Source organism: Cyclopterus lumpus, chromosome 21, assembly GCF_009769545.1.
Source record: "Cyclopterus lumpus isolate fCycLum1 chromosome 21, fCycLum1.pri, whole genome shotgun sequence".
Taxonomy (NCBI): Eukaryota; Metazoa; Chordata; class Actinopteri; order Perciformes; family Cyclopteridae; genus Cyclopterus; species Cyclopterus lumpus.
The window spans coordinates 10,645,146-10,763,237 of NC_046986.1; the positions used below are offsets into that span (position 1 = coordinate 10,645,146).

The 118,092-nt window shown below is 39.9% G+C and overlaps 7 protein-coding genes and 1 pseudogene across 16 annotated transcripts; 6 read left to right on the forward strand and 2 right to left on the reverse strand.

Annotated features, from left to right (window-relative positions):
- Positions 1–17,015: 17,015 nt before the first annotated feature.
- Positions 17,016–25,561, forward strand: chn1 (chimerin 1). Of its 5 annotated transcripts, XM_034561941.1 has the most exons (7): positions 17,016–17,267; positions 18,566–18,650; positions 21,467–21,640; positions 23,081–23,158; positions 23,886–24,023; positions 24,779–24,884; positions 25,272–25,561. In XM_034561941.1, exons 1-7 carry the CDS (start codon positions 17,016–17,018, stop codon positions 25,441–25,443), a joined length of 1,005 nt encoding a protein of 334 aa, XP_034417832.1. In that variant the 3' UTR covers positions 25,444–25,561. The 5 variants fall into 5 exon arrangements, with proteins under 5 accessions (XP_034417832.1, XP_034417833.1, XP_034417834.1 ...); XM_034561942.1 differs by lacking the exon at positions 23,886–24,023; XM_034561943.1 differs by lacking the exon at positions 21,467–21,640.
- Positions 25,562–30,461: 4,900 nt separating this feature from the next.
- On the forward strand, positions 30,462–38,058 carry LOC117751019 (acetylcholine receptor subunit alpha-like). Its single transcript, XM_034562518.1, has 9 exons — positions 30,462–30,504; positions 31,479–31,621; positions 31,709–31,753; positions 32,576–32,685; positions 33,114–33,309; positions 34,154–34,391; positions 37,160–37,383; positions 37,597–37,836; positions 37,930–38,058. The coding sequence occupies exons 1-9, from the start codon at positions 30,462–30,464 to the stop codon at positions 38,056–38,058; spliced, it is 1,368 nt and encodes a 455-aa protein (XP_034418409.1).
- A 1,833-nt stretch (positions 38,059–39,891) lies between these two features.
- Positions 39,892–49,902, forward strand: gpr155a (G protein-coupled receptor 155a). Of its 3 annotated transcripts, XM_034562515.1 has the most exons (16): positions 39,892–40,157; positions 40,320–40,824; positions 41,666–42,065; positions 42,415–42,583; positions 42,689–42,844; positions 44,085–44,168; positions 44,276–44,396; positions 44,517–44,601; positions 44,840–44,930; positions 45,027–45,222; positions 46,171–46,260; positions 46,424–46,554; positions 47,234–47,329; positions 47,416–47,480; positions 47,641–47,778; positions 48,015–49,565. In XM_034562515.1, the coding sequence occupies exons 2-16, from the start codon at positions 40,398–40,400 to the stop codon at positions 48,208–48,210; spliced, it is 2,445 nt and encodes an 814-aa protein (XP_034418406.1). In that variant the 5' UTR covers positions 39,892–40,157; positions 40,320–40,397; the 3' UTR covers positions 48,211–49,565. The 3 variants fall into 3 exon arrangements, with proteins under 3 accessions (XP_034418406.1, XP_034418407.1, XP_034418405.1); XM_034562516.1 differs by lacking the exon at positions 48,015–49,565 and adding an exon at positions 49,791–49,902 and having other exon boundaries at positions 39,911–40,824; XM_034562514.1 differs by having other exon boundaries at positions 39,911–40,824.
- scrn3 (secernin 3) lies at positions 49,692–52,903 on the reverse strand. Its single transcript, XM_034562517.1, is given in 9 exon segments — positions 49,692–49,948; positions 50,047–50,227; positions 50,329–50,491; positions 50,586–50,798; positions 51,761–51,960; positions 52,120–52,301; positions 52,438–52,471; positions 52,473–52,604; positions 52,810–52,903. Coding segments are annotated over 8 exon segments (1,254 nt in total). The 5' UTR covers positions 52,592–52,604; positions 52,810–52,903; the 3' UTR covers positions 49,692–49,786.
- Positions 52,904–53,262: 359 nt separating this feature from the next.
- Positions 53,263–58,923, forward strand: cir1 (corepressor interacting with RBPJ, CIR1). The gene is made up of 10 exons (XM_034562519.1): positions 53,263–53,469; positions 54,575–54,669; positions 54,928–55,001; positions 55,130–55,143; positions 55,243–55,298; positions 55,397–55,445; positions 55,928–56,048; positions 56,891–56,997; positions 57,307–57,392; positions 57,740–58,923. Exons 1-10 carry the CDS (start codon positions 53,398–53,400, stop codon positions 58,446–58,448), a joined length of 1,383 nt encoding a protein of 460 aa, XP_034418410.1. The 5' UTR covers positions 53,263–53,397; the 3' UTR covers positions 58,449–58,923.
- Positions 58,924–60,647: 1,724 nt separating this feature from the next.
- sp9 (sp9 transcription factor) lies at positions 60,648–62,869 on the reverse strand. Its single transcript, XM_034561965.1, has 2 exons — positions 62,743–62,869; positions 60,648–62,294 (listed from the first exon to the last, which is right to left on the reverse strand). Exons 1-2 carry the CDS (start codon positions 62,761–62,763, stop codon positions 60,996–60,998), a joined length of 1,320 nt encoding a protein of 439 aa, XP_034417856.1. The 5' UTR covers positions 62,764–62,869; the 3' UTR covers positions 60,648–60,995.
- A 3,113-nt stretch (positions 62,870–65,982) lies between these two features.
- On the forward strand, positions 65,983–102,732 carry LOC117750572 (annotated as a pseudogene).
- Positions 102,733–107,925: 5,193 nt separating this feature from the next.
- sp3a (sp3a transcription factor) lies at positions 107,926–115,168 on the forward strand. Of its 4 annotated transcripts, none has more exons than XM_034561509.1 (7): positions 107,926–108,117; positions 108,489–108,586; positions 108,950–109,036; positions 110,406–111,648; positions 112,533–112,719; positions 112,808–113,004; positions 114,112–115,168. In XM_034561509.1, exons 1-7 carry the CDS (start codon positions 108,111–108,113, stop codon positions 114,396–114,398), a joined length of 2,106 nt encoding a protein of 701 aa, XP_034417400.1. In that variant the 5' UTR covers positions 107,926–108,110; the 3' UTR covers positions 114,399–115,168. The 4 variants fall into 4 exon arrangements, with proteins under 4 accessions (XP_034417400.1, XP_034417399.1, XP_034417403.1 ...); XM_034561508.1 differs by having other exon boundaries at positions 107,934–108,117; positions 108,941–109,036; XM_034561510.1 differs by lacking the exon at positions 107,926–108,117 and adding an exon at positions 108,124–108,400 and having other exon boundaries at positions 108,941–109,036.
- Positions 115,169–118,092: the final 2,924 nt, after the last annotated feature.

Genomic DNA, 118,092 nt, shown 5'->3' on the forward strand with positions numbered 1-118,092 from the left:
AAAGCTGAACTCAAATGTATCTCAATCTGATATACTTTATTTTACAAGTCACAAACACAGCATCCAGTGCACAGTGAACCTCAGGAAGTCTGTGTATGTGAAAAAGACACATGCTGGTTTGAATAGGATTTGCTACAATAATCCTTTAATTAAATGACTTTCACATCTTTTCCTGTCTGCACTTATTTGAAAATGTGTGAAAACCAGAAACTGACAAATAATCACACGCAGAGGTGTCATTTTACATCTGATTATAGCGAAGAAAGATGACTATTGTGAGCTTGTGCTGATGTGTGAATATAACAATGTAGCTGTCTGCATCTGCATAACACGGCCCTGAGTTCAGCAGTAAAGAGCCAAGGCTGGAGTAAAGCGATCACATGTCTGATGTCAAAGATCGATGCTCATCCAGTGCTCCTCGGCGTCTGATACCGACACACCACACTGTCAAGTAACTCCAATGTAACTCCCCCCTCGACGCTCAGAGCAACTGACGTATTATTAAGTGTGAGATAGTCGACATTTTGTCTTGTGAGTCGTTATTCACTCATTGGTGACGTGAGTCGTCAACCACCCTCTTTTCCTCGACCTAACTGAGCGGTTTTGTTCCTGTAAACAGAAGTTTATTTTGAAAAGACACCATGCATGTAACGTGTGGAAACGGACTCCCTGAGGGGTACGTAATGTGAACACGACCAGAAACACATATAGGCGTGTTCTGTCTCAACCAATGACTCATTTCAAACTAATCTATATTGCCAATGTAACAAGGAACTCTTGCAATGTTATGGTCCAAAGCATTAGAACACAGAGGAGGGCAATAGAGCAACACACTCTACATTATTTAGTCCTAATCAGGCAAAAACTGTTATTGTATTAAACATATTGAGCAAAAAGAAGAATGGAACATGCTGTTGAAGTAGTTTGAGAAGTTGTGTGCACACCAACCGTCTTCCTCATTGGCGCTCGCTGTAATGAATTCAAGCTGACCACAGCCGCTGTTCTCTGTATAGATCAACACTTCTGAATCTGAGCAGCCTTTAGGCACACAGGGGATGAGTCATTAGAATGGGGAGTTATTTTTACTCAACTGTCTGCCTCCTTCCTCACTGCAGAGGTGTTCACGCTGCTGTTTCTAATAGTGTCAGGCATTTTCAAGAGCTGAGCCCAAAATATTTTTAGGGATGATTTCGGCTTTGCCGCAGTTTTGGAGGGCTCTGCACTGAGAGCATGCAGCTCTTAATTACATTATGAGGTGTCATTGTGCTCTTTCAGTGTTGACTTTTATTCTTTCCTCATGGTGATATATATAAATGAGAGAGGCATTTTATAAAGCACTCGCTTGCTCAGAACGCAGTATGTTTGCAGTGCAGCGTAGTTTACAGCACACTAATCAAATTATTCAGACATCAGCATCTATAAAATATCTATTAACACCTCCTCCTCATGGGACCAGTCAGCTAATTTCAGCTGGTGGGATAACCAGCAGAGTATTAAAAAAGTCCACCGGCTCATAAAAATGTTTTTCATGGGAAGATGGCGCTCTAAACAGATGCTGATCTTCTGCAGCAAGTGATACATAATAAGGTGCAATATGGCCAGCGCTCCACAGGTTTGTGTCCTCCTCAGCCAGAGCAGACAGCGAGCTGATTACTGATCAGAAAGTCGAGCCCTGCAGCCAAAATGTGACGCCGGGCCACCTGTCTGCAAACAATAAAGCTAGAAGAGCAGATTATTGTTTAAATGAGCAGATTATTGTTTACATTTCTTTTATGTACTGGATGCTGTTTGAATTTGTGAACACAACTGACTGTTCACGGGTTGGAAGCTGGTGAGACATTATTGTCATCCATCTGTATTCAGTGGTGGACTATACATATAGTCATGGTGCATAACAAAAATAATACATGATGCAATATGGACGCATAAGGTGCAATATGCAAATGTGACGCACACAAAATGTATGGTCACATTGTTGTTATTTATTGAAGATTAGAATGAACACATTTCTGTGATATGTAGTACCAACTGTGCCCAGTAGGTGACAGTGCAGCGCTGTGGTTTCGACTTGTATGTGCGCGACCAGCGCCGTCTCATAACTTGAGAAGACGCTGTATAGAGAAGCCGAACAGTTGCCTGTCTCATTTATTCCTGTTTTCTCAGGTCAGTAAACTGGTAAAGTACACCCAAATATAAACTGTGAATTGTGTACCAATGTTTAGTAAACGTTGTTAGAAGATTCCATTGTGTTTTGTTTGATAGCTAAGCTGTTTTATGAGATTTACTGTCAAGTGCTAGCTAGGCGGAGATTAGCCTTGTGTAGCCTCCCGTGTTTTATCCGGCTCCTATACGTTTTACTTTGTTTCTTAATAATTTAAATGAATGCATTCATGATGTTCTGGTAGGTCAATTCAGACTACATATGTTAATTAATGTTAAAGAAATGTGTATATAAGTGTTGTAAATGTGTATTAGCATTTGTTAACGGTTCGCTGTACTAGTGATGCAACGCCGCCATTATCAGTAAAGTCTTCGTCACGAGCGCCACAGTGACTGGGCGCATTGCCAAGGTGCAATAAAGAAGGGTTTAAACCCTAGGTTATAACAAATGTATTGACTATACATAGTAATGTAATTGTTTTATCTGGTCATGTAGAAATGGACCAACATAAAGAGATGATTGTTTCACTTGTGAAATAAAGATAACTTGAGAAGACGCTGTATAGAGAAGCCGAACAGTTGCCTGTCTCATTTATTCCTGTTTTCTCAGGCACAAGTCTGGCATCAGGCTCTGTCAATCTGAGACCTGTAACAGATCTTTGGGGGCTCGTCCGGGATCGGCAGTGCTACGGAGGTCCGGAAACTGCTGATCTAGTGATCCATGAATCGTGGGCCAGAGTGACGACACGTTGCCAGAGCAAGGGGCACTACGAGTGTGCGACTGCCAGGGTGAGGGAACCAGCAGAGTGGAATCCAAGCCAAGAGAGCGCAACTCAACAGTCCCAGGACTTCAACAACGTGCGGCATGTCTGACAACGAGAGGAAAAGACTTGTTTGGACAATAAAGAAAGGACTCCACCACCTGTCAGCTGAAAAGATCTTCGAGCTTACTCAAAACATTGGACCAATTGATGAGCTTCAATCAGATAAGTTGGACGAAGATGACGAGGAGAGTTGTTTTGAATATCTGTCTGCATATATGTCTTGCAATTCCCTTTTGACGTTAGAAGATGAGGGTATGTCATGGTTACTGGATCTAAAAGATAAAGTAGATCAGATCATTGAATGCCATAGCGAGAGTCCGGAGATTCAACAGTTAAATACTGACAGAGCTAATGCTAATGATTATTCTGGATTAATGCTAAATGAAGTGACTGGAGTGAACACTGACACACATGGGACACACACACAAATTGATACAGACACTGCTAATGCTGATAACCATGAACCTGATATGCAAAAGTTACTGTCCAGTTATGAGGAGATTTACAGCAAACTCCTCCAGTTAAATGTCCCACTGACCACACAGACTGCAGACAAGCAGGTACCTAGTTTGAGGGACCGTAACCCGCCTAGCAGGTTAAACACAGTCCACTCAACCCCATGTTTACCTAACTCCAGCACAGAGAAACAGCCCACCCAAACCAGTAGGCTACACATTGATCACTCACCTCACTACATACCTCAGTTCAGAACAGAGCAGCCCACTCATGCAAGTGAAACTATGATAGCCTTAAGAGATCTCCCACTGCTACAACGTAGGGAATTTAAAATACATGGAGGGCAAATAGGGGACACTGCATCAGACATGAGCTATAACAGCATCTGCAAACAAGTAGAAGAGGGACAGAGGGAGCGACACACTGAGAATGAGATTATCAAAGGAGTCCTGCGTATAATTAAACCTGGAAACTTCAGAGATATGCTCACAAACAAGGAAGAAATGACTGTCTCAGAGCTGAAAAGTTTCCTCCAATCTCATCTTGGTGAGAGGGGCAGCACAGAGTTATTTCAAGAACTGATGTGTGCAAAACAACATGAACATGAGACACCTCAGCAGTTCTTATACAGGACAATTGGACTGAAGCAGAAGATAATGTTCACATCCAGACAATCAAACTCTGTGGTTAAGTATGATGCATCCACAGTACAGTGTGTGTTCCTTAACACCATCTACCAAGGTCTGGGTGAGAAACACGAGGATGTGAGGCGAGATCTAAAACCTCTTCTGTCTGACTCCACCCTGTCGGATGAATCAATACTAAGACAAGTTATCCAAACTACCAATGAAGAAAGTGAAAGGAAGCGCAGACTGGGTCGCAGCTCAATCCGCAAAGTGACTCAGGCTCACAGTACTCATGCTGAACCGGAAAAGACGAACAAAGGTGACAAGAATACTGAAACTGAAAATAAAGACAAGACAATTCAAAGACTAGCGGCTCAGGTCGAGACCTTAAACAAGACCATAGATTCATTGAAGCAACTTAGAATACAAACTCAGGCGTCTGAACAGCCATACTCACCTGTGTATAGATACACCACTGACAAAGCTATGTCACAGAGGAAAAAAAGACCCTTTGGATGCCCTCAGTGTGTAGAACAAGGTCTACCTAACTGTAGCCATTGTTTCGCTTGTGGAGGTGAAGGTCACCGTGCTGTAGGTTGCCTGAAGAAACCAAAGCTGCCGGGAAACGGGCCTCGGTCACGGAAAAGGGACGACCTGTGACCACATTCAAGACCAAGTCCCATTACAGTGATGATCTGGCATCCGAAACTGTCGATGTCAGGTCAGGCACTTCCTCTCAGCTGTCCAACAAAACACCGCCAGTCACAGACAAAGTAGCTCCACTCATAGGACGCAGATCCCTGCTAAGATGCAGCATGGCAGGCTATGCTGTCACCGTTCTGTTAGATACTGGAGCAAATGTGAGCATCATTGATCGTACCTGGAAAGAGAAATACTTACCCTGTCAAGATACTCGACCCCTCAGTGAGCTCATTGACAAGGAACTGGATGTGCTAGCCATTACAGGAGACGAAGTACCCTACGACGGATGGGTTGAGGTAATAGTTAACCTAAAAGGCAACGATGACCCAGACCTGTCTATTCGAGTGCCATTCCTAGTGAGTCATTTAAAGATAGAAAGACCATTGATTGGATTTAATGTAATTCAAGAGCTTATTAGGGGACAACAAAGTAGACCCAAAGTCATGTCTATCCTCACCAACCTCCTTGCTGGAGCCATGGAAATTGACAGTGTCAAAGCGGAAGCAATAGTGAGTTTCGTGCAGGCCCAAAGACCAGAGGAAGAACATACTGCTGTGAAGGTCGGTCTGAAAGGGGCTATCATCCGTCCTGGAGAAGTTGCCTATGTCAAATGTCAAGTCCCAGACAATTTTCATTCCTCTGACTCATTGGTGTTATTTGAACCCAAATTCAACAGCTTACCATTAGAGAGACTAGACATGGGGGTGGGCTTGGTAAAAGTACGTCAGTCTGACAGGCCCTACGTTGAAGTGCCTATAGGGAACCACACAGAGCAGGATGTGATACTGCCCAGCAAGACAGTGATTGGCAGTATTGAGCTTGTTGAGAAAATAACAGAAGTAACAGCGCCAGAGAATCACAAGAAACAGGAAAACCTAGTACATAGTGCAGACCCTGCACCAGCTACTCAGTTAAACAATGGCAACTCAACCCCACGATGGCACCCTCCTGTTGACATAAGCCATCTAACAGAGGAACAACAGAAAGAAGTCAACCAAATGCTATTTGAAGAATCTGAAGCTTTTGCTCAGGATGATGATGATATTGGATGCATCCCCAGTCTCCAAATGAGCATCAACCTTAAGGATGACATTCCTGTCCAGCGAACGTATACGTCTATTCCCAAGCCACTCTACAAGGAGGTCAAGGAATATGTACAGGTTCTGCTTGCTAAAGGATGGATAGTGAAGTCAAAATCACCCTTTGCTGCTCCAGTGGTCTGTGTAAGGAAGAAAGATGGAACACTCAGACTGTGCATTGACTACAGACTACTCAATCAAAAGACTGTGCCGGATCGACACCCCTTACCTCGCATTCAAGACCTAATTAACACCCTTGGAGGTCACAGTTGGTTCACCATTCTGGACCAAGGAAAGGCCTATCATCAGGGCTACATCGCTGAGGGATCTCGTCACATGACAGCATTTGTCACACCCTGGGGCCTATATGAATGGGTGAGGATCCCATTCGGCCTCTCTAATGCTCCAGCCGCCTTTCAGAGGAGCATGGAGGAAATGCTTGACAGTCTGCGGGATGAATGCTGTATCCCCTACCTGGACGATGTCCTTTGTTATGGCAAATCCTTTGAAGATCACCTTGAAGGGGTAAGGCGGGTCCTGAAGGCTCTGCAGCGACATGGTGTGAAGCTTAGACCAACAAAATGTGATTTATTCAAGCCCGAAGTCAGGTATGTGGGAAGGCTGGTCTCTGCAGAGGGAGTACGGATAGACCCAAAAGACCTGGATGCTGTGTTAGCTTTGAGGGAGAAGACACCCAACACAGTAGGAGATGTCAGAAAGCTACTGGGATTTCTCAGTTATTATAGGACATACATCCAAAACTTCTCTCGCATTGCCAAACCCATCTATGAATTGCTGCAGATAAAAGGAAATGCAGCAGAAAACCCATCGAGGATTATGAAGAGAGGGAAAGGTGTCCAGCTCTCATCAAGGTCCCCAGTCCAGTGGACAATAGAGCACCAAGGTATCCTCCACCAACTCATAGACGCGCTTACCAACCCACCTGTACTAGCATACCCTGACTTTGACCTGCCCTTTACCGTACACACTGATGCCTCAGAGCAAGGGTTAGGTGCAGTGCTCTACCAGCGCCAGGAAGGAAGACTGAGAGTCATCGCCTATGGTTCAAGGACTTTGTCTCCGGCCGAGAAGAACTACAGGCTTCATTCTGGAAAGCTTGAGTTCCTCGCTTTGAAATGGGCTGTTTGTGAGAAATTCAGGGACTATCTGTTTTATGCGCCCCACTTCACCATCTACACAGACAATAACCCACTAACATATGTCATGAGCACAGCCAAGTTAAACGCCGTTGGTCACCGATGGGTAGGTGAACTTGCAGACTTCCGATTTGATATCAGGTACCGACCAGGGAAGAGCAATGTTGATGCTGACACCCTCTCCCGTCTACCACTGGACTTTGACAGGTATGTGGTAGAATGCACCGAAGAGTTGTCCAAGGAAACTGTATTGGCAACGTGGGAAGGTAGTCAGGCTGCAGAGAACCAAGACATTGCTTATGTGGCAGCTCTTAATCTCGCACAAGACCCAGAACCTTATGGGATAGGACATCTACCTACTATTAACCATGATGAACTGGTCAAGGCTCAGAGAGAAGACCCAGCAATTGGGGCACTAATAAGACTAAAAGAAACAAAGAGAGTCTTGTCAAATGAAGATCGGCAAGGAGCGAATGGTGCGCTGCGAAAACTCATGCATGAATGGGGAAAATTCAACATCAAAAATGAACTGCTGTACAGGGAGACAACGCAGCGACAACAACTCGTCCTACCAACAAAGTACCACGCTGTGGCTTTTAAGCACCTCCATGATGACATGGGTCACGTAGGAACTGAGAGAGTCCTTACCTTGGCAAGAGATAGGTTCTATTGGCCCTTTATGAAAAGAGACATTGAAGCGTACGTGACCAGGAGATGCCCCTGTATCAAAAAGAAGAAACCTGTCATTCACATCAGAGCCCCAATGGGAAGTATCACCAGCACTTCACCACTGGAACTGGTCTCCATTGACTTCATGCATTTAGAGACAAGCAAGGGTGGTTATGAATACATCTTGGTGGTCATAGACCATTTCACCAGATTTGCCCAAGCGTATCCAACGAGAAATAAGTCTGGAAGAACAGCTGCTGAAAGAATCTTCAACGACTTCATTCCCCGTTTTGGATACCCAGCCAAGCTACACCATGACCAAGGAAGAGAGTTTGAAAACGAACTATTCAAAACTCTACAACAACTGACCGGAGTAAGCCACTCCAGGACAACACCGTACCACCCTCAGGGTAATCCAGCAGAACGTCTAAATCGAACCCTGCTTCAGATGATGAGAACTCTAGAAGAGAAAGAGAAGAGCAATTGGAAACAACACCTACCACAGATTGTGCATGCATATAATTGTACGAAACATGAAGCTACAGGGTTTTCACCACACTACTTACTGTATGGACGTCATCCGCGCTTACCTGTGGACCTATTGTTTGGGCGCTCCACAGAAGAGGAAGCAGATTCTCCGAGGGGTTACGCAGAGAAATGGGCGAAGCGAATGAGAGAAGCCTATCGAGTTGCCTCCCAAAATAGTCAACAATCAAGCGCCAGAGGCAAGAGATATTATGATCGGCACCTGAAAGGAGTCGTCCTCCAGCCTGGTGACAGGGTCTTGGTCCGGAACCTAGGTGAAAGAGGGGGTCCAGGGAAGTTACGGTCCTATTGGGAACAGACAGTGTATGTCGTTCGAGAACAAGTGAATGACAACCCTGTTTACAAGGTGTCCCCAGAGACTGGTGGGAATAAAGTACGGACTCTTCACAGAAATCTCCTGCATGTTGTAAATGACCTACCGGTTGATCTAACCCAACGGACAAAGACCACACCACTCACAGAGAGAAGAGTGCAAAACAGACCTGCAAGAGCACAAAACCAGAGGGAGCTATCTCAAAACAGTGATTCGTCAGACACGGATGATGATACTCCAAAGATACAGTACTGGTTGAGGGTTCCAAGACAAACTGAAACGGAAGTTGTGAGACATGCTTCTCAACCTTGGGAAAATACAGCCCACATTCCAACTTCGGAATTGCCGAAACAGCCCAGAGTCATCTTACCTGTAAGGAAGGGTAGTAACAAAGCACGACCTGTGAGGGACGACAGACGAGAAGATCCCTATGTTTTCATACCTGAAAGAGAACTGAGACAGGACACACCTGAAGTGCAAATCGATGAAAACCACCTACTCGTAGACCAAGCACAACTAGGAGAGTACGAGCATGAGGGAACTAGACCCAGCACGGATGAATGTGATGGATCTGTCGCCTCTGAAGCAATGGACAAAGAGAGTGAACAAGTCCGGAGGTCCACACGAGACAGAAAGCCAACACAGATATTGACATATGAATCCTTGGGTCAGCCTTCATACTATCCCCACAGCTCCGTAAACAGTGTAAGGGTGCAGCCAATGCCCGTCTGGGGAATGCAACCATATTCCATGTCACAACAGGGTCACTGTCCAACATTGTATCAGGCATCTTACCAAATACCTCATCAGGCACTGACATACCAGGCCATGCCTTACACCCCAGTAGTGCCTTATTCAATTCCTATTTACCTACACTGAAGGACACTCACACACATACACACACTCACACACACACCTTGACCTTTTTTTTTGAAACGCAGTTACCTTACATCACTTATACAGACACCAAAGATGTTGTGGTAGTGATTGAATATGTTTTCTTTTTGCGATGTCAGGAGCCATTTTAATTTTGTCCGGGAGCGTGTGACGCACACAAAATGTATGGTCACATTGTTGTTATTTATTGAAGATTAGAATGAACACATTTCTGTGATATGTAGTACCAACTGTGCCCAGTAGGTGACAGTGCAGCGCTGTGGTTTCGACTTGTATGTGCGCGACCAGCGCCGTCTCATAACTTGAGAAGACGCTGTATAGAGAAGCCGAACAGTTGCCTGTCTCATTTATTCCTGTTTTCTCAGGTCAGTAAACTGGTAAAGTACACCCAAATATAAACTGTGAATTGTGTACCAATGTTTAGTAAACGTTGTTAGAAGATTCCATTGTGTTTTGTTTGATAGCTAAGCTGTTTTATGAGATTTACTGTCAAGTGCTAGCTAGGCGGAGATTAGCCTTGTGTAGCCTCCCGTGTTTTATCCGGCTCCTATACGTTTTACTTTGTTTCTTAATAATTTAAATGAATGCATTCATGATGTTCTGGTAGGTCAATTCAGACTACATATGTTAATTAATGTTAAAGAAATGTGTATATAAGTGTTGTAAATGTGTATTAGCATTTGTTAACGGTTCGCTGTACTAGTGATGCAACGCCGCCATTATCAGTAAAGTCTTCGTCACGAGCGCCACAGTGACTGGGCGCATTGCCAAGGTGCAATAAAGAAGGGTTTAAACCCTAGGTTATAACAAATGTATTGACTATACATAGTAATGTAATTGTTTTATCTGGTCATGTAGAAATGGACCAACATAAAGAGATGATTGTTTCACTTGTGAAATAAAGATAACTTGAGAAGACGCTGTATAGAGAAGCCGAACAGTTGCCTGTCTCATTTATTCCTGTTTTCTCAGGCACAAGTCTGGCATCAGGCTCTGTCAATCTGAGACCTGTAACACAAACCAAGATATGAAATAAGTAAAGTAACTAAAAAGTATTGCTACACGCATGGCATCCACATAAGCTGGTGTTGTAAAAATAATAGAAACATTTAAATATAAATGAGAATATATGGCACTAGGCCATTCTTGTTCTTCCACACCAAATTCACACAACCATTCTAGCTTTTTGTTTATTATTGTGTTAGCACAAGAAAGGGTTGTTCCAATAAAATCTAATTTTAGTCAGTGGCATCTAGATTTCCCATAATTGAAACTTCTGGGCCTCGCCCATACAATAAAAAGAAAGCTAATAGTAATTATTGATTTCTTGTTTCCCAGGAAAGACCTATGTCATTTGGTGCTTTAACTGCAGTTATAGAGAAGGTCTGAGTCTTATTATGGATGTGTTGTGTAAATCAAGTAAATCATTATTAATCTTTGACTTATTATTGGAATCTTGATTCTTCATATATGTTAAAGTCGTATGCTTTCCTTTTGGTAAAACTAGCTTAGCAAATTGAATTCATTAAGGTGTATCAGTTGTCACAATCTCTTTTTCATCTGAATACATATATAACGCCAAATGACATGAATATTTCTAGGAAACCTTTTCAAATTGCACACACATACACACAATGAATGTGGAGGTGAGTGTCCAAATACGTTCGAGCATGTAGAGTATGTGAATCTATACTTTTGTTCTATAAATAATATAAAAAATCGTTCTGGTGGCAGAATGTTTTCTGAGTGGTCCGCTGCTGTCCTTCATGTGTTCATTCAACCATAATGCGTATTATAACTATCTAATAAAAATGTTTTAATTCACATTTAAATACAGTCCCTGTTGCACACCTATAGCTGTTAATCCGGATGTTAAAACATGTGTGTAAATATTCCGTCGTCTAGAGAACAGAAAGGTCCTCTGAACTGGTGCCTGTTATTGATGCAACCAAAACTGATTGTGTAAGAGCTCATTGTGAAGTCTCGCTGTCCTTCTGGAAGCCCCGGGAGCTGCTGGCCTTATTCTCCTCAGGGATATGGAGGAGTAAGGTACAGTTACATAACTGATAGAGCTGCTCCATCCATCCATGATCAACCATGGCCAGCGTGTGCACTCAGATATTCCACCCTGGATGCTCACACAGAGAGCTTTTCAATCATTTATAAAACATGAATACATTCAAAGGCTTATTTGCAGATATCTTGATGTTTTTCTCTCCCCTTTTTTTTTTAAGGATTAATGATATATATATATATTTGATACCAGGCACTCTCAAGCACATAGTAGGAGACTTTGCCAAGTTAGTTATTGACACCGAAAAATCTTTACAGCTCAACATTTTGAGAAATACTTGGAAAGACACAGAATTCCCCAAAATATTGAACTATTCCTCCAAGAATAGATGTGAAAAGCTGTGCTGTTAAAAAAGTAAATGATCCCTCTACAGATCAGACATTCCTTTGCTATTCCCAAAGACTGACCACATATTTCAGGCATTAACTAAATCATGCTATCCTGTTATCATCACCCTGTTGCCAAAATAGCCGAGGTACAATGAGCCATTCATCATGCTCTCAGCACTGGTATTGAGACTGTTGTTGGGGAACCACAGAGATAAAAGACCACTCAAGCCTCTTAATTATTCTCCACAGCCATTTGTCATTCCATATAATACAGTCGCTCTTTATAAAAGTATGTGATTCCCAAAGTAGATGGCTTTGTGGCAACTACATTGATTCTCAAGACAGGATTAATGGCTGCATTTGCACATGGCTGCACAATTCCACTCCTGCCACCAGAAAAGAGGCGAAATGTGTCTGATGTTATTGTTTTTTAAGTTACATAACACACTTAGGTAAAGTAGGAATTTGACGGAAACCGCATCTCTAATCTTGAAACCTATTTTTGTTATACTATTTTGTCTTTTTCCCTATTAATAGTACTTTTGCACAATTCATTTCAAGGGGGAACAAAACAAAGTTGAAGGTATTTTCTAAACCTAAAAGATAGAAGATTATTCGATTATTTTATTCCTTTCTCCCAATTAAATATGAACAGAAACTAAACATTTTCAAGGATTTGCTGCTTATTGTAAGTGTTAAATATGACAGCAGTGATGTGATCACTGATCTGCTTGCACGTCATTGAAGCACTGAGTCACTGTTATGTTCATCTGCTGACATTTTAAGACAACTCTGTTACTCTTAATAATTAGAATCAGCAGTGGGTTTATTGCCAACTAGGTTTGCACATATATTTTTGTGCATAAAAAAAAAACATAGAAAGAGAAATTAATAAGACAGGGATTTTTCTGCGCAATGCACGCATCTATCAAGACTGGTTCATTTAGAAAATATTCCTAGCCATTGCAATATATTTGTATTTGTATGTTTGCTTCTCAAGAGTAAAATCCCACACCATGGTATATATACAGTTTAAAACGCAGCTCTGACAATAACCTCACACTGTATTGTGCCTATGTATAGTAAAGAGTGTGTCATACGTATGTTCTGACCTTGCTGTGTGAATAGCGAAGCGCGATAGCAGCTCCCCATACATCACTGTCAAAACGCAGACTGTTCCAGCCACATCCAGGTAATCCATTTATGCTGGTAATTTGTTCCGCGTTTCTAGCAAGCTCAGCAAAAAAAACAAAGATTTGAGCTGCATCTTATGCATATGTGGTATTTCCTGGTGCTGGTGGCCAAACAATATGTCGCCTTTCTTTGCCAATAATTCACATTGTCTTCTTACCTTTAAGTCCAATGATGGATGATTGTAGAATGAATGTGCTATGTGTTATTTGCATCACTATAAATGGCAACACAATAGTTAAAGTACAGCCACTCTTGTCACAGTGTGAGGACCTACAATGCAGGACAATATTCAAATTGCTTTGTTGGATGGCCTACACTGAAAGCTTTAGTGTGCAGCCACCCTCATTCCGACATCAGTCCTCTGGATTATTTACTCTAACATTGGCTCTCACTCCCTCCATCATGCTGTGGTTTCCTGTCATATACCATTGTGTAACTTTATGATATGAAGCTTTACTCAAGGATGAGTTTGGTGGATCAGCCGCCTTTTACATTAATCTGAAGCCTTTCAGCGTTGCACATCACTTAAGCGGCATCTCTTTATTTGCTTTGGTTATGAATTATGATTTAAGAATTAAGATGAAGACAACTGTTATGTATCTCAAACAACGAGTGTTACGTGAGAGATAAAAATCATAGCCCTGAGAGCTTACAGCATGCACTTCAGTCACTTTGATACTTTCATACAATCTGTTTGCACTCAAGTAAATATGCACTGAATATTTGCACATAGTTTCCATTTATAGTAGTCTCCGTTTATATTCTGCACTATTTAATGTTAATTTCATCTGTATTGTATTTTTTTAATCTGTATTTATTGTTATACTCTCTGTTGCACTTCTGGTTGGACGCCAAACTGCATTTCGTTGCTCTGTACTAGTACATGTGCAATGACAATAAAGTTGAATCTAATCTAATCTAATCTTACAGATCATGAGAGTGAACATTGCTGTCCCCTTAATGTGTCTTTATGTTGGTGCTGGGTCAGCAGTGCATTACAAGAACATGTCCTTACGTAACAACCATCCTAACCCACAGAAATAGTCACATTAACAGCTTAAGGGCTTCCAAGAGAGATGGAAGAAATATAGAAATAACGTTTTAAAGAAGAACATTTTGAGATTGTGCCAGTTTTGGGGTTACATGTATATCAAAATCAAATAGTGTAATAGCAAGATTACATTTTTCTAAAAATCCTAGATCCTTTTATCCTTCATTATGTTACATTATGACAGAGTTAATATTCTTAAGGATTTTAATACCCACATGTGTTGCCCCTGATCTTCTTTTACTTCTAATCGTATTATACTTCTGATTTTGACAAAAGGACAATAGACCTTGTGCTCTAGCTCATGATTTCTGTGTGGAGGATGTGAACTTAATGTTGCATTCTCTGATCATAAAGTAGAGCTTTTCCAGGTTCCACACTTCTCTCCTTCAAACCCCCCACAGTGAGTTGCCCATTGAATTCACCCTGTTTTTGCTTCTTTCATGCTTTTACTGAATCACACACACACACCTTTTAATATCAGTGAACAGTTTGGCCTCTCCGTAGAGGAGCTTGTCAGTGCTTTTAACAGTTTCTTCACCAAGATTTTAGATTCGATAGCTCCATTCAGGTGTAAGAAGCTGAAACCTTCTTCTCTTTGTTGAAGATGTACAGGGACAATGCAGGAAGGCAGAACACAACTGGAAAAAAGATAAACTCAGTCACTCCCTTGCCTCTCAAAAAAATCTAATGTACATAATTCAAGAAGCAAGGAACACATTTTATTTCTAATCTGATCAGTAAAAGGGTCACAATCACAGAATTATCTTTCAAACAATAAACTCTGTAATCTGCTAATTTCAGAAAAGATCACTTAATTGATTATTTGTATTATTAATAATAATAAATGGATCCAAACATTCAGAGAAGCCCACTTTTTCATGCTGGACACGGATGGACATCCGTACGAGAGAAAAGATACGGTACTATATACATGCATCTTCAAGAGTCCCATCTCTGGACATGTTTGGGAAACAAGCAAATCAATCAGTGTCTATTAGAGCTGCATTCAAAGTAAACCACATCCTGGGAGTCAGACTCTCATTCTGCACTTAACAGCAGGAAACGCAATTATGCTGCAAACCCCTCTAAAGTGCACAGGGTCTGAGAGGATGAACGGGTGCATATAAAAGACTCTTACTGTCTTTTATCTAGAGCACTCCCAGGTACCCTCCCGAGCAGAGGGTTTCCCATGAGCACGAGAGAGGAGAGCTGCACTGGAAGCCTTCTGTTTCATGTGTTTCATGTTGTGATCTGAACCTCGTCATACACCACAGTTTGCGATGCCATTCCACATAAGCACTGATCTTCAAAGGCTCCTTTTTTGCTCCCCTCCTTTGTTCATACTCTCATTTTGATACCTCTCTGCTGAGGTGGCATGGGGGTCCTCATTGATTTCCGTAGAAGAGTCTGAACAGTCACTTCCTGCATATGCCCTCTGTTAAAAGGTGAGAACGCTGCACTTTAACGGCTGAGTCTGAATTAGACTCTGAACCGTGGGAGCATAATCACATTTGACTTGCAGTGTGAATCACTGAGACAGGTTGCGGATCCTTTCTCCCACATAGATGTCTTGATGCTATTTTGATACTTAATTTGCACGCAATCAAGACAACGCTTGCATCAGTGTAAACCTCAAGGAAACCAACATTAAGACAAGGACTGCAAAGAGAGAAAAGGCTCCCAGCTTCCAGACATATGTTGTTAAATTCTTTATTGTATATTTTATCTTGACGTAATAAGATGCAGTATGCTACTGCTTCAGGGAATATTGATTCATCATACAAATTATTAAACTGGATAAGATTTCAAACAATTTAAAATGTATTGTTTAATTCCTATACGGTGATGTTTTAATTGTTTATTTGTATGTATTGATATAGCATATTATGCAATTCAATGTCCTTCCCATGATGCACAAAAGACATGTGAAATAAAACATCAAAAGACATTCAATTTGTGGAGGATTAAAAGCAAAGCTCTTACAGACATATTTTCTTTTTTAATATTTTGGTTTCCTCTTCATCATTTTGATTCATCATTGATATATTTTGATTTCCTCTACATTTGTAGTTCATATGATAAATGCTGAAAATGAAATGTATCTTTGGTTTGAAAGCTAGAGCATCACTTTGTATCAAAGCGTGCATTCAAATCAATGAGTCCTTTTTTTTTGCTTGCATGCTTGGTGCTCTTGTGTTTGTGCTCGTCGTGGTCCCATCCATGACCAGTTTCTGTGGCAACATGATTTTGAAAATAGCTCCTCTCCAACGGCCCACTGCTGTCGTAAGTTGTGCAGGCAGCAGCCCACTCTTGATGCATGACTCATTCATTGCTCATTATCATCCCACCCTCATTTCATCCTACCCAAGGTCCCCTGCTTGGATATCTGATGCAGACGGTTGTGTGGGGGCGGGGTAGTGGATACTATAAAGCCGGTGTATCCATGCTGTGATTGGCTGGTGGGATCCATTTAATCTGCTGCGACTACTACAGGGTCCGCCCCTGTACTCCTCCCCCTCGCTCTCCTGCCCTGACGGCATCCATACACAATAGTGTGCTGTCTCTGTTCCACGGAGAATATCAGCTCTGCACAGGGAGGAGAGGATTAGCACAACCACCCAGCTCATCTGCATACACGTTCCCAGAGAACCACATGAGCACCCAGGGCTGCACCTCTTTTGTATAAAACCTGGCACTCCTATCACAGAGGCTCCACTTCATCTACTGTCACTGCTGTGAGAGGATTTAATAAGGACCACATTTTTTTACCTTTTGGATTATTTTAAAATATTTTCAGGATCTCTCTTTTTTTATTAACAATTCCTTGTATGTGATGTCTCTATTTAATTGGGACAATGCAAGTATTATCATTTGATATAATCTTGCTCTGAGCATCACACGTTTGTTGGGACTTTTCCAGTGAGACTGGAGCACCAAAATGCCATCTAGAGAGTCCTACGAGGTTCACAAGGAAGAAAAGTCCCTGGTGCAGAAGGCCAAGCGAGAGGCCAGTCAGGAGGATATTCTGGTGGCAGCTCTTGGGATGAGGATGGGGCCACAGAAACCTCCAGCCACTTTCTGGCAGCCACTTAAACTATTTGCCTATTCACAGCTCACCTCACTGGTTCGCAGAGCCACGCTGAAGGAGAACGAGCGGACACCCAAATCTGAGAAAGTCCACAACTTCAAGGTGAGACTTAAAGAACTTGTATCAGCTGTTCAGCCTCTCCAAAACGTTGCTTTAATTTCATCATGTGTGGCCAGCGGGATGTTTCTCATGCCTCCCTTGTGAGAGGAGGAGGGGGGAGTGTTACAGAGTGGGAGAGAGGGGATGAAAAACAGAGCTGTTTTGGTCTGTCCAGTGAGCCTTTATCAAAAGAAAAATCTGTTGGGTGGTCTGTGGACCACTGCTGTTAGTTTGAGCTCCAGATGGACAGATTAGGCCACTGGAAAGGGGAAACAGTGGAGGAGTGTATCCCTATTTGGCTCAGGCTCACACTCCTAGTTGGGCTGGTTAATGGGATGGGAGCAGTAGGTGAAATATCATCTTCAAAGCTTTCAAACAGCCAATGCTTACCAATCTATTTATACTGCATTAATTAGTGTTGCATTTTAACATTTGTATTAGTTCCTGTGATCAAAGCTCCCACAACTCAAGGTCTCACAATGTGAGTTATTTTATGATGAAGCGAGTATGAACAACATCTGTGTGCTAAAACAAGTCTCTAAATTTCAAACATTCCCAAATTAAGCTCCCTGGTAGTTAAACGTCACATTTATCAAAATAAACTGCAGTTGTAGTCCTACATTTTCATAACCTTCTGCCTCCAAAATCAATTACACCGCCTGCATGTAGCTGTTTTTCTTGCCAGTAAACCAAAAAGAAAGACCTGATGCAGTATGTATCAAACCAAACAAAGAACAGTTATATAATCATGGAAACAGCACAAATTGATAAGAGACATGTTAAGTTGTTGTGCTAAGATTCTGAAAGTATCAAAAGAAATGTCAGATAACTTTCTCCGGGTAATCAGTTAATACACATTGATCAAACTGCACCGTGTTATGCCTTTCAGAATTTAGTTATTTACCAAAGTGGTTTGTTTGTCTGCTGTTGACTTAATAGGAAAACAGGGAGAACTGTGGCTCCCAGAGGCCTCCCTGATTGGATGGGCTCTTGTGGATTTTTAGGACTTCCTTTCTTTCACCAGCAAGGTGGCCTCCCACTGTTTCCATAACAAGTTTCCCTGACATCTTGCACCTTCACTGTGATGAAAAGTAAAATCCTACTGTCATGACAAAGCCTCAGTATTGTCAGTATGATGGTCGGTTTGAACAACAATCCTCCTCCGCCTCATTTAAAGTGGCAGCACATACAGGTCTAAAGAAGGAGATATGGTGTCTATGAAGCAAGCGGCTGCAACTCCCCACTGTCTTCTCATTGCACTTCATTACTAATGTCTGTCACTGTCCTCCTCTCTGTTGTAGGTCCATACCTTCCGAGGGCCTCACTGGTGTGAACACTGTGCCAGCTTCATGTGGGGACTGATGGCTCAGGGGGTCAAATGTGCAGGTACGTCTAGTTCTCAGGCTACTGAGTCTTATATAAACTGCCTTTGTGGTACATTCGTGGTGTACAAAAGGGGGCATTGCTGTATATGGGTTACTTGGTTATTAGTGCAACTGCTGGATTATCCCAACAGTGGTTTGTGGATTAGTGGTTGTATAATAGAGTGAAATGAGAGCTTTCTATATTGTAGCGTGTACATTACACTACGTTAAAACCTTATTTTGACCTACTTTTCTACCTTCTGCTTTGTGAATGAAATATATATACGAAATAATACAATAGTTTTTTAGTTGACTTATTATATTAACAAAGGCCATCTGTGTTTCCATTTCCATGACTTTAATGGATAAACATGTGCTCCATCATAACCTAATGAACACACAACAGTATGCTCTACAGCAACAGACAATAATAATATGATTAAAGCTGAGATATTTGTATTTTTCCAAATGCATTGCGTCATATATGGTCCACAGTGTGAGCATTGTTTTTTAAAACATTCACCTTCAATCTGTAATAATGTTCAACCCTTAATTCATATTCCTTTACTTTGTGTGATACATGTAACATTCACATGTTGCTATTGTGAGATAAATGCTTCTATTGTATTTGCCTGTTTGCTTGTCAAATGCTCTGACTTCTGTTTCACTGTAGCTGTTGTTGGAATTCGTTTCACATCCCAGAATCGTGCTATAATATAGTCTGATGTGTGTCTTTGATGTTTTATTGATGAAACAAAGTATGTCACACAAATCTGTGGGAGCGCTGGCCTTAATTATTAACGTCCTGACTTTGAACGCTGACAACAAAAAATAAAAAAAGTGCATGTGCTTGGAACTCTTATATTGCCATTTCTTCATTCTGGACCACAGCGACCAGAATGTAGGGCAGCGAAGTCTCACATGATCCTCAAATTTGCATACCAAAAAAAATCTTCTCCCACCCCCTTTTCTTTTTGTATGTGTGAACTGTTTTTGGCCGCGTGCCAGCCTCTGCTTGTGCTTGTTGTGCCACATTTCCTCATCAGAGTACGCCTCCCAGCCTCATCCCATCATGCCCATGAAGGAAAACAAAGCTGGCATGTCTCTTTAATGAGGAGCAGAGCTCGGAGCGTGGGGAAGGACCTCTGTTTCCACACACATTAAAATTCAGCGGCTTCAACAGAAGAGCTAGGTCAAGCAGCTCAACCTCTATTTAACTGACTTGGTTTAAAAAAAAAAAAAGGAAACAGACCATCCAACAAATACAGTGGTATATTTTGTTTTCAGTTCCAGTCACAAAGGAACCAGTTTTAACTGGTAACTCTGCTGGTCGACATGGTGATAGTGTGCTGATTAGAAATTAGCAACCAGCCACCATTAAACCTTATCTCAGAGCCCTTTGGCCAAAACGGAGCCGCAGTCTCCTCTCCATAGCAACGGAAACGGAGCTGACGGTGCAGTAAAGCAGCATCCCCTGTCGCTTGCCTCCCAGCGTCCCTTGGGCCTCTTTCTCACCCTCACCCGGCCCACCTGGGACCCATGGCCGCCAGTTTGCTCACATGGACAACGGCAGACCTGTGTCTGATGACAGGCCATCCTTTATTACACTGCCTGTCTCATATCCTGAAGAGAATCATCTCTTAAAGTAATTACATTTCTGCATCAATGCATATAAATGCAGGCTTTTCTCCAGGGATCCATATTAACCTCAATATTGTCTGTGATCCTCCAGAAGCATAGATTCTTTGCTCTCAGATGTATTTTTACAAGTAGCAATATTTCGGAGGGATTAAAATTGTATTTTTTAAATGTTTTTGGAATAAAAAAGCAGACAGCATTTGTCAAAAACCCTATTAGTACTTGGAGACGGCTCAAGAGATCTAAGAGTTTGAAGAGCTGCCCTATTTTAGTCTGGGAAACTAGGTCTAGTGTAGCCTGCAGCGCCTCAATTGCTGCTTCCACAGCCATTGTGTGTGAGCTTGGATTTGGAAGAGAATAGAGCACATAGCAGTAGCGCTCACTATCCCTCCTCCAGGCCACAGCGTTTTCAGTGTTCCTCTAATTCCCTCCATGCGTCTCTGTTACAAAGCAGAGCTGCAGTCTCTCTCTGCATCTGCTCTCCACGGGCTCCTCTGTTCCCGACAAGGTGAATCCTGCCCTGAAACAGCTGTGCCTCAGGGCCCATCCGCTGCGACTGAAGACAAAACGCAATGTGGGATACTTAAACTGACATCATGACTAATATGCCATTTGAACACCCAGTGTGGTGCATCCTGTGCCTACAAATATCATATAGGAGGAAAAAGAGAATGTTCCCAGTATTGATGATTATCTATAGCATTTTTCCTGTTGTTTGAATTACTATTAAATGCTTTCATATAAATTGAAAATAGACACACATAAACATTTCCTAGATTAATGTACTGTATTGTGGTTAATCATTGTTTTATTGTACTGTTCTTAATAAACAAATAGCCCTCTGGAGGTGACTTTGGATCAGTCCGTTGCTCAAGGTGACTTCTATGCTATGTGCGGTGGAAAGAGAGGAGCTCTCCAGTGGTCATGTGACATTGAGGGGGCAAACATATTGATCAAGGGAATTAACACTCCTCTGCAAGCCAAATCATACACACAACCAGCCGACCAAATCCAAATGATCCTGATGTTGAATGTAAATTTACATTTTAGTCCTCAGTTTAGAGATATAATGACTGACCTACAATAAATAATTTATTTGACTTTTTGTATTTTCATTGACAAATTTTTTCCATTTCATTTTGACTATTTTTAAGCTACATTGATTCATGAACTATACCTGCTGTATGTCTCTTTCTGTAGATTGCGGTTTAAACGTCCACAAACAATGTTCATCTCTGGTGCCCAACGACTGCAAACCAGACCTGAGACACATCCGTAAAGTCTACAGCTGTGACCTCACGACCCTGGTGAAAGCTTACAACACAGCGCGGCCCATGGTGGTGGACATGTGCATACGAGAGATCGAGTCTAGAGGTCAGTTTAGGACGTCTGTGTGTGTGTGTGTGTGTGTGTGTGTGTGCGTGTGTGTGTGTGTTTCATTGTGTACCTCAATATAACACAATTATTCCCAAGATGTAAATATGCAGTTTAGCTTATATACTAATTGAATAACGATTGTAAAAGTAGACTCTAATAATTGGCTGAGTGGAGGCTTTCTATAAAAGGATTATAGCTGACATGTTGCAAACAAACAAAGAAAGGCTGTAATAATTGAAGTCACCACTGCGAACCTAATGTTAATATTTAAATGCAGCCTAATTCATAACATTGAAATATCTATATCCATGAGTAAAACATATTGTGGCTTCTTTAAAAATATTTTTTGACATGACATAACTGTGTGTTATGTGTGTTAGTGTTTAGATCCCGACATAACCAATTGAACTGAGGCACTTGGATATTGGACACTTACATTGTCTATCTGTGAAACCAAAAAAATATAAACATCAAGTATTTTACAGTGATGGAAAATGCATAAATTACCCTCTGGAAATGTCCACATTCAGATGGATGGTTTTCAAAGTTTTTCAAAACCATAAATTAAGTACCATTTCAATTTCAATATTAAGCATTCAGTAGTGATTAAACTTAATAAATAGGTATTCCATTCCTCATAAGATTCAAACCTCTACCAACTTCCTTTGCTTCCATGAAAACATTTAACACTTATTCGAGAGGTAATCCAGCTCATGTCCGGTCAGGTCAGGAAACCTAACTGAACAAAAGTTGGTCTAAATATATGTGTTTTTAGGAAATGCTAAAACTAATGAATAATTAATTACTTTTAACATATTTAGTTGACATTGCGCATGAGTCCCCATGAAAATCATCCCTTTAAAATGTCATTTGAAATTAAGTTTTTGGATCCTGTTTATTGTATTCATGGTGCTTTCCTCTCATTTTAAATAAGCAATCTACAATATATACTACTTAGTTTGAGGTGCTTAATGACTGCCTACATTACTAACTGAGGTAATGTTTTCGGGTGGGGGGAATGACTGAGAGGAGTGATAAGAGTGCTGGTAATTGTGAACATGTAATGAGGAATACATTATTCTGTTTCCTGCTGCCTTATTTGATTGCATTTCAGTTAAATCATTCAACTATGTAGGAAACTCATTGCTCCCTCATTGTCTGCCCTCTAATATATGTCTGTGGCTAAGTTTGATTTATGTCTTTATTATTTTGCCCAGTGATGCAGAAAACTATTGGCATGAGCCCATGTTGTTCTATTTGTGACATTGTGGACATTTTATCCTTAATTTCCTATGCATATTTAACAGTGTTTAACGGCCTTTCCTAAATTACCCAAGGCGATATATGCTGGTGAATTTATTCTACATTAATCATGAAAGCCCTGACAATGTCTGAAAGGTGTTTTTTTTTAAATTGTTATTATGTTGGTTCCTCAAGGACTGAAGTCTGAAGGCCTCTACAGAATATCTGGCTTCAGTGATTTGTTGGAAGAAGTCAAGATGTCGTTTGACAAAGGTATGGGTTCCTTTACTGATTTACATCAGCCTATAACATGAAGACTGACATAGCGTGCTTTCACATGTTTACATAAGACACAGGACACTTCAGATTAATGAGAAAGTGTCACATTTGTGGAGGATTACTGTCCATCTGGGAGTGCAGATCCGATCCTGACATGTCCCTCTCACACAGGGTTTCAGAGTGTTGACAGACAGGGAGACCTCAGGGGATACAAAGCATGGATGTACTCTCACTACCTCAAACATATAAGAAATAACAAAACAAAAAAATTCCGCTGTTTTGGGATTCAGTAGTAGACTTAGTGAGAATGAGCCTGTCTTTGCCCAGTGCAGTGTGAATCTTAACTGTAAGAAAAAAAACCTGCAGCAGTGGGCTAGAATCTTCATCAGATCCACATGTGGGAGATCATCCATGACGGAGTGTCACTCCAGCTCACATTGCTGTGATGTTCAGTCTGCCAGCACAAGTAGGCCATGGCCTGCTCTGGAAAGCATGCATAACTTGAGGGAAAGTCAGAATAAAACAGGCCAGGCGGATGATAGCAGCTACTTTGCAAAATACAAAGCGAGAGAAGATGTTTTTCTTCCCTTTCCACCCACAGTAACACGATCTCTTTACTCCTCAATTCACATGCTGATGTGAAAGTGTTGATGTCAACCGTTTCTACAGTGTGAGAACTCACTTCTTCTCGTCTCCCTTATTCCATCACACATCCTCACAGATGGCGAGAAGACAGACATCTCAGTGGATGCCTATGAAGACATCAATATCATCACGGGTGCACTGAAACTTTACCTCAGGGATTTGCCTGTTCCCATCATCTCATATGATGCTTACCCCAGGTTCATCGAGGCTGCAAGTAAGTCACAACAGTCAGAAACACACCTGTTTTACTGCGTTGGATGCTTCTGCAGTTAAAGATGGGAAACAGTCCCTGTTAAGCTTCATGTTGCTATCTTCAGGTGGTCACACAGTACAGACATTAGCTACAATAGTTGGATCTTTATTTGCAGAACATGCCAGATAACAGACACATATATCGGCTTAATTGTGTCAAATCTGGAACATCTGTATGTAAGGAAATCAAAATGAAGGACTTCTAATACATACTAATGTTTGATTTCTGTCGAGACTGATTCCTTAAATACATTTTTAATGCATACATTCTGTAGTTTGCAGGGTTCTTGTGTTAAACTGCACTCCACATCATGTCATTTTTAATGTGTGTGGGTGCTGACAGCAGAACAACAGTCCTTTGCTGTTATTTAAAATGTTGCTTACACAGATTGTATGGTTATTAGTGAGAAAAGGGAAAACATTCATTGGCCATTTTCCTCAGTTGCATTTGGAACAGAATTACTCAAATACATCCGACTTAGAATAAGATGAACAAGTATTTAACTCAAATTGTGCCCCTAATTTGCAAAACACAACAGTCAAGGACACATTCACAAAGTTAATCTGCATTAGCCATCTCAAGCAGCCTCAGACTTCCTCTCAGAGACTAATGGCTCTTATTACCCCACAGGAAATAACCACATTGATTTCTGCTTGTGTCCTCTGAGGTCGGAGAGTGTAGTCTGGCCTCTCTAACCATACTTTGTTTCTGTTCAGAGCTCACAGACCCAGAGAAGAAGCTGGAAGCTTTCAGTGAGGCTCTCGCTTTACTGCCGTCATCACACAGTGAAACTTTAAAGTACCTCATGGCGCACTTAAAAAGGTGAGCAATGCAAAGAGCTAAAGGACTGTGTGGAAAGGAGGAACGGGTTCTAGAAGAGGGGGATGATTATGTATTGTTTTCTTTATTTTGGGGGTTAAATTGGAGAACACACATTGCACACTTTTAATTCTGGGTGGCTAAATTCTGGGTGGCTAAATACCATTTAAAAGTGTTACATTATTTTGAGATTTTGTGGGCAGAGTGATTTAAAAAAGGGGGAGGTCTAATATTAGAAACAGTGGGCAGTGCTTTGCTCAAAAAGGAAATAGAAACTTGCTTTCCAGTGCCCCTCACCACAAAACTCATTTTCATCCAGTCCCTTAAACTGAATTAGTCTATTTTTCCAACTTTTTTTATACTTATTCTTCTTTTCATACATATCCGCAGGGTGACACAGAATGAGAAATTCAACCTGATGAACGCAGAGAACCTCGCCATCATTTTTGGACCCACCCTCATGCGCGCACCAAACCTGGACGCCATGACATCACTCAATGACATCCGCCACCAGAGACAGGTGGTGGAGGTGCTCATTAAAAATGAAGATGTGCTCTTCTAAACACAGATCAGGACTTTTATAGAACGGCTATCTAATCATTCTTTTGTGTAAAGACTTGAATGACTGTTTGTATTACATTGATTGATACATTTTTTTAAAGCCCTTTGTATGGACTAGTGCTGCCCTAACATCTCTCCTTCCCTGTATCGGGTGTGGACGATGAACTTTACACTTGTTAGTACTTTACGTCTCCCCATTTTTGTCGGGGGATTTTCAGAGGCTGACAGGCCAGCATGCATGGTGCAAGGTCTTTGTTGCTTTGTAGTCGTAACCCAGCATGTGTTAAGATCGTGTAGCGCTGAGATTTCGCTTTTGTCTGTTTTGTAGTAGTTATAGTTCACATTCCCAGCTGCCTGCTGTGCATTTTTTTTTCTGTCACACATTGTATAGCTGGGTGTAAAAATATGCTACTGATATTTCTGGAGTAATTTCTATGACGCTGTATTTTTTTGATCTCCTCAACTCTTTTTTATGTGACCTGTAGTTGAATGCGCCTTTCCTGTTAACGTGTACACACTGGTGCATTTGCCTGACCGTAACATTTTATTGTGTTTAAAACAGCATTATTTGTGAATTAAATTTTTTTTATTGTAATGTTTTTGTACGCAACTTGTGCATGATCACTTTAATTTATTAAACCTTACTGTGAGAAATGCTGTTAGTGTGTCATCTCACTTACTATAATAAAGATCTACATCAAATTGTGTGTTAAAACTGCATTTACTACTTTTTTGGGCCACTTTTGGGCAGCATAAAGCTGTAAACACAACTTAAAAGTTGAAGTGATAAACATGTTTTCATTTTCATTTGGAGTTGTGTTCCTTGGCAATTATGAGTCCAATATTTGCTCTCATTTTCTCCACAAGAAAGATCATGCCATTGTTAGCGCGTGTGTGCGTCTGTGAGTGAACGTGCACCTCTGTGTCCATCCAGGGCTAATCTTGCATTCTGCTGCAGCAATCTGTATTATATTATGGTTGACCAGTTTTAACTGCATGCTCAAGGGCCATGGTTGTAGTAGCTTACACTTTTCTGCCTTTTTATATAATAATAATTTTAGATTGTCAACATCAAATTTTTTTGACTTTACAGCTACAACTAACAACTTTAGCTTTTGTCTGTCAAAGCTTTGTTAGGCAAATGTTTCATAGACATACAAGCTCTAACCAGGGATGGTGACATCTCCAATGATGCAGATGTAATGCTGCCTCTGAAATCACATGGGAACCTACTTCACATGAATCCAGCCACACTTTTCTGTCCTGTGTCTCTCTACACCTCCTCACAATCTATTTTTCATTTGTATTTGGCATAAAGGATAAGTCCAGCAATACAAAATATTTGACATATTGTCAAAAATCATTTGAAAAGACTAAAACCAACAATTTATTTATCTCACAAAACTAATATTGACTGTGAAACCAAAACTATAGTTAATTACTCCATTGTTGCACTAAATAATCTCAGTGCGCTGGCTAAATTATTCCATCATTATCATTTTCAGGTAAAAATAAATTCTCACCATAGCACAAAACACACATTAATTGCTGAAAATAGTCCACAACGAATGCGCTATTTATTCCTGTTTGAGTAAGGATAGCTACAAACAGCAACCCTCAGCCATTTCAAGTATTCAGCCTAATTAAAAAAGCAATTGTGACACATTTTGAAAGATTTCTGTCTTCTGTATGAGTGCCACGGACAGCAAGTGGAAATCAGATATGATCAAGATACAGACAAACACATCCTTATCTTTGCATGGGATAGGTTGGCAATAGGAAAAATATAAAATAACAGCATCAGTTCCCTTGAAAGGACTAACATATATATATATATATATATATATATATATATATATATATATATATATTCTGTTTATATATATATATATACACTCCGTCATGATGTGTGTATATATATATATACACACATCAGTTTGACTGATATGTTGTCATTCTGTATATTCAGAATGACGTGTTGTGCCTAAAAGCAACATGTCATGTGACTTTACTGTCCATAAACCCCTCTAACAACACATCAGTCACACTGATTCATGGTGAGATTAAAACCAAACACACAGCACCTAAGGCAACACCACTCGAGAGACTGTTAATTACTGGATATATGTGCAAACAATTCCACATTAATTTGATGCATTTTAGGTTTAATCACCCACAGGTTTTGTCTTTCCAAGCAATTTCTACAAACCAGCCATGCACTGCTATCAGTGACTCATTACACAACCACTGTTTCAAACTGTTTAGGCTCCAAAATGTGTTATTTGGATAGTATCTTCATTCCACATTGCATGCAAACAAATTAAAAAAGTCTGTGGACATGTGAGCTCTCAGGTGTACTTATTATTTACAGATATAAAATCTGATGTGACCACAGTGTTTGGCACGCCATGTTGTTCGAAGCTTTACGTTCAGCTTTTCCCCGCGATTAGTTTTGTTCTTTGAACATCACCACAAAGCATCTGAGAAGCAATCACTGCTTGACATTTAATCACTCGGGTTTTGTGACCACATCACATTGAGTTAATGGAACCAAATTCTGACTTGTCTCTGTTGATTGTGTGGCAAAATTGGATTTTCATCCGACCGTTTATCCTCCCCCGCCATTATCAGCCATTTTAGATATATCACCCCTTCATCTCCATCAGACATTGACTGTGAAAGGAGGTAAACCACACCAATAAGACTATCAGGTTTTCTACCCTTCAGTCAGATGCTGTGATAACACCGTGTTGGAGTAATGTCTGCCAAATGCATTGTGCGCTAGATTTGCCTCATTCGCAGTAATGAGACCAAATTTGAAAGGCTGTGATCCATGAGATAACTGACTTTTCACTGTTGACTGGATAGTAATACTTTCCTCCCCTGCAAACAGCTGACCTAAATACATTTTCAAATGTTGAAATACAAAGAAATATTTAGTTCACCAATGTGAAGAATTTAAAATGGTAACATTTTACTCATTTAGATAATGATTTTCTATTTATTTCATAGAGAACATGCAAGAGTGTAATAATAATATTAATAGGTGAATTATGAATGTTGCTGTGTTTGAGTTTTGTATACAATGGTAATTTATATGAGTGGTTAACAAACCAGTAAAAATATGACTTGCATACAAGAAATGTTACGAATGCTGTTGCATGTCAAACGTTTCTATATTTATGTTGGAAGCTCATGTAAACTAGTCAACACACATCATAATCTCTTCTGTAAAAACTGTAATCCTCTTAATCTTCATCGAGGCATAAACATCCAGTATGTTGTCCAGTTTTCATCCACCTCCCTGCAGATATTACATGGACGCTTTCATTCAGATTCAATGAACATTTAATCACACACAGTGCGGTTATAAACACACTGCTCATAGTCCCCCAGAGACTAGAATTCAAAGTGTTTTAATTAACCGTTGACAGAGAACCAAAACGCCTGGGACTCCAGGTTGGCTGAGCAGATACAATGCTGCTTGTCCCGTGTTACATGGCAGACTTTAAGAAAAGCAATGCGGTTACATGGTGTAAATTCAGGTGGCCTGAGTGATTGGAGATAGCGAGGAGGTGGGTTGAGACAAATCTCTCATAATTCAGGCATTGCCAGAATGGTCATTTGTCCCTAAGTAAGATGAATGAGGCGGACGGTTGAGTGACTGGCTGATTGAACGGATTTGGGCTGTGAGGAAATTGAGTTGCCTGACCCATCACGGGCCAACAGGGTGGGGTAGTGCAGAGCAGAGGAGGGAGACATGGGTGTAACACCTGGCCCCCAGGAAACACACAAGGCAGTTTGAACATCTGAATCATCTAAGATTATAATATCCAAGATTATGGGGCAACTGGACATGAAAGGCGCTGTGAGAATCCTTTCAAAAGTAAATGTAACAAAGCTTCATCGTCCACATTAAACAACAAATAATACAAATCAAATCGCCTTCACTAAAACTCTTATGAAGTTTAAAGTATTCTAAAAGTGTAATTTCAAGGTGTAGCGTTGTTGTTCAAGGGAGCCTTTTCATAAATATACATGAATATATTACAAATATATATCACATCATACATTTTCTTACAGTTTCAAGAAATTCTTGATTGTTTTTCCCACGTAACTCTAACAGAAAAGCAATGTTCTGGGATTTTGTTGATTTAACATTTTGCTTATTAAATCAATTCTTACATGTCTTAGACAATTCCCAAATCAAAGTCTTCATGTTAATGTTGCCTGATCATTTTTTGCTCAAACTGACTGTGCGTTTGACAAAATAGACTCACGGCGAGCTCCATTCAGCAGCTGTTTCTGGAGCTTTCAAAATGCCTCACATGAGCTTCCTTAGCAGATGGATATTTATTATGTACCACAGTTTAACTGCTACTAAATGGCCCTTGTGGAGGGATCATATTGTCATGTTCACAATGTCAGAAATTAACTTGACAGAGCTTTATTTTGTAATTTTAGTTAAGATCCAAAGCTTTAAAATTATACCAAATATGACATATATCACCAAAATGAAATGGTCCATCACTCAGAGAGTAGAGAGCTTTCCTCAGCACAAATAGATACAGACTACAGACATATGAAATCATTACTCAGTGTATCAAGGGGTTAAACAATATCATATGGACCAGTAAACAGATTTAAAAACAGAATGATAGTTCATCGCTGTTGTAAGAAAGAGAAACAGCAGGCATGCGCTGCGTCTCATCTCGACGGTGTGTGTGGCCAAGCTCACGATGGGATATTTCAGTGGTGGATTACTCCGGCATGTTGATCTTATAACAGATGACAAAGAATGTGGCCCTCTCAAATGACAAGCATTGGCAGCCAGTCACTCACATCCGTCAGACAATAACAACGAGGCTGCCAGTGGGGAGCTTGGTGCTTGTACAGAAAGTAATTTACTAGTGCTGAAAGAATGTTTTAGGCGGGTCAAACCTTTCAATTCTCAAGTGGTCAACGGGCAGCGTGTGGAAGTTGGATCCTGGTTTTGGATGCCGGGGTTTATTGGCAAGAATGAATACTGTATTTTTCATTTTTCATCTAGTCATTCTAGCAGGTAAGAACACATTTAAAATTAAATACAATGCCTGTTGGTCACCTGTGGAAATAAATGTCTGTCTACTTTGCTTGAATTACTTTGTGTGTTCGAAGCATCAAAATTATATAAACATTCAGTTAACTCTGTTTGCATTTATTTAATGTATTGAGACTTTAGGTTTGTACAAGCTGATCAATTTCAAACAACAAATCTAATGAGCAAATTGTAATTCTGTGCAAACCAGCTATTTGATTGACAGGGACACGTGTGCTGTTTTCATTTTGCTTGTCAACCTTTTGTCTGTCTGTCACTTCATGAAGTCACCTGCATAATTATATTCATGTGTTTTCTGAGTTTACTGAATTGAATGTCTGGAAAGTCATTCAACCATTCAAATAACATGTTGCTGTAAAATGACCTTTGTTTCAAGGTCAGCTGAAAAATGTAAGGGGATCCTGCTCTGGCTTGTGACAGATATGCAGTGGAAAGAAGAACATCTCTTTTAACCACCTCACTGGGGGTGCTATTGAATGTTTGAATGCACTATTTCCACAAATATATACAATATATACGCAAATACAAACATTTACTCTACAGGTCTACAGGTCTGTGCTTGAATGCAATTCTCTCACGGTTATCTCTGCTAAATATGGGAACTCAATTGAAGTAAATAAATGAACATATAGTCTTTTTTTAAATTACCAGCATTTGTAAAGCTTTTCTCCCTGCATACTGTACACAAGTAAAAGTGGGTCAGTTTAAGTTTACAAGCACTTATATTCACGAACACTAAACACCGTAGTATGACACTTGTACCATCTATTTTCAACTCATATTACATGACGTCACCTCAAGTATCAGATTTTCTTAAAGCGACATTCTACTTTGGCGCAACATGATAATGTGCCAACTTTCACAAGATGGAGTAGCTTGAGGAGTACAGAGATAGTAGTCAACACACTGTGTATGGTGTGTTTATTTTTTTATTTTAGGTGCTGCCTGGGCCTCTAATGATGAAACACTTCTGGTCAAAACCCTCTTCACTGGTTACAATAAGGTGGTCCGTCCTGTCAATCACTTCAAGGACCCGGTGGTTGTTACTGTGGGCCTTCAGCTCATCCAGCTCATCAGTGTGGTGAGGTCTCATGTAACACACCATATCAACGTCTGTATTAAGATGCACTGTCATCAACTGTCTAAACATATTGATCTGGATTCACAGGATGAGGTCAACCAGATCGTCAGCAGCAATGTGCGACTGAAACAGGTTTGATAAATGTTTTTTTTACAGGATGAGATATCATGAAAGAAGAAGATACTTCATATTTACGGATAAAAATGTCAATAATTTACTAATAAAAATATGTAAGAAACAGATGGGCAAAAATACTTCATCATGCTTCTTTAGCTACAAATTATAAATGGCCCAAATGTGAACAAAATAAATCCTGCCGCCAAGAAATTTAAGCACATGAACCAATATTTGATTTAGCAAATGTTGAAAGTACACTGCTAAGATTTAAAGAACACGACTCAGAGTTGAATAATTATAAACAAAATAATGTTGTGTCTTGATAAATAAACCATAAAGACAAACCTACGGATTGACCACAATAATAGGAAAGCGATACAATTGGTGTACTGAAAAGAATACTTTCTGGTACCATCTTCCCAGAGTGACGAGAGAGATTATGGTGCTGCACTCATTTTGTTCGGTTATTTCTGTAGTACCAAAAGGATTACTGATTATATTCAGTACATTGCTCTATACATGAAGAACACCCCTTCAAACCAAATTACTGATTCTAAGTTCAGAATGGTTAGTGAGAAATATATGAGGTGTATCATTCTTCTATGAATTTGAAATAGCACTAAAATTGAGGAAATATAATTATATAGCAATTAATGACAATATAATATTCCTTTAAAATATGTATCTGTACAATATGTGTCTCCACTGTGTAGTTTCACAGTCTGCTTGATTTGTTCTGCTCATATTTGCTTTTTCTCACAAAATAAAACATGAATAATGGTTATCAGAACTGAAGTGCTGTCCATTGTTCTTGGCGTCCTTTTCTGTTTTTTTCAGCAATGGAAAGATGTGAACTTGCAGTGGAACCCGATGGATTACAATGGCATCAAAAAGATCAGAGTTCCCTCCACTGACATTTGGCGGCCTGATCTGGTTCTCTACAATAAGTAGGTTATGTTATCAGGCTATATTTGATCCATGCCACATCCCTTTTTTAGGAAACCTGTTTTCTCTTCATTTCAATAAGATGTTACATGACTGTAAGCATCCTGGCCTCCAGAAAAAATTAACACACCAGTCATTTTTTCAATCATACTTTCCTGTACTCCAGTATGCAGCATGTAAAAAGCTCAGATTTCATTGGGCTAAATCTGGACTCTGCATTGACTCTCCCTCTCACCATATGCTGCACCGACATGCTGCTTTTTCCCCATGACAACCAGCTCCGCTGTCACAACTTGTGCCAAGCTGAGCGCTGGTTGGCTGAGGTGCGACACCAGCGCTGACCCCTCCTCAGGCACTGATGTCCCCTTGTGTTAACATTTAACTTATTATCTCCCATGTTGATGCTGTCTGTGGTTTTCTGTGCCCGCAGTGCTGACGGAGACTTTGCCATCGTTCACGAGACCAAAGTGCTGCTGGAGTACACAGGAATGATCACATGGAACCCACCGGCCATCTTCAAGAGCTACTGTGAAATCATCGTGCTGCATTTCCCCTTTGACCTCCAGAACTGCAGCATGAAGCTGGGTACCTGGACCTACGATGGAAACTTGGTCGTCGTCAATCCTGTAATTCTTTTCAGGCCATTTCTTTAGAGGAATAGTTCTATATTTTGGGAAATGTGCTACTTCGCTTAGATGAGAAGAACAATACCAGTCTCATATGTCTTCATGTATATAATATAAGGCTACAGACAGCAGCCAGTTAGCTTAGCATAAGCATTAAGAAGAAACAGCTAGTCGGGCTTTGTACAAAGGTACAAATCTGCCTACCAGAAATCTCACTAACTAGCACATTCATTACATCTAGTTTGTTTCATGAGTACATAGCGAAAGGGGGGAAATTACATATTACAGTTTTATGAGGGCTTTTGTGCCAGGCCATTTCGTGGCCAGCAGCAGATACTTTTTTGTACAAAAAACAGTACAGTTCCAACAAAAGAGACATATTGTGTTAATTCAGGCTGCTCTCCTTCATTATTAATACTTATATAGACGAAAGGTGAACTTGTATTACTTACTTAACTAACACCACAAACGGAAAATACATAACAAACATACTTATTTTAAACCAAACAATGATATTATCCTAAACCTAACAAAGTAGTTTTTCGCTTAAACAGGTGCACTGAACGCTCGAGTTCCTGGGCATTTATAAGAGAACGCACAACAAAATATTTTTTGTAAGATATACCATTGAGGATATATGTTGGTTAATTAATGGCTTGTACCTCTTGACCAAGCCAGGCTAGCTGCTACCCCATGCTTTCAGCCTTCACACAAAACAAAGTTAAGCTAAGCTAAACTAACGGTCTCCTGTAGATTCATACCATACAGGGAACGAATGGTATTGATCTTCTCATCAACTCTAAATCAGCCTTTACTCACCCTGTTCATTGCCTCTCTTCACCAGGACAGTGACCGGCCTGATCTGAGTAACTTTATGGAAAGTGGGGAGTGGGTAATGAAGGATTTCCGGGGCTGGAAGCACTGGGTGTATTATGCTTGCTGCCCAGACACACCTTACCTGGACATCACCTACCACTTCCTCATGCTGCGGCTCCCACTGTACTTCATCGTCAACGTCATCATCCCCTGCATGCTCTTCTCCTTCCTGACTGGTCTTGTCTTCTATCTTCCTACAGACTCTGGTATGTTAACACATATTCCACATTATGGATTTTCACTGGAATCTAACCTTAAGTATGAGTTAACAGCATAATAACATTAAGATAAAAATGAAAAAAGCTATTTTATTTTTACATTTTCAGAAAGCCTTCATTACACACAATATGTGTACAGTAACTCATAATACACAAATACACATATATACATATACATACACATATATATATATACATATATATATATATATATATATATATATATATATATGTATATATACACACACACTGTGTATATATACAGCACTATCCATTTTACTGAAATAACAAAGCGTTGTGTTTGCTTTTGTGATATGTGCTTAAAATGTTTTCCAATCAAACATCTGAAATCAGGAAATCTGTACTTGTCAAGCATTAGTTCAACATTTTGGTAAATACGTTCATTTGTTTTCTTGATTTGGATGAAAAGATTGATACCACTCTCATATCTAGGGTACATATGAAGCTTAACTGAGGAGACGGTTATTGGAGCTGAGCACAAAGATAGATAGATAGATAGATAGATAGATAGATAGATAGATAGATAGATACATAGATAGATAGATAGATACATACATACATACATACATACATACATACATACATACATACATACATACATACATACATACATACATACATACATAGATAATAGATAGATAGATAGATAGATAGATAGATAGATACATACATACATACATACATACATACATACATACATACATACATACATACATACATACATAGATAGATAGATAGATAGATAGATAGATAGATAGATAGATAGATACATACATACATACATACATACATACATACATACATACATACATACATACATACATACTTTATTACACCCGAGGGGGAAATTTGTTAAAGACTGGAAACGGGGGAAACCGCTAGCCTTGCTTGGTCCAAAGGTTATTCACTATTTAACATGACACCTCTTTTTTGTTTAATCTGTACAAAAACTAGATATAACATGCTAGAAAGTGTGTTTTAGAGGTGATAGTAAGCAGATGTTTACCTTTGGACAGAGCCAGGCCCTATTTGCCTACCACCACCTTTAAAAATCTCGTCATGATGATCCATATCCCAGTAATGACTCATGTGCTGCCTTATTCCTCTCATTGCAATTCATTTTGTATTAGAAATATACTTTTTTTATGATTTTATTGATTTAAAAATTACTTTATTGATTTAATAATTACTATATTGCTTCGACTATTAAAGAATACTCCACTCACCATGTAAGGACATTTGAACTGCGTTAAACACATCAGTCTGCCATGAAGAAACAGCTGACTGTAGAATGCAGTAATTACCAATCACAGTGGAGTATTCAACAATGCTGACGGTTTCCTTCTTGTAGTTTCATGTTCAGCCCACAGACATGGAAGATGTATATTTTTATCTAACTCAGGAAAGCAACTTATTTCCAAAAATGTCAAACTACATCTTAAACGTGAAGGACAGTAAGTGTCATTCACCTCTGAACTGCCCAGTCAAGTACAGTAGTCTGTGTGTGATGTACAGTATATGAGATGCACACTGTATATTTATCATAAGGGATATGCAAAAGAAAAGTATGTCTGTACGTGCAAATTGTTAAGAAACGTTCCGTAAACTTTCTACATTTTCTTAATTATCTGCGCTTTCATGATATGTGAGGAAAACACAGATATGATATGATAACCAACATGTTGGACACATCCTTGTCCCTCATTCTGAGCCATCAGCTGCTGCAGGAACTGCACAGCATGTGCACATCTGGCCATGTTCCCAGTGTGTAGGTCTGCCTCATTACCCAGGGTCCCTCTGTGTTGTCAAGTCTGAAAGCAGGCCTTTGCTTTAATGTATAATAGATCACTTGATCCCAGTTTCTGATATGGCTGCTGACAGGAAAGTATGGAGGAGAAACTGGTGCTGAAAGATGCTCTCTTTGGGATAACTGCTCGTACTAACAAAAACACGTCTTACATTTCACTTGTGAAATGGTGTCAGAATCAGTTTACTTGTGCTATTGTTGGGTTACAAAGCAACGACAAAATGCCTCACGCTCTTTAAATGTGATTGGCTGGTTTGGTGGATCAGTGCAGTTATTGTGTTGTTGTGTAAATACTACCCTGATTGGATGGGAAGGGAAGGAAAGTATTTACTCATAGCAACAGCTCTCCCTTGTGGAAATGTATTAAGATTGCATGGTGTTGGTATCATGAGCTGTTTAAAGTGGCAGCTCCACAATTCCCACAACGGTTTCAGGGTTATTCATTTCATCGGGTACAAGATGTGTTTGAACAACACAGAATGCGTTATGGTATGTTCAATTTCTCACTGAAAAAAACAACTTCTCCTTTTTAACTAAATCTATATTCAATTAGAAACATTTTGGGATGCTCATTATGGTCTAAATCTATAAGATATTGTTACGTTTATTTAAGTTAATTTGTGACCTTATAAACAGCACAATGTAAAACAATCAGACATCACGGTCATTTCAGTAGCTGTTTTAAAGCTTTTGATTATATCACATGAGCAAAATCCCTCTGATGATGAAGAGAAGATGCTACTTAAAGAACCTTTAGTCGAGATTGTTTTGTCAAATTAATTTAGTTTTGCTTTCCATCCAGTTACTCATCTGGACCCTTGGATTTTATCCCTTCTAATCGTGTCTGAGAAACACCGGTTAAAATGTTGATGGAATATTTCTTCTAAATTCTCTAAGAGCAGGGAGGATGTTATTGTGTGTCTCATAGGTGAGAAGATGACTCTCAGCATATCTGTCTTGCTGTCTCTGACTGTGTTCCTGCTGGTCATTGTTGAGCTGATCCCCTCTACCTCCAGTGCTGTACCGCTCATTGGGAAGTACATGCTCTTCACCATGGTCTTCGTCATTGCCTCCATCATCATCACTGTCATCGTCATCAACACCCACCACCGCTCCCCAAGCACTCACACAATGCCGGACTGGGTCCGCACGGTGAGCACAACAGCAATGATTGAATAGAAATGAATTGGTCCTATTCCCAAGCTCGGCAAGCGTTAGAGAACGGCCCTCAATCTTTTTTCTCTGTATTATTCTGCCATCTAGTGGTAGTAGATAGAACATCTGTTTGTTAGTTTTTTTTACTCCAACTGCTATGATGTTCTATGCCCCTTGACATTGTGCATGTATTGTGTCTTTCTATGACAGGTGTTTATTGAAACCATTCCCAACATCATGTTCTTCTCAACAATGAAACGCCCAGGAAAAGAAAAGCAGACTAAATCCAGTATTTATGGTGCTGATTTTGACATCTCAGACATCTCTGGCAACCAGACCACTTCTGTTACCTACCAGTCACCCATCACTAAGAACCCTGACGTCCGCAGTGCCATCGAAGGGATCAAGTACATTGCAGAAACCATGAAATCAGATGAGGAATCCAACAATGTAATCTCTCTCACACAGGAAGAGTCACTAATATGGTTATTTAAGCATTCTTGCTTTTGTGTAAGTGACACATTGTCCTTCTTCTCTTTCCAGGCTGCTGAAGAGTGGAAGTTTGTGGCCATGGTGTTGGATCATATTCTGCTGTGTGTGTTCATGGCTGTGTGTCTCATCGGCACGTTAGGCGTGTTTGCAGGCCGTCTCATTGAGCTGAGCATGCTCTAAAGGCTTCTCATATTTGTTGCTTTATGTAAAACTTACAACCTTTGTTTTGGGATCTACTGTGTGTTGCCCAGCAGCATTCACATTGCATATATAAACCTCTGCTTGCTCTTTAGTATTGCGGTCCTATTTAGGATTGTAAAAGAGCATGATGTTCACAATATCTTCAGCATATTTTATGATGAAACAGTGTTGTTGTTGTTGTTGTATTTTAGGGAATATATGTGTGCAATTGAAATGTTAATGTTCATTCAAAATAAAATGTTGGAATATTTTCCTTGACATGTTTATAGGGAACAACTGAACAAAAGGAGTTGTCAGTTTTTCAATAGATAGATACAATACAATTACACATGAACTTTGAAATGGAGTTTGGACCTTTTCATGGCTGTGTGTCTCATCGGCACGTTAGGCGTGTTTGCAGGCCGTCTCATTGAGCTGAGCAGGCTCTAAAGGCTTCTCGTATTTGTTGCTTTATGTAAAACTTACAACCTTTGTTTTGGGATCTACTGTGTGTTGCCCAGCAGCATTCACACTGCATATATAAACCTCTGCTTGCTCTTTAGTATTGCGGTCCTATTTAGGATTGTAAAAGAGCATGATGTTCACAATATCTTCAGCATATTTTATGATGAAACAGTGTTGTTGTTGTTGTTTTTTAGGGAATATATGTGTGCAATTGAAATGTCAAAATAAAATGTTGGAATATTTTCCTTGACATGTTTATAGGGAACAACTAAATAAAAGGAGTTGTCAGTTTTCCAATAGATAGATACAATACAATTACACATGAACTTTGATATGGAGTTTGGACCTTTTGATGACACTGCTTTTGCACCTGAGTGGGTGAAGGAGACGAAGTTTGTATTTGTCAGAACACGCAGGCTTTGTTGGCTAATAGAAACACTAGCTTTCTGAAGCACTTATGCCTTTCTCTATGCAGCGTTCACCACATTTTTTACCACTCTATTTCACATTCAAATACAAATGCAGATTCTGTTCCCTTGAGATATTAGCATGTTTATAGTTTCCTATACACACAGACAGCAGACATTATGCAACAATGCTTATGAGAGTGACAGATCCAAAACAGTGAAAGTTGTAGGCCTAAAAACTAAAACAATTAATTATTAAAGATGAGGGACAGTGCAGATGTAAGTTACAGTTCACTGTGGGCATATCCCGACAAATGATCCAAGTCACATTGATGTCATAGTCATGTGATCCATTATTAACATACACATATTGATTATTGCAGCTTTAACTAAATAAATACATCTTTAAAACTTGATAAATGAATTATAATGATAAATATATGTATGACCTGTTTCCAAATTACTTTTTGATAGTTGGTTTTACACAAGTGAATCTTTAGACGTTGTGATCTGATTAAGAACCTATAGGACGTCTGTTTATCTGACGATTTTTATTTCCCCTAAAAACTTAAATTAACTTTTGTTTATTGGAATATGTACAACACATCTTTCACCTGCCAATTACATGTTTTTGTATGTGAAAGTAAGTATGTGTATGTGTAAGTACTAAAAAAAACATTTGTATATATAAATACAATACACATACACTACAATAATGGTATGACACAGTTGTTTATTTAACTCAGTTAAATAAAAAACTTGGAACAACTTACCAAGCAAGTCTCCACAATACAATGAGCATACACGCCTTTTGCTAGTAGTCGGGATAAGGAGTATATATAGATATAAAAGCCTAATACATTGAACCTGAAAAAGTTTAATAAAACATTGTTTATATATTGAATATTGTTGCCGAAGAGCAGCAGAGCAGCAGAGCCCCGCCCCCTCCCGCCATCTGGATAATGTGATTGGTTAAATCGCTGTTGACAATCGGAGATTATGGAAGCTGCTGGTCGGGAAGTAAACTAGCGTTCAAAATATATGTAACGCGTAGTTTGAAGAGCAGTATGGGAACAGTTTCGTTGTAGTTTCGACGACACCCTGACTCTCGGTACAACAGTTGAGCTAACGCTAGCTGGCTAATGCTACTCCTCTTTCCATGTGACTGACACGCCAGCGTTACACGAGGGGGCACACCACAGTACAGCACGACACAACACGCCGGAAGTGAGTAACTAACCGTAATACTCACACCGACGTTAAAATGCTCGTTTTACGGATCTGACATAAGTCACGTGATGTTGTTTCGGTTCACTAACGCAGCTGTCTGTCCGTCGTCGTTGCGCCAACCTGCTCTGTAACGGCTCCTCCTCATTTTTACACCTTCAGTGTCATGGCACGGTCCGAGCGCGGACATTGACATGACTTTACCCCGGGCATGACGGGTCACCCTGGAGGGCCAGCGCAATGGAGGCACCGGATAGAGCCAGCAACTTAAACGTTTCCCATGAGTGGGGGGCAGACATGGACTCCTCGCCCAGCATGTCTATTGACAAGCTCCTGCCGGCTCTGCTGGAGTGCTTCGGGATCATATTATGTGGGTACATCGCAGGGAGGGCGAACATCATCACGCCCACGCAGGCCAAAGGATTGGGGAGTTTTGTGTCCAAGTTTGCCCTCCCAGCGCTGCTGTTCAAGAATATGGTACTGCTGGACTTTGGTAATGTCATCTGGCCATTCCTGTGGAGCATCCTCATTGCCAAAGTGACTGTGTTTGTCCTCGTCTGCGTCCTCACGCTGATAGTTGCCAGTCCTGATGGCCGCTATAGTAAGGCTGGGCTTTTCTCAATATTTGCCACCCAAAGCAATGACTTTGCCTTGGGATATCCCATTGGTAAGTATGATGGCTTTGAGCCTACCACCCACAGTGCTTTGTATTCACTGCTGAGACTGTAATCATGCGTGCAAACTAAAATGATAATTATCTTTTGTGTAAGCTACCTCAACAAACTGAGTTGTTGGATCTCACTGATTTCAGGGACCTCCCTTATTAACATTGTGTTTATACAAAACAATACAGAGGTTTTGATAATTACATAGCAAAGTTGGATTCATCATTCTGTACTTGCAGAAATATAACCGCATCTTTGATCATGCTTATGCACAGCTATCTTTGGAAAGGTGTACATGAAATTATACCCAAACTGGCCCAATGGTCCAATTTTGAGAAAAAATCCTGGGCATTAATGGCCTGTTTGCATGTTTCTGTTAATAGTCGTCTCAGGCTGTTATCAAATTAATAAACAAACCCATTTAAGCTTGCTTGAATAACTGACAATTATGCAAATTTCAAATAGAGTGGATGGTAATTTGAGCAGTTCTTCATTCAAGTGAAGCAGAATTTATAGCACCATCAACTTGCTCCTAAGCCTTTCCCCCATTTGATAATTTACTGGTGACATTTCCAAAACATATCTTCTATTTGCTTTCACTGAGTAACTGCATATTTGTTCCAATTACACACATGTTCAAATTATTGTTCTGCTTTATTTTTCTCCCACTCCTACAGAGAAGTGTTTAAATGTGTCTACATGAGGCTTCTTGTACACAAGGATTGGGAGTGTGAAATTTAGGCCATACATGACTTTCTTTACTGCTTTTGAAATGCATGCTCCAACAAGTCAGATGTGCCAAGCGGGTTTTGTTGATATTGAGTCATTTGTCTTCATCCACAGTTGAGGCCTTATACCAGAGCACATACCCAGAGTACCTCCAGTACATCTACCTGGTTGCACCTGTGTCCCTGATGCTTCTCAATCCCATTGGCTTTGCCTTCTGCGAGATCCAGAAGTGGAAGAATGGGTCAAATCACCAGCAGAGAAAACTCTTGATTGTGGGAATCGTAGTCTTACAGGTGCTGAAGAACCCTATCGTGTTCATGGTTGTCATCGGCATCATCGCCCACTTTGCCCTGCACCGGACAATTCCTCCCTTCATGGCTGCATTTGTGGATGGCTTGGCCAACTCTTTTGGGGGAGCAGCTCTGTTCTACTTGGGTCTGTCCATGGTGGGACAGTTGGGGAAATTAACCAGATCCACAGTTGTGACACTGATACTACTCATCACAGCAAAACTGTGAGTGGAAAAAACTACTTCACTCCTCCTGATGTCTGTACAAGAGATGATTTTGTGTGATCAGATGGCCTCTTCCTTATGAGACAGGCTCTTAGGAGGGTAGAGTCAGTAGGTTAGCACTCCCAACATGTTGTTTTGTGCTGATGGTTTGGGTGACTCAGACACACATCTCACACACCACAAGTTTTTTACCAAATGGATGACATGCAGAGAGATCTCAGGAGTGCGTAGCATGATAATAGCTAGTGTGTGAGTGTAAATATTGTAGTAGAACTGCACTTTTCAGTGTAGTGTTAACCTTACCCTCAAACAATGGTTCATGACACCAGTCTTTTGATTTGACTTTCAGGTTGCTGATGCCGCTGATTTGTAGGGAAATGGTGGATCTGTTGAACAACAGCAACACCAGCGCTTTGAACCACTCAAGCCTCTCCAATTATGCTTTTCTTTATGGAGTGTTTCCCACTGCACCAAGTGTGGCCATCTATGCCATCTATTATAATGCAGAGCTAGAAGTTGTGAGTTGCTTACATCTACCTGCCAATCTCTTATCTCATTCAGATTCTGAACGGTTAATTTCTTTGTATCTTACCTCCGTGATTTTGAATTCTGCTTCCTAACAGGTAACCTCTGGGATGGTGATCAGCACTTTTCTCTCGGCTCCCATAATGTATGTTTCTGCGTGGTTACTTACAATGCGTTGGATGGATCCTCAACTTTTGATGAATTCACTACAGAATGTCAGCTTTAACATTAGCATAGTTACCTTGGTTGCACTGGTAAGTTACAACTAGACACTTTAGTCTGACATGTGTAAACTTGTTCTTGGCTAATATCTTATAACTGACTCTTTAACGGCTGTTTTTTAAATTTTTAAATTTTGTATTATATCAGTATAATAATAATAATAATAATACTTCAGTTTTATATAGCACGTTTCTAGGTACTCAAAGACGCTTTGCATAGGGCAGAGACAAGAAGAACAAAAGAAAAAATAGGACGACAAAAGAGCAGACAAAACAAACAAACGACATTTTGGGTAAAAGAGAAAACTGGAGAAGCTGTGTGTGAGTCATGTAGTGGAGGATGAGGGTGCAGGGGTTAGCAGGTGGCGAAGTTGGTCAGTGTACCAGCGGGCGGAGTGGGTGAAGGAGACGAAGTTTGGATTTTCTGAGGGCGACGACGTCAAGACAGGAGGAGAGTGCATCATTATAGTAATTGACCAGGGCGGTGGGGGGGGCGGTCGAAATAGTGGCAGAGGCAGAGACGGTGGCAGCCAAGGTGGAGGAGAGCGAGGGGAGGTTGATGGACTTCATGTTCTAGAATGTTATGGTGCGACTCTGCTTAACATAGGGGGTGGGGATGTCTATGTCCAAGGTGATAGCCAGGTGGTCAGAGATGGTGAGGTCGATGCTGGTTAGATTGCTGATGGTAACGCCGGAGGTGCAAAGCAGTTCAAGTGTGTGTCCCTTTTTTTATGGGTGGGAAAGTCGACATGTTGGGTGATGTTGAATTAGTTAAAGAATAGAAAGTATGCGGACACTGAGATCAAAGTAAAGTCATGCTTCATAATACATTTGTTATTATAGTTTGTTCCATAATATAGCACAAATTCACCATTTGAGATCATGTTTATCAAATGTAAAATGAAATGGAAATACAAAAAGAATACTTGTTAAATGTTTAACCAGCGGTTGACTCAATAGGCCCAATCATTCAGAGGAAGCTGTGGGCAAACAGATATCTTACTGACTTATGGACCTACTTCCTCATTCATTTCTACGTTCAGTGTATCGTTTTGTGATAAAACATCTTTAAATTTGAGTTTGCACTCTGTTGCAGTATCTTATACTGTAATTGTTCATATGTAGTGTTTATTGTGTCATTCTGTTGAATAATGTTGCTTTTAAATAGATAACCTGCCAACAATGTTTGATAATAGTTGTATTCAGTATCTCTGCAATTTTTTGTATGTCGGTAAATAAGAACAATTTAAAAATGAGAGCGTTTCTCTTACAGGTGTGGTCAATTACTGTCATGTTTTTAAGCAAGAAATTCAAGCGGCTACCACACATGTTTACAGCTAACCTTTTCTTGGCACAGGTAAGCACACTTGCACATACTCACTAAATTGATGTTATTATCCATTAGCTGAATTGACAAGACATCTACCAGTAGGTATAACATCACATCATTTGTATGGTCTCTAGTTGCTAACTTGTATTGGGATGATCCTGTGGAACTTTGTGGTGAAAGAAGACAACTTTGTCGGGCAAGTCCTGACGTTCGCGTTATTATGCACCTCACTCTACAGCACCTTTGTTTGGCCAGGTATGCTGTGTTTGCACACAACCATATAGACACAATAACCCCACATTGAAAAAAACCTTGGTGAGCTCTGAAATGTAAAGTTTGATTGCTAATTCTTTAATGCATGTTTTGTCATTTTAGGTTTAATAGCACTGTCTCTCGCGCTCATAAAAAGGTTTGAGGATGTGAAAGTTTCACCAGCCGTGTTCGTAATTGCTGGCTGGGGGTGAGTTATTTTAAGGAAGACAGAACTCAGAAATGAAACTAAGCTAGTTTGTCTGGTCTTCTAAAACATGGAGCCTCATTCAGAATAATTTACAGGGAGGGATGATGCCTCACTTGAATGTAAATGATCACACAAACCTATTCACTTCCTGCTCATTTAATCTGCAATTTGGTGTTGTTAAGATGGTTTACATTTTACATCTTGATCCTGTTTTGTGTGTGTAATTGTTCATTTACAGGATTCCTGCCATAGTAACTGCTGTGTTGCTCATTTGTGGAGTAAAATCATCAGACACTATTGACTCTGCGTTCTTTTACGGCAAACCACAGGTAAAAAGTGGAATACATTACTTTTTTCTGCCATTTAAGAACTGCTATTGAACCCCGAGGAATTACTTAAATATCCGTATGTGTGTTCTTTGACAGATAATCGGCACAACAGTCGTAGCTGCCTTCAGTATACTACTGGGTGGGAGCTCTCTGGTGTGTCTCAGTAGAGGGAGCTGGACCCACAGTGACCAAAGCCAAGAGGGAAACTCTGCAGAGGATCTAATGACTGAGATTGAACCAGACAACCAGACTCTGATTGAGCCAATCACCCCATCAGGAGATGTCAACACAGGTACTCTCTCTAATGAAGACCATTTACCAGGAATGTCCATTTAACACTTCAATATGTGTTTAATTAATGTAACCTTGATGACTGAATGAATACAAGTTTGGTGATCTGTATCCCAGCACATGATAATCACTTGAGCATACAGAGGCAGTTAAGTCCCCTTATCTTGGCACAGGTAACATACTCACTAAATTGATTTTATTATCCATTAGCTGAATTGACATCTACCAGTAGGTATAACATCACATCATTTGTATGGTCCACAAATAAACTGCTGTCTGATGTGGGTCCCCACACAGATCGTCTCAATTACATAAGTAGAACAACACTTCTGCATTTACAAAATTACAAAGTAAACGCAAAAAAAGAAGAAGAAGGAACACAACTTTATGCATGTCATTTTCTGGAGACTCACGATATAGTTCCGGAAAAGTTAAGTTAGTTATTTAAAATAAGCAATGAACAGCAACGCTAAACAGATCATCTCACCGTATGTGAAGTTGTTTACTTTGAAAGGAGATGTGAAGAAGAGGGTGGTTAAATTCATTATCTTCTATTACAATAGTGTTTAAGGGAAAAACACTTATATTAAACACATTATATGAATGTAATTTGTATGATACTAGGTTATTGTAGTAAATCATGATTCTAACATGTCATTACAATACATCCAAGTACTGATTATTGTCTGAGCTGCTGAATAATTAAACAAATACTCAATTCACAAAGGGAAAGTTTCATGAAGATGCATGAAAACAGTCCTGTTGAGATATTCAAGATATTGTTATGCCAACCAATGGCATAGGAAATTATACTATGTACCATGTAGATATGTATCCCCATATTGTATTACTCATATACTGAATGTGCCTTTTGCTTCTCGTGTGAACTGGGAGGGTGTTTTAGTAAAATGGTAAAGGATGTCTCTCACTCTTATCACTTTGTTATCAGCGTGTTTCATATGTGACTGTCCACCACCCCAGGCCATTCCTGACATGATCAACAGCACAAATATGATCGACTCTCCAACCACACTCACAGGTGTAGTATTGACCAGAAACAGACGTGCATTTGAATTCTGACAGCATTTAGAATGCATTAAACCCCAATAAGTGAAGCATCAGTTCAGAACAACCATGACCATTGAATAATGTGCAGCTTTTCTCTCTCGTATTTTAAGTCGCTGTTCTGCTGCCTCCCGCAGGTCAATGTGAGAATTGCTGCGAGTCCTCAGACTGCCTGCTTGTCCAAGCAGAGGAGCGCAAACAGGTTGCAGATAGACAAGAGGGCCGTCATATGCTCTTATGCCTGCTTCTGACTGTCAGCTTGCTCGCTGTGAGGAAACCACCACCTTTCACATTAAATCAGCCTTACTGCCTGCATTATTATATTTAGTGCATCACAAACCAAGTCAGACACAAATGGCTGAGCCGTGTAATTTCCACCTCACTCAGTCAGTATCAAGGGAAGCTGTCTCTAAGAAACCCATTAGAAGATGTTTTGATTAGTATTTATTGGTCACAACAGATAAGTATATTAAATATGACTAGTTAATACCAATACAGTGTGTGTAATGTGGTTAACTGTGAATCTGATCACAAAGAAAAACCAGTAAATACATGTTTTTCAGGTACAGCTTGTAGCATTATGGGGATCTATAGGCAGAAATGGAAATAATAATGATAATTAAGTATGATTTATTGAGTGTATACTCTCCTGAAAATAAGAAGCCTTGTGTTTCCATTACCTTAGAATGACCAATTGATATCTACGTATGGAGATTGTCCTCTTTACATCGTCCGTGATAGTCCTCCGACACACACGGGAGAAGTTTCAGTTGGTTATAATCTGCAGCCTCACCGCTAGATGCTACACACTAGAGCTTTAAGGCAGTTCAGTACATTATCTGTTCTGTTACTCACACATAATACATCGTGTACATACATGTAACTCAACATGTTCTACTAGTTGTACATGTCACACAAGCATAACAACCTTCTGAACTCTCTGACAGAACCTGTCCAGCTGCTTGTGGTTGCTCTTGGATAACGTTCCTGGACGACTCTACTTGGAGCTGCAGTTCTTTTGTGCTGTGGCCAACTATGGACAGGTTGGTGTTCTTGGCACTGAGGTACCAACATTGTGAGCATTTATTGTCACACAGCAGCAGGGCCATGACATGTTTTCTGTCTGCAGGGTTTTCTCTCCTTTGCTCTGTTTGGGCTGGACAAACATTTGATTATACTGCCATTTAAGAAGAGGTAAACAACATTCATCTATTGCCCAAGTCTAAAGCCCGTTTGAAGTTGTGTTTACACACGCCATACTGCATGTTATGTGTATTCATACCATGTGTACACACACACACACACTACACTGTACTCCATGCATGTATATATTGTTTTTGTGAATGGTGTTTAGGTTATACAGTCTGTGGTGTAGAAAGAAGCAAGAAGAACAGCCGCAGAGTGATTTACCTGAGGAAATCAGGATGACCTGCACCCAGTTCACCAAATACCACAAGGACCAGTGTTTTCAAGACATTGTCAAGAGGAGAAGGTGAGAGCACATCGTCCTACTCACTGCTGCTCTTGTAAGAGGTTAATGAGAAAATGTCTGCATAAACATGTTCTCTGACGAGTGGAGCAACAAGTCCTGGTAGTCATTCACGTCCAACAAAAATCCACTTTAAGCATTATTTGTCTTACTATTTTATACTTTTGGTGCTTGTGTGCTTCGTTTGCTTCTACTAATCCATAGACCTTTGGGTTAATGCTTCTTTTAACTCTAATAAGGTGTGGGAAAAGGACTGCGGTGGACAGTTTTCTTGGCTGTGAACTTGTGCAGTGGCTCCAGCAGGTGGGTTTGGCTCAGGACCTCGGTGAGGCGGTGCTCTATGGGACGCGGCTCCAGCAGGGCGGCGTGCTGCAGCACATCATGCAGGAACATGGCTTCCAAGACAATCGCCTTTATTACCGCTTCATGTCATAAGACACAAGGGTCAAAGTCCACTTTTCTGATTTTTTAACAAATATAAAGGGCATTTGAATATAGATAAAAATGACATCAATACAACTTTAGGATCATCGCTGGCATTTACGAAAAACACCTGCACCCAGACTGAACACTTTCAAACCTATCGTGTTGAGTTGCAACAGTCAATCGGGACAGGAACAGGAGCTGTCAGATGATCGTACATGTACAGTGTACCCTGTTTAGCCTTTTTAACATGTTAAAACCTTAAAGGGGAGTACCTGAAATGGCAGTTTTAATCTCTCAATGGTTCGAAAATGTACTACACAGCTATTTAGTGCTGTAGATTAGAATTTAGTCAGGAAGTCAGTCTTGAAATTCAAAGTGACGTCTACAACAGACGGTAATCGTTTTGCCATTTTCCCTGCTAGTTTATTTACAGATCAAATATTCTGCGTTCCTTGTGCTGTTTGACCCAGTTGTATTGATGTCACGGCATCCGTTAATCTGCAATAAAGCTGGTGAATATAATATTAGCATAGCTGAATAGGACTGATGGCCAAAAATAACAGCCATTCTCAAAGGGTGAGGCAAGACTTTGCTGCTTTTTGTAGGTATTTTAATTTCAATATATGATTTTAGTTTTATTTTATTTTGTGTCAATTGGGGTGCGACAATGCACAAAAAGATCTCTTATAAAGCTAATTATTGGTGCAGGCAAAAATACCACTCTTCTGCTGAATGTATTGTTTTCTCTACTGGGAAACTTCAGAGTGTATTATCACTCTTCAACCAAAGCACCTTCCAAAACTAAAAGGGAAGCTGTGGTTAAATCTGCATCCATTTATTGTTTGTTTGTAGTCCGTCTTATTCATGATTAACTGGTAATATTGCAAGAAGCAAGCGTATTGTAGCTTTGACAGCCTGCAGTTTGACATGACTTTGCACTGATGTAGAATAGTGGTGACACTGTTAACCAGGGCTATGGCAGTGGTATCCCAATACACAATTTCAACAATATGCCATCAAAAGCAAACTGCCTCTTAAAAACATGTATAGTTATTATTAATAATAAATGATACCTGTATAAATGAGGGTCAGAACTTGACGTTGATGCATTATGTTTTCTTGAAAGTTGACAAGTTGGGGAAATACGAGCTGCTGTAACTCAGATTTTTCTCTCAGGTATATAGTAATATAAGTAGAAGACTAACTGCTTAATTACATTTTTTTGTAATTAAGTGCAAAGGTTTGTGTTTATTATTACCTCAGTTCATGTTGAGAAAACTGGTGTCATTTTAATAAAAATACAGTGGCTGCATATTTATGTATGGATTGTTTTTAAAATATGTGATTAACAAAATCTCAAATCATGTCTCGCATCGTGAATTTATTCGGTCCGGTATTCCTGGTCAATGATTTGATGCATAAATGCCAACATGTTAGCCCAACAGTATCCTCTGCTGCTTAATTCTTTGTACAATAATTTTACAATTCAGTTGTCTTTTTAGTATTTATTATATGAGCATGTTTGTTCTTATACTTGATCAAAAGTTAAAATGCTACTTTCACCCTGGATACATATTTTGTGGTTTCAGCTTTTGCCATACACGGCCATCTCCTCCCGAACAGAGCGTGTGAACAGATCCGCCAACAAATCTGGTTCCTCAATACCATTTGAAAGAATCTTCTCCATCTCAGTCATCTTGTCCTTCTCCAGCTTCCTCATACTTTCTGTGATCTTCTTTCCTTTGTCCTAAAGATAACAACAACAAAAAAGTAGATATGTATTGCGAGTACATTTTCAGCAGACGGTGACAAAGACATGTGCCACATTTAGGTCAATCATTAAACCTTGGAGGATTGAAGGGCGGCAGCCACCAGTTCATGTTTGACAAACAACAGGTGTTTGCGATCAGGCTTGCTCTGGAAGCGAGGTTTCTTCTTTACAGGGTCATCTGCACCGTAACTGGGAGAAGACGTCTCCTTCAGCTCATTAACGTTCTTCACAAAGATGAAAGGTTTGAACACAGACCTGTTGTGCAAAACAAAATAAATAAAATAATGTAATCAGCATTAACTGCTTCCGAAATTAATTTAAAGGGTGCGTCATCAGCTGAAGTGAGATGGCTGTACCTTTCAGGGTCTGGAGTTGCTGTGAAATAGTGAACCCCTGGCAGAGCCTGATTCGTGGGTATCACAGACACCATGCTTCCTGTCGTCAAGAACGTGCCCTCCATGTTGATGCCACTGTCTTTATCCCTCAGGATATCCATCATCGTCTCAGCGGTGATGTGACCTTCAGTAAATAAAAGCAACACATGCATAAGTAGAGGTAAAAGTCATGTAACGTTTTCCTCCCGTGTGTCAAGTCTTCACAGTGAAGTACGAACCGTTGCTCTTTTTCAGCAACTTCTTCCCCTCACAGTATCGGCTCCCAGAGGCTTCTATTCTGGCCGTAGTCATGAAGGAGTAGACGGTGGAAAAGTTGAACCGAGTCTCTCCATCCCACCAGCCCTGGCTTTGTGCATATTCCCTCAGTGCTGGATGTTCCTTGTCTATCTTAGTCGTTATGCTATACTGGTTTGAGATGTTGCGATATCCACCTAGAGAAGAGTAAAACAAGATGATAGGCCACAAATATGAAAAGTTAGTCATTCAACAGCTTCCTAAGCAGTGTAATGTTTTATTAGAAAACTAATAACTAATAGAGGGTCCAAATTATTCTGCATCTATTTATCTCCTGCAGCAGGGCTGTGTTAGGGTGACTTTAGTTCTGAGTACATTACAAAAAATCCAAAAGGAGGGAAATTGTTTTATGTAGAAAACTGAAAACATTTAAAAAGGCATTATGATAATAATGGAGAATTGGACTGGCAGCTACTCGAAGAAGGACCTGGCTTGCAGACAAAGAAGTCCTTTAAAATAAAAAAATTTAAAAGTTATTTTTGTTGTTTCAAATATAGAAAGGCAACAAAATGGTTATAATTCTGCTTTTGAAAGGTAAGATACCACTTCCAACTGTTGATGTAATGTGACCGTGGTACTTGTCAAATCCACCATCTTGTCTGCAGCCATGTTCTCCTTAAAACCTGACAGATACTGCTCTTTTAGGCCAATACCACCATTGATGTATTAGGGATTAAAATTCATTATAACCACAATATTTTACTGATTGGGACATTGTACAGTTACCAGCACCCTCTGGTGGACAAACTATTTTATGGTAACGCTGATCTACCGCAGACATATCTTTAGCATTTTATACTGCAATTTTCTTAAGGAATATATACAGATAACAATTTATCTGTGATTAAAAAAAATATCTGCCCATATAATTAATGTGGCAGGCTCTAATTTCAACACATTTCAGATGTCCTCAAGCGATTTTCCATAAAAAGCACCAAGCTTAATTGAACAAAAAGCTGCTGATCGGTGTAGGAAGCCTAATTTTTGGGGATTTAAATTGTATTATTATCATAACTATGCAAGCTAGACAATAAAGAGCCTTTTTTTTTACCTTTCATATCAAATGGGCACCTTGTATTAATATTATTTTTCCGATTACCTTTCACTCTCTCTGCTGCCCAGTGCTTCCCTGACGTTTCCAGCAGCCACGCCTCTTTCCTGTCTGAAATAAGGAAGCTGTTGTGGTAGGTAAAGTTACTCTCATCCTCCATGCAAGATCCTCCCTGGCCATATTTCTCCAGCAACTCAGTAATAACATCCACAGCTTCCTCAGCTGCATTGGCTCTCTCAAGTCCAATCCTGGAACATCAAAGAGTCACACATTTATCTTTCTGTGTTTCTGACAAATGTATTCTGAACTGATAACTTTAAAAGGGGAAGAAATGTACAACATATGTTCTGGTTGATACAGTTTCATTTCAAACAATAAGCAAGTAACGGAGGCCTAGTACAACAAACCTGACAAGATCCATGCCAAGAAGAGCTTCGTTGCCATCTGCACTCTCTCTGCCCCAAACTGCTTCATTTCCAATACAAACTTGATGCTCATTTGCACCCATTTCTGCGCCCCACAGCCATGCTGGTTTGCTCAACACAACTGCATACGTGTGGGCAACCTGCTCAATCTCTATGTATGTACACTGTTCACAAGAGACACAAAACACAGGGGCAAAAAAAAAAAAACTGTTAATAGTTGTCCAATTACACTTTTACCAAGGAACACTCCCAATGTGGGAAACTGAAGGCCTCCAATAACATGCTATCTGTGTCCCCTACCTCAACCCTCTCCCCTGCATCGTAGTCTCTGGAGGAAATACACCACCTCCTGGACTTCATCACAAGGCCTGTCAGAGTTTTTCCCAAAGATGATGCATTGCCTCTCAGTGGAGGGGGGCAGAGCCACAAAGGTGTCACAGGAGGATGGGTACATTCTGAATCACAAACTGAGAGAACCATTAATTGTATGGGTTGCATTATTGAACGAACAGGTGTTAAGATTGACCTCAGCATAAACAGCAAATACACTTTACAATACTTCAAATTCACCTCACTGATGTGACATCAGATCGAGAGCTAAACGTTGAATGTGTGCTGTTTAACATACATGCCAATGTTACTGTGCTCAACATTACAATAAGATAACCTTACCTGTCTTCGCTTACCGAGTACTGTGTCTGTAACTTTCTGTTTCCATTTCTGTTTCCACATAAATATGACGTCATAGGTCACAGTTCACCATTTTCTGAAACGGAAACAGTACAGTCAACGTGACCAAGATGAAGTCAGTTTTATATTCGACATTCCAATAGTTGTACAAATAGCAAATACAAAATACAACTAGTTACATAATTATATGTTTTAATTATATCGTTATTGTGCCATTTGATCTAAATTCTTTTTTATCGAAATAACGTTGGATCAAGTATACCAAGTCTGAAGGAGGTGGTTATTTAACGTGATATCACTCGCAATCAAATTATGTTACAAAGTGTAACATAATGTGTAACATAATGTAACGTTAGCGACATTATATTATATCTCCGGTGTGTATATAAATGAATCGAGTAACTACACCACTGGCCTGCCTTCCGTAGGTCAGAGGTCACGTAACACCAATACAGAACCATCTTCGTGCAGACGGGTTTGTTTACCTGCGAAGGAAGCTACGCTGTTGACTCTGTTAGCTAGAAATAAACTCCACGATTTCCACTCACTTGACGTTATAGAGGGTCAGCCATGGGGAAGTCGTTTGCCAATTTCATGTGCAAGAAGGATTTCCACCCTGCGTCGAAGTCAAATATCAAAAAGGTGAGCGGTAGCTTCAGGTAGCTTCAGTTAGCTCCAGTTAGCTTGAGTGTAGTGGACATCCGGTTAGAGCTAAGCTAACTCGATCGCCCAGCTTTCTAATACGCGATTTAATCCGTTTTTGAGAATCCACGTTACTTTATAGAACATGCAGAGTATTTCTACTTTATGAATCATAGACACACGATCTCAGGTAGCTCGCGCACATTGATCGCTCGCATTACAGTTAAGTTGTTCATAGCAAACCTAAAGTTACAACGTTAACTTCGTCTGTCTTTAGTTCACTTGTCGTTGTCTATAAAAGTAGAGACGTGGCTAATACTCTGAGCAAGTTGTTTCGTTGAAATCTCCATATTTCTAAACTAATCCGCTATAGCTTTATCTTTGATTTAATAATTATACGCAATAAATCAAGATATTACGAGTAATACAATGACTCTTTTTAATACTTTTAGACTAGGCAAATTAATGTTTTTTTATTATTTTTTTGTTTGACTGCTTAATGATGTTTAATGTACAACATGAACAGTATTACTATTGTTTTTCTGGAGAAACTGTTCGTTTCTAGATGAGTATGTCCTTTTAATAAAAATGCCTAGCTACATGTATATTATCTCTAAACCCAACAGCCTTTTAATCTTACTTAACAAATACATCTAATAATTAATTAATTAAATGGCTCTATGCTTTCATTAATTTATTTTTAGGCATCTAACTAATTATCTCTATTGATGAATGTTTCCGTCACCACTTGATTCATCGATCTATAAGATGTCACAATATTCAAGAGCCCAATGTTTTGAGTTTGCTTTATTATTCAACCAACAGGCCATAATCCAAATATATTTAATTGACTACCATGAAAGTCAAACCATAGCAGCAAATGTTAACGTTTGAAAAGTAAATGAATTATTCAGTAAATGTACTAATTATGTATGTACAAGGCAGTAATTGCATCACGTGCATTCAAATTGAACTTATTTGTGTTCAAGTTACTGACTTGTTTATGCAGTGGAGTGTCAGGCAAGTAAGCTGTCCCAAAAACAGTTTTTTGGAATGTATGAATAAGTATGTGTGCAGTAATTCTCCTTTTCACTTCATCTTACAGGTATGGATAGCAGAACAGAAGCTGAGCTTCGAGAAGAAGAAGCAAGAAGATCTCTTGCAGGCGTACACAAAAGAGCAAGATTGTTACAACAACAGGTTAGAGGTGACGCTTGTACCTCCTTAAAAAACCTGCTCATTTATTATCATCATTTTAAACAATAATTTAACATTCAACATTAATACATTTTTTGTTTATTGATAAATACTGTGTAAAATGTATCAGTCTCAGTAAATGGCAAGATTTTTTATTAACTAACTTAAACACAATTTTTCAAATACCTCCGCTAACTTCACATGTTCTAAATGTTGATAATCACCATTAAACAAACAAACATGTTGTTTTCGCACCTCTAGGGTGTTGATGGGGGATGATCGTGTTAAAAATGGCCTCAATTTCATGTACGAGGCTCCACCTGGAGCATCCAAAGGTAAATTATCACTTCAGCAGCTCTGATCCTCAGTAAATATTATGTTTAATCCAAAACCTGATTTCTTAAGGAAATTGTGCTTAACATTTTGTCTGTTTTTTTGGTCACAATTGTCTTCTGTCCTGAAGAGGAAACGAAAGAGGTAAAGTAGAGAACATTATGAATCTATACAATTCTACTTATATTGTTTCCATACATTTTTTATCTTGTAAAATTTATGATGAAAATGTGTCTTTTTCAGGAAGGAGAAGGAGACGAGTACAAATTTGAGTGGCAGAAGGTGGCACCTCGAGAAAAGTAAGTATTTTTTTTTATACACAATTCAATTGTTTGGCATAATGTCTGTCACTCTTCCATAATTTGCATTCCTTTTAATCCTTAATTTTCTCATGTAGATATGCGAAAGATGACATGAATATTAGAGATCAGCCATTTGGAATCCAGGTGTGTAATGATTTAATTAGTTTGAAGCATATAGTCTTTACCAGGAATTCCCAAGCGGGGGAATAAATCTAAGGGGGTCACATTAAAAGGTTAAGAAATAAAATGATATATAATTCTCACATATTAGTTTTTTCTTCTTTTTTTATAATACTGAATTTCTTCAGGTACCTGAACATTCCACAAATGAAACCGTTTAAAAACATCCAGCCATAAATTGTGTTTACGGGTTCTAGTGGTCAAAAGCTGAAAAGATAGAAAACCACTATATGATTTATATTTACTGGGTATGAATTGCTGTACATTACAAAGTTTCAAAAAGTAAATCACAGCTTCTCATGAATATGAGGTCTAAGACATTATTGGAATGGATTCTCCTCATAATTTGTTGTGCCATAATTTCTTAACAACTATTAGAAGAATTTTGTTTTAAATAATTATGCATACATCTCCACAATTTTTAATAATGCCTGTTAACTTCCCAGGTGCGCAACGTGCGATGCATCAAATGTCACAAATGGGGCCATGTGAACACAGACAGAGAGTGTCCTCTCTATGGGCTGTCGGGGATCAATGCCAGCTCTGTGGCCTCGGAGGAGGCAGCAGGTAGCGTACATACAATAATTGTCTAAAACATTAAACACCTTTCCTATAGTTTCTTTGTTTATGGATGTAATTAAATGCTAATTTGATGTCTGTTAACAAACCACAACCATTATATACAGATTTTCTTCTGATGCTGTTGAATTAAACAGGACTAATTCATTAATTGAAATTAGCATCATCATATAGGCCCATGTTAACATTATAAATGTCAAATTGTATGAAAGTGATTCAACATCAATGCGTCACTTAGAATAAATAATCATCAAAAGTTGAATTGATACGTAGAGGTTTTACTTGCTGAAACATATATTTCAGTTTAAAAATGGTTAGTTATGCAATGGAAAAAACAGTAGAATAATCATGGCAGCAGAAAAGAACAAAGAGACAGAATATTTTTTTACTGCTTGATATTTGTGGCGAGTGTGTCAGCTTTAGTCCGTCACAGACTTTGCAGCAGGTACACCTACTGTATCCTTCCTCTTGGGTTTCAGCTGGAGCTCCCAGTCTTGAGCTTATTCTGACTTCTGCAATCAGCCAGTTGAGTAAAGTAATAATGTTTACCCCGGGAGAGTCCAGTCAGTGCTTGGTGCTGATGGTGGAGTGCTGTAATGGTCCCCTTCCTGTGCCGGGAGAAAAATATGTAATTATTGTGTATTCTGATTCCTCTAACTGCTGCTTTGGCAGAGAGTGATATTGTATGATTTGCTCAGCCGGAAGTGGAGTGAGTTGATTTTATGTCCCATTCTGTTAACAAAGCCGCCCCTGAAATTCCCACTGTGGAGATAGTGGTTGGCTTTGGTTTGACATCAATGGGACTCTGAGGCTGTGATTTGTGCTAACAGGTCCGTCGATGCACCCCTCTGAGTTAATGGCGGAGATGCGAAACAGTGGGTTTGCCCTGAAAAAATGTGTTCTTGGTAGGAATGCTACTGTTTGTGATCCATCGCAGGTAATTGTCTTCTCGCACTCCCGTCTTTGCACACAGAGAAGAATACACATACATGTATACGACCTTTCAGAGAGAAAAGACCAACCATAAACCGTTGATGTGTCTGTATATAAAAGCTGCAGAGCGGCCAGTTATTGTGGCAACTTGTCAAGTGATCAGATTAGATTAATTCAATTGCATTAGTTTTTTTTTTACGGTGTTCAGCTGATGTATTCATATGTAGATTTGCTCAAATTTGTCTTTTTTGAGAGTCATATTTATTTACATGTTGTCTTGATTTCAATGCCAATTTGCTTTGTGCTTTTGCAGGAATATGTTGCCAGTGATGAAGAGGAAGACCCCGAAGTGGAATTTCTGAAGTCATTAACGACCAAGCAAAAGCAGAAGCTCCTTGGGTAAACAATGTACCACAACTTCCAAATTTTTTTTCATGAAAGCTTCAAGGAGTGGAGCAAAATTATTATTATTAATGTAACAGTGTTTAAGGATGACCTTGACCGTACTATGCTATTTTTGTATAAATCGATTAAAATGTTTAAAGAAAAAACTATTGTAGGTTAGTATGTACAGTATTCCGGTGTCAAAAGGGAGATTGTTCATGAGATTATTTCATTTTGATTAGGTGTTTTACATTCCTTGGCTTAAACGTTAATGTGATTCATTGATTTTATTATGTTGATATTCAGTTTTTATCTGTTGCCTGGTTGAATGCTAATTGAACGTTTGTGCTCCTGTTTTACAGAAAACTTGACCGCCTGGACAAGCAGAAGGCCAAGAAGAAGAAGAGCAAAAAACAGAAGAAGAAGAGCAAAAGAAAAGAAAAGAAAAAGCATGAAAGTAGTGACAGCTCGAGTGACTCCTCCAATAGTAGTAGCAGCAGCAGTGATAGTGACTCAGATTCAGACAGTCATGGCAAGCACAAGAGCCAGAAGAGAAAGAAGACCAAGAAGAAAGATTCCTGTCGGGATAACAGCTCTAAGAGTGAGCGGCGAGTCAAGAGTCAGAAAAAGGCCTCCTCTCACAGAAGCAGGTCAGCGAGCCCTCACACTGGACAGAAGCGGCGTGAAGAGGAGTCCGGAGATTATAGACAAACAAGGACAGAGAGGGGAAGGAGCAGGAGTCGAAGTCGCAGCCAAGAGAACAAGATCAAGCTGGAGGGAGGTCAAGAGCGAAAGAGACCCAACAGCAGGGACCGGCAGCGACCGAGCAGCTCCAAGTCCGGCTTGGACAGAAGTAGGAGCCGCGAGAAAGGCAGGGAGGACGGAGGTAGAGATGGGCGACACAGCAGAGATGGAGAGAGGATCAGAAGTGGCACAGATGGAAGGAGAGGCAGAACAGCAGATGGGAGGAGTAGAAGCGGGGAAAGGAGAGAGGAAAGGGAGGGCAGGGGAAGAAGTACGAGTCGGGGGGAAAGAGAGAGAAGCCAAGACGGAGCCAAGAGGAAGCACTGACTTGTTTGTTTAGTTCCCGCTTACAATATTGGACAAAACGTGTTGAATATTTTTGCTATGGCTGTTCTATGGTATTGTAGGTAATCAATGTGCCCCTCTATTTAGAATTGCAGATATTGTGCAGTAGGTCTCCTTTTTCTCCAGTAGAGGGAAGCAGTCGACAGAAAATATATAGACGCAGCTCATGTGTTGTCCTGTATCTCTATGAAAGGATCTAAATCTATTGATTACCATTGGAAGCAATTTTTTTACGATGATGAGAAATTATTGGACTATTTTTTGATGTCCGCTAGAAAGACTAATTTCTGTTGCTGCGTTTTTTTTTTTTGTTTTTTTTTTCTAAATCTTGCTTTCAGTGTTGTCTTTTTTTTTTTAAATGTCGACATTGTAAGGTGTAATGCTTAGACAGTTGTTGATTGCAAAAAAAAATCTGGACCCTGTATTTTCTGATTAAATTTGTAATCATCTTCATCAATTTAATGCTTTTTTGTTTTGCAATGGATGAATGAAGTCAGCGTCTAAAATCGGTTGAAAAGGAAGAACTCTGTTGAGTACCGCCAGCGTATTTCCACTAAATACCTACTACATATTTTTTTAAATTCTGGTCACTGATAGCAAAATATTACTTTAGCTTTTTTTTTTTAAATACGATGTTGCTATATTTCTCAGGCCGGTTTCCCTGAATGCCATGACACAATGTGTGTGTTATCAATACAGCGGTGAAATGCGTCCTGCTGAGTTTTTGCGGGCGTCAAACAAAACAAATATGATTTCTGTCTAAATATCGAGCGTGTGAATACAGCCTAGAGAACAAACAAAAGCAGTATTAATGCACACTAGTATTTAATATTTTCATTTAGGGGAAACTGGAATTCAAATAATTAGTATATTATTGCACAATTATGTTACCCTGTTTACTTTTTTGGGGGGGGGGTGCCCACATTTACCCTTTTTTATTTAACAGTCTCTACAATAGAGACTGGGGGGGGGGATTGTTTTTTAAATAAAAGATCAACAATTACATTTGATCTCCAAAGCTTAAATTTCTGCATCTTTTTACTTAAGTGTTAGCTTTTATATTGTTGATGAAATTCAAATAGGCTATCTAATAGTTTCCACTATCTGGCCGTTTACTTGAAGCCGCTGTTGCACAAAAGGAAATGAAAATAATTTCCCTCTATTGCCTTCTGGTCAATTTAACATCCTCTTTAAAAAAAAAAAGAAAAAAAAGAGAGAAAAAAAAAGAAAAGCGTGCGTCTGGATGAGCGGCTTTTCTTTGACGTATTCCCGGTCCTGGTCTCGCGCTGTAATTATTCCCCGGCTTTTTCTTTGAGAGTCGGACGCTGCAGTGGGTAAGCACAAAGAAGTCAGAGAGCATCCTTGAACCCTTTCAATACGGGGCCACTGATATTCAAATAACATGCAGGCACTGTTTGACTGCGCCGAGCAAAGAGCATTTCAAATTCAAACATTTGCATGTGACTCTTTGCCCCTTCTCTTTCTAAAGTTTAAAAAACTGTTCCCATAACATCTATGTGGCTTCTGGCCAAGAGAGCGACGCCGCATCCTTATTCTCGTTCCATCGATTGGTATGCAAATTGAAGCAGTTAATTTGGACAATTAGAATAAATATTCAGGGGCCTTTGTCGTCAAACCCCCCCTGGAAACCCCCCGATAAAGTGAAACTGAACAAAAGATGTCTCGGAGATTAATTAGATATTTGATAAGACACGAATCCCTAATCGCAAATACAAGACACATGGGGCTGCCATGTGCTCCAAGTCATAATTAATACCATTTAACAAGATTTTCATTTGGCCATGAAATGTTTTTTTCCGGGGCATTAAACATTGATTTATTCCATAGGGGAAATAGTGAAAGTCAAGGTATTATAGGTAATTTTAAGAAAAAATTCCTAAGAGCAGCACTCTAAATTTCTAAATTAAATGAAACTAATTATTATTATTTTTTAATTTAAACCTCACATAAATAATTAAACCAAAAATAAATATATAAAATCTACATCACACAATTACAGCCTTTTTTAAAGATGTTTTAATTACGATAAAATGAAAGTCTTATACGTGTGACTTTATACAGGTAAACATTTATATATAGATTTTTTTTAGCAAAGAAATAAAATGGTTAACCAAAGTTGAAAAAGCTGTATACATACATATCCACAAAGTGCGTCGAAAGTAAACTCCCTGATTTCCAGGATACCAACACGAATAAAACAATCATAGCCTAACATTTACATGAAAATAACACATATTTTAGTCGTCAATATACAAGATGTAACTCACATTGTCCAACCAAAGTTCAACAGGTTCCGCGCCACCTCAAACATCCATTTCAATTTGAAGTTGCCTGTGTTTTCTTTAGATGGATTTACGAATGAAATACTCGTTACGCCTGTGGAGAATATATTGTTTAGACTTTGCAATCGCTTCTTGGGAATATTTTCTCCTTTTATCGTCTGTCAAATTAGACCCGTTTACAATACTGTGCAGTTTTGAATCTGGTTTGATTTTGGGTGAAGCCTCATTAGGGCTCGTCTTGAGGAGACGGATCCTTAACATTGATTCTGGGATTTACCCCCTCCAAAATAAGTTCTGGGGACTCGGACCTCGGGGTCTCCAGGTTACTGGTGTCGGTGTCACTGTCGCTCCCCCTTTTGCCTCCTCCACCGGCCGTGTGCGTTTTGATGTGCTTGCTCAAATGGTCACTCCGCATAAAGCGCTTGTTACAAACCGGGCAAGCAAACCTTTTCTCACCGGTGTGGGTGCGGAGGTGTCTCTGGAGCTCATCGGACCGAGTGAACCTTTTGCCACAGAAAAGCCAGTTGCAGACAAAAGGCCGCTCGCCGGTGTGCCATCTCAGATGCGCTTTGAGGTGAGATGTCTTTCCGTACACTTTACCGCAGCCGGGAATGTGGCAGCTGTGGAGTCCCTTCCTGCGCAGGCTGGCCCCGGCGGGTCCCAGTCGCTCAGCCTCCTGGCAGTTCGGGCAGTCACATGTTGCTCGGCCGGAGTACCGCCGGGACGACCTCGAGGAGCTACTTATTCCTGAACTGCCCCCAGAAATCATGGCGTTGGCCGCAGAAGCGTCTGTGTAAGTGGGGATCACTGTTTTGAACCCGTCCTGAGTTAACAGGTGCTGACTGGTGGACAGTAGATGAGACGCAGTGGGGTTGATTCCAGTGGAGCTGAACGCCGAGTGCGTCAGCGAGGAGAAGTCCGGGTTGTAGCCACTCAGCTGGGAGTGGATGGCTTGAGGCGTCCCGGTGTGCAGTGAGGTCTGGAGGGTGCCTGCAGGATTCTGGACATCGAGCCACGAGCCGGGATTAGTGTGGACATCCCACCACGAGGACGCACCGTTGGTTACATCGCCAGAGATAGTCGAGTGGAAACCGGACTTGTACCACGATTCGTACGGGTGCGCCATCCCCACCCGGGGGTAAAGAGTATCTGCTGATGTGTGGACTTTGGATATAAAAGCTGACTGTCCGGAGTCTTGGGACGTGACTCCCGCAGCGTTGGAAAACAGACCGCTGTACTCTGTGGAAAATGCAGACGAGGTCGGGGAGGTGGAGGCTAAGCAAAAGGCGCTGTTGCCTGTGCCACTGGTCGGTGTTAGTCCTGTCGACGCGCGGCTGGTTGCTACTGTGAAACCGGGCAGACTGGATCCTAAATTACAGCTTGAGGAGGATCTTTTCCAAGGATGAAATCCACCTTTTGAGAAAGCGCTCGAGTCAGGTAAAGTTGTAAGAGGACTGGTGTTACCAATTTTGTTGCAAGTTGCAGCCAGCATAGCTAGAGGTGTAGTTCCAAACCGTGGCTCTTCCTGAAAAACACACACACACAAATTGGACTTAAAACGGGCAACAACAAATGTTGCTGAAGGATTTTCGTTTAATCCGGATATCTGGGAAGCAGACTAAACAGGTCTTAACTAAATAGCCTACAATATAACAACTGTAATTATTCAAAGTGCCATTTGAGACAGGTTTCATGTGTTTAGGGAGAAGGGAGTAGCGCAACATTTTTTACAAACTTTTTCAGATTATGAACCGCTGTGAATATACAGCGAGTAAAAACACTGATATGCAGATATCGACACACAACTGTGTATTTGTTTTACAATAAACGAGCGAAGAAGTTCATCTCAATTCACACAGTAGGAAGTAATAACAGCTAACTTGCAAGCCAGCATATTTGTGAAAGCCGCATAACAGCCGCAGGCTACGATAACTTTACGCACAACTTGTTCGCAGAGACAAAGTCGGACTCACCCCAAGTATAGACGTTGCCATATCCAGGGTCTGTGCTGTGATGAGAGTGTTCGCGATTTCAATGCTGTACGCCTCCAATTTGATCAGGCTCGTCGTGTTTGACTCGGGTCACACGGTTTCTCTCTTGGCTCGCAGCTCCCAACAACTACCTAGTTGTAGAGAACGTGTTCTTTGAAGTACAGCTGGCGAGGACGCGCAGCCAATCTGAACGCCGCATGTATGGCTGTGGATGCAGTCAGCCAATGAGAGCCCCGACCGCACGCAGAAACGCCACAGACCCCGCCGTCAATCATCTGTTGTGCAGCCTCTGCACAGACTGTCATACAAGACACTATTTGAGCTTCTTTTTTTTTTTAATGCATACAGTTATTTTTTATGTAGTGTATTCTCACACGAAAGCTCAATGTCTCCTTTCATTGCAGAATTGAGTTCGCGCGTCAGTTCTCCAAGAGGTAAGCGTTTCACTCATTTTAAAGCGTTTGTGGATTGTGGCGACACCGGTCCCAGGTTTTTCCTTCTGATTTTCAATATTCAGATCATGCGCAACACGTCAGTGTGAATTGTTGCAATTTAAGCACATAATATCCTGGACCAGGTAAGGGACGCTGGTGTTGCGGATGCCTTTATCAGAACAGTGCATGCTGCTGTGTGAGGCACGGTCCAGTTAATGCTTGGGGGCAACAACTGGGGCGGTATATGCTCTATATGTTGAATTCTTAAAGTGCTGCTGTTCATAATAGGAAATCACAGATGGATTAAGTTCAGGGAAGAAGTCCAGACACAGGCCTGACAGCGCGGACCTTTATGAGCTAACGACTTGTCCCTGAATACATGAAGTAAAACACATTTATGACTCGCTATGTATCAATAACTCATAGTTTACGTCCAGTCACAAATATACGCGCATCTGCGCTCTTTCTTGTGGTCGAGTTCACGCGCGGCCATTCCGTACGAGCTTACCCCCTCCCTACTTTTTGAGGGAGTGCAGGTGAGGGGTTAATTAAAAATGACAGCTTGCTCTATTAGGGCGTGCAGTGTATGTGTTTAAAAAAGAAAACTATTTTATGGGTAAAAAAAAGTTTCCTCTTCCAGGTGATGCCTGTTGAAAGGCCGCGGGTCATCTCCATTAAACTGCTTTAACAGCACGGTGCCAGTCTTGTATCTGAGAAATACACGTATATGCTTTTCTAACCACTTGTGGAGAATTAAGATAATGCCTTGTTTCAACTATTTCCTTAACTAGCGACTTGTTTTTCTTTTAATATCCTAATTCAATGAGCCCACATATCCCATATATTGTTAAAGCGCAGGGATAATGGCTTAATGTACAATTGACCAGCTCTTACGTGAACCATCATCCCTTTAAAAGTTAGAGAAAGGCTGACCGAAAGATGTGCATTACAGTATTCAAAACGGGCAAATAATGCTCCATTATAGAGTATGAATGCTGTCAGTCAACACAGACGCAATTTGTTCAAATACTCGTTTTGCTGTCAAACCACCACCTTTGGAAGGGTGAATAAAAAATACTAAGCGCTGCCAAGAAAATTGAATCATTTTTGCAATCATGACAATTTGGCTGAGTGCTGTTAACAGTATTAAATGTATATTTTACATAAATACAGTTGATTGTTGCAAAAGAAGCCATATTAATTCGAGCGTTGAATAAGAATGGACGCTTTTTTTCATTATACTTTCTTAATATAAAAACATTAGAAAATAAAATAACCCCATAATTAACATTTATTTAAAAAAAAACATTATTTAAAGTCTTTTGTCCGTTTGTTCAAATGTTAATTTTCTAGCATGAATATTTGTGTAGGAGGCTATGATATCTTCATCAGATTGGAATAATGAACCTAACAAAGAAATATGCCACGGAATCGGTGGTTATGCACCAAAACAATGTGTTTTTTTTATACGTACCGTACATTTATTTGGAAGTAAATGTGATTTGAAATAAAATAGTGATTTTTTTTCAGACAATGTTTACTTGGGACAAAAGTGATCTCGCCTTGTCATTCAAGTGAGAATTTTGAGTCGGATCTGTATTTCTGGACCCCATTGGTGAGCACTTCTCTGTGGCAATTAGAAGCCCATTACAAGCCATTAGATTGATCAATGTACCTTAAACAATGGGAATGATTTATTTGGTCGAACAAAACGCTCTGCATCTATTGTGATGAGTCTAAGTGGGGGTGCATCCATCAACAAAAGATAAATGATTAATTCAGACCTATTCATTTGAATTCTTTCTATAAAGCCAGCCCCACTTGCCTCAAATCCAGATTATTAGAGCCTCATTTTCTGCGTGTTAAACCAGACAGACTGCTGGATTGGTCGATGTTTTTTGGTTGTGCCCCTGCGTGCTTTAATTAGTATTTCTTCTGAGGGAAGTTTATTTGAGGACATTTAACTAATTGTACTGTTGTGTGCTCATGTGGCTACACCTGTTTCTCTCAAAGGGGGGGTTGAAGGAAACTATCGAGTGCAAGGAGGTTTCACTTTGTTTCTGCGGCGGTGTTGTCTGACCATTATGAATCATCAGTGAAAGCTCATTGAATAGAAAGAGTGACACAATATTTTTTGGGTTGTAATATTCTGCTCCCTTATGGAAGATTATTATTTAAATTGCCTTGATCTCATCCGCTGCCGTTTCCCATTAGTTTGTTTTTGCACTTTAAGGTTGTCAAGTCATATTCATATTCAAGTGTATTCTGACAACAGCAAGGACATACAGTATCATATGTTAAAGTGCACTGGGGGACAAAAGCGACTTGACACAAATATGTATTGTTGAAGGAAATATAAAAGCTGTAATAAAAGGGGAAATGGCAACATTGCTCTGCAACTCGTGGACGTCTTCAGGTAGACGGCTGTCAAGTGAAGGATTCAAATGTTAATATAAATCATGCAGCATGTTGACAACACAGTCAAGTCTCTGATAAAGATTAACTTCGCTTTTAATACACACGTTTCAACCAAATGTTTGATTGATCTCTCAGCAGCTCATCAGCCTATACATCGATATATACTATCGACAGCTAAATGCGGAAGCTCAGGTCGGTTTACCGGCTCGTAGCAACTTTCCTTTCCTTTCGGCTGCATGTTCTGTTTTGAGTGCGCGAGCGAGCCCGTTGAAGTGCAGTCGACTGGTTACATTTGAGGACTCATGCTTAGCACATTTCACTGTCAATCAATGTGCTGTTTTATCTGATTGTGTGAGTGTAACAGTGGGAAATGGCTCCAAAAAAGGTTGCAAGTCATGAGGAATATAGCTCCATTCAAAAATGAGCATGCATTGTAGATTATGTAATGGTATTTGGCTGCTCTGACTGCAGACATCTCCACATTGTCGTTACAGGGAAAAGGAGAGGATGCACCAAAGATGCCACTGATCGGAAGGTTTGGCACTTCATTGAAAATAGGAGTTGTTGGCCCGCCCAATGTTGGGTAAGTAAAGGGTTTTTATGACATAGATAGTGTCGCTTCATCACCATTCACATTGCATGCAGCATGTGCTTTGTCTATGTCTGAACTATGCCTTCCTCTCATGATACCTACATCCATATAAATACATGTAAGGCTATATGTCAGCTGAGTACAGTAGAATGCATGGCTAAAGAGACTTAAAGAAATGTATTTAAACAGACAATTTTAGACGTTGAGTGAGGTAAACCTATGACTTCAAAGTGTTCTACTGCATCAAACATCATAGTTTTGATAGTTAAATCATTTTACAATATATATATATCATGAAAACAAAGGATACACACTTGAAGTATATATATATACTTCAAGTGTGTATCCTTTGTTTTCATGATCGTGGGTTGTAAGATCACAGCAGCATATTCTCAATGTGTCATGACCCATCTACATTTGTATAATTCCGGCAAGCATAGATTTACCACGCTACTATGCAGAGAAGATTGTTAAATGAATGAAAAGCATTAACAAACTCTATTGTTCGTCGGTGTTAAATACCCACTTACCACTCATGCCCCGGTCCAAGGTCAGGGTACATCCTTGACACCTCTCCGGTCCTCCACATAATACATACATAGAGTCACTATCACATTCATATATCTGGTAATTTTGAGTTTTCCAGTTCACCTAACCTGCATGTCTTTTAAGTGTGGCCCAACATCTGAGGAACCACCTCACAAAGTGAACACAAACACAGGATCTCCCAGAGCCACCTTGCAGACCAGTCTGTTGCAACAAAGCATACGACTAATATAAGTATTTATATTGTATACATACATAGTTTTACAACTGAATGGCAGTTAACAAAATTCCACCATGGAAAGCATCACAAAAATACTTGTCGTTATGTATTCATCTTGTTCTTTACAACTACAATAATATTTCTAATGTACAAGATATGCTATTGTATTTTGCAATTTTTATATATAGCATCAACAAACTTAAGGAATGCAAATTGAAAACCCAATGAGAATAAGTAGTATCTTGTTTCTTTCTTCTATATCATGTTATGCTCTTATATGAGGTGAGTAGGAGGGTTCATATGATGTTATCGGTGTAAGTTCACAATGAGCGCCTAACAGTGAAATTAAAGAGACAGTACCTTATATACGTTCATTATTGTTGGTCAATGAATCCATGTAATCAAATGCAATTAATTGATGTGAAGAAAGAAAACATGTGAGTTAGTTGGACAATATTTAAATTCAAAGGAACCTTAGTCAAAGAGTTGCTCAGTCTGTGAGATATTTTTATCGGTAAGGTGGACAACTTGACAAGAATCTGTACTTCATGGGCACAGTGTGTGTTAGCAGGCTGACACACTGTCTGAATGTCAGACAAATCCACCTCGTCAGCATCTACCATGACCTTCAGCAACATCAGTGACAGAGTGTAATCACAGGGCAGACCCTACATGACTTTCCCTTGAGCTACAGGAAGGCCAGAGTTACAGGCTATCTTCTGCTTAGCTGGCAGGTTCTCATCTTTTTGCAGCTCCATAAGACATTTTGAGTCATTTTCAGCCAAACTGTAGTTTTCAAGAAGCTTAGACACTTTTGTAAGAGCTAAAAGCTCCAGGTTTTGAAGGGACGGATAAGCCAATGATGTTGTGACGTTATTCAGTTACTTTGCCAGATATTGTTTTAAATAAACTGTAGAGACAGGCTGAAGGTATTTTTCACCTTATTCACAATATACTGGACATTGATGATGGAGAATAAATTCTAGAGGTTTGTGCATCTACATGCAGTGTATTTTAGCGTATTTTGCACTTATTGCACCAAGATCCAACTCTCTAGAGTCAATTGTTTTCATTTCTCACCCCAGAAAAACCACAATTTCTTCCAGGTCTAAGAAGTAGAACTCACTGAGGTGGTGGCCTGCCATGCCACATTTGTGTCAAAGTACAACTCGCCAACCCTCCCATGGTTTCGTCATGAATGAACCATGTTGAAATGCCAGCTTGCTGTTAGTTGGGCGTAACTGACCATTCTTCACACACATGGGAAACCCGAGAGTGTGATTCCGCCAATCTTCCAGCTATTTCTACTCACATGTTCTCTTTCTCCTCAAAGGCACAAAAGGTTTAGTCTTGTCAATTTAACCCCATATTTGACACACTGCACAGTATACGGCATAGTTACCTCAAGTTGAGTTATTCTTAATCATTTCAAAAATATCTAATAATATATATTGCCTTTATTTGAGCTGCTGGAGGGTGACAGGAAATGGAGAGAGAGGGGATGACGTGAAGCACATGGCCACGAGCCGGAATCCAACCCTGGCGAGACTGAGTTGTATATATATTTATATATAATATATATGAACTGATACCCAATAATCTAGAATATTGTGCTATTAACTACTGCTAGAAACAGATACATTTAATAAATGTGCAGTAACATGTTTTGCTATTAGTTGTCAACCGTGACCCTATAAAGGAATTCATCTTTGTAGGAAAAGGTGTGCGATTAGAAATCTTTATTGATTGTGCATTGACTGTACAGTTATCTTCCTAATCTTTCTCCTCTTCCAGCTTTACATTGTATTTTTCTTTTAGCCCCCTGTCTCTTTGGTAGAAGGACACATTTGGATTACCATTGATAACAACAGATTGTATTAATTATTTGTCGTCATTAGTGTACCTACTTTTTTCCATTCACTGTGAATTAAATACACGTTTGTAACTTTTGCTCACCCAAATTTGTATTAAGAAGTTATAATCTTGAATTTACTCATTTAATTAACTGGACTCACACGCTTCTCTTCACATGTCTTCATTAGCTGTTGAGTTTTTTTAGTCCTCATGTAGTTATTATATGTTTTTGTCAGCAAAATAGTCTTAATTGCAAACCCAGTCCAAGGTTTTAGGTTGATATTTGGCCCAGACGTCTATATGTCTCACCTCCCAATAAGAAGGAGTTTCGCCCACCCACCTGTGGAAAAAAAAACTCAAATCTGACTGCTCATACACATCACTTCCCCCATCGACCAGCATATAGACTCTGATTTGTACATATGTAAGTACTTTTCTGTGTAATCATCAAGAACATTTTTACACCTGACGATGGTTGTAGTGTTACTGTAGATTGTCTGTCTTTTTTTCCCTCAAGGTGACCCAAGAAAAGCCCTCAAGTATGTTAAAGAAACAATGTAGCTTTATATAAGGAATGAATGCATGCACTTTAGCAATCTTGAGCAATTTCTTTCCTGGAGGACGTAACAGACAATAATTTCAATGTGGAGTACTGAGTGAGGGGATAAAAAGGGAAAGTTCCGGATTATAGTTAACTACCATGCCATCATTACTCTTAGACACTTGCCATTGTGTGTAGATTTACTTCTGTGAAGTACACTTGAGCTGCTTCTTGCGCCATAAAAAACAAATCTCTCTGTGATCACCACATGGGGCGACGTTTGGCTGATCCTGTTCAACAGCAGAGATCTATCAGAAATGTAATTTGCCCATCGATTCCATGTACAATTGATCTATTATGGGATTATCTGACCTTGTAATTGGGCAATGTATTTCATAGAGTACTTTTGGTTCAAGCCCTCAAATATTGAGTCCATTAGAATAACCTTTTCCTTCTTGTGCAAAAAAACAAACAAAGCCTATCTCGCATAACTTACTGAAGTGTTTCAGGATCATACTATCGAACCATCGGGTTCTGCACACCAGCACTTTTAGATGGATTGACCTCACCGCTGTTTTTTATTTTCAGGAAGTCAACCTTTTTCAACGTGTTGACAGAGTCAGGCTGCGGCTGAAAATGTCCCCTTCTGCACCATTGACCCAAATGAAAGCAGAGTGCCCATTCCAGATGAACGCTATGATTTCCTCTGCCAATTCCACAAACCTCCCAGGTATGGGGTCTCATCATTGACCTATTATTCACACTTCAGGTCTGTAGTCGCTGACGGTCTTCTTGCAATAGGTCTGAGGAAACATGTAACAATGTTGTTGACATGTGGCTGCCAGTTGTGTCGGAGGTATGACTGCTGCTCTACTGCAAAGTCTAAACCTCCAACACCTGGTTATCATACACATTTATAGAGGCTGTTAAAGCAGCCTGAATTCAGATGTATTGGGCTATACAGTACTAGTGAGCTGTCCCCTTTTTGACTGACAATAATTTATCTGTTCTATGTACAAAAAGCAGTTTCTATTATCATGAAAATAATATCGGAAATGTTTAAAATGGCTGACCTTTTTCCCCTTTACTTCCTGGGTTGCAGCAAAGTCCCAGCATTTCTTAATGTTGTTGACATTGCTGTCCTGATGAAAGGTGCTCATGCTGGCGAAGGCCTGGGAAATGCCTTCCTGTCCCATATCAGCCAGCGCCTGTGACAGCATCTTCCACATGACACGTGAGTTTCAGGTTGAGGGTTGATCTCCCTCACAGGAATTCATATTTTCAGCAAATCACAGTATTTTTTACTGTAGCTAAAACAGTTGCATCTGCAACATTTGGTAACACTCAATAGACCCAATAACAGCTTTTTCAAAGCAAAGGCCTAGTTGTGCTATACATCATTGCCAGTAGGGCATTTTGTTGTGTGTGCCAAGATCAACACAACAGTCAGAATGAATGAAGGCAGATCCAACCTCACATACTGCAGGCTCCCTGAATGGAAAGTGAAAAGGCCTGTGTCTAGCTCATGCTTCACACAATTAGTAGCATATTTTGAGGCTTTGAAACCTAACTAGACAATTCAGAAGGACCACCACATAATATTGTAAAATGATTCCTAATGCCATTTTTTATTAGGTTTGAGTACATTGGAGCTTAGTCAGTTATTGATAAACATATTGTGAAGATGAAGTTTTCTTTGTCTTTTCCTTAAGTTTTTTTTTTACTAAAATATTAAAACATATATTTGGAATGGTTCAAAATACTGCCTTCTGGGACTTCGTGAATGTAGAAATGTGAATATGTCAGCAGATTATTCCTAGTCTGTCCCTCCCTGAGATAGGTTGCAAATCACTTTTCAGGTCTCCCTCATGTTCTTACGAGTCTCTGACGTGGTCTTCGTCTCACACAGTCAAAGTGTTGCATGCTATCATTCAAATGACAGAAATTGTAAGGAATTCAGAGGCCCTTTAAAAATAGCGGAATTAGTTTACTGATTGTATGCTGTTATTGACTTTCCCGGTGTGTGAAAGACTCTGATTTGAGAGTCAGAAATGGCAGGCATACAATAACGGCATAGAAAGGGTTAAGATTAAGGCCAATTCGCAATATTGTTCCTAAATTGTCTCTGTGCTGGAATAAAAGTGATTATTAGTCAGTGGTGCACAGTTCTCAAATAGCCTTTGTGAGAAGCGGAACTGGAAGACCACCCACTATAAGACTTATATGTAATGATTTACAGAGTGGACAATTCATGTGAGGTGAGATAAACAAGTCTGTCAGTTCAGCTTTTAAGGACTTTTGGTACAACTTAAGTTAATGGGTAAAGTTGGTGTTATTCTACCGGTATATTTATTTTGATTGTAAACAAAACCCTTAAAAAATGTAAAACCAACTTAGTTAGTCCATCTTTCATTACATTTTTGGCTTCATACATATTTAGTTGTTGTTTTTAAATAAAAAAGAAGGATATGTAATATCTTAATTCAGCATTTCACTGTAATTTTCAACAATCTTTACTCAAACAGGGGTTAATAGGGTTTTCAGGCGAGGATTAATACACTACTAGTGAGTCTTTACAGCTGTAGGATGCATTTGGAACTGATTCAACATAAACTACCGAGCACGTTTTCAATTAACAAACTTGTCAACCAGAGAAGCGGTGTAGCTGACTGACACGGTTTTGCACAATAATAGTGGTCTATGGCACAGGGGAATACACTATATCAGATCATTGATGGTTTTGGTGTTTTCATGAGATTTAGAATCAGACTCAGAATCAGATTCAGAATTAGAATCAGAATCAGAATTAGAATCAGATTCAGAATCAGATTCAGAATCAGATTTAGAATCAGAATTATAATCAGATTCAGAATCAGATTCAGAATCAGAAGTGTTTGCACTTTGAACATACTAGGAATGTGACTCAAAACATTAATAAGTGTTTCGCATTTCCCTTTACAGTGTTGTCAGAAATTATTATTTGGATTTGTCCACTTTTTGAGAGACTACTTAACATGATGTGACGCATACATTTTTGTTACTTATGTGTGTTATATGTATTTATAATATCACCATGTACATGGTTTTAAAACACCCACAGTTCCTTTAATATGGGCCGAATGTAAATGCCAGATCATCTCTCAAAACCAACTCTTTTGTTTCTACTCACACAAAGAACAAAAAACATCCTTACTAAATAGGAAGATCGAAAGCCTCTTCTCTCTGTGTGTGTATGTGTGTGTGTGCGTGTGTGTGTGTGTGTGTTTATGTCTATCTCCTTTGGCATGCCATTGTTTCCACTGTTGTGAAGTTCTTAGAAACAATGCTGTATGTTTCACAAGTTAACCATTAAGCATAGTTTTGTTTTGTAATTATATCTGTCTGGTGTCAGGCAGACTGCAGTGTTGAAGCAACTACTTTTATATTGCTTGATTATATGGTTGTGGGGGTGGATCACACTCCTGTCTGGAGTGGTATGTTTTTTGTCTGTGAATTAGCAAAAGGGTTTCTGAAGATGCGACAGAGAGTCGTCAGCCTCAGTAGCACGAGACAGTGATTGTGCGTGCAAACTGAGGACACAAGCAATTGACCTGAGATGATGAATTCAGGCTTGATTTTCTGTACTGATGGTCTTTTATTCCCTATATTGGGTTACACTCATTTGTTTAGAAGTTGTGCAATTTGAGAAATAACAACAGGTTTTACAAAGGTAGAATAGGTTGATAACTTGATTTTCCAATTGATATCTCAAAATTCCCCCATTGGCGTGCACGTTATGAATATCTTTTAACCCATAATGACTTTGAAAAGCCTTTGTAAACAGTGGATTTGCTTTCAAGAATACCTTCCAACAACGATTACTGTGCATCCTGAACGCTGATTCCGTTGAATGACTGGTGTTCCCTGGTCTCATAACAAAATGGTTTAAGTGTTCCCAGTGCTTCCTCAGTGACTGGAACACCTCGCTGTCTGAGACAAGACACAGACATGTTCTACTTCATCTGCTCTTCTGTTCCTCGCTAGCAACTCTGCCAGCTCTCCTGGCCTTATTCCCAGATGTTTGGTTTCCAGCAATTAGATGTTTCAATGCTCACACAATGTCGCCCTCATCACTGCAGGAATGCTCTGGTTCACTTCGAATGACTTATTTACGGTTGCGCGACACTCAGTAAGGATCTAGCCTTAAGCTACTGTATCTTTAGGGACTGGCTGAGGCTGTGAGCAGCTGGCTGGAAAGTAGCTGTTATTTTTGACGTGGACTCTTCTCTCGCTGTGATGTTCATGCTTTCAGCACCTGAACTCCTGGTTAAGTTGAGGCTCCCCCCTCCCTCTACTGCCTGAAGCAGACTCAAGACAGTTCTCCTATTTTGTAAAGTAATGATAGCCGTTTTAAGGGTCGTAAACCTAATCAATTACAAAAGATCTTTGCTAGAGTATTGCTGTATCCTTCATATAACTTAAAACATTTGGTCTGTCAATCAATTAGTCGATTGGAAATGAATCGGCAACTAATTTTTCTCGCAAATTAGGCCAAACTTCCAGCTTCTCAACTGTGAAGATTGTCTTTTATCGTTGAATTTGTCAGACAAAACAAAACATCTTATGTTTTATTAGCCAAAAGGTTAATTGATTAAGTGAGAGGAAAAACTGGTAGATTAATTGACAGTGAAAATAATTGTTAGTTGCAGGTTACGTGTCTTTGTATATGTTGTCTATTGTCGTCATAACCATAGTACAGAATGTTAATAACAACACCAGTGTTTTCCTTTTGTCATTTAGTGTTGGCAGTGTTGTGCTTAATACTTTACTAAACAGACAGAAGATGTCACAAATCTTCAACAGTCTCTATTTCAAACAGAGAATACTTTGTCAGTCACATAATTCACTGTACATGTAAACCGCTAGCTGTAGCTGTGGTAACAGCAGCTTGTACAACAGCCAACAGACACCAAATAAACTACTACGTCAGTTTATTTAGTTGCTGTGTGTTAGTTTGTGTATCAAATCTGTCAAACACTCGGGGAGTGTTGCAATGTGCGAAATGTTTATTTCAGTTGTTGGTGGTGGGGCTAATAAGATCAAATCAAAGTCAGTCAACTACAAATTGATCCAGAAATTGGTCGTATCACTCCCCTCTAAAAAACGTTCACTCTCTAAAGAGCTCTAATATCCTCAATGACTTCCACATGATTCATCATTAACTGATGAATATCTGATGATAAAGAGTGAGCGATCACATCCGTTGGCTTCACTTTGCTGAACCTGGTAGGACATTGCATTTGTGTGTGGTTGTTGCGTCATGCATACGTCAGCCCACAGGACACTAATCGCTTATGAACAAAGCAATATAATTGTTTAGTTCCAGGCAGTATGAACAAACTGGATTGACTATTCAGACAGAGATGATTTATGACTAACCTGCTTCTTCACTGACGCCAGTAATGGCTGATCTCCGAGAGTTGTGCCGTATCACTCACCCACTCACAAATTCTCCAACTTGACAAACATCCAGAACACCTCACCTAGCCCCTTGACTTCCATGTGTGTGACTAACTAAACAGATCAGGCCACGAGTGAATCTCTCATCAATTCAGCTGCTGAATCAGTTGTTGCGTTGATGTAATTTCTTCTTTTTACAACCAATAGAGTGCTGCAGGAATGAGTTAGCTTTTTTACTTATCTGACTCCCATTTCTCTAAATCAATATATTTCTTTTAATGGGGTTTTGGTTAGATGCCTGCAATAATGTGTGTGCTTAAAACAAGCTTAAGAGTGTTTACCTTTTTGTTCTATAATATAAAATATATTTGTATATACCCCTCTCCGGATTTAAAGCTTTTACCTGTTTTAATGAAGGCAGTTGCTAATAAGTGTCTAAATGACTGAACGTGGAAAACGACATCACGCTAACTCGTCAGCCTTCGCGGCCTCATTGTGTATGTACACACGCTCGCATGACTGCATTTTGGTTCATCTCAAGCCTACCGTTAGCTTTTTACTTTGGCCGATTGCATTCATGCTTTAAACATGATAACAACTTTGTTAATAATATAAACTTTGTTTGGCACGGAGCTTGTTGTAATCATACATCCAAACCAATGGAAAACAACAAAGATTTTTTGTCGAGGGAACCAGTGTGATGCTAGCTTTTGGGGTTGGCCCACAACATGACGTCATCCATGGTCCACTATAGTACCACTATACATTTATAATAATAACTATATAGAGCTGAGCCAGAAAATAGAAAACAAATGTACACATAATTTTACACATTCACAAAGTTATTTTTAATTTGCTCATCATTGTGATGTGAGTTTGTATGTCCAACACATACTTAACATTACAGAAACCTCAGATCTTAGTAGTTGAGTGTATTCCACTAATACTCACTAAAACAGGTGTTATCCTGTCTAACGGTGAATTCTCCTGTCATTCATATTTGTCATACTGTAGTTTTCCTCCCATTTAAAAGACATTGTTTGTCTCTTTTGTTTTACTGTCAACAAGTCCTATTGAAAGAATAAACTAACAATGCTTTAATAAACTTATATTTCACCTTTATTGGCCAAGTATCCAAGCCCATACAAGGAATTTGGACTCCCTTAAAAAGACAATACTTATTGGGATGACTTTATCTATTGTTATTTGTAGCTTTTTTATTAGATTTGTAAAAACAATAGGTTTATAGGTAACAGGTTTATCCTTTTAATATATGCTCATCAGAGAGAGGAGCCCAGCTTAGCTCGCTTCATTGACATAAAAAAAGCACATCTTAAAAGTAGGAAAGTAAACAATATGTTTCTAGTGATGGTAGTTCAATGCGCTGTTCAAATTAGCTTAGCATTAACACATTTTTACTAAACAAACATTTGAACTTAAGCCCACATACATGCATTTATTATAGCTCAATCCATCAACCATCATGTTGCTTCTTTGAATAGTAATTCTGGTAATAATAGTATTTACTATATAGTGTCCAATTGTATATTAATTTAAAGCCCTCAGAAGCATATATGAAATACTGTTTTCGGCTGATGTACCATCATTCCAACAACTGTTTTTGTCAAAAGAATACTTCTGATGAAATTGACATTACATTATCAAAGAGGGAACAAGTCAATTGGTTTAAGTCAATTGTTAAGTCTGGACAAATAATTACTTTGTCCATTAATGTGTAATTTTGTTGATGATACACTCTGTTGTAGCAAGGTTAACTGGTTTATAGGAAGCAAATAACCGCAAATAACTTCCCACAATACACTGTGTACAACAGTCTCAGCTGGATCCTAGCATCTGCCCTCATGTTGTGTTTTGTTATGCTTGAGAAAAAACAGTAATGTTGCATTGCAAATCAATAAGAAAAGTAAGCTTCCCTCTGCTGCATGTGATGTCAACCAATACAGCAATTCTGAATCTAGATCATTTAGCTGTGCATGGGGATCATCCTCCCTTTGTGTGTTTTTGGGCTGTGTTGAGGTGCTGTCACAGCATTTAAATTAGCATTTTGCTTCAGCGAGAATGAAGAGTTTTTGTCAGCCTCCACTCATCGAGGATGATTAGAGCAAAATGTCTACCCATCTTGACTGGAGATCGCCACAGCTCCAGATAACATGCCCGGTGATTGAAGGTCGCAATATTTTGAATTCTAATGGGGCTGCAAGATGAATTGCCTGAAATAGACTGTAGAATCTTCCTGCTTCCTCCTCATGCCCCCCTTGCTTGTCCGCTGTGAAAAGAACCACTGGGAAAGGCAAGGCCCGATGATCATAGAATTATTGGATGGTGATTCTAAACCCTTCAAAGAGGAGTTGCTATGGAGATATCGCTCCAAACTGTGAAATGATTCACCTTTGAAAGGCTGGAGGGTCTGAAAGCTGAACACATCATTGTTCAGGTGGCGTTTGGTTAGGAAATTGCTGGTGCCTGTGCAATCAGCAGGCCTATAGTAGTTAAAGATCTAAGAAGGTTTGTTCTCTGAACGATGTGGGACAACAGTGGTGTGCATATGACGGTTCCTTTCAATCAAGGCACTCTCATGCTCAGTGGTTTAACAAAATAAATGGAGGGACAGAGGTTACGCTAATCATAAGGGGAATTAACACCGTTGTTTTCTGTCAAAGTTTATGAACACTGGAGCCTCCCCAGCACATCCACTTTTCAATTGCACACAGATCAGGCTTGCCTGAGCAGCTTTCCACTACATATATTTTCTTTCCTGTCGGTAATAGCAAACATTTTGGAAAAATGCACCTTTTAATACTCAGTTTGCAATGACACGATGGAATTGGAGACACCTTGTGAGGTACAGATATTCATATCGAGCACTATGATTTCACTGTGATATTTTTTGAAAGATGGGATCATGTAGAAAACATGTTTCAGTATTTCCCTGAAGGGCTCGAACCTGCCATTTTCTGGTGTCGCAATGCTTTTTAGCAGCCAATGTTGATATAGGCAGGAAGAAGGCTGAATATGCCACAAACTCTGTTACAGAAGCAGTGTACTATAAATCGCTGTCAATTTCATGTATACAAAAATGAATGTCGGGAAGATATTTCCTGAATGAACATACATACTCTGATGTGCATTGCCAGTGTTTCTATGCTGGAAGACATCCATAATGTGCTTTTCCTGACAGACTCATAAAATAGTTTTTACTGCTCTGAATACCAGGAGAATCGCGGCACTGAGTTTGCATGAACATTTTAAAAGCAGCGCAAGGAATGCAAGTCCTTTAGATGTGCTCTTACCCTTCTTGCATGTGAAAACATGCACAGGAAGTTAGAAGTCAATGAATACTGTCATTTAACTGAATTATGTTGACCACATATATCCTCCCAGGTAGCAACATCAGAGGAAGCAGCTCAATCAGTATTGATCTTGACTTGACTCAGACATGCTTGTCTGTGTACCTCACAGAAAAGTGATGATAGCTCGCTCAACCTGGTTGAGGTTGTTTTAGGTATTAATCCTACAAACAGGAAACAAACCGACAGGAAACAGCTTGCTAATTATTTATTTTTATTTTGAATATATCTGTTTATATGCTGTTGAAGTGACATTTTGGATGGTAAGGTTAGTGTAAAACACAACAAAGTCAGTCAAATCAATTAATGTTCTTTCCCCTTTTCTGATGTTTTTCATTTGTAAATGTCAGTTTATGTAGTTATATCCTCTCAGGCTGCGCCAGCCTGCAGTGTCGCTGTAAGTCCGTAATTTTGCAGAGCTTAGCCTGATCCCTAATCAGACCATTGAACACCACTCACGCTCTAAAGACTAATCCTTTTGTATTGTCAATAAAGGAGCACCTGTTAATAGTGTCTTCAAAACATACACTATTTGAAATGAAGCAGTAAAATTATAATTGTGAGACAGACCTGACTCGTGGGCCTTTTTCCAACCTCTTTCTTCTTTTTTTGTGTGTTTTAACTGTCTTGCATGTGGCTTTGTGTGGCGCCGCAGACTCATAAGAGCTGTCTTCACAGAGCTCTACCCAGACCCAGTTGTTAAAAGACTAATTGTGGAGATTGCCCCTCAGATTTTTCTCCTCTCTTTCACCTCGTGCATTTGTTCTCCAGCTCTAAGCCTTGAATGGGACGGCGGTAAAGTAGATGTGAATGTTAAATTAGGCGAAGTTAATTAAGGCAAATTACTTTGGAATATGTGACAGTCAGAGGAAAGTGTCAGCTGATGACTAAATAGTGAGTGATCAGCTGCTCCTGCTCTTTGAAAGCCTCTTTGAAATTTTGATTTATCAGCTTTTTATTAGGGATGTATGACAATAGTAAAAAACGTCTGATTACTTAAAAAAAAAAAAAAAAGTAATAAAGGTGTTACGAAGTGATTGTGGTTACTTTAAGTGTTTAAACATTTTAATATATGGACTGACATATAGTCATTTCTCATGCTTTCATTAACAGTGATTTATACCAATCATGAGTGGTATATTAACCATGTGAACCTGTTTTAAACCTCTTTGCTACTTATTATAATGTACTAAATTGAACAACAAACAGCAATGCATTTCCCATTTTGAAACAGTGTATCAGAACTGTACATCATGATTGTTTATAATATATGTATTTTCTTGCAGCTAACAAAATGATTACATTGCATTATATTTTCCGAGTTCATGCAGACACAATAGCAAATTTTCATTCCAATCAGTGGTGAACAGGGAGCTGGTAAATTGGAGCAGCAAAACAATAATTCCACTGATTAGCCCCTTTCTGTGCAGCGTAAGTGAACTGTTTATACTGTGGAGTACCTCTGCAAGAGGAGAGGAACCAAAACAGCCTGATTAGGCAAAGAGTAATTGGATAAGTTCATTTCACCATGAGGACAACGCACAGGATGACAGCTTGCACAAAAGTCTACAGCTTCTGTAACAAGTCCACTGGAATAGAATTGTTGGTTGTCTGTCATTTTGTTGTTGAGCTACAATGTTTAGCCGTGTCTGATGAGTGATGGTAGATTGTAAATGCCTTGGTGTTGAGTTCCATGTTAAATCTCTGCTGAGTGCAATGATGCCTCCCACACAAGTCAACAACAAATGGTTGATTGGTGATGAAAGAGCCTGGACTGTTATCGTGCTTGAGAAATTTGGAGCAGATTTGATATAAAGTACGACAAAAAACTTCCAGTTTTATGGCATCATGCCACAGCAAAAATGTTGCAGGACAACCCCAATGTTTGATAACTTTTGATCACAAAGGTCCGATTAAAGTTCCTGACCAAAGTTGAAGTCGTTCTGAATCAGCAGGAGCTTTGTTAAAGTACAGGGCCTGTAAAAGCCTAAACATATAGGCTAATATGAGTTCCTATTGTCTACCTACATGTAGGTTTAGTTTAGTTTATTTACCGGATCCCCATTAGCTGACGCCTCAGTGGCCGCTAATCTTCCTAGGGTCCACAGAAAGGACAAAATGATGCATACAAACATGCAAAACATGATGTGAAACAAACAGTTAAAAAATAGTACAAACAGAATAATAAAAATAATCAAAAAATAAAGTGCAGTCGAGGACTAGGATGTATATTGTGCAGTACATCAGTAATATATACAAAGAAAGTTGATGATGAAACCTCAAATGAGCATTAGCCCGTCAATCCACTAAACAGTTGCAATATCTGGTCCAAAGTGGCTGACTGACGGTCTGACACTGTCATCCCCTGAGCGGCAGAGTTTCTTGAAAAACCCAAAGATCTGGCTTCATCTTTAGACAACCAGGAAATGTATCTGATTACTGGAGGTAGGGGGTAACGTAACAGTTGAGATAACTTCATAGATAATGCAACTCTGCATTGATTTGCCTGAATCTCATGTTGTTTCCCAGCTTGACAACGACACTCAGCTATGAATCATCAATATTTTCTACATGTATCACTGTTCGAACTTGTTGAAATACAATGTGACAGCCTAGTGAGGAATAGTGTGGATCACCTCTGACGTTAACATCTCGCAGGGCCTCGCCTGTCAATAGACCATCACTAGGTGTCAACACAAGAATATGGTTGTTGATGTCATTAAGTGACTCCACCATGCAAATTCCAAACATCCCTCAACATGATGCCAAGTCATCATTCACCTGACATCCACTACCCTGTCGAATGAGATGGCATTCCCATTATGCCGCAGAATGAAACTTCCCAAGTCCCATATATATATATATATATATATATATATATATATATATATATATATATATATATATATATATATAAATATAGATATAGATATAGATATAAATGTACTAAATGCTGTACAAATGTGAGGAATATATATATATCTATATATATATTAATCTATATTTAATCTATAACAATGCAGTACCATATTTTATAAGATAATATTTAGATATTTTATTATATTATATTATATCATAAGATAATATTATATATATCCAATCTATAACAGTGCAGTATCATATTTTATAAGATAATCATATGTGTTGTAGTGTATATATATCTTATATAATAGTTTAAGCTAGAACCATAAAATGCTTATTTGCATCAGTGATAATAATCCAATAATGTAATAATAATAATATAATATTTAATTATATTACATAGTATTAGATGCAGGGTAATCTTAATTATTTTCTCCGAACAGAATTTGGTAGTGACATTTTGAACGCAGGACTTTGACTTAATGGAGTATTTGTATGTTGAAGTGTTGGAACCTTTACTAAAGTAAAGGATCTGAGTGCTCCCTCCATCACTGTAAATACATCTTTTATTTGCTAAATTAGTAATATTATAAAACTGACTGTGCACCACCTGTATGGGTTGCAAATTAAAGAGCATATTGCAGTCCACTGATAATGTTAAAGGCTGTCACTCTAATGTGACAGATGTACACCCGTGTCCCCCCTCCCTCACCCCCTCCCTCTGCTGGAGAATCAGGAGTCCTGAGAGCTGCTGCTGGATAAATGGTCTGCTTCAGAGCCTCATTACCTAATCACCAGCACAGCCAAGACATCTATGACGCAAATTAATAAGGGAAGACGGTTGCCTATGGTCTGTGAATATTGAGATTTTTCTGTTAAATCACTTTTTTGTTCATTTCTTGTATATTTTTAACTTAATGGCAAATAGTTTTAAGACAAAAGGGTACAAAATGCACGACCAGACACTCCCCATTTCATGTAGAGTGACACACAAGCCTGTTTTGCTGCACTTAATGACAATTTTAATTTTGACACTGTAAGCTGGTTTCTTGCAGTTCTGACACTGAAAACGAAACATGAAATATATTCCTGAGTATTTCATCGTATTTGTTATGACTTCCCCGTAATTCCCACTGTGCCTTTTCATGTGGATGTTTATTTTTCCCATATTATTTGCAAAAAGCTAATGATTTTTGTGCACCAAATCTAATCACTGTTCCACATTCGATCTCAAGAAGTCAATGTTATTGATTCTGTGGCTCGGATTCTGTTGCTTTTACTGTCTACACATTAAAAAGTGTTGTTGTTGCCGCTGAAAAAAATGATTCTATACTGATATATGTTTTTTGTTCTGTTGCTGCAGGTGCTTTTGAGGATGAGGATATCATCCATGTTGAGGGGACAGTGGATCCAGTGAGGGATATGGAGATCATTCACGATGAGCTGAGGCTGAAGGATGAGGAGATGATCGGCCCTATTATTGACAAGTTGGAGAAGATGGCCATTAGAGGCGGTGACAAGAAACTCAAACCAGAATACGTGAGTCAATGTCCCAGCAGGCCTTTTGCTACCCCTCACAGTGAGACACAAATAATAACCCTCCCACACACATGGCCAAGGAGAAAAAAAAATGTTTTTTTTAATCTCCCTCCAATAGGTCTCACCCTCTCCCCCAGGCCCTTTTTTTTCCCTTTCTCAGATTGAAAGTGATCAGGGGTCAGGGGTTTTCTGCTGTAGAAATCATTAATAGAGAGTTACTTATTCAGCGGCTGACCCTGGGTCACAGCACTGGGCTAATGAAAGTGTTTCCTCACAGCTCTTTTTATCTAAAGTAATACTCAAATCATGGCATAGCATTTGCTCATGCTTATACACCTCCAGCAGCTCAGGAAATTGTATAAGGCCATACAGTGGGTGACACATATGCCAATACTTTGCTATGAATACCGTAAATGTTTAGAATATTCTTTGACAGAGGATTCCTCGGTTATATGCAGCGAGGTCCGGGCCAAATGCAGGCTAAGATGAGAGAAAAGAAATCCACATCCTGGATGTCAGATCAAAATATATGTGGATGCACATGCATTCAGATGGTCATATTGTTAAGGTAATGAGGCTGAGCAGCCAATGTTAGCAATGATTTGGTTGTAAACGTTTCATGATGCCCTTCCATCAGCGGAGCAGGATAGGTTGAACTAGCACACGAGGGGATCTGGCCTTTCACTTGGAGCGTCATGCCCAATTTCAGGGCCTGACACACCGAGGCTCTGACCACTCATTACACTAACGAGTGGGGCTTTTTCACCTGCTGCAGAAGCCCAGTGTTTGGTGGGTTCCCCTCAGACTAACCCCCCCCCTTCGCCCCCCAGCCAACAGCACTTCCCCACACCCCTGTAGCCCCACAGACAGGAGCCATTCAGGCTAGGCAGGTGGCCGCTTACGCACATAATTGCTAACAATTTTAGGCAATGAATAAAAATGATACATTACTTGTCAAAGGTTGTGCACACGTCGGCAAGTGAAATCTATGGAAGACCTCTTTAGATGGCAAAGAATGGTGCTTATCAAAGGCTGCAGCAAGCTTTTAGATGGGAGGGATTGTGTGATTGTCTCACAGTGTGCGCATAGCGTTTGGCACGCTCAGCTGTGTGTGCAAAGGCACATATACATGTTTATGTAATCTATATGCAGAACATGTGCATCAAGACTACGTCTAAATGTACAGTTTAAAAAAACAACAGTGCTTGTACTTTCTTTTGCAGAGCACAGCATGAACACAAGGGGGATTTTGTATAGATGATGATTACTTCCTTAGATTTTCCTCTTTACTGAGTAATTTGCAAGACCTTTGAAATAATAATTTCCTATAAGCTTTACAGGTCTTTATGTGGCCTGAAATTTCATGAGCAAGAGCTGCTTTTATCCTGCTTGAAGTGGATTTACACAATTATTTTACCATTTAGATATCTGCGTATTGTCCCGTATACCTGGTATGATTCAAGAAGATGCATCATTCACACTTATAGAGCTGGTTAATGGACACAAATGTTTACATTAAGTTGCGTCCTAAAAATCCTAAATCCTGTTTTTTAACATAGCTTCTCACATTTGACTTCCACTGACAGTGGAAGTGAAATAATACAACAGTAAATCCAACTATTTATTTGCTATATGAAAAAATTATTACATTTTATAACATTCTGAAGTAATTATGATAAGACGACAAAAATCTCTATTTTGCAAAGTATAAAAATTGTAATTACTTTGTAGCTTATTTCTGGAAAAATCTAGTGTAGGAAATGTCCTGTACATTGTTACCACTAGAAACACTAAAATAAATAGAAATATAACCTGTGCAGGTTTTATTGGTTTGAGATTTCATAGCTTTCACAGCTTGTGACACACCGAGGAAACAAATCTGAAATGTGGAATGTATTGAAAAATGATTTAAAATTGCTGTCTGAATAAAAAAAGTTCCCGAATATTTAATTATGAGTTTCTTCAAAATCCATATTCATGCAGCAGCACTGGGCTCATGCAATGCAAAAAGAAGATTTAAATAACATTTGATGGTGCTGTGTTTACAAGAACAATGTTTCATTGCTTTTGTCCACGTGAATCCTCAAAATACCTATCCTTACAAAACAATAATAAGAAGCCGGCCCACCAGCAGCGCTTCATGGTGGCAGGCATATGTGTTTGACCCCTGTGGGACCTATATGCCTTTTATTAACACCTGCCTGTTAGAGGAGCACTGCACGGTGGCTGCGAGCTGATGAGGGAAACCTGGAGCGGGTTCAGCCTGTGTCACTGGCCGTTTGCTGTTTCCATTTCACAGATGATTAATCTCTCTGTGAAGACTTGGGACGGCGCGGGCGGAGTGTATGCAGCTCTTCCTGCGCTCTCTCCCGCTGGCTGCACTCTGGCTGCCTGACTAAAAGGCCTTTAGAATTCCTGTGGAGAGAGATGTGCAGAGAGTGAATGCAGCTGGCTGGGGGTCAGTGTGTGGAGCTTTTTCTGCCATTGTGTAATTGAGGCTCTGGCAGGATTTTTTCCTCAGTTCTTTCAAAAGGGAGTATGATTGTGAAGTGCTGCAAGGGTTTGGGGAGGGAAAAGGAGGTAGGGGGAGTGTTGCAGGGGGTGGGGGAGTTTTTATATGAAGGGGGAGGTCAAGTTGACAGGAACAAAAAGAATGTGTTCCGCTAATTTCTGTGGGGCTGGATCAACAATAATAGGCTCAATTTCTTTATTACAAATTTTATAACTACCTCCCTCCCTTTTTCCCACCCTTTTCCGCTTCCAGATCCTGTCAAGGCCCAGTCTTGCCTGTGGTCTCAACCCACAAGTACCTCAGTAATGAATGTGTCATACATAGCTGGAAATACTCAATATTTTCTCCAGAAGTAACAGTGAATAATTAGTTCTGTACCTCACTAGTGCTTATTCAGTATACATTCTGCAAAGTGCCTGAGGAAGCACCAATCATTTAAACCTAACTAACCAAGTTCCAATTAGTTCTCGCTTTTTCCAATTTAGTCTCCTCTTTATCCTTTTCATTAAACAGTCCCGATGGAATATTGATGTTAAAATCTGCGACTCTAAGCGAGACACCCCAGAAGGCATTTTGTCATGATTTAAAGGAAGGAAGGGGGTCTTGTGCATGCCATCCCTGTCAAAGACAGGCCACTCCTGCTCAAATCTGAGCACAGCCATTGTTCATTTTGGCATCAGGATCCCATGCATTTAGGAAATAATTACCCCATACCCTGCTGGTTTTATATTCTTTTTCATCTCCGTTAATGGCTTCTCGTTCATTCTCTTTTAACCCCAAACAGGACGTTATGTAGAAAATCAAGAGCTGGGTAATGGATGAAAAGAAACACGTCCACTACTATCACGATTGGGACGACAAGGAGGTAAGCCTTTGATGTTGCAGTCAAATTTATTATTGTGATTTATCTTGCTCATCTTTTCATCTGACCTAAAAGTACAACCGCTGTTTCTCCTCTTTTGTTTCTTCTTTTGTACAAATCATAAGTTAATGTTATGCAGTCTTTTGTTGGTTGTATTTTGACATTACTTGTGTCAAAGCTAATGACATCTGGCCGCACTGTTTTAATTTTGAGGCTTTAAAGTTGCTCCCCACAGCGCCTATATAGCAGACCCTAATTTGACTTGGCTTCACTTATATCTGTGCTGTCCTCAAAGGCAACATTGGAAAGTTTGGTTTCTCAGTACTTGCCCTGTCTATCTCTGTCACAGATCGGAAGTGTTAGCCTGTTGACTACGGTCTCCTGCTGACAAAAAAACGGTCATATCTTTGTGAGAGGATCTGCCTGGAGGCGCCGCTAAGTAAACTCTAACACAACATCCAGCTCTGCAAACCCCAACCAGACTCTGCACTTCATTAAGCTCATACCCGCATATGGTCCCCATTTTCCATCAAAATTTGTCATATCATATGGAAGGCTTTAAATTACAAAAAACATGCAAAGCCCAACAAGTAAGTAAAATCATCTGGAGAGAGCCAATACAGCAGAAGGATAACACTCTATGAATATTATACTTATATCTAAATATGTTTTGCTCCAAATATTTGGTTTTGTCCTCACATATTGTTGCTCAAGTAGCTTTAAAAACATCACTTTACAGATGAAATTCCCACAGATCACAACGACAACTGAGGCTTTCTTGATGCACCGTGAGCTGGAGATAAAATCCATGTGGTTTTAACTTTGCAAGTGCAACACTGTTCATAATGTGAACTTAATGCACTAAATAAACTTCTTCGTTGTGTTTCCAGCTCTGTTTTGTCAAAACACTTTTATAGTAATGTCATGTGGCCACGGTGAGAATGGATCTAGAAGGCTGAACCATTATATCTGAAAAGGCTACTTTTTTCCACACTACACCCGTTTGTCAATAACACCAACTTGTGGATTGTTATTGCACTTTTCCAATTGCCCTCTAGGCTTGTGGTGTCCGTTCTTCCAAAATTTATTTTTAGTGCTTTGCTTGGCACCGTTGTATTACAAGGGAAGTTGTTTACCTTTGACTGTTTGTTAAAATGTTCCTGACACGAAAGTATGAGTGTCAGGAGGAGGGAGGAGGACGGGAACTCCTAAATCAAATGATTCATGACATGTCATCAGAAGGAAGAGTTTTTTTTTTTTTTTTTTTCATGTTGCGTGTGTGCGCCTCTTTTTTAACTGTGTGAAACGCAATAAATCTTAGAGCGTTTTAAAGAGCCAAACAGTAGTGCTCAGGTGTCCCGAGGGCGCCACAATGAACAATGCCGACATCAAAGTGTTGATGTTTGACAAGTGATGAGTCACTTCCCTTGTCCAGAGAGCTCACACCTGTATGGAGATGATTACAGGTAGATCTAGCTGGCCTTAATTGTACAATAAATGCTGCTCTCAGCTCTAATGGTAGCTAGTCTGCAGCAGAGACACCAGACTGCCATTTGGCTGTCGCCATGCACCCGTGTTTTTCCACCAGCACAGTTGAGATGATGATACGGTTAAGGGCTATTCAAAGCAAACAGCAAGACAAATCTCAGCTCAAAAATTTGTGGAGGAAAAGAGGGCGAATCCTAGAATGAGGCAAATAAGCCAATCTCATCTGTGTCTTTCAGGACATCCATTCAGGCCATTTCGCAGGTTCAGTTTACTGTTTACTGTAAGTGGTACTGTTTTATATTCTAGGTGTTTTGTTCATGCTGCCACTCAGGCTTTATGTTAATGTCCTAGCGTCACGCTCCACCAAACATTATTTTACGAGTTTAATGTATCTGAATTAATTGATTTCCTTATGACACGCACTCTATTACAGGTTGTAGAGACACAATAGATTATTGCTGTAGCTGTTGTCTCTCATGGGAGATTGCAGCAGATTGATCAAACTTTTTGAGCCTCCAAAACCAGTTAATTGTGAAACCAAGATCATCCTGTTTGGAGTCTGGGAAGCTGCCCTTGTTTAGACGAGAATACACAGTATTAGCTTTAGCAAGCCATCATTAATGGAGGGATCAGACGAGGAGCAAGGCCTCCTTTCATCCCCAGGTTCTCGGCTGGAGACAGTACATAATTTACTGTTGAGAGGAGCACATGGCTCCAATCCTATACAGTGTATGTGTATTAGAATGTGTACATGTGCATGTTTGAAGTCTGTTTCAGAGGCGACTCCATGCTCATTTGGATGCTGGTGTAATTGCGGTGTGGAGATCAAAGGATCGCTGGCCGAGTGATGTTCCAGAGGAGACTTTACCACACAGCCCTCTCCTCTGTGCAGAGGGGGCCGCCTGCTGCTCACCGCTCCCCTCTTCCCTCTAACCATGCACTGCCCCCTGCACATCCCCGCTCGTAAAAAAAATGATTAAGGCCGCATTTGTCATGTGTTTATGACTGAGAGGCATTGCGTGATAGGGAATGGCATCTACAAGAGTCTATCAAGAGGCTTTCTCCTCTTTCCTCGGCGTCAGTGAGCTGCCTCGAAGACTTTCCCTCTGTGCCGCATACCAAGCTTGTGTGTTAGAGAGGGCCATTAGAGCACTGTTGATGATGTGGTGACTGCAGCCTGCCCAGTGTTAGCGTGTTTTCACTTTGTCAGTTATTGTTTAGTTTATAGGCTTTTGGCCTCGCCAGCTTAATCACTCTTTATTTCTTTTATTAGGTTTGATATCAGACATTTATTAAATCCTCCTCGGAGAACCAAGAGCAGTCACATTTGTCATGGTAAAAAAAAGCACAGTTGAGAATACTCCAGATATGCTGTGATGTTTCTCTCTCTTGCCATTTCTTTTTCTATTATTTTTTTCTTCTTTTGGACAATGTGCATTAAAGTAAATTGGAGCCTCTTAAGTAGATAAGTTGACCTTTAAGGAAACCAGCAAGCGTGACCTATGTCTGTGAGTGTGGGTTCTCCTGGTGAGTGTAAGAACTGCAGGGTACTATTGCGTGGAGCTTTTATCAACTGTGTATACTGTGTGTGTGTGTGTGTGTGTGTGTGTGTGTATGTGGGGGGGGGGGGGGGGGGGGGGGGGGGGGGGGGGGGGGGGGGGGGGGGGGGGGGGGGGGGGGGGGGGGGGGGGGGGGGGGGGGGGGGGGGGGGGGTGGGGGGGGGGGGGGGGTTGTCTGTCTGCCTGCTTGTATGCAAGTGTGTGTATGTGTCAGGGCATGTGAAGGCCTTCTTATTTCTTAGTCTGTTACTCTTTGAGTCTTATTATTACACTCATTCAAACGCATTGAACACTTTGTCTCTTAATACTATTTCATTCTAATGTGTGTAACATTAGTATCTCTGTCTTTGGGAAGCCACACTGAAATAGGTACATACCACAGCTGCTCTTCTAGTTAGCCTTTGTGATCATCTTTTTTTCCCTGCCATAAAGGCATTGATCTTTCAAAATTAATTCCCCACATATTTGTCTGGCATGGTGTAATACAGAAAATAGTTTGCCGTGCTTGTGCTCTCATCAGCCATTTCTGACTATGATGATGAAAGGACAGCTTGTGTCTGGGCAACAATCAGTGTGCTTCATCACTTCAGGAGACTTGTTTTTTACAAGTATTTGTCCGGTTTGATTTCAGATAAAAGGCCTTGTTTTATGTTAAGGTGTCTTCGAGAAAGACACTGACTCAACCCCCGTCTACTTTACTCATTATAAGTAAAAAGGATATGGTTGGAGGTATTTTAGATTGTTCTTTCTTATTGTCAACAAAACCAACAATGTAATAATTCTATACATTGTTGTGTGTGTAGCCATCTTTTCCCTCTGTGTCATTGAGCTCCATTGTTGACATTTTCCTTTATAAGGATGCTGTCATTTATTTTGATTTCTGTTCTTGTAAATACCCACTAAGTGACAAAACGTCACTCCGCAGCTGAAAATAGTCCCCAACAAATGCGGTGTGTAGTCTTGAGGGATGTTTGCCAAAAACTACAGTACCCAGCTATTTCAGGAAACTATTCATCCTTTTTAATTAAGAATTCAACATATCTGTTACCCGTTTTTTAGGGATGACAAGAAGAAAATTACAGTATAACATCTGCGTGATCCTAATTCTCTGTGGAAGTAGCCCTGCAGGGTTCAATGTACTGATGACACAAGGTGACATCTTAAATCCAACCGCAGTGAAGGAGGAGAAGAAAATGTCTTTGCAGAGACTGATACTCTGGTTGGCCTGTAGGAGGAGCTTTGACAATTAAAGTAAAGGAAGCCCTGACAGGAGTTTCCACAAGGCAGTTGTCTCGAGAGCATATACCTAAAGCTTGGATTGTTGACATTTTGGGGTTTTAAAGCACAGTAATTAGTTAAAAATGCATTTCCTTTTTGTGTGATCGTTTTGATCAACAGCCAGCTATTGAGACAGAAGAAGAACTAAGATAGGAGGACATTATTATGATTAACTGAACGCCACTCCATGAAAGCAGTCACTGCAGCCCTCCACAGCTACTCCAAACCATGATTCCCATAAACACAACTGAAACTTTATTGAGTGCAAAACCACTGGCTCCATCCAAGTTTTTAGGAACCACTATCTGGGGAGTTAGTGTTCCCTTTTCAAAGGGAAATAAATATACGATCACTTGGCCACTCTCTCCTTGTGCAGTGTGGGATCCTGAGAAACACTTTCCCATGGTAAGATGTGTGTCCTACTGCCCACAGTCAGTCCTAATGGATGCCTTCAGCTAGCTTTCAATGAGAGAAAACAACAGGAGAGGCTGTACAGTAAAACTGAAACAGATGGTGCTAATAAAGTCCTGTCTGTCCAGTTAGGCTGGTTATTGACTGTCCCCTGTCCAGGTAATGAAAGGACACAGTTAACATGTCACCTCATTGTCTTTTGTTGTCTGGTGCCGATACACAGCTATGTTCTAGTAACTAATGAGACAGATCCCAAACTTCAGAATAAAGATAAGTTTTTCTGTTCCTCTTTGTTCTTTAATGACCCTGCAAGAAATCAGCTTGCTCTCAAAAATCCTATTCGGATTGTCACTTCACCTTCATTTGTCGGGCCCAAGGACACTAATGCCGAGGCAGTCTCCTGCAGTTCAGAATGCATGTAGACACCCCTGTAGCAACACAGCATGATCGCTTTCTTTGAAGGTGCCCTGGGAATTGGTCCCCTGCAAAGTCCAAGTTTGGCATAACATACAAAAATAAATGTCTGCAAGTTTAAAGTTTGTATAATGACACATTTTGATAGTTTTGGCTTTGTTGTTTGCTTTTCATTATCTTTGCGATAAGGTTAAGCCCAAGCACAGTTGCCACAGTGAGTTGCCTGTGGCCTCGGCAGCTCTAATGAGACAAATAAATGAATTTAGTGTTGCCACATACAGTTCCTAAACGCTTATTATCAGGATTATTGTTGAACTGTTATGAATAGGGGAGGGGAAAAAAAGATGCAGGACTGGAAGGGGACATGATTGGCTGATGTTACATATGTCCTTGATTACCTTCCTTGTGCTTTTATTCTAATAAGTGGCATTCTTTGTACTCCCTAGGACAGCTAGACAGTCTGACACACGATGAGAATAAATATTGCATGTGGAAGACATTAAGCTGTCATCCAAGGAAAAAAAAGAAGAGATGAAGAAATCCGTGTGGTGTTCTTCGACGCTACACTTTGCCTGCTCTTGTCACAATTGTCACATTTTGATGACTCCCCCCTCTCTACCCCAGCCCCCTTATTTTCTTTCGCCCAGTCAACTGCTGTGAATGACAGCATGGATACCCCATATAGAGAATTATTTTGGGTGATGTAGAATGTACTACTCTGGATTACTGTTTGCTTTTTTTGTCATCCCCCTCTCACAAAGACCCTTAAACAAGGCTATAACTAATGTGTTCTCATCAGACTTCGTAAAGACGAAACTGTGGAGATGATTTCTTAAAGGTTTTATATCTATCATGTGCAAACATTTAAAGTCACAAACATTTTTATGGGTGTAGTTATCAGAGAAAAAAAAGTTAATAGAAATAGCTTGTTATCAGCACACCCCCGAGGTTTGTTTGAGATATGATGTGAGATGATGCTCTTAATTAAAGCTGCTCCCATTGTGCCTGCGCTGGGTTCTGTTTCCTCCAGCCTGCGATTGCTTTGAAGGATTTGAAAGAAGTTCACAATATTGGAGATATACTGTGTGTGGGTGTGTGCGTGTGTGCGTGTGTGTGTGCACGTGTGCACGTGTGCACGTGTGTGTCAGATCTCCTCCCTTCTCAGAGACTGATGTGTAATGCCTTTCCATCAGGCCATGGCCACAGGGAGAAGAGAGCGTCTGCACTCTTGTCGCTCAGGAGCTCACCACTGGGAGGATGAAAAGCTTCCCACAGAGCTACCAACTTCCCAGCCTCAAAAGCCACCATGAGCTCATACCTCTCATAGCTGTTTCCCTCCACAGAGGAAAAAGGAGGGTGTTAGTATGCGCTGTGTGCTGCAGCATCCTACCCCTCTAAGATGCTTGTTCCTTCAACGAGGGTGTAGCAAAACAGAGGGGACCCTGGGTTTATTACTTGATGAGTCTGTGCTGGCATGCCCGCTAGCAGCTGCCAAGATTTGTGGAACGGCTCAGTAACACAATCGGCTGGTTGGGGCGGCCCCAGCGCCCTTTGCCTTGGCCCTGTGTGTAGCTGAGGTGCCTTTGCGTTAACTGGGAACACCTGGCCAGTGTTTCTAAATGATCTGAGCCCGCCTGCACAGACACCCGTCGTCGGTCCCTTCACCACTCTCCATGGTTGGGTGTGTCAGTGATAAAGCTGTGGTGGATGCAGGTAGTGGATTACTCTTTAGGTCTGTCAACATTCAATTACATCTGAAAGGAGCTCACAAACTGGAGGTGATGGCCCACCTTTTACAGGCTTAACTGGCTAAGCACTCCTAATAAAGCCAACCTGTATGAATGTATGTTTGACGCAGGCCCAGGTCATTGTCTCAGGTAGCTGCCCCTGTACTTTAGAAACTCCCATTGTTTTCCCCTCCTGAGCCATTTAAGCAGATCAAAGCTCTGACAAAGCCCAGGGAAGCCCCAGGCATGCGGAAACACAGGAATTACCCCCCTCAGGATTCACACACAAAAAGACAAATAGACTAGCCCCAGAGGGTGTTCCCCTGTGGGACATCTCCATTCAGAGCCAGCCTGTTGTGAAAGCTCCAATTGTTTTTTTTCATCATTTCCCTATATATTTTTGCTTTAAATTGAATGTATTAAATAAAACACACATCAAATCTCAAGCTTTGAAAAAAATGCTTAACAGATGAACATATATTGTCTCTTATTGTCTTGTTTTATCAGTTAAAATAAACCCCAAAATATATAATAAATGCACATCATCTTTTAGATTTGTAAAAGTTTGATTAGATAACTATTTTCCTCTTTAAACCGAGAGCAGCAGGAAAAAAGCCAGAAAGCTGGTGAATGATTAGCAGAAATAATGTCCCTGTCACCCTTAATCACATTAAAACGTGGTTAATATTTAATTTTGGCCACTTGATATGCAAAAATTTCCACTTGATTTGCGGCAGAGGCCATTGGAATTCCATTATAAAAAGAATAAAAATTTCAGGCATCATTTGTTCAGAGAGGGATATCAAGACCAGAAAGTGCTGAATCTTTCTATTAACCAGCAGTGAGAGATGGCACTCAGTGCTGGGACCTAATAGAGACTGACACACACGCACACGCACATGCACACGCACGCACACTCACTCACACACACACACACACACACACACACACACACACACACACACACACACACACACACACACACACACATACACACATACACACCTACACAATCTTGCACACTATATTATTTTAGTGTATAGACCTCTTTTAAATCTTTTACATTAACAAATATTGAATCTCTTATTTCTGTCATGGAAGATCAATTGTCTGGATAGAACATTTTAAATTTTCTCTGAAAAATTAAGCAGAAAAGAAATAAGCCCTGCATTTTTTAAAATCTGCCAACTTTCAAGAGAGGAGATGCTGATTCAATGCCATTGAGCAGACTTCACCGTAAACAGCCATTGATCTCGAGAAAACATGATTCTTGTCAACATTTTGATTTTCTCTGAAAAAAACTGATTTACATGGAAACCTTTTATGATTCAGAATTTTATGAATGACATGAAGATGAAGAAAAAAAAACGCAGCACGTTTTACATATTCATTTCCCCAATTTACACATCCTCATAGATCTTCACACAAATAATTGGAGAGGACATAAATACAAATTGCAAAGCGGCATGGGTAGAAGTTGACAGAATCGGTTTTGGGAGCCATGTTGACGGAACATCAACGCTCTTAATTGACAGTGCTTTGTTTCTGGAGTTGAGGGAAGGAGGAGCTCCGTGTTCCTGTGGCAAGGTGTTTGTCTGGTCCTGTGTCACTCAGTGCAAGGACCCAGAGACCCCCGTGCTCATTTGCAGCTCACGTTCTCCATCTCGGCTTCACATTATTAAAATCATCCCTCAGCCTTCTACCGAGGGCCTCTTTGTTACTTGGCTGGCTTGGCTCAGCTCTGTCAAGTCTTCACCAATTACAGTCTCAGGTACAATGGTCTATTCAAAGGATCACAGCCCTTGACTGGTGTGGAGTGAGTGATTTGTGAATCATTATTCAGCCGCCTGTAGAGTACGCAATACCTGAGGAATGCAAATAACGTGCCACCAAATAGACAGCTGTGCTGCTAAAAGTGACAAACTACAGCTGTTATTATCTCAGATTGGATTTTTTTTCCCTCTTGGAGCACCCGCCATCTCCTGTTTTCAGCATTTTAGGCGTTGACTAAATGTGTTTTATTTTTCTGTCCTTTCATTGGTGAGACATGGCGACTATCTTATTGCGTTGGCAGTCAAACATCGAACAGAAAGGGAAATATTGGGTTACGTATCTTAATAGATGTGCATATGAGGCATTTCAAATGTACCCTATAGTGTTATTCTACCTTGTTGGGAAAAACATCAAGCCAAAGCAAAACGGTGCTCTCCCTGTCATATGTTGTATATTGATAATCATTAGGTAGGAGCAGTGATATGGTTTTGTAGGTGATAAAGCGGTGACATTGTTATTGGAATAGATGTGGTATTGAGGTGGTTGGGTCCCTCCCAGTCTTTGATTCATATGGGCTTTAAACAGGAAACTAGGATTACAGATAATGACAGGGACCCCTTAGAATCAATCCAGCCTAGGAGCTCGGTCAGAGCTGGCGTGTGAAAATGGATTTGTGTGATGCTGTTCTTTGAGACCTGTTCAATCCCAGCCTGAGAGCTTGTGGGGCTAATCTCATAATTGCCCTAACCCTCTTGTATTGTTCTGACCGAGAGTTACCATTAAGTGTGAGGATATCTTTGTCCTGCAATGTCAGGTGTCCTGCTGGACAAGTAGACAAAAAGAGAAAAAGAGAAGAAAAAAACCCCACTCAGGTGGTAAAGAGAATAACAAAGACATTTGTGAGTAAGGAGACACTTTGAGGTAAATGTCTTTACTCTTAATGGTACATGTTTGGTTGGGGTGAATTAACTCTATTAGTTTGCTATTGTAGTAAAAATCAAAAGCTTTGTGCGTGTTATGAACTGGATGGAAAGAACATGAACTCAGTTTATAATACTTGTATACAATTATAAAACATGAGGCATTGACCTCTTAGGAGTCGTTTTAATGTGTTATAAAATCCTATAAATCAGTCAACATATTTTAAGATGAATACAAATCAACTTTGTTTCAAGTGTATAGTATAAACTTTTAAATGCAGAACTTGTACTTGTATTTTTACTGTGTGATATTGCTTCTGGTAGGCCTACATTGTGGATCTATACTCTTTCCTATGGGACAAAGCCAAGTCAAATGTTTAGTCAAAAATGTTTAAGGAAACAAAGTCAAACTCTCTAAAAAAAAAAACCTCTGGTTGGAGTGCAGTCTCCTGCAAACACTCATCTGCTCAGCTGTTCTTATGCATACACCAGCGGATAACAAATACTTCCAAGTGAATCAAGTCCTTCAACTGCTTTTGTGGCTGCCGATTTTTACCAGGTTGGTGAAAATCTAGATGAGTGGAGGGACAGCCATGAACCCGGAGCCTTGGTCACCCCCTTCAGCGGCAGCCTGGAGAGTCAGCTACAGGACAAGAGTGAAGAAGAGAGGCAGAAGCACCGCACAGAGCACAAGACGCAGAGGTTAATTATCATTCAGTCCCCCCACACTTTATTATCAGCTGTGTCCTCCATGCACTCCTTTAATTGCATGTGCTGATAGAATAATAAATGGTAGAGTAATTACCATTATAAAGCAAAGGATCCCTCTTCTTACTGAACAACTCAGTCAAAGGGTTTTCCTCTAAATTAAGTTTTTAACTGTCATCTGTCATCTGTAGGTATAATTATAACTTGGGCATTTTGGGTTTATTGTTCTCGCGTGAAAACCTCTATAGAGAGAAAAATTGTGACAGCAGATGTTTTTTCCCTCTTGGTGCAGAACGAGGCATCATGTTGAATTCTTAAAAATGCTAAATGAGTCTACAAGCTTTCTAATTAATCAAAGAAACCATTGGAGAGTTGAATGTCTTATGTGAAACAAAGTGACCCATCTTATTCACTTAATGACTTAATATTGGAATGAATGGGGCCTTGCAACTGAAGTGAACTTTGTCTTGGCATGAGTAGCAATAAATAATACTTAAACAGTTCAGACCACTCGATTTAAACTGAAATTTCTCTCCACCAGTGCCCTGCCCAAGATCATCAAGACAGGCTATACGCGGCCCTGCTGCTTGAGTACTTCTTCACTGCTGGACCCGATGAGGTCCATGCATGGACCATTCGGGTAAGAGCCAGTTGCCTGCTGTGCACATACATATGAGGCTGTGTACCAGACACACACATACAGGAATACACACACACACACACACACACACACACACACACACACACACACACACAGGGTCCCACGTTCCACCCTGCTGGCACCCTCACTGATATCACACACTTTCAACTTTGTCATGGTTGTGCTTTAGCTAGTCATTACAGGCCAAGGATAACTTCAATTACTGGTGAGCTGCTGAACAGTGAAAGTGGGGGCTACATTGATTGAGGAGGGCAACAATTGATTTTGCCCATTACGTCCATGAGAATGTTTCCATCCTGTGCAGATCTGCCTGCCCTCCTCCTGCCGCTGGAGATAAGGAGCCTGTGCATTGTGCCTGCCTAATCTGTGTGACGGAGGTTGTCTGTGCCAAAATTGATGTTGCTTTTCATTCGACTGTTTGTGGGCCTTGCAGGGGGCTCCTCCTCCCTGTGTGTCTCAGTTTACTGAGCCTGGCCCGCCAAGAGCTTCAACGGGATCGCAGGATTTACATCAATATAGACGCTGGCTTTGCATGCTGGTATTGTGTAAATATGTTTATGTATATGTATATTTTTTTCTTCATAAAATAGAAGGATCAAGTTCCTAATGAAATGAGATATTAAGAGTTACATATTGTAAGTTCATGTAGGTTTAAAAATACTGCAGAGTAGCTCTTCAACAAACTTTTGAAACCAAATATTTGAATTGTATCCTGTATCACTTAATCAAATACATTCTTCCATTACACCAGATATTTGATGAAGGGTTATCATTTCAAACTTCCCATAATCATAACTTGGATGGCCATTTTTTTTTAAAGCTTTGCAATTTCCCACAATGATATATATTCAAAGAACGTGTTGCCAAGCAGATCAGTATGGCTTTGTTCCCTGAATGTGAGTTATTTCCATTTTCATATTATCATAATCAGGAAATTCTCCAGTTCGTGTCTGTTCAATATCTTTGTTGAATAAGCTGCTATAAATTATGTTTATTTGGAAGCAGTAATGCCAGAGAAATTATACAATTATCATTGACGAAACTGCTTGAAATTCTCAAAAACCAAGACATGAGAAGCTGTGTTTGTGTTGTGCATCACATCTATTTGACAGGACGCAATATTTCAAGGGGATAAAAAAGCCTTTTGATATGTTCAAGGTTAGTTTTCCTGTTATTATATATTATATATATATATATATATATATATATATATATATATATATATATATATGTGTTATTATATGTTATTATAAGATTTATTTAGTATACTAAATGAATGTGCAAGACACCATTATTTCAAAATAGATAAGATGTTATACATAAATATATATATATCACAAAAACAAAGCACCAGTCAAAAATGTTTTTCCCTTAGAAATCTCTTTGACATGTGTTAAACTTTATTTAGAGCTTAACCGGTTATCTCATAGGATAATATCTCCAGTCTTGTGGTGTTGGAAGGTCAAAATGTGCCCTTAAATGACTCCTAAACTGATTCAGGTTTAGAGTCACAATATGCACTAATAATACAGGAATTCATCACAGCATCTGAAATGTCTCGTGTTATGTTGCAATGTAAGAAAATACTGACTCAGAAACTCATACTGAGTATTCTTTTGTTCAGATTATTTCAGGGTGTTTCTTTTAGTAGTTTGTTTACAAAGAAAGACATGCAACAAACCCCTCCTGCTCAGTTAGGAACACAGGACGTCACTTTCATTATCCAGTATGAGCCTTCGACTGCCTGCCAACAGGACGCCCCATGCTGATACTTAAGAAAAATATTTCCATTTTTATCAGAAATGCAAATTGTATTTCTATGCAGAAAATGATTTTGCCTCTGACTGGATCAGATAATTATTTTAGTGCTGTTCTTCAAATGAATATCAAACTTCCATGTAAGGAACACTCATCTTCAAATAGCATAATTTAAATAATATTTTATATACATATTAAATGTAATTAAAATATAAACTATATAAAACATCCACACAAGTTTATAAACAGGACATGTTGTTAAATATTTTTATGATGGCTTCTCAGACAAGTACAGGCCGGAGGGAAAAGTGAGCTCACTTCCTTTCTTTTCTTTCTTTTTTTTTCACACAGACACATTACATTTCAGTCAGATGACATCACCCGGTCTTGGCGCATACTCATCTCAGCATGACTGATGTCCTCACGATATACAAAAAAAGTCCTGAAACACTTCAAAGCATCCTCAAAACATTTTTATCCTCATGGACATAACTGATTACTGCCAGCCTTGATTGTGTGTGAGGGGCCTTTAGTCAGGTAAGCATCGGTGGGTAACTATATTAAGCCAATACATCTTGTATTGTAAAAACTCCACTCAGTAATGTCGTGTTCCTAAGTCCTTTAACATGCTTTATTAGGCAGCCTCGAGGTGACTATTATCTATCAGCCTGCTCTGCATAGCTCTTAACTAGGACAATGTGGATCTCTTGTTATGCTCCATATGAAAAAAAATCCCTCCCTTAATCTATTTTTCTCCAGATAGACAAACCTTGATGCTGATTAATGGTAGTTAAACTCACAAGCACTCCGTCAACAAGATTGCAAAGAGATGGTAATGTATTATAGTCATTAAATACGCATCATTCTTTTGGCATGAAATATGTTGACCCCAACCTGATTATATACATAATTAAAACTGCTCAACAGTTCCTGAGCACAAGGCTGCAGAGCAGAGAGAGCGCGAGCAGGTCGACAGGCAGGAGTCATAATGATACACAGCAGCACGTCACTTATTGGGGTCATTTGTCATTTCCGCCCTGCATTATTTCAGTGCATATAAATTGCACATTTTATCAGTCACCAGTTGTGTCTTTGAGTTTAAAAGAGGATGCAAGGTACAAAGAATATATACAAGTTTTAAATTGTTATGTTGTGTTTTTTAAATTGGCATCTGAAATAACTTCAGGCGCAGCTCTAAATGTATGTTTTGAGGATAAAATCATTAAGTCGATTCAAAGACATCATAAACATCTTCATACACGCCGTGCATCTCGAACAGTGAAATATTATCGACGGTTTGAAATAAATTTGAGTGACCAAACTCTGCTGTGCCAAAATAGTAAGGCCTAATGCAGTGAGGCCTATAGCACCATGGTCTCTCACTGCAACACTGGGTCTTCTTCCTGTCATGTCCAGAGAGCCGAGCAGCGACCCACAATGAGGCGAGATTGCTTGGACAGAAATCAATACCTCCACGGAAAGGGAATCAGAAGGCATTGATAGCAATGCTGGGTCCTTATCGGTGTCCAGGCTGCCTTAGCAGGGCACAGCCGAGTGGAAAGCTATCCAGAAATCAGGGCTGAGGCAAGAATGCCCCCGACTGAAAACACCCCCGAGTGATGCTCGCAACGCTATCACCCTATCAAACACCATGTCGCTCGCATGCTGCAATCCATCTTGTCCTAAACAATTCATTTGTCCTCTCTTTTCCTTCCTCGTGACAGAAAGGAACTAAGGCTCCACAGGCTGCGGGGAAGATCCACAACGACTTTTGAGAAGGGCTTCATTATGGCGGAAGTAATGCAATTCCTGGATTTTAAAGAGGAAGGCAGTGAGAGCGCTGTCAAGGTGAGCAGTCAGGGTGCTAGCAGAAATGAGGGGAAGTCTCCTGTGATCAGTGGAGCTGACAGTCACCACACAGCTCCGACTGCAAACCGCTCTTCACCTTTACTCAGGGGAAGAAATTACTGCACACACTCCAGCACCACTCCTGACAAGCCAACTGATTCTGGCTCTAAACACTGCCATTCGGCTCCAGCTGTGCATATCTTTATCACAATGTGTCGTAACTGGCTGATGGCAGTCGTGGCTCAGCACAGTCGCTTGGAGGTAGCACTTCGTCTCCTCTCCAGGCATTTATCTGATCTATAGAGTGTGCTGTTAGCTCAGAGCTCTCTGTTGCCAAATCCCCAAGCCACTGTACGCATGTGACAGTGATGTAAAGCAGCAAGTTTAATAAAGTGTGAAATTCCTCAAATAAGGACGGTTTCATGCATGGTTAGCACATAAATGTGACTTCCGTATGTTATTTTTTCGGACGGCCTGTGTTTGTTTTTGACTATTTAACTGGGTTGTTCATGTGCTGCATCAGCTACTTTGCAAAATGTGTATCCTTCCTACTACAAGTGTTGTTTTTGGGGTTTGGCATTAATTTAGTTTCTTATCGGCAAACTGTAATTTGTTAATTGAAGGTGCAGAGTTAGTAATCCGTTAATCAACGCTGTAGGATGCCTTTCAAACCAAAGATGCTCTTCTTCATACTTTAATTTCTGTTTTAAAAAATGTAATTCTAAATTGATTAAATTAAAGCAGTATAGTGACTTAAACCTTGCTATGTGTGACATTTGTGAGCAGCAGCTGCAAGCCATGCTATTACAATCCCACTATCACCACCATCAACTCCATGTGCCCACTTACAGACTCAACTAATGTAATTATGGTGACACAGGGACCTGCGGGGACCAGTGTGCAAAGGAAACCCTATGAAAACATTTAAATCTCTTTACTATTCAAGCCTTTTTTTTAGATTTTAATGCAGCGGCAGTGTATTGTCCACACCCATCATAAGCTGCAAACAGAGAGTGAAGCGTGTGGGTCCCTGGGGAGTTCCACCATTGTTATCCGAGGTTGAGATCTGAGTGTCAGGTCCTTACTGCATGCTCCTTTACTAATCCCTTTTTGGGCCTCGTAAGAACATTGAGTATTTCTGACTGTGGCATTAATGTCTGTGCTATTTAATGCCATGTGTGGGAATAGGCTGTCTGAATACGGCCAGTGTATGGGGATATCACATTATTAGTAATCATATCTGCTTAAGCCAAGCTTGCTGCTCCAGATGGCTGCTTTCAAGTGCAAATGAACCAGTTAGACGTGTCTGGTTTAATACATACTCAGGAATTACAAATAGCCATTGATTTTTTCCCCTGTCTCCCTCTCCATCCAGTGTTTCTGGTAGTATTGAGCTTGGATTAAATGGTCTCCTGAGCCTTTAAAGGGACATTGATTCTCCTAATTAATTGTGCGCTGTGCAGAACCAGAATGCATAAACCTGTCCGTATTAGCACTTCAAGTCAATTATTTTTGAGTTTGCCGGGAAGGAGAACAAACACTTACTGTATACAAAAGAAATGTTAGAACTTTTTGTTTCCTTGAGAAGTTTGATAGTGCTGTAATCAAAGACGTATTAACATTTTGTGCTTGTACACATGAAACTGAAAGGAGCAGAACAGACGATTATACAGTCAGTGAGAATTCAGGCACCGCTTGAGCAAAACATGGTTGTGTGTGTGAGAGAGAGAGAGAGAGAGAGCGAGAGAGAGAGGGGGAGAGAGAAAAGGCGGAGAATTTGACTGAACTATTCTTTTCCACTATTATTTATTTGCAACTGTGTTATTATGGGCTCCATTGTTAATTTGTTTATTTTCTTTCTTATCTTACAGGCAGCAGGAAAATACAGACAACAGGGCAGAAACTATGTTGGTCAAGATGGAGACATCATCTTTTTCAAGTTGAACTCCCCAAATGGACCAAAGAAAAAATGACACAAGAACAATCTGTTTGTTTACATAACTGACTTGTTCTTCTGAACCTTGTCTGTCTACTTTGGCCTGATACCCATTGCCACACTCTCACATTAGGATAGAATCCCCTCTCTGATCCAAAGCACAGGTTCAGTAAACTCTGACAGCTTTGCTATTTAAGATCAGGATCGGCCCCCACTCCAAATTGTTGCAGCATTTGAAGGAGCATATTACTCTCTAGATACCTCATTAATCTCCATCACGGGTGCCAGCACTGACACAGCTGACAGCGGGGACAATGCCACCTGCTCTTCTCCCCCTTCTGCAGATAATGCATGTTTTACAGTAGCCCAGATGTCTACACTCAATAAAACATTTGACAAAACCAGTCTGTGTGTGTTTTGGGATGTCTGTATTGAGTGGGAAGCTGCATGGGGATGGTGATAGTGGTCCTGCCGACCACTGATTAGAGAATTAAAAGACACAGCTGACATTGACTGTAGCAGAGAGGGGACAATTATAATTAAATCTGTTAAGTGATGCTGATTTTAGAAGGGCACATGCAGGTGTTTTGGCCAAAAGAACTGGTCAGTTTAAATTATTATTTGTAAAGTGATTGAGTTAACCTTTCATATACAATATTCATTTAATGTATGATTGATGAATTTGTGTGTCCTTCCTTTCACTGTCCCTACAGAACTTGGTTACAAACCTCTAATATAGCATCTTATATGTTTACAGTTTATTGTTCCTGTCCCTGAGCAAGTAAATATAATTAAATACGAAGAAATATTCATTCAAACATATTTTTATGTTTAAAGAAGTCCACATCTTGTGATATTCTGTATCGTATGAAAATAGAGGTTGACACAATTCACAACCAGAAAACGATTCCTGTTGTCTGAAGTAGTGTTTTTCTCGCCTCTATACTTTGTGTGTAAGTGTTTGTGAAGCGTTTATGCTGATGAAATTGTATGGCTGCAGCCGCAGTGCTCCAAAGTAAGATTGTATTCTCCATGGGAGTCCGAACAAAGAGCTGTAGATCAGCTGTGCTTTGGTGAATATATTGTAACCATTAAGACTGCAGAGAACAAAATGGCCTTTTGATGGGAACAAAAAGATTGAATAAAAATGGTATTGCATATCCTAGTTTTGGAAAGGAGCCGAGTCTGTGCTAGCACTACAAAGCACAGTGTTTTTCATGGAAATAAGGTGGATTATAGTCTTTGAGGTTTGAGATCAGTGGCAAAATATAGGATAGTGTTTATTGTGGTTGGATGGAACCGAAAGAAGGATGACAACATGTGTATAAAATAACCTTAAGCTTTCTTTGCCTTGTTGCTTTAGTATTAACCACTGATTTTAATCCCGTAAAGATATTTCATGCAGTAGACCAACATTTACAGCTCTCATATACTGTCTTCTGTGCAACAACAGGCTGTTTTCAGCTCACTGTTTTCTAAGTGAAACCATACCGATCCTCTGGAGAACACAACGGGGGCTTTGCATTCCTCTCAGGGTGGTGGTGGTGGTGGTGGTGTTGGCCAACCTAAATCCCACATATTCATCTGCTGTAGTTTTGAGGCTCGGAGATTGACGAGTTGTTCCCAGTGGTCTTGGTCATGGAGTATTTTGTTTTTCATAAAATGACAATAAACATTCTCAGAGCGAGTAATAAAGCTATTTACAATCATGCAGATGTAGTCTATGAACAAAACACCATAACAAAGAGGCAAGAATTATAATAACGTAATTATATAATTATGAATAATCAACTTATTGAATGTCCTTTTTGTCCTGACACAATTGAGCACATTTTAATTTGCAAACATAAGCACCTGATATAAACAACATCAGGTGACCCAGGTGGCTTGTTAAAGAATTCTAACGGGTTTAACCTTGAAGTACATAAAATTAAAAATAAGTCCAGAAATATGATGGAATCTCTGCTGGTACAAATGTTCTGTCAGCACCATCAATCAAGCGGTGCCACTCTGCCCAGAGGCGAACCACAGTGGCATCCAACCAAAAAGTGGAAAGCTCACTTTCAAACACACGCAGGAAAACAGACCGCGGCCCCGGCTATTGAAAATCACATGCACACCAAAGACTTTTGCACTTTGTGCACTACATCCCCAATTCATTGTCACTGTTGTTGTTTTTATATTGTACATACATGTTGTTGTTTTTTGTTTTTTTATATTGTACATACATGTTGCTACTCTGTCATCTTTAATGTCTTTTTATATTTATCCTGTCATTTGTAATTTAAATATGTATGTACAACGAGAGCGTACGTGTAACCGGAGTCAAATTCCATGTATGGCCAATAAAGCTGATTCTGATTCTGATTGTGAGAACTTTAAAAAACAGGAATCTATTACATAAGACAAATACACATATAAATAACTTTTAAGAGCAGCTATGATGCACAAGGGATTGTGTGGGGAAATGCAATGCTTATTGTAAACGCATTGTATCATATCATTACGGAGAGGAATTGTCTCTATTTTGGATGATAATAAAAGTGTTGCCATGTTGTAACGACTGCCATTGTGTGACTTCTCTGTCTGTCACATGCACTATATGCTGTGCAAAGAACGAACATGAAATCAATGTAGAATCAAGATTTTACTCAAATAACACTTTATGTTCATTGATAACAGTTAATGCAACAATCGTGTTCTACTATCATGATTCAACTTGGTGCTTTGATTGACACCTGAGAGAAAGAAACACCCTAAACAGCCCATGGGGCCTTACAGAAATAAATGTTCAATAAGTCATAATCAGGTTGACAAATTCAGTTTTGTTTGCATCTATCATCTTATTGCATGTGTCTGATCTACCAAAAATATGTTAATTAAATTATGTTTACGAATGAGGCTGTGTATAATGATGCCATTATTGAAGTCGATATAATGCAGTCCAGGATAACAACAGTATAGGCTTTATAAAAGTACGCAAGACAGTTTTATTAGATTACATTTGACTGCACAACCTAGTAAGTGGCAACTGAGTGTAAATCTGCTTTTCAACAGACACACATAATCCTCATCTGTACATAGATAAACTTATAATTTACCATATTATTTCAGTGATCTTTGCAATATCATGCTCAATCCCTGTTTACACACATCTAACCAACACGTATTCCATGTATAGATACTTTGAGCTGGTTGTCTAGTTGCTGTTTCAATTTTTAGGCCTCTTTCCTGAAAATAAAAACTATGTTTGTTTGCTTATCTTTGTGTAACCATACTGGCTTTGTTTTTTGTTTTTTGTCAAAATGTATTGTATACGTGTCAAGAAAGTTGATGTGAAATTCGGATACTAAATGCATTCGTATGTTACATCTGTACGTTAAAAATATTTTTGAACTATCACATTACAAATTATTATAGAAACCTTGCAACTCTCACTTATACTTATGTATAACAGTTATATTCTCAGTTCAGACAGAGATTTGATATTCCATTCCTGTGCTGCAACAGATTCAATTCTCTCTCTCTCAGCTCCCATTTACAGTGTCCCACTAGGTGCCTCCAGCAGAGCAGTTTCTCTCCGTGGGGTCACTCTCTCTTGGCCTTCATGAAAACAACTGTCAATATGTTAATATGAAACACTATTGTGGGCTCACTGTGATACTCCTCTTATCCTTTCTGCGCTGTCCTTCAATATCGATGTTCACCCCCAGAATGAAGTGAGAATTGGCTTTTGCTTGGAAAAATAAAGTTTTCATTACTATTTCTCATCAATTTATTCTGTTAAGATTTGTTAAAAAATATCATTGAATTTTCCCCATAACAATCGTGAATGAAAGCTGGGTCTGTGCAGTGAGAAGGTCATTGATGCCCCTATTTACAGCACAGAACCCTTATAGATGTGCTGTAGATTGGACTTCACAGATTCCTCTCACAAAGTGAATACTAGGTCTGTCAATACAATTTCATTTCCTTTGTTTGCAGCCCGAGCTGGCGACAACACTCACAGGTTTGAAGACAAACACCATGGCAGTTGTATCTCGTGTAGGCCACCGCGTCCTCCAGGGTGTTGCATTTGAGCTGTTTTAAAGATATTTGACTTTTCCCTTTAACTTGTAGGTCTTTGTAGAAATTGTTGATACCTTTCAAAGGACTCCTAGAGTAAGACAGGCACAGCTGCAAAGGTTTTTCTAAAGCTGTTTCCATTGGCCTGTGTTTACCTGACACTTGGATTGACAGTAGAGTGATTGGAAATATCCACCATTCACTGCCGTGAGCTCCTGAGTGCACGGAAAGTGCTTTTGTAGTCTGGCTGTAATGGGCCAAGTTTGAATTGAAGGTTGAGAGAAATAGCCTTACTGCGGTCGCGCACTGTGAGGAACTGACACACCACAAATAATACTCAGAAGTGGGGTCCTGACAGCATCACATAGCATGTGCAATAGCATGCAGGCTCTCATTTCAATGTACTTTCACAATGGTGTACTGTGCACAATCAGATGGAGGGGAAAAAATCATGTCAAATACAAACTCAGATTGTATCTCGATTGTGTTCCTTTTTGTCCTAGTAATCAAAAAGCACATCTTAAAACTCAATTGCTGATCACTTTCTTACTCACGGGTAAGAAGACATTATTAGTTTGCCGAAACACATGAGAGTAAATCTGTGTTGAATGGCATCATTCAGATTCATCGGAGCAGGATTTCATCCAGCAAATAGAAATCTGTTTTGTGAATTTAAAAATAAGGATACATGCTGTTTGAATCTGCCTTTATTCGAACCATCATCACGAAATACAGTTTCTTTATCAGAATCATAGTAAAATGCAGTGTTTCAGTTGTATTTCATTCACTCCCAGCAGGCCACCGGCTCAGTTTTTAAAGCCATAGCGGTCGGTCATAGCACAGGGCTGACACTTCATTCAAACTCAAAACAAGCTCTTAAGAATGCAGGCAATCTGACGAAAAAACTAAACTCACCAAGCTGTCTGCCTGTGTAGCAGTGGTCGAGTAGCGCCAATGTAATCATTGTGTGTAATGGTAAGCTAAACACACACAACATAATAATTAGGACACTGTTTTAACCCAATGTGTCCCCTTGCCCACATTAGCCCCTGATTGGACTGAAACCATCTTCAAATCCAGTTTTTGGCCCAAACCACACACCTGTTAAGTTTCATGACTGTATGTACTGTTGTGACATAAAACATCTGTTCAGAGACACAGACTGACAACCTCATACACTGTATGTATAGTGTATGACTTCAACCTCACTGAACAGGTTTGATTCACTGGTAACAACAATGTAACTGAGAATAAACAATGAAACTTCCATCCTCACTCCCATCTACCTCAGTACTGTACAACTGAACATGCATAATAAACAGGAAAAGAACCCAACAAAGGATGATTGACATTTCCACCGACAAATAACATCGCGGTGTGCAAAACGAATAACCAATCCCCTTTAAGAAGGACGGCGGGATTTCCTGTGCGTGACGCAAACACTCCCAGTCAACACTGGAGGCCCCACCCTTTGTTTTACCTACCGCCCGTCAATCAAAATAGAAAAAAATCTGACAGTTATCACCTATTTCTACGCGTAAACAATCAATTGTATTTGCCGATAATGTCCGGTGGCTTGTGACTATCAGGACTCTCCGTTTCACGATAAGTCACGTGATGACTGGTACGTAACACGGCGTTATAGCTTGTTCTCCACCGAGCTAACGCGCTACCACAGGCATCCTCCGGCTGAATTAGCTCGCAGGCTAGTGGATGCTGTGATAGCGCTAATCATCGCTGTGTGAGCTAAGCTACCCGCGTTAGCTTGTCTAGGACACACCACTAGTCTCAAACTAATTATTGCCACGTCGCTATTTTCTTCGTGGAGTTTGGTTCAAGTGGTAGCGGCAGTTATGGTTTTATTGTTTGCTAGTCGACGTTATTATGTGTGCTTGTCCTCTAGTTGTGTGAGTATCAGGCTTGTTTAGCTCACGTTAGCTTCAGCTGTTCCCCCTCTTAGCTGTATGCTTTTTATTTTTATTTTTTACTACACAGCCCCAGAACAGCCGATGAAACCAGAAGATATGGCTGCCTTGGACGTGGACAGCAGTCAAAGCGACTTTCTGCAGCAGGAGCAAGGCAGGGGCAGCCAGGTAACGTAAAGGTCTCCCTCATGGGGTTGGGACTCTAACTGTTACGTCGTTGAGTGGAGCTTACCGAAGTTCACATGTTCCAAACTTTTAGGGGGGATTGTGCCCTCATTTATTCTTCTCAGGCAGTTTACGAATCCCGCTTCCTTTGCTTGGATTCAAGTGACATGCTGTGAACTCCAGTAAGATCTAAACATCACCTAGGTAGCCTATCATAGCCTTTAGGGATTAACACAGGAAAGTCCCTTAACCTCCTAACTTCAGACTTTGCTCTTTGGCAATTAGTTATTATGTATATGTGGCCCAGACTAATGGACACCCACTTTCTTCCTTTTTAAATGTGGTTATTGTGGGAAGGACACTCAGCCATCACCCCTCGACCTGCTAGCAACCACCTGCACTAAGGTTGGGTCACCGTCATCAGAGGTGGACAGAGGTGCTGTAGCTGATGTGGTAAGTCAGCACCTCTGCTAGATCAGCCACAGCAGTTAGGTTGAGTCCTCAGTCACAACGGAGCAACGCTGGTGGTTGGAGAGGAGTCACGCTTACACGTTGGCACGTTTTGACATTTAGGTGGATATCTCATTGCATCAACTGGAATGCTTTTACCAGTAACTAAACCCAGTGGCCCTTGTATATGCCATAGTGAATGCAATCGCAGTTATCACTGGAAGTACTATGAAACTAGATCTTCTCTATTTGATGTTGTGTACACATCTGGCAATTCACTTCATGCTTATTTTGTATTGCCCTCAGATTAAAAGCAACATCAACCACAAGTAGGGTTGTGTATTGGCACGCATCTGGCAATATGATGCATATCATGATACTGGTGTTTTTGCAATGTATTGTGATACTGTAGGCAAAGCGATATATTGCAATATTTGAAAATAGAATTTGAGGAAAAATCTGTTATAAACAACAAACCACATGCCAAGATGTTCAGATTACTTTTGGGATGTACATGTTATCACACAAAATGCGTTTGCAAATATTCTGTAGTTGTTTAATTTGTTGTTATTATGAATTATCGACCAATCAATCTGGCAAAAGACATGAAGCCAGGAGCATTACTTAAATGTTTGCTCTTTTAAGCAACTGCAAGAGCAGTTAAGTTTGTATTTATAGTAAATTAAGGCTTCATTACAAGTGTGAAAGCATACCAAAGCAGCACATATAAGAAAGCAGTGACGTTTCTTTGTGGTTGTCTTCACACTGCTCTTGTTTGATGCGGTCAACACAAACTCATGTGTGTTTGCCAATTTGTGGAGGTTAATTCTGTCTGATAAGAATGCTGTCGACAACTGCGTCAAGACCACCTGAAAACGTAGCACTAGCCACCATAAATTTAGCCTTCAAGAGTAGTTGGATGTAGCAGGAGTTGCTGTTAGCCATGACATTTTGTTTCATGGGTCAGAGTAGCTGGCGGAGGATGACACACTACTGAGCTTGCCTAATGTAAGTTACCAGTCAGGCTTCAGTTATAACATCAGGGTTACAGCTCTTGATGTATCGTGATTTATGATAGACAAAGCTAAGGTATTGCATTCATAGATTACCAGTTACTGGGAACAGGAACACACATTTAAAACTTAACTTGCATTTATTTCCTATGCAGCTTCTACTGACAAAAAATAATGTTCTTCTACCCCAACATTCTTTAAAATATTGGGCTGTGCACAAAGTCTCAAATATCTTTCCTGTACATTTGACAACTCAGGTTATGACTAGACTTCTGAGCAAGTGCTTTGCATTTCTTAAAATGTATAATTAACAACAAATGCCTAATTTTGTTTTTAATGTCAATCATTCATTTTCTCAGACATCATATCCATCTACTCAGCTTACTGGAACTGAAAAATGGGAGATTTTGACCTCCACATCAGCAGCAAAAGATGAATCTGGATTTATACAAATCCAAAATCAAGGAATATTAACATCGAACGGACAGTATGTTCTTCCTCTTCAGAACTTACAGAGTCAGCCAATCTTTGTGACATCGGGAACGGACGCCTCCTCTGCCAATTCAGTGCCTAACATTCAGTACCAAGTAATTCCTCAGATTCAAACAGCAGATGGACAGCTGAGCTTCTCCACTTCCGGCATGGAAGGAGCAACTCTGTCTCAGAACACCACAGGGCAGATTCAGATCTTTTCTGACGGTAGCCAGAGTCTCAGTATAACACCAACTGCAAACATCCTTAATAACAACCAGAACCTCATATCACAGACTGGTAATGTCCAGCAGCTCCAGGGGGTTTCTCTTGGCAACGCCACCTTCAACAACCAGGGTCAGGTTGTTACTAATGTGCCTCTGGGTTTTCCTGGGAACATTACTTTTGTTCCTATTAATAGTGTGGACTTGGACTCCCTTGGCCTCTCTGGTGCTCAAACTATAGCAACAGGGGTGACTGCTGATGGCCAGCTAATTATGACGAGTCAGCCCATTGATGGCTCGGAGAGTTTGGCGAAGACCGATAATCACCTTTCACAGACACTACCAGTAGAAGGCTCAAATGCAAATCATGAGATATATGTGCCAACATCTTCCTCTCAGCTACACATTCCAACGAACGAATCAGGTCTGCTGACACAAGACACTTCATTGTCATCAGTGGGTACAGAGCAAGCTGATTCGAGTTCTGGTCTCCAGGAGGGCTTCCTCCAACAGAACCAGGAGCAGAGCATCCAGGTGTCTTCAGCTCAGTCCATCATCCAGCTGCAACAGGTACCTATTCAGACCACCAATGGTCAGATGGTCCAGTCCATGGCAACAGGCGGGCAGAACCTGCAGCTGATCAACCCGGGAACATTCATCATCCAAGCTCAGACGGTCACACCGTCGGGTCAGATACAATGGCAGACCTTTCAGGTGCAGGGAGTGCAGAACCTACAGAATCTGCAGCTGCCAACAACCCCACCCCAGCAGATAACCCTGGCTCCAGTCCAGACGCTATCACTGGGTTCCAGTTCAGTCGGCATCAGCACGGGACAGATGCCCAACCTGCAGACAGTGACAGTCAACACAATGGCTCAACATGAAGGAGATACAGACAATCTTGGAGGTACAGTAGCTCTTTCTATTAATTAATTTATAATGTACTTCATTTTTATTTTGTTCCATTCATATTAAGAAATTCTACTACTTCATTACAATTTTCCTGATTATTTATCTATGTAGATTACCTATTTCTCTGTGGTGTCATAATTAAAGACGATGTTAACCTTAATGATGAAATGGCATACTGATTATGTGACCCTCGTGTCACACTAATGCATTAAATGTGAATGGATGTGTGGGGACAGACAGTCCAAAGTGCCATCGGTATTGTTGTAGGGATCTAACTGACTACTAAACCACTACAATTAAATCAGTCAATAGGGTTTGTCCACTGAAGACACTGTGACGAGTCACAGCAGGAAAAGCACAGGTGTAAATCATTAACATGATTCCTCAGTTTCTCAAACGACCATTAAAGCCTGTGCTATTCTTTCTATGATGTGCTGTGAAAATGGTCTATATTTTAGTTGTGAAAAATGTACACAACAAAGACATATTTTAGAAGTTGTGTGCAGCAAAGGCTTGGTATTCTTTCGTAGATAATTCGCCTAAACAATTGGAGTTTTCTTTTATAAATATCATTTGTTTACATTCAGCATCTCTACAAAATACATTGTATCTTTGAAGTGCTTATTATTTAGTTTGTATGTAATAATAGCTATCCAAACGTTTTTCATTGTAGCAAAGTCCTTCTTTCTGCCACTTGTGGGTCAAATATCCACAGGGTATGTTGATCGAGTTATCAAAATTGCTATTGATACATTTTAACTTGTGAAATTGGCTTCCATGCTGTCACACTGCACACACAGAATAATCGAGTATCTCTCTCTCTCAAAGCGTTTTGATAAATTGACCAGAGCTTGATATTTACGTACACATTATTTCCAGACATTCAGATAAAAGAAGAGCCAGACTCTGAAGACTGGCAGCTAAGCACCGACTCCACCCTGAACACAAGCGACCTGTCCCACCTTCGCGTCAGGCTAGTGGACGACGAGGACCAGTTGGGTCAGGAGGGCAAGAGGCTGCGCAGAGTGGCGTGTACTTGCCCCAACTGTAAAGAGTCAGGTGGGAGGTGAGTAAGCCGGACATCATACTCCGTACGGCTCTGCATTGGAAATAAACATATCGGGACCCTAACTGCCCAGACATGTGTTCCTCAGGGGATCCAGCACGGGGAAAAAGAAGCAGCACATCTGCCACATTGCTGGCTGTGGGAAAGTATATGGAAAGACATCACACCTGCGAGCACACCTGCGCTGGCATTCAGGGGAGCGACCTTTTGTTTGCAGCTGGATGTTCTGTGGGAAGAGGTTCACACGCAGCGACGAGCTGCAGAGACACAGGAGAACACACACAGGTGCCATTTTATTTTGCTCCCTCTGTGTTTGCACATCAGGAAAACACCAGTAAAATGTGTTAATTTGTGCCTTGCAAAGTGTGAGTCATGTGAGAAATAACAGTGTTTGTCCCCCTTTTAGATTTACATGTAAAATGTCAGATGAGGATTGAAGGCCATTGTGAATAAAGTACAACTAGATTTCACAGTTTTCTAGTTCAGAATGTTTTTTTTCTTCTGCAGTCTAATTTGCAGGATCTGTACATCAGATTAAATGGCAAAAGTGTTTTCATAATATACTCGTATTGAGCTGTTTTAGCATTTTGGTTAATCTCATTATTCTCCTTTTTGAATTTGAACAATTTGTTTCAGCTCACCTAATTTGCTGTTTTATGAAATCTTTCCCTGCAGTTGCCATCTGTTATGGGGTGAGCCATAGGAAGTAGTAGCCTATGAGAAATCCAATGAAATATACCAGTACAGCATAATGAGCTACATTATCTGATGACATTTACTCCCAGAATAGACTTTTAAAAGAGATATGACCAATTTATAAGCCCTTGCCATATAATTGGCTGACTGAGGCCTCTGACAGTACAGCCTATAGTAGCATTTCATTACAATGTCAGCTTCAAGCTCAGATATCAAAAGGATAGTTCTGATTTGTTAGTGAAGTGGGGTTGTATGAAGTACTTATCCATACTGAGTGTATTACTACCCACACTAGTTTTAAAGTGGCTAAAATACGTTTTGATGCTTGTGTGCGTTTCTCCAAACTGGGGGGGGGGGGGGACCGCAATTCTGTTTAGGTCCACACAGACTGTGGATAGGTACCTCATACTTAAACAGTCCAAACTATCCCCTATAATTTTTGATAATTGTAATCAACTATATAGTATCAATTTGTGATTGGTTGGATTTCAACAACTAATATTACAATAAAATTATTTAGACTTTTTTTTGTTATTTTATTCTTCAGACAACCAAATTGAACTCGGCTGCCACTTTCTTTAAACTTGCCTCCTCACCTATGAAACACGTTCTCCAGATAGATGCCATGTTTGACTCTCTCCCAATGTATTCATCATCACACTCTTTATCTTTCAAACTATATTTTCTCTCTGGCAGGAGAGAAGAAGTTTGTCTGCCCAGAGTGTTCAAAGCGCTTCATGCGGAGCGACCACCTGGCGAAGCACATTAAAACTCATCAGAACAAAAAAGGCGTGAACTCTGGCAGCGCTATGGTGGCCTCGATGGAATCTGCGGGGTCCTCAGACAGTATCATCACCACGGCAGGCGGGACCACCCTCATCCTCACCAACATCCAGCAGGGTTCCAGCAACGCCCAGGACATCCTGGCCAATGTAGAGATCCCTCTCCAGCTCGTCACCACGGTAGCGGAAGTCATGGAGTGATTTAACACTCCACTTATGAACTTCTACAACCTTTCTCATACTGTGTACTCCTACCTGCATTTTTATTCGAATTTTGAAGAAAAACTTATAATTATAAATATACATACAGTATATATTTTAACACGGAAATAGTCAGGTCATGTCTATACTCAGTTTTCACTGAGGAAAAACTAGTATTGGAGACTAAAAGAAGATAAGTGGGGAAAAAAGACATTGCAGTAGACACACAATGAAATGCCTTATTTTGTATAATATTCTGTCATTGGAAATGTAGGATGCCATTTTGTTTTGAACCTACTATTTTGTGTTTGTGTTTTTCACAAAAACATATTGGTAAGTTGAGCAATTTCTCTCCTCCACTTTTTTTTTTCATGGTATATTCTTATGACGTCCTTGGTCAGCAAGGTTTGTTCCATCCTTTAAGCAAAGATTTAATCTCACAACAGAGCTAATTTTAAGTAATGTTATTGCTTATGTCCATGCAAATATATTCATGTTGTGTGTTTTAAAAAAATATATATTATGCATTCTTATTTTAATCTTCTTGCAAATTAGCCAGCCATACTGAAAAGCTTTGCTCACACTTGCAACATTTTGCAGGTGAAAATCAAAACAATCAACATTTTGTATTGTAATTCCTCTTGAACATATACTGTTGATATGATGCACATTATTTGCTTATTACATATTTTGACTGAACAGCTATTTATATTTGGGCTTTACATAGAAAACGCATTTGTGATATTAAAAGTCAAAGATATTTGAAATGGCTCCATTATATGTATTTTAAATGTGTTTTTATAAAACCTTTTTGAAGGACTTTAAAAAAAAAAAAAAAAAAAAAACCATGCATTGTAATATTGAGAAGAAAAGCCATTTTTGTTGAGGGATTTGCCAAATTTGACTAGAAACTCAGGGTGACTTGTGACCGTGTGATATAATTGGATTAATTACCCCTGTAGCTTCTCGTTCCGTGGTGGTGATGATGTGAAGAAATGGTATTCGATGATGGACCAAAAGCTGAGGTGAATTAAGCTGTCGCCACGTTACCAATGCTCGTCGAATTCTACCATGTCAGTTTTTACGATGAGGGCTGTTCATGTTATAGAAACTGCTTTGCAGAGTTCTCATCAATATCTTGCTCCATCATGCAGTTGGAAAAGCGTTGTGCATTACTGAAATCGGTACTCTTTATAACGGCACTATTCTCATCACTTCATCTTATTGTTAATCCTTTTGTATAAATGTGTTTGTATACTTTCCAAGAAACTGTCCTTTATATTCATTGTCAGTAAATATAAAATGTTTGTCTTTTTGTTGATACTTTTTATTTAACTTGTATGTCGCAGTTCCCTCTTCCTCATGTGTTTTATTTTAATTTTTATCTCTGACCCCAACCCCCCGATTCCACCCCGACTGTTGAATTGTCAATTTAAAAGCATACTGAATGGTGAATTATGGTGGCATATTTGATTATATTTTGGACACGTTGTCCTCTTCAGGAGATTAATGCTTTACCCCCATTAAAACACCATCTTTATATTACATACTAAACACCGTTTAGGTTTCTTCTCACTTAAAAATCTTCTGTATAAATATGTCAATATAACATCAATATAAACCTTCTGTTACACTTGCATTTCCGTTTATTTTTCCTTAATTGTTTTAGTTTTTTTTCCATGGACGTCGTCAAATGTCCGCTTTCTGAGGGCAAATTGATATTTCATCCTAAAAGGACGAAACGCAAGACAAGTATGAGTTATACTTGAAACCTTTTGTTTTGTGTCTTTTCGAAGACTTGTCGTCGAGCCAGAGGTTCATTCTCCCCCTGTGGCTCATACTCTGGGTTAGTAGTCCAGTAGATGTCACTACAGCCAAGGGAGCAGGACGAAAGGTATGTTTGACCCCTTGACCTTCCCCATGTAGCACTGCTAAGATAAGGACAGAAGTCACTGAGGCTACCAGGAGGTGTGGACCCTCAGGTTAATATCACACAGAAATGTCAGCAACATGTTCTGCTGCTGGAGAACAAAGTACTGTCTCATGACTTTGAACAAACCCGACAGACGCATGAGAGGTAACCGCTTCTGCTTTTATGACCTAGATGCGTGTATAGTTGAGTTAATTATCAGGAACCTATTTAAATAACCTGCTTTCTTTTCTTCTGAGTCTATATGGTTTCCTGTCACTATCATTTGCTAGAGGTACCATTAACTTTTTAAAAATATGAACCTGATATTACGTTCCCACCATAGCACACACATGCTGCATCACTATATGTGCCTCTTACACTAAATGGGACATTTTACTAATTAGGTACTTTTGCTATTTTTTCTTTAATATTAAAGAGCGGCATAAGGGAGTTAAATATGTATTATAGCCTTCCCGGTTTTAGTGCCTCTGAACATAATTAAAATGGTAGTATATGAAAAGCTTTATCTGGTTAATCAGAATGGAAAGCACACGCTTTTTGAGTCTTAGTCAATTTGCTGAAAACGCGTTAGAGGATGTGGTCTATAACGTTAAAAAGGACTTGTCCGTATTGTCGTTCCTTTCATTTGCATAATTTAATGAATCCAATTCATTGTAATGCAGTACCAAGTGCATCAGGAACATAGAATGACAGTTTGAGTTAATGAAATGTGTTAACGGTATCATCATTTACTTGTATGTTAATTAGTCCAATTAATTTCCCCTGCTCGGTAATCTGAATATTGTAATATTTTTTTCTCCCCTGCAGGAATGAACCTGTACACAGACCTTTGGGACCATGCTTAGAGAACTGTCTTATTTCCCAGTTAAAACAAGTGCTGTTAAATATAAAAAATAAAAGAACGTGAGTGCCTTGAAATAGTTCTTAGGTGTGAGGTTCAGGAATATTTCTGCCATTTTTAGAGTATACTCTGAGCTTGAATATTATTCACCAAAGTCTGTATGGTCTGCCTTTATAGCTTTTATGATGCAAATCACACCCACAGTTGGAAATGTGTGGAGGAGGATTGTCCGGTGCCAGAGTTCGGATAACTTTCACCTGCTTGACAAACAGCCATTGCATTGTAACAAAAGGAGGGATGGCTCTTCTGGCCATTGCAGATAAAAGCTGCCATCAGTTGGCGAGCCTCCTCGGCACGTTAAAGGAAGGAAGAGAGACCGGGTGGCTGCTGAGCGTGACACTGTGTATGTACACTTTCATTTCAACTGACCACCTGGATTGGAGGCTAACTTTGTCAACAAACTGTTGTCAACAGCTCTTCTTATAGCGTACTTATGTATGTCAGCACTGGCCTGGAGCCTCGTGAGCAGAGAACTGTTTTTAGCCCAGTTAATTGATCTGTGAGAGGTGATTTGAGTTTTTACGGCTGCAAGACAGGTATCTTTGATTTGTTGAGGCAAATGTGTGTTTACTGCACACACTTAGTTTCCCGTTGTTGCCGGTGAAGTTTGAACTTCACAGAGAACGGATTTTTGCAAAAGAGGAATGAAACACAAATCAATTTGAGTCATATTTTGGAGAGTAAAAAGGAAAAGCTCTTTCCATAATGTAGCTTCAATATTGTGTTTTTGTGATGGAAAAATAGTGTTTACACGACTAGCGGTTTGTGTGCTTTTATTGCAGCAAATAGCTTTGCTTCTGGCTTCAGGTTGAATATTGGTGCAATTGTACATGGTGCACAACATCTTCCAATTCATGTGC

Coding starts and splice junctions, on each gene's coding strand:
- chn1 (XM_034561941.1), top strand. CDS start 17,016: ATGCCATCTAGAGAGTCCTACGAGGTTCACAAGGAAGAAAAGTCCCTG. Junction 17,268..18,565: donor AGAAAGTCCACAACTTCAAG/GTGAGACTTAAA, acceptor TCTCTGTTGTAG/GTCCATACCTTCCGAGGGCC. Junction 24,885..25,271: donor CTCATGGCGCACTTAAAAAG/GTGAGCAATGCA, acceptor ACATATCCGCAG/GGTGACACAGAATGAGAAAT.
- LOC117751019 (XM_034562518.1), top strand. CDS start 30,462: ATGAATACTGTATTTTTCATTTTTCATCTAGTCATTCTAGCAG. Junction 31,622..31,708: donor TCATCCAGCTCATCAGTGTG/GTGAGGTCTCAT, acceptor CTGGATTCACAG/GATGAGGTCAACCAGATCGT. Junction 37,384..37,596: donor TGCCGGACTGGGTCCGCACG/GTGAGCACAACA, acceptor TTTCTATGACAG/GTGTTTATTGAAACCATTCC.
- gpr155a (XM_034562515.1), top strand. CDS start 40,398: ATGGAGGCACCGGATAGAGCCAGCAACTTAAACGTTTCCCATGAGTGG. Junction 44,602..44,839: donor TTCGTAATTGCTGGCTGGGG/GTGAGTTATTTT, acceptor GTTCATTTACAG/GATTCCTGCCATAGTAACTG. Junction 47,330..47,415: donor CTGTGGCCAACTATGGACAG/GTTGGTGTTCTT, acceptor TTCTGTCTGCAG/GGTTTTCTCTCCTTTGCTCT.
- cir1 (XM_034562519.1), top strand. CDS start 53,398: ATGGGGAAGTCGTTTGCCAATTTCATGTGCAAGAAGGATTTCCACCCT. Junction 54,670..54,927: donor CAAGATTGTTACAACAACAG/GTTAGAGGTGAC, acceptor TCGCACCTCTAG/GGTGTTGATGGGGGATGATC. Junction 55,299..55,396: donor AAGGTGGCACCTCGAGAAAA/GTAAGTATTTTT, acceptor TTTCTCATGTAG/ATATGCGAAAGATGACATGA.
- sp9 (XM_034561965.1), bottom strand. CDS start 62,763: ATGGCAACGTCTATACTTGGG. Junction 62,295..62,742: donor TGGCAACGTCTATACTTGGG/GTGAGTCCGACT, acceptor TGTGTTTTTCAG/GAAGAGCCACGGTTTGGAAC.
- sp3a (XM_034561508.1), top strand. Junction 108,587..108,940: donor AGCAAGGCAGGGGCAGCCAG/GTAACGTAAAGG, acceptor TATTGTGGGAAG/GACACTCAGCCATCACCCCT. Junction 111,649..112,532: donor AGATACAGACAATCTTGGAG/GTACAGTAGCTC, acceptor CATTATTTCCAG/ACATTCAGATAAAAGAAGAG.